Source organism: Melozone crissalis, unplaced genomic scaffold (assembly GCF_028551555.1).
Source record: "Melozone crissalis strain CALT ecotype California unplaced genomic scaffold, PUWL_Pcris_2 ptg000005l_1, whole genome shotgun sequence".
Classification (NCBI taxonomy): domain Eukaryota; kingdom Metazoa; phylum Chordata; class Aves; order Passeriformes; family Passerellidae; genus Melozone; species Melozone crissalis.
The window spans coordinates 39,478,236-39,622,414 of record NW_026535783.1 but is presented as its reverse complement, the minus strand read 5'-3'; the positions used below and the strand labels follow the sequence as shown (position 1 = coordinate 39,622,414).

General features: G+C 38.2%; 2 protein-coding genes across 5 annotated transcripts; one reads left to right on the top strand and one right to left on the bottom strand.

Annotated features, from left to right (window-relative positions):
• The first annotated feature begins 1,794 nt into the window (after positions 1-1,794).
• GCNT1 (glucosaminyl (N-acetyl) transferase 1) lies at positions 1,795-3,961 on the top strand. The gene has a single exon (XM_054286918.1). It carries the CDS (start codon positions 1,851-1,853, stop codon positions 3,129-3,131), a length of 1,281 nt encoding a protein of 426 aa, XP_054142893.1. The 5' UTR covers positions 1,795-1,850; the 3' UTR covers positions 3,132-3,961.
• Positions 3,962-33,825: 29,864 nt separating this feature from the next.
• Positions 33,826-134,623, bottom strand: PRUNE2 (prune homolog 2 with BCH domain). Of its 4 annotated transcripts, XM_054286206.1 has the most exons (19): positions 134,563-134,623; positions 133,132-133,295; positions 126,875-127,027; positions 124,254-124,348; positions 88,036-88,194; positions 80,597-87,080; positions 79,138-79,700; positions 78,899-79,029; positions 57,938-58,017; positions 56,834-57,034; positions 53,177-53,353; positions 48,896-48,998; positions 45,429-45,560; positions 45,188-45,274; positions 41,200-41,298; positions 39,318-39,353; positions 38,757-38,795; positions 37,206-37,253; positions 33,826-34,968 (listed from the first exon to the last, which is right to left on the bottom strand). In XM_054286206.1, exons 1-19 carry the CDS (start codon positions 134,571-134,573, stop codon positions 34,947-34,949), a joined length of 8,784 nt encoding a protein of 2,927 aa, XP_054142181.1. In that variant the 5' UTR covers positions 134,574-134,623; the 3' UTR covers positions 33,826-34,946. The 4 variants fall into 4 exon arrangements, with proteins under 4 accessions (XP_054142181.1, XP_054142190.1, XP_054142197.1 ...); XM_054286215.1 differs by lacking the exons at positions 78,899-79,029; positions 79,138-79,700; positions 80,597-87,080; ... (3 more) ...; positions 133,132-133,295; positions 134,563-134,623 and adding an exon at positions 70,746-70,890; XM_054286222.1 differs by lacking the exons at positions 39,318-39,353; positions 78,899-79,029; positions 79,138-79,700; ... (4 more) ...; positions 133,132-133,295; positions 134,563-134,623 and adding an exon at positions 70,746-70,889.
• Between the last annotated feature and the right edge of the window lie 9,556 nt (positions 134,624-144,179).

Genomic DNA, 144,179 nt, shown 5'->3' with positions numbered 1-144,179 from the left:
GAAATACAAAATATTTGACTATAGTACTTCCTGATTCTCATACCTGTGCTAGACACATGTGCAATGTTCCACACCTTCCTCCCACCTGCTGCTTTGCCCAGTCAGTTTGCAGTGTCATGGGCAAAGTGGTGGACCAATGTGTAGTGTATTACTCTACAGCATTACTGATTAAAAACTCTGTTATGCCATGCCTCAGTTTCTTAAATGCACCTGAGATCTGCAAGTAGCAGCTTAAGAGCCACAGTTTAGCAATTAAAACTTAAAATGATACTGGGATAGCTTGAAGAAAATAGGGGGGAAAAGGAAATTCTTAACACTGAACAACCTATGGCAAAACAGAGCAGTGGACACAATACACACTTATTTTTCTTAAACAGAGTTTCTTCCCAGTTTTTATGAGTAGCTGTTATTCTTAGGGCTATTAAAAAAGTTATTCTGAGGCACTATCTTTTTTCTTGAAAGTAGTAAAAGTGTAAGAAGCCTTGTATCTCTCAAGTACTTTATATTTTATAAACTTACAGATTTACATTTTGGAAGACATTCTCTGTAAAATGTGTGGACTTTTGCAGTTTGGAGCTGGTTTGAAATTTAAACCTGCACTAAATTATTAGGCAGTGAATTTGTGATTAGAAGTGGCATCTGAGTAGCAGTGTAAGTTATTTAAGGATATCCTGTTCTTGATCATTTTACCTGCATGAGATGGTACTTTCAAAAAAAGAGGAAAAAAGACTGAGTTCTGTGATACAGTTCTAGAGTGCAGCTTTCTCAACAGCTACAGCTGTAGCTGTTGCACAGCTGCAATGATTCTATTCACAGAGTACTGAAACAGAAAAAAAGGTACTTCAAGAGTAACAGAACTAACAAACAAAAATTATCTAGTGCTTGTGCAGTAAAGTAGAAAATAAAATTGGCTAGAAATCTTGTTGCAATCCAGCATTGCAGCATGCCTCCACATAAAAGTAATTGCTGAATATTAAAAACAATTGTGTTTAAATGATGGTAATGCAATACTGCTGTGCACTTAGATTAGTGCACTTGCAGTGACTTGATAAAAATCATCTTGAGATCCAGGTGGTAAGTATTGCCTTTTACCTTATAAACCTATTCCAGCAATTCAGTAACAGTTTTTCTCACAACTCTGAAAACTCAGGTGCCCTGCTGTAGTAACTTTTTTCTCTCGCCCTTCGCATCAGCTCTTCCCTGGTGGTATTTCTAAGCTCGTATGAAGGATGTTGAAGAGACTGTCTCACATTAAGATCTTGAAAGGCTGCAGGGACTTGTTTGCCAGTGAGAACTAAAGCATGACTGCCATCCAGGAAGTGAGTGGTAAGTCTTAATGATAAGGAAATGTACATCAACCTTGAAGTGGGCATTAAACATTCTTGTCAAGCTCTAAAGCATGAATTAACAAGAAATACCTGCTTCTCAGTAGTGTATCTGACTTCAATTTTGTTTTAAATGCAGGTGAATCAGCTCTGTTTTCTTACTGAACTTCAGTTTTTAGTGTTAGTACTGTGGAAGCTTTATGAAAACTGTATGCTTTTCCCAGTGTTTTTCTATTAAAAATTTATTCATAAATTTTTAATTTTCAACAGAATATTTTTGGCTGCACTATTTAGCTTTCTACTGTCACTAAATAAAAGTGTAATTATTAATCACTAATTTTTTAAAGAAACCTTTTAGTCTAACAATGCTATCATATTCCATTTTGTTTAGGATTTTTCCTTCCATTTCCCTGAAAAACTTGCCAAATTCCTGAGACACAAAATTTTTTTCTGAAGCTGTTGAAGCTCATATGAAGAGAGAAGAGGACATTTTCTTTAGCCCTGCAAAGCTACCTGGTATTTGAAATGCTGAAGAGGAAATTACGGTTTTGCTACAACTCACGCTTCAGGCTTTTCTTGGGTCTAACTCTCATTTTAGTAATAATTTCAGTTTTGAAAGTTAACCAGAAGGAAGACTTCCTAAACCGGAGACATCTGGAGCTAACAAAAGAAGATCCTATTAGCGATGTTAACTGCACCAAGATTATTGAGGGGGATATAGAAGAAATACAAAAGGTACAGCTTGAGGCATTATCAGTGTCATTTAAGAAGCGCCCCAGACTAACAACAGATGATTATATTAACATGACTGCAGACTGTGCCTCCTTCACCAAAACTAGGAAATACATTATGGAACCTCTCAGTAACGAAGAAGCAGAATTTCCAATTGCTTACTCAATAGTGGTTTATCACAAAATTGAGATGCTTGATAGACTTCTAAGATCAATCTATGCTCCACAGAATTTTTACTGCATTCATGTAGACAAAAAGTCTCCAGAATCCTTTTTTGCTGCTGTGAAGGGAATAGTCTCATGTTTTGATAATGTCTTTATTTCCAGCCAGTTAGAGAGTGTGGTATATGCTTCGTGGAGCAGAGTGCAGGCAGACATTAACTGCATGAAAGATCTCCATAGAAGAAGTTCAAACTGGAAATACCTAATAAACCTATGTGGTATGGACTTTCCTATAAAGACCAACAAGGAAATAGTAGAGAAATTAAAAGCCCTTAAGGGTGAAAACAGCTTGGAAACAGAAAAAATGCCTGTTTACAAAGAAGTAAGGTGGAAGAAACACCATGAGATTATTGATGGTAAAATAAAGAACACAGGCATAGACAAACAACTACCACCTCTCAGTACTCCAGTTTTTTCTGGCAGTGCCTATTTTGTAGTTAGCAGGAGCTTTGTAGAGTATGTACTAGAAAACAGCAAAATACTGAAGTTCATTGAGTGGGCAAAAGATACTTACAGCCCAGATGAGTACCTGTGGGCAACAATTCAGAGAATCCCTGAAGTCCCAGGCGCGTTTTCTTCCAGTGACAAGTATGACGTTTCCGACATGAATGCCCTGGCCAGGTTTGTCAAGTGGCAGTACTTTGAAGGTGATGTGTCCAAAGGTGCGCCCTACCCACCGTGCAGTGGAGTTCACATCCGCTCTGTGTGTGTTTTTGGAGTAGGAGACTTGAACTGGATGCTACGGAACCACCACTTGTTTGCTAATAAGTTTGACACTGATGTCGACCCTTTTGCAGTGAAATGCTTGGAAGAGTATTTGCGACACAAAGCTCTGTATCTGCAGAAGAACTGAGATGTGTGCTCCTGTTGGGAAACATAAGTACAGATACTCTACTGCTACGTACTTTAACGTGTTACAGCACTCGTGGTGATGCTGATAATGGGTATAATGACTCTCACCATGTTGGTCTGGTGCTGCTCATGCCCTGCCTCGTCCATGGACGAGAGGGAGAAAACATGTCTTGAGTATGCCTTGTGGCACACTGAAGTTTGAAGCTTTAGGTATAAAGTCAGCACGAAAGCCAACTACTGGGAATATTTATTATCTAGAAGGTATAATTAATGGACTTCGTTTGGTTAAACTGTTTTAAGGCATAGAAAATGCATGTTGTTCATGGTTATTCTCAAATTTTTTTTTCCATGAATTTAATGAATGCTAACTGGAAGAGAAAGATGAAGGGGTGGGGTACAAAGCAGCTGGACTGCACTTCATACTGAATACTAAAAGATCTCAGGAATATAACGTTAGAAGTTATCTAAAAGCTATGCAAAAGGGGATATGCAAAGCCAGCTGTTATCATTTTACTTAGATCTGTTTGCTGCAGTTCTCTTACATGTAATTCTTAATGCTCCTGAAAATTTTGTCTTCGGCATGGAGTATTAAAGAATTCAAATCTTTTGTATTCTTAAAGCACCCTGATATTGTGATATGAAGTTTATACATTAGTTTTAATTACATCTTCTCAGGGAAACTTCAGTTTTGTGCCTGATGAGATTTAGACTTGTAATTTTACATTTCTTACTGTATGGGGAGTTTTGCTTTTGTATCCAAAATGGATGAAATTTCTCAAAACTTAAAGAACTGCAGTAGTGTCTAAATATTACTGGTGGAACTGCTGGTTTCTGCTTTCTGTCAAGCTCAATTTGCATTCCAGATTATTTTAACAATAAGTACGGAAAAAATAAAATTATTTTTTTAAATGACATTGTCTCTTCCGTCAATTGAAGTCCCCTCTGAAAATACCACAAATAATTCCTAATGATGAAGGCCAAAGGTATTTTTGCTATAGTTTTCCATACATGGCTGAAGATAAGCCCTACCTTACCTCCATATGGTCATTTGTTCATGTGTCTGTGCTTCTTTAGGTTTAGCTTGCTCATCTGAATTTTAATTCCAATTAGGCCATTGCTTACTTTAGCTGCTGCAGTGTGGCACAGAAGCTGGGGGATGAAAGAAGAGGACACTGTGAGGGATAATGTTGTTTCCTTCTGTATCAATTCAGGTTTGCCATGCATAGTTACTGCCAGCTCTCTCATTCCTGAGATGGCAGTGGAATTCGTTACAAGGATTAGCAAATGGCAAAACAGACTAAATATTTTTGTGAACTGTTGCTGCAATTGCAGCATGTGTTTCTTACAAAGGCAGTTTTTTCTGAAGTTTCTCTTACTTACACATTAACATAAGGGACTGCTTGCTGTTGATCATGCAAACAGATAGGGAGGCAAGCAGTTTAATCTGAAATGGAGCCTGTTTTTGCCAACCTCTGCCTTCAGAACCACCTGAAAGCTGTTCTGGGAGTCTTCAGAGACTTTCATATTAACAGGTAATTAAAGCCTGTGAGCAAGGCAGTTGAGGGAAATACCCTGTCTTCCCCACCCTCTGACTTTTCTACAAGAATGCTCTTGCAGACAGTTGTGCTTTACCACCTTTGCATAAGCTACAAAAACGTCACTGCATGTAGTACTGGGAGTGTCCAGGAGGTCATTTTTAGGAGAAAGCAGTTTTTAAGAATTTGCACCTAAAACCAATGTACATGAATATGTTTTGTGATACCAGAACTGCTGACTCAGTTGCTTGAAATCTACTTGTCAGTTAGAGCATCTTTAACCTACCTCTTTCAGCCTGCTTTGTACTTAGTCATTTGTGTAACACCCTGTCTGTATTTCTGTTGTTAATAGTACTACTACTATAGGTGGTGAAGATGCTGCTTGATTGGATGCTTCAAATTTTTTTATTACTTCAAATTTTTTATTTTTTTAATTACTGTTTAGATGGAGTCAAGAGATAATCTTCTGTACAGAAGGAAAAGTAGGAAAGCATAGCTGTTTAGGATATGTTTTGCATAAGATAAGGAAGAATTTCTTCTGGGAAAAGTGAGCTACCAAAAAAAACCTCTAAAACTGACTAGAGAACAGTCACCCTGCTCTGGTAGAATTTAAATGCCCAAGTCACATCCCAGCTTACACCAGCCTTCACATCATGATCCTATGATCCTGTGGGCATCTAGGAGGGAAACTGGTTTGCATTCTGCCTACTGAATAACCCTTTTTTTTTTCCTTTTCTTTCTTTTTATTTTTTTTTCTGTGGTTTAAAGCTGGTTCAGTTTCTCAGTTCAGCTGACCACCGTTGCTGGGAAGCAATGAGTAGCCCCTGAAATTGTGGCTGAAGTACCATGTATGCTACTCAAAGTCCCCTAATATAATTTAATTTTCCATAGCAGAGCTTTCTAAAAGAGCTCAGTGCACTGAAGACACTGCTCTACTTCAGTCTCCACTTAACACATAAGCATTTTGAGTGGCATTAATAATAATAACAACAACAATTTACTTGGTTTTCTGATTATAACTGTGGTAACAAAGTATCCTGTAACACTAAGGATCACCAGGCTGAAAGCATTTAGGATCAAAGAGTGATTTGATCCCAGAAACCTGATACTTGTGCTTTTATCTCTTGCCTGCCTGAGGTTTGGTTTGACAAGGGAGCGTGTGTTTGGCTCTTGCTCCTTCCTATCGAGCACAAGAAAAAATGACAGAAACCCTACAACACTGCAGTTGTAATCAAGGTCACCAGCCAGATCACCATTACTTGGTGCATTTTTAACTGGTCTGACAATTAAAAATTGACCTAGGTCATAACATGAATGCAGTATAAGATGAAAATGAAAGAAGAGGTCATCTACGTGAACACACATGTACTATGTTGATCAGGAGGATTTAATCCCTCCAGATTCTGTTGCCACTTCTGAATTGCTGCAGCAGTCATTAAAAGTAATAAATACGATTTAATATAACTTCTGCCACAATACTTCACTTTTAAATTTTCTATCTTCTTTTTTTGGAAATGATAGTGGTTGTTTTCTTTTAGTCATGGAATAATTAGAAGAGCTGATATTGTAGGGAGTCAACTTCAGTCAACTTAAATAAGGAAAATTTTGTAATGTAAAATGGTTTCCAAATTCCAGCTAGCAATACCATTCATTGTTAGCTTAATGTTTCAGTAATCTAGGTAAGTTTCCACAGTTTTCAAATTATCTTCTTTTCAATGGATCATTTTAGTGCACTTTAATGCCCTAGACTACAGTGTGATAAATTACAGTAACCTGCTTTTGACAGACAACAGCCTTCCAGGTGCCTTAACAGACATGAAAAGCAATAATCTTTAGATTATGTTTTTTTTTATTTGAAATCAAGCCAGCAGACTTTTTAAGATATACTTACTCAAGTTTTTAAGAATCTAACAAATCGGATCTTTTATTTCAAGATGTTACTCTATCTTTCTGGAATATGTATCCTAATTCTTCTGTTTTATAGCTGAAAGGAGTTGGTTTTGCATATATTCTTGACATAAAGATAATAGTTTGGATATTTTTTCTTCTTGGTTCTTGGTTCCCCCTTCCTACCTCCTCCCCTTTATTTTTTCGCCTGTTTTTTTACTCCCTTCCCTTTTCTGATCTGACAGTTCTTCATACAGATGTCTGTGCTTGCATCATTGTCTGCCTTATTTGCCATGCCTTATGTACAGTATCTTCTAAGTGGGAAATATCCTGCTCAGTGCCCTCATTTAAATACTGTGCCTCTCAAACTGATCTTTGCTGTTGCAGTCTTAAACATGATTGCATATCTTCTAGGATCTGCCAGTATTTGTTTTAGTTTGTCTGTTTTCTATATCTATAATAGAGCTTGACAAGAAAGAGTTAAGAACACAACCAAATCCTTGAAGTAAAACAGTATAATTAAAAATATATTGTTTTCTTTAAAAAAAACTGAAGTTTTTGAAGTTCCCTAAGAAAATTACTAAGTTGTGTAAAAGAAGAAAAAAATTCTGGATGGGCCTTGAGCAGATAACATCTTTTAAAATCCCTATCACCTACTCCAAGACAGGATGCTGGAATTCTTTCTCACTGATACAGATCTAGCTGCGTTTTTAAATAAGTATTTCCTTTGGACTTGGAAACGTGGCCTTCTGGGAGATCTAGACACATACAACTAACAGTTCTTTATTCTGTACCATGAAAACATATTAATCTTGCATATTTTAATTTTTTAAAAATTTTTCAGGGACATGATCCCCTTAATTCTCTCATTTAAACAAGTAATATTTCAGAAATCTTTTAGCAGAAAATGCTTAATTACTAAAACCTTCAGTATCTTTGATGAAGGTAGTTTGTCTACAAACAAAACCCTTTATCTCTTTTCCTTTCAGACAACTTGGGGGTGGGGAGCAGAAATATTCATAAGGCTTCGAAGTGTAATTTACTGACTGATGTGTGATAGGGAAAGTGAGAATTGTGGCTTAGCACCAACAGTTACGACTGAGTCTTTAGTACATTTTGGCAAGAGCTGTGTGAATTGCATTAGTGATACTGGAAATAGAGATTCCCCAGTTTTGATGTGAAATCATGTTAGTATGGAAAATGAACTGGAAGAGTGCACATGACAGGTCTGCTGTCATGGTAGTGCTCATAATCGCATTTAACAACAGACTGTTGTTAATTAAACGTGTTGCTTTCACTAGGCAGTTAAATTACCCCTTTGAACCACCAGATTATTAGGATGATTTTGTAATACCTCATCTACAAGCAGGAGTTGAAATGCTGTTCACCTTAATTTTGTGTCAGTCCAAGCCACCCTTTAAGCCTTTTCACGTTGTGCAGAAATGGCAAACCTGTTTTTAACAACATACCAAGCAGCGATGTTACCCGCATGGCATGTCTTTGCTGGGCGTGCAGAACAAGGAGGTGCTCTTAAGAGTTAAAGTGTGATAAGCCTTGTAAGCCTTGCACCCTGGCACATTCAATTCCTGTTGCTACAGGGGCCCCTGAGAGCAGAGGGGATTTGCTTTTACACCACAGCAAACCCAGGTGAACCTAAATTGTGACAGTGAGACCAAAAGCTATTCTTTCTGCTGTGCCTGTGGCACTGCAGCACTGAGCAGCTGCTGCCTGTGAGATATATAAATCCTCAGCAACGAGACAGCAGTGGGAGAGAAATGAAAAAATAAATATCCAGACTACACAATTAATTTATATCTTCTTCAGGCACTTCTAATAGAAGGCAAAATACAAGTACCACACATACTCTTCCTTCCCTCTCTTCTTCCCTCCCCACTAAATTTCATTCAAATAGCTGCTATGCTGGGAAACCCTGCAAACAAAATATTTCACTGAGATAATGTCCCTGCTCCCTAGGGCAACAGACCTTTGGAGAGCTCTTGTTCTCTTCAAATGACCAAAATCAGAAGGGCCAAAGAGAAACTTCACTTTGTTTTCACAGCAATTACTCAAAGCATTTTCCTTTGCTGGTTTTTAAATATTTCCACCTGCTTGTGTAACTAAGGGCACAGTGAAGGAGGTTTGTTCCTCCAGTCTCAGTATCTCCAGTCTCATGGGCTTTCTCATTCCTTAAAACACAAGACTTCTCCCACCCTTGCCTCCTTCTGAGTTTCCTACCTTCTTTTCTCCTCCTGCCATGATCTGTGAAGAGAGGGCACATGTGAAAGAAACACTAAGAGACCTTCTAAACATTACTTCAGCTGGCCAAGGTAAAAAGTCAAGTTTCAGGGAAACTATTTTCAGATTAATTAGATCTAGCATGTGAGAGGTGTCTCTGTTTCTCAACTTGGTAGCTATTTTTTAGCTTAATTTTTTAGTAAATTCAGCATTTCAAACCGTCTTAAGAATAATTGCTTTTGCATGTCTGCCTTATATTTGGCAAACTGCATTCCACTAGGGTTTTGTTTTTGACATCACATTGCTTTTACCTATTAATGAATTTAATCTGCAGTCAATATAGAGGACTTGACCTTTGAAGGTTGAATTTTTACTAGTAGCCTGAAGAATCTTCAGAAAATTCTAAATCTGCCAGACTGGCAGTGCAGCCATATAATTCATGTACTTCAGTTAATTTGGATGAAACTATGAGAACACAAACCTATTTCCATCAACTGAGCATCTTTCTAGCATTAAAATAGTCACTCATAGCAATTTTTTAAATGTGGGGAAATCCTCCACAAGGCTACTTTCACAATCCCAAGATGAATGACACAGACTGGAATGACACAGTCTCTCAAAAAATTGGAAGTATGCTAAGAGCAGAAAAGACTGAAAACAAAGTGACAGTCAGAACAGAACAGAATGACAATCAAAATATCAGAACACTTCACATAGCTCTTTCCAATATGCTAGTCACCAGTTGCTTTAAGCCAGTGGAGGTTAAAAAGCAAATTTCAACCAGCTGCTCAAGGGAGGGCAGTGATTTAGTGACAGATGATGAGGTACTTGGGGGCTTTCAAGTGAGCTGTCAACCTACCCATGCCTGCAAGCCCAGCTGGTCTGCACCCAAGGGTGCTGAGGATGCTGTCTGGTATCTTCAAAAGGCTGTTCTCTTTCAGCTCTGATGAATCATAGAGACTGGAGAAAGCCCCAAATGGCCGAGGTAAAACAGACGTGGTACTCGTCTAAAGAAAGGGCATATGGAACAGTCTGAGGAACTACAGGATGACTGTCTCATTTTCAGCCACTGGGGAAAGCATCTCTGAAGCAAGAACCCTTAGGCAAGTACAAGCACACAAGGCAGAAGATGGCGACTGACTAATGATCTGATGATCATCTGTGACAAAATGATTGGGTTTGTGGGTGAGGCAAGGGCAGTAGATGATGCTGCCCTGGCTGTAGGTGAGTAAGACTCCAGCAGACACGGTGAGCAGCTGGACTGGAGGAGGGCAGCTTTGAGGTGTGTGCTCTGCTGCGAGGAGGTTACTGGGGGCTAGGATTTTTTTACAGTAGTTGCCACAAGCAGAAACAGGAGAGTTTTCAGCTAGAGAAAGTAGGCCTCAGGAATTTCCATGGCAGGGTAACTAAACACAAGCTATCTGGAGAGGCTGTACCATCTCTGTCCTTCATGGACTTCAAACCCTAGTGGGACAAAGCCCTGAGCAACCATGTCTGACCCCAGAGCTAAGCCTGTTTTGGGCAGGGGGTTGTGTTTGGAGACCTGCTGCACTCCATATCATTCCATATAACTGTTTTCCCATATTCTTCCAATAGTTATACAGTAACAAAACCACTCCAGACAAATAAGAGCCAAAGAAAAATATTTCCAGAGTCAAATAACCTATTACTTACGAACTAAATGTTTTAACTAATATGTGATACCAGAGGTTTGCTGTAACTCATTTTCCCATGTTGCTCATGTCCACTTTGTCACCCCCCAAGTATCAGTCCCCACAAAGTCCCAGCATAGTGGTTTCCACCTGTTGTCTTATTTTTAACTCAGTATTCCTTTCACAAGAATACTGCCATGTCTGTCTGGGATTAAATTTGGTCAAATGATTGCTTACATGAAGACTGTTTCACTCTGAGAGGCCCAGGGTGCGTGCTACGTGTAATGTGATGGTATCTCCCCATTATGGCAGTCACATTTCAGAGGCTCACATAGCCCAGCTGAAGCAGGAGTTTTTTTGAACAATGAAAACATGTAGCACTTTCTGGTTCTGTGGTAACCATCATCTGGCTTTGCTCACACCAACAAATGAAGTCACAAACTAATCCTTTTGCAAGATACAACAATGGGATGATAGGAAATATTTCCTCACTCTTTCTTGGAGTGCAGTAAGAAGGAAAATGAGTCTGCACTTGTACAAATCTCACTTTGGACACAAAGAAGAATCTGCACAGGCAAGTCAATCTTCTATATATATATATCTCTAAGAAGGTATCTGGCTTTTCGCTACTAAAATATTTATATTTAGTAGTTATAATGATGAAGTTCTTACTTCATCAAAGTAGCTGTGATTATGACCTGTAAGGAAAGCAATTCTGTTTTGTGTAATTATTTTCATGTGTACTCCATCTTGCTCCAGAAGGTCTGCATGTCTGGACTTGTGAGGTACTTTTATAAACAACTGCAAGAAAGGCTAGATACTTGCTTGATTGTATAGCTTGCCATCTCTTTGGACAGAGGCTGATACATAAAATCCACATTATAGAATTTATTATCTCATATATAGTCTAACAATCCCAAGGAAAATCTTGTCTTGTTGTACATCAGAATATATAAGCAGTGGTATTATTATTTATATAGAGGCATTGGGGTTATAGTAGTATAAATGGCTTTTGGCAGAAGGCAGTATTTGGTTAATGGTTGTTAAGTGCTGCTCTCTTTAACCACTGGGTAAAAAAAAGGAAAAATAACTCTACCAAAATTATTTCAGTTTCTGCTGAGTGCTCTGTGTCATCTGTTGGCAAAGGTAATGGAAGGAAAAACATCAGCAACAAAAAGTGACCATGAAATGGTTTTTTAACATTAACAGCATTGGCTCAGATTTTCTTTCCCATATTTGGTACTGCCAAAACTGTAGGAAAGGACTATGATACAATTAATATTTCATGCTGCTAGCCTTAGCCAATTCTTAAAAAGAAATGAAAGCACCTGATGTGGTACACTGAATAGTTATGTTCAAAATTACATCCATGCCCCACCTCACCTCAAGTTAGAGCCATCTTGTTTCCATCACCATCTTATCTTTGACCTTTGATCCTTGACATGTGCATTTACACATCTCCCATCTGGATCAGCCCATACTGCACAGCCCAGCAACTGACCAGTTTTAAAGTCTGCACAAGACATATGCTGTAAGCACACTCAGAAGGATTTCCTTTTCTTCCCCTCCCTGTGTGAGAACAGCACACACTCATTTTTTTGAAAGAATGAGGAATACTTGTCGCTGTCTACACAAGAATTTTATCTCTTCTCTGAAGAAGTCAGCAGGTCTGTAGTTCCAAGTGGGTTAAAGACAAACCCTTCTCCATACCCTCCACTGCCTGGGCCAGCCCCATGCAGTTGGTAATTTCCCATGCTGGCTGTTCACGAGGTTTGCGTACCTTTTGTGCGTAATCTCAGATAGGGAATCAGGCACATAATGCCAACATCCCTTTGGGAAAACATTTTAAATGCAGCCTACTGTGTACATCTTCACTGATGTTTGCAGATCTTTGTGCAGATACTGCATGCTATTTACACTTTGTGGCTGCTAAGGAGGAAGTGTCACTGTGCTTGTCTGATACCACATTCCTTTTTTGTACCTCTCTCTGAGGCTGTGGTACAAACCAATCAATACCAGAGGCCCACTGCTAAGCTACAAGGGTGGTTCAGAGTGATGACAAGTCTCAAGAATTGAAATCTGAAGAATGCCAGGCAGGAGAAGTCCGGAAAACACAACAAAACAACGCAAATTACAGGAGCCTGGACCCTGCAGTTTCGCAAAGGAAAGTTTATCAACCTCAAAAGGCCTAAGCAAATAAACTTCAGCTGGAGAAAAAAAAAAAAAACCAATCCTCACTACCCTGCCTTTTAAACATCTCTAGTTACCAGACAGAAGATCCTCTATCTTTATTTTAAAGACGACAAAATAAAAATGGTAGAATAAATGTTCAGATTTGGTGTTGAATTAAAATCTGCAAAAAAAGGATTAGGCTGTTGGATAAAATACTCTCAACACTTAAGTATATGTCAAGAGGCCCTTGGCATTTTTCCTCACAGAATTGATGCCGGTGCTGCAGTTCAATATGTAAATCTTGGTTTCAGAGCTGCTCAGTCCACATTATCGCATTATTTCTGCCATAAGAGAGTCCAGCGGCTGGGCAGATTTGGGACTCTGCTGTGATCTAATTCCTGTGGCTCTACAGTGTATTTTATGAATGTTCACACAGTACATTTTTTGTTAGAGAGAGAACATCAGCAGAGGCTTGCAAAACACAGTGACTAGGGAAATTGAAATTATCTACATTAACTTAGAGACCAAAAATATCTTTAAAATATGCTGTGAAAAGCAGAGCTAGTGATGAGACTCTGCTTAGCACAAGCACTTGCTTTTTTCCACATAGCAGGGAGATGGTAAGAAGAGACAGAGGATTCAGCGTTAGATGTGAAGTAGGGAAGTGACTAGGGAAGCCCATGAAAACCTTGGGAACACAAAAATATAGAAAAGAAAGCAGCCCAGATCCGTTCACTTTTTCTGGAGCCCTGGCAGTGGACACACATTGAGTGGACACATAATGAGAGAAAAAAAGAAGGAAAAAAAATCCTCAGTATGACTTTTTTTTCTGGAGTTAAATATTAACTTGTCCAGAGGAAGTAAAAGGCAGCAAAATAGCACAGGGTTATTGATTTCAGCGTAACTTTATCCAAGTGCCCTACTGTGGCTAGTGTAAAGTAAACAAATGGGAAGACAGACCACTTCCTCCAAAGAAACTACATCAAAAAAATCATAGGCCACGGCACTAAAAGGCAAGGGAGATTAAGAATATATTTTGTTATACTGAGAAAAACAGAATGAGAAATTAATGTATAATAAAATCATAAATGGACTGAAACTAGAAAAATAGAAAAAACCCCAACAACCCCAAAACCGGAAAACAGGAAGGCTGACAAAAAGAGGAACAGAAAAAACTAGTAAGAGGTAATAATAGTAAAATGGCAGGATATGGTGGAACAAACTGTTCCAATGAAGTTTTGACATTTTAAAAAGTTGTCCATTCTGTCTGTACCCATCCCATCCACCAGAGCAGTGGTGAAGCATTATAAGTGACTTGATATTGTACTTGTGGGAAACTGCAAGTTTAGACTGGGAGCCCCCTGCACACTGAGGAGCAGCGATTCACACCACAGCCCCGCTGTGCAGGTGCTGCATGCCAGGCTGGTGGCCAGGCTGTGCTGGGCCACACCGTGCCATGTCACACCATGCCATACACCGTGCCACACACCGTGCCATGCCACACCGTGCCACACACCGTGCCATGTCACACTGTGCCACACACCGTGCCACACACCGTGCCATGCCACACCGTGCCACACACCGTGCCATGTCACACTGTGCCACACACCGTGCCACACACCGTGCCATGCCACACCGTGCCACACACCGTGCCATGTCACACTGTGCCACACACCGTGCCACACACTGTGCCATGCCACACCGTGCCACACACCGTGCCATGCCACACCGTGCCATGTCACACCATGCCACACCCCGTGCCATGTCACACCGTGCCACACACCGTGCCATGCCACACCGTGCCACACACCGTGCCACACACCGTGCCATGCCACACCGTGCCACACACCGTGCCATGTCACACTGTGCCACACACCGTGCCACACACCGTGCCATGCCACACCGTGCCACACACCGTGCCATGTCACACTGTGCCACACACCGTGCCACACACCGTGCCATGCCACACCGTGCCACACACCGTGCCATGCCACACCGTGCCATGTCACACCATGCCACACCCCGTGCCATGTCACACCGTGCCACACACCGTGCCATGTCACACCGTGCCACACACCGTGCCATGTCACACTGTGCCACACACCGTGCCACACACCGTGCCACGCCACACCGTGCCACGCCACACCGTGCCACACACCGTGCCATGTCACACCGTGCCACACACCGTGCCATGTCACACTGTGCCACACACCGTGCCACACACCGTGCCATGCCACACCGTGCCACACACCGTGCCATGTCACACCGTGCCACACACCGTGCCATGCCACACTGTGCCACACACCGTGCCATGTCACACTGTGCCACACCCCGTGCCACACACCGTGCCATGTCACACCGTGCCACACCCCGTGCCACACACCGTGCCATGCCACACCGTGCCACACACCGTCCACCATGTCACATCATGCCATGCCACACCGTGCCACACACCGTGCCATGTCACACCGTGCCATGTCACACCATGCCACACACCGTGCCACACACCGTGCCATGTCACACCGTGCCATGTCACACCATGCCATGCCATACCATGCCACACACCGTGCCACACACCGTGCCACACACCGTGCCATGTCACACCGTGCCATGTCACACCGTGCCACACACCGTGCCACACACCGTACCATGTCACACCGTGCCATGTCACACCATGCCATGCTACACCATGCCACACACCGTGCCACGTCACACCGTGCCATGTCACACCGTGCCACACACCGTGCCACGTCACACCGTGCCATATCACACCGTGCCACACACCGTGCCATGTCACACCGTGCCATGTCACACCGTGCCACACACCGTCCCCCAGCACAGCCTCCCCGTGGTGCTGGAGCATCCTGTGGGCAGCTCCCACTCAGCACTGTTGGTAAAGCCCTGCCTTGTAACAGGACACAAGAAATTCTCTGGAGGATTTATTTCTTTTTTGACCGTAGAAATTATGAATGGAGTTGCTTTCTCGTTAGGAAATCCTGCAACAGCTTGAATGACTGTTAGGGGTGACTTGCTTGCTCTCCATGTCATAAACAGAGTCTGTGGAGTGTCTTGGTAAGAAACACCATTTTGAACGATACCTTACAAGATCTGAGTGGTTTTTTTTATGGAGATGGCAACAGACCCGCACCTCCAAGGCAAAACCAGAAGCTCTAAACGAAAATCATTCTAAGGATCTAAAATCAGCACATAGTAAAAAATTTAAATATAATAAAGCTAAAATCTTTCTACTAACCTCCCCAAAACAACTAACACAATCTGCTCTCACCTGCAAAGTAGTACGTATGCACTCAGTATAAATTACATCAGGCAGTGTAAAAAGATTTGGCAGTAAATTGAAATAAAATCTTTTTTACAGGCATAAGGGCTTCTCCTCCCTGGAAAGTTAAATTTCTACTTTACCTAAAATGGAACAACTGTTTGTGAAAATCTTTCCTTGTGGAAAATTAATTCAAAATAATAATGTCTTTTTACTTTTTACAATCTAGTTCTGAAACAAGCCCATCCACACTGACTTCTACTAAACAAACAAGTCTGAGATAGCTTCACAAACAGTGCAGATCAGGATTCTCATTTCCATCTGAAAGTCGAAAGAACAGGAAGTTATGCATCACACATCAATCATCTAAAACAATGACGTATCTCTTGCACAAAGTCATATCCTAGTGTTTTCTCACAAATCATCCATTATCTTGTTTAACCCACAACAGGAAGTCCTCTGATGCTTATGTAGCACTCACCTGGTCTGTTCTTTGGGCCTAAAAGTGAAATAAATTGGATTTTTGCATTCACTATTACCAGACAGCTAACAACGCTTTTCTTCGTTTGGGAGAACATACCCTGTTTACTACAGCAATTTATGAGATACTGTAATCCAGACATTTCTGTCATGAGACACACAGTCACTATAACTAGTATTAGAATAGATTCCAGATACTTCACATGCAGTAAATGGAGATCAAACTACTTTATATGTTTATACTGCAAGAAAACAACTTTATCCTCTGCAACCTCAGCACAGGGGCAATTGCAAGAGGTGACTCCAAGGTTAATGAACGACAAGAGTACTAAGCAGCCCCAGCAAAGACTTGAATCAGTGCAGGAGATTTCAAAACTCCTTCCTATTGCATACAGATATGGAGATGCACTGTGATAGCAAAGCAGGACTGAGGGACAGTGGTGGAGATGGGCAACACTGCCCTTGTCCTCCTGCTACTGCCAGCTCTGCAGATTCAGCCTCTAGCCTTGGCTGAGGCGACTCTTCCCAGCACAAGGCTCTCCTGGGGCTCCACACACTCCACAGTTGGATGGTGCCCAGTCAGGCACAGGGAGCGCTGGAGAAACACACAGTGGCCTTGTCCCCGGGGGCAGCCACAGGGGACAGCGAGCAGGGGACATCCTGTGAAGGACTCAAACGAGGCAGGAGCGCCCCAGGCTGGGGAACAATGTGCTTCGTATTTTTTCTGCATTGATGCTGAGTTACTCCTGGTGTGATGGCTAAGATTGATTTATCTCCACTCAAAAATGCACATACCTTGTCAGATTTAGAAATCAGAGAGTTCTAGATATCTTAATAATTAGTTTAAGTGTCAAAATACTTTTTATTCAGCAGAAATTGAAAAGGTTGAGAGTAGAAGCGGGTTACAGCCATCTAGCAAGCCAACACCCAAACATATTTTAATTTGTATATCACAGTGCTTTTCCCTGTTAGGCTGCTAATCTTTAAAAGCATTGCCACAAGGATTGCAGAGTTGTCTATTCTTGTAACCACAAGTTACAACCTCTCTAACAAGTAAAGATATGTTAAAACCCACTGAACACTTCTTTAGAAAGGATGAATGACTGACTTCAACAGAGCTAAATAAGATCTGTCTCATTTACCAGAAAATTTTCAAACAGAAGCCTTTTAGCTAACAGGAACCAGGTGCCCTCATCTTACTATTCTTTCACCACTAAAATTTTCTCAAGTTCCTCTATTTTATCTTTATCCTAATTCTTCCAGCATCATGTAGCATCACAGGTGGACATGTGCACTTTTTGCAATGTCGGAATTTTATAAACCTTAAAAATTAGGCATTTAAAAATATAATAGTGCATTATTTTCACCACATAACTTAAAATAATTAATACAATCTTATGCCTTCATTCAGCATAGACTTGCACAGCAATCCTTATGTCTAGTTAGACACAAACCTGCGCAAATACATACACAAATTAAAGAACAGGCACAATGCCTAGGCAACAAAGAGAGGTTTCATGCACAGTACAATGCATAACTTTTCAAATGCCAGAGATGGTTACACTGTTGGTTAAGAAATCCCCAACATAACAAAGTAACAGGAAGAAGAAATAACCTTTCCCCAATGCCCACTGCACTGTGTTTTATTTCACATGCAACATTTGATTTCACATACAAGACTGACAGAAGTTTCCCCCACACACTTTCCAGGGAAGAGGACATACGAATTTGAATGCTCAAAGCCTGAAAAGGACATTTGTAGGTGAATATGTGTTCACAGAGCAGACATTCAAGCTTGCATATTAAGGAAGCCAAGCTGTGATGCAAAAAAAAATCTCCTTTAGCCCTATCCATAGGGATTTACTTGTCTCACCTGCATCTGGAACCTTACTCAAGCAACAGGTAAGTATTGAGCAGCTCAAAGTCAGGTAGTTTTGGGTAGCAACTGAGTAGCGGGTAGTATTTTTAAGGCCAGGTTGTAGAAACAAACAGATGGCAGGTAAGGGATCATCCAACAACAAGGCATCTGAATGGATCTTGCTTTACCGATGTGCATCATTTAGTGGCTCTAATCCAAGGCTAAACTGACAGTCCTCAGAGGCAATACAATCCCAAACCCACAAACGTGCCACGCCCTTTACACTTATCTTACTTTGAATCAGTAAGTATCTTCTATTCAAACATGTTTTCCTTTCACATTTCTTCAGTCATCTGTTTATTAGCCTTGCTCTGGACACAGGAAACAGCTGTCTGGAACAAACTGGTCTCGGACACCATCTCATCTGTCACCTCATCTGGACTGTTAAGGCCACCTGTAATGTATTTTTGGCTTCAAAAGTCACATTAGTTGGCTGTAGTGTGGTGCACAAGAGGACTTTAGGCTAGCCGAGATGCTACAGGTAATTTTAATTCCACTTGCTCTAACTGGTCGTAAGCTTTTCATCTTCCTTTGTCTTTCCATACTAGCAGCCTCAGAGAAGACTATGTAGCTCAATTTCATTCTTCACATAGTTGAGTACTTGCTTATTCCCAGCTCCCTTTCTCTCCCCATCTGGTAATAAATGATGGGAAATCCTGACAGCAGTTGCAATACCTTTGGGAAGTTTGATGGCTATAATTTGTGTCATATGTATTACCCACTTTGGTAATTTGTTATGATGACTGATGACTTATTCAAAGACCTTCTAGGCTCAACTACTTGCACTCTACTCTAGCACTCTAAAACTCACAACAACAGGCTGAACGGTATAGGGATTCATCCCCTCTTCTGTGCAGGTATATAAAATAATCCCAATCCTATTTATAAATCCAGGGTAAAGAAGGATACTTGCAGATGTTTTCTACAGAGAATAAGATCAATAATTTGACTAACTCCATCTGGGTACCAGTACTTTGTTTTCATCAGGCTTTGTGCCATTCATAAACTGAATTACTGTGCTGGTTTTGGCTGGGGTAGAGTTCATTTTCTCCCAGCAGCTGATATGAGGCTGTGTTTTGGATTTGTGCTGAACATGGGGTTGATAATGCAGAGATGTTTCTGCCATTGCTGAGCAGGGTTTACACACAGCCAAGGTCTTTTCTGCTTTTTGTGCTCCAAGCCGAGGAAGCTGGGGGTGCCTGCAGGCTGGGAGGAGACACAGCCAGGACAGGTGGCCCAAACTGACCAAAGAGATATTTCAGATGATATGGCATCATGTTCAGGATATAAAGGGGGGGAAGAAAGGTGGAACAGGGGTATGTTGGGACTGATGGTGTTTGTCCTCCCAAGTCCCATCTCCTGGGGATGGCTGAATACCCCGCCTGCCCATGAGCATGGCTGAATGAACTGTTTTGCCTTACCCGCGTGTGTGACTTTTGCTTTCCCTGTTAAACTCTTTTTATCTCAACACATGAGTTCTCTCGCTTTTACTCTTCTGATTCTCTCCCCAGCCCTGCTGTGTGGAGCTTGGCTGTTGACTGGCGTTAAACCATGACAATTACTCTCACAGCAAAAGAAAAAAACCCAAGAGAAGACAGAACTTAACATGGCAGAAAAGAAGTATTAATATTAAATAATTAAGTAAATTTAAAAAAATATTAAGGGCAACCATGAAGAAAGGTCATATAATGGCTTTAAATTATAAAAGAGGGTAGATACAGTTCAGGAATTAGGAAAAAATTCATCACTATGAGGGGGGTGAGGCACAGGAACCAGTTGCCCAGAGAAGCTGTGGATGCCCCACCCCTGAAAGTGTTCAAGGACAGGTTGGATACACTAAGCAACCTGATCTAGTGTCCCTGTGGGTAGGAAGTAGATGATCTTTAAGGTCCCTTATAACCCAAACCATTCTGTGATTCTGTGATATGTGGACATTTGTGAACTGAGACAAATCTGAGATAAATAATTCTTGCTTTGCTTTTAGCTTTTCCATGACTTTGCATCTGGAATATTGTCATCAGTAGATCAGGACAATTTCTTTATCATATGAAAAAGGTCTTGATAAAGCAGTGGTCAAAAAGAGCTTCATTTTGCAAAATGTTGTTCACTTCCCAGCAAGTTTTCCATTAAGCATCTGACTTGTATATAGCACTGTACAAGATTTACCCCAGATTTGTCTCTATTGAAATCAATCCCATGCTATTTTTCTTTTCATTGTGTTTTTTTTTTTCATTGTGGTTTCATTGTAAATGCAACCTACCTCTGTAGCAGTAATTCCTGTTGTACTTCCTGATGAACAAGTACAGTTCTGGTTTCCCCATATGCAGAAAAGGACCTGTCCTGCATTTAACCTCGTTAATGAAAGCTGTGAAATAACTGTTTTTCTTGGCTGAACATTTGGTTATTAGTTCAGTCCACAAACCATAAGGCATGTTTGTTTAAGGCTCATAGGAGAGTAGAGGTCAGAAAAAAAATTAATTCATATTAAAAAAATGTTTAAAGTTTAGACTAATTTTCATGACAGATAGGGTTATGAAAAAGAAAGAAAACCTGTTTGGTAAGTTACAAACCAAGAGTTATCAGGAAATTCCAGATCCACAGATGTTCCATGAGTGCCGGAAGGGTCACTCTATTTTCTTTAACATCCTTTTAGCTTTAAAAGGGATGTAGTAGCTTTTCATATTTATTAACCAACATTCATAATTCACTTTTTAAGCTGTGGGTAAATGCTACAGAAATGTGCATATCTTCTTAAATATTTTGTTGATCTAATTTTTAACAGAGCACTCTGTCTTTCTAGGACAGTTTTTTTCAGATATATACTTCCACAAGCAATGAAATTATTTTAATTATAATCTCAGTGCTAGCCATCTATAACAGATCATTTCACTCCTTAGTAACTTCACTGGCTTCAGTCAGTGTTTCTGAATGCTGCTAAACAAGCTGACTGCAGAAAAACCAACAGAATATTTAGATTTAGCCAGGCATTAAATTTTAAGCTACTGTAAGTTACTTTATTGTCCTCATTACAAGCTAGTTCCTTTTCTGTACACAAAAACAACTCCCACCCCAAATGGTCACTCAATAGTAGCACTTCAGTCACAAAACCATCAAACTGGTGATAATCTTGGAAGTCTTTTCCAAGTGAAAGGATTCTGTGAAATGGCCCCTGATTATCTAACCCTCTGCAGCTGTCCAGAAAGCTGCAGGGCCATGGCACAAACCTGCTTGCTCTGAGGCTCATCCCAGCACTGCCACTGCCTCCACAGCTGCTGCCATTGCCACATCTCTTCCCACTCCATTCTCAGCAGGGGCAGCAACACAACACCAGACAAGGGCAGTAGCACTGGTGATGCCAGCAACAAAAGGGAATCATGGACAACAGCAGAGCTGAGGATTGGAGCAGCAGCAGGGGTGCCCAGAGATGAATGAAACTGAACCTAAATGTGAAATAAAGTGCTATTTAAGTAAGCTTATAATCAGAATCCAGCAAGCTGCAAATGCGCTTCAACATTAATTGTGCACAACATAATATACTACAGTATATTATGTTGTGCACAATACAGTGGTTTTAAATACACTTGTTTATCGCAAATAGCAACTACTTCTGTCATAACTTTAGTAAACAAGAGGCAGTCATGGTGCCCTTCAAGAACAGGGCTGTGTCATGAACCATCCCAGTTCTCATTTGCTCACTGAAACACTGGGCTTTCTGAAGTTTTTGTACCTAAATGTGAAACTTTTCTTTCCTAAATTTTTAAAAAATTCCACCTATGTTTCTGCAGAAGCTTTCCTGGATACCTAGATTTTACTTCTAGGTTTAAGCCATAGGCTGCCCATTATTTTGTCAGGTCTACTCTCAGTGAACTGTCTGGAGGAAAAATACATGTTTATTACGCACTATTTCCCCTATAAGGGATTTGTCATGGCAAAGATGGGTAGCAATTGTATCCTTTTCAGTCATTTTGGCATCCCACCTGTCTGTGCTTACACACAGCGCCCTGTCATGCTAGGCTGTTCAGGGCACGGCATCACAAACATCTGCCACACACTGTGATTGTGAACCCTCCAAGGAAACAGGAGAGCCCACCTAATAGCCAGTACTGTTTGGATGCAAGAAATAACACCCAACTTTCTGCTCTGGTTTTGGTTTTGGAATACGAGTTCCCGTGTCCAATCCCCACAGGATTCAAAACAACCACTGACTTTAAAGCAAGCTGCCTGAATTAGCATGGGCAGCCCTCAAGAAATGCTTATCACATTGAGTGAATTCTCATTATTTTTCATCTGTTTTCATGGAGTAGCTCAGTTTTTGTAACTCTCCTTTTAAATATGTTTAACATTTGTACATACCTTGGCTCTCCCAAGTCTGAGACTCCAGCCCAGACAGCTCACTTCATCCATCCAAAGGGAATTCACTGATGTAAAGGGCGTCTCAACTAACTATGACATGATCCTAAAGTCACTTCTGTTCACTTCAATCTGGAAACGAGGATTCAAAGCAATGCAATTATACAGGCCTGACTAAAATGACACAGACTTTCCTCCTGTCTAAATGAATGTGAACAAGAGTAAAACTGGAGAAAAATAACAGTTCTGTTGAAAAGTCCTGAGCACATGCCCATGGAAACTTTTAAGAGGCTAATAAATAAGACCATCTGAGTGAAAGAGGCTTTTATACTCAGCTTGAGACTGCAGTGGGTGAAACTGATACCCAGCCAAATTAGTATCAGGCACTCTCAACAGAACTGAACCCTCTCATTTCGTAGTAGTTACTACTGTTCTGAAGTAAAAGCTTTAGCTAGTGTGTGATTAATACTGTACACTGATTTGGTGAGAGCACCAAATGAATAAAAAAGGATTTAAAAGGTATCTGCCAGCTTGAAGAACTGCTTTCCACATCTGATGAACAGAACAGCAAACAGAAGACAGGAAGTCTCTGAAGAGAACGCCAGCTAACTGTGGAAAAAATGTATGCATACCGAGAATGTCTGGAGGCAGGTACTGAGATAAGTAAGCCAGCTGAGGCTGCCTTTATGCTAGTGAGCAGCAGCAGTCAGTGGGCTCACCGCCTGCCACAGCCTCCAAGACAATGCACTCACCTTTTAAAATATTGCTGACTGTTAAAAACAAATTTAGAGTACATTATAATGCAAGGATACTTTGCCACCATGTGGCATCTTCTCTGCATTTCCTATCTTAAACTGGCTAGTACTTAGAAAATAAATCATCTATGAATGCCAAGAAACCCTAGAATGGACTGTTTAATTGTATTTTCACACTACTGATGTTACCCCATTTACAGCAAAGAACAAAATACACATATAACTTTCTAAAAATTATACACCAAAATCCCTGCAGAGACATTTAACCTTCAAAAGATGTTAGCTGTCCACTCCATCACTATTGAAGTTATGACCAGTGTGGCTAGAAAGTAAATTTAATTGGTTATTTGGTCAAAGTCACAAAAAAGAAAGAAGCAGCACTCCAGATGTAGTAAACTGAATACATGAAGCAAAGCTTCATCCTAGCATTCATAGAAGCATTCAAGAGCTTTTGGTCACCAATATAAGTGTTCACATTTTAGGAAATGGGAGAGGTTAGCAGGTTGTTTTCAGCTGTACACAGTTGCATTGACTCACTCTGAATTTTTTTTTTTTTTTTGTCAAGATGAGTATACATATATTAACTTTTATTACTTATCAGGTACTCCCCACCTACCTGTAGTAGAAATGCTAGCAAAACACTTTAGGGGATGTTAGCTTTTCTATTAACAGTAATAACAGATGGCTCCTCCTGTCTTTGAAATAGAGGATTGTTAATAAAAAGAATGACTAAATTGTTAGGGGACTGCAGCAGGACTAGATGAACACATAAAAATAACAATATGATTCACCTCTGAGCTAAAAGAGTCTGAGTTCACTGCTCCACTTAAGCAATCTCTTCTTAAAAAATGTCAAAGTAAGTCTTCAGATTAGTAGGCAATTTGAAATACACTGTGTTTGTTTATCCAGACTACATTTAATCTGGTGTTAAGCACAGTGCTGTTACCTAATTCACCTTTGCTCACTGGAAGTGTGAGCAATGGAACATGGTGGTATGCTGGTGATCATCAAAGGCAGGTACAGCTGCTCATAAATGCAGTAAAGCATACTGCTGACAAAAATGACAAGCTTTTTTACTCCTTGACTTTACTTTTTACCTGAACTTTTTCTCCCACCTTGTTAAAATGCTGCCTTAAGGAAAAGAGGAAGAGGAATCCATCCTCCAGAGTCTGAGACCAAGGCAAGGGGAAATCTTGTAATATTTTCACACAGTCACATTTTAAGGTTTTGGCTTAAGCTGTGCTATCCCATTTGTTATGCCACTAGAATAGCCACAGACCTACTTATCACACATTTTTTTAGGAATAATAAGAATAATAATTTTATAAGAATAATAATGCTTATCAAACACTGAGGCCTTCACAGGCTGAATACTGCCAGTGGGTTTGGAGATCACAGGCTGGATATTGCCAGTGGCTTTGGATTTCTACAAATGTTCCTCTCCCCAGAACAGAAGCAAAAAAATAAACATTAAAGGACATTTAATAGAAAGGGTAAGGAAGCAAAAGTAAAGGTAACTGGAAAACTATGCAGCCAGTTTCAAGATGTGAGACTTCTGAAACTGAAAAAAGTCTCACTGGGGAAGGGCGGAAAAGCCTGCAACCAGACTTTTCCTGGGGGATTTATGTACCTGTAGAAATTGAGCCAAACAGTTTGAATTCAACACTGTTGCCAGTAGCCACCACGGATTTGTTACTTATTGCAATTCCCCCACCTCATAATGACCTGCTTGTCCCAGGCAGAAACACAGTTCAGCAAAACTTCAAACTTACAGGAGCTCGGTTACTTTTATTAAAACTATTTCCTGAGCTAAATCCAATTTTATCAATACTGGGTAATGTCTCAAACGAAGGTGTATAAGAAAACCTCATATTTAAGTCTTACAATAATATTTTTACAAGGTAACAGACTATTTGTATCACTCAGACCAGTTCAGGACTAGTTTCCACCAAGTAGCAGTTTTCTCCTTCAGGAGCATTGCAGTAACAGGTAAAACAGTCTTTCCCATGTTTCACTGCAGCTGGGATAGAGTATTACATTGTCAATAGAACAGCCAGAGAATGTAGGTGTGTGCAAGTGTGCTGGCCCTAGGCTGTTATTTTGCTTATGCAAATAGTTACAACCTATTGCACACAGTCTCGGAAAGGCAAGACCAGGAAGAAGGCTAATCCAGAAGGCCAGAGAGCCCGACGGGGAAGGGTGTGCTGTGGGACAGCGGCAGGAGGACAGTGTTCGGCCAGGCAGGAGAGACCTGGCAAAGAGCTGCTCAGATAAAATGCTCTCTCTAAACAGCAGCCTCTCTGCAGGCCATCTTGGGAAGCAGAAATCGCCCAAGCCTGGTGAGGGAAAGGCATTTGTTACCATAAGCTATGAGCAGAGTAAATTAGGCTTCTGTCTTTCTGAGCCACTGCATGGTCTTGAGCAAGAATTCTTAAGAACAGGGAAAAACACATTCCTTTAAACATGTATTTACTTTTAAACCGTGATCTGGCTCTACAAGAAGAAACTACCAAAAACAGACCTGGTCAGGTTTTCACTTTTCTTGTTAATATACTCAGAAAAATCTCATCTTCTCAACCTGGATCTCCAAATGACTAATTTTTATTTTTGATTTCCCATCAGCACCCAGTTTCTAACTCTTGAGTGATCTTGGAACAGCTGACAGAAATGTCTCTCTGATGAATCTGTCTGCTGATTACTGCAGCAGTTGTAGACCACTACATTCAAAAACTTGTGTTTCCCAAGCCGAGGCACTGAACAGGCACCCTATAACACCTGCATGTTCAAAAAAATGTGCAGTCAAAGTTTGTTCAACTTCTTGGATGGAGCTTACTAAATATTAAAAAAAATCACTGGAGACCCACAGAATTTCCAAGTTATTAATATCAATATTCATATCAATATTGATGTTTAAATAATCTGGAGTTTTCTAAACACATTAAAATGTTTTTAGGTTTGCCCCTTTTTTATGACGCAATTAGACTTGTTTGCTCTCTTCTCCTCTTTCTTTTCTAGCAGATGTTGTCAGGGATACTTGTGTTGACTTCCTTATTTGTGTTTCTTTACTCAAGACAATGTCCAGGCACCCAGCAAGCTCAGTAATTTACAAAAACAAAATCCTAGGTGACAGCAGCACAACATAACTCAAGATTCTCTCTCACAACTGCTGCTTTAAGTTTTAGCTTTCATATTCTTCCGATTCTGTGCTGCCTAGGTGCGTAGCTCTTGCCCGTCTCCATCAGTCCTCACCAGTACCTCTGAAAGGCTGTCACACATCTGCTCCTCCATGCACGCCACGAGGATTGGCGGAATGACAAATGAAGCTGGTTAAACCAGGTGCCAGTATATTGGCAAGCTCCTTGTGGCCTCCATGGCAGGAGGACACCTATCACGGGGGAAGCTCTGAGCACTTGTGGCCTCCATGCTGCTTCTCCCGTGGGAAAAGAGGAGGTCCTGGAGCCATATGGGCACCTTATGGACTTCAGATCTGGATGTATGCAAGTGAAAAGAAACTAAAACAGGCAGACCCTCCAAAGGTTTTTCTTCCCCTTGAATTTACAAAATCTTCCTACAATTAACACTAAGAATGAAAAATGGCAAATAGCAGTCAGATATTGTGCTACCAGATGGTGAGTTATCACTGAAATAAAGTTAAAACTAAAAGGACCACAGACTATGCATTTTTGCAGAGTACCTGAAGAAATTTTCAAATTTATTCTGTTGGGCATAAAAATGGCTGTATCCCTGGGACAGCTAACCTAACATCCAGCACATCATCAGGCAGCTGAGCAACAGATGCAGATCTTTCAAAGCTTGAATGCAACAGAAAAGCTGGAATGCAGTATAATCTTTCTCAACTCTGGCTTTGCTCATAAATTTATGCAGCTATACATATGCACATATATTTATTAACATGTGTCTACTGTAACACATCATTTCACACCTGTCTACCTAGGTGAGTTGTCACCACTCTGTTTCACAATCTTTGAGCTTCAGAAACCTTCTTGCGCTTCCTCAAGATTCCCACTGCACCACATTCCTACTTCAAGAGAAGGCACTTTAAAAAAGTGCTGTGTGAATCAGAAACATGGAAAAACTAAGCCATTCATCAGTAGTAATTATTTATTTGAAGTTGGCATAAAGTTAGGAAGCTTATAAATGGAAGAAGTGCTGGTGAATGGCAACAGGCAAGTAAAAACACCTAATATGGATCATTTTTGTTAGTAGTGGTATTACTATTTTTACTACTATATTAGAAGTAGTAGTAGTAGCAGTAACAATAATGATAATGATGATAATAACAACAACTTACCAGGCTAAGCAAACCAGAGATGAAAAAATCCAGAGTAAGCTATTAGGAATGAAAAGAGTGTGTCTTCTGGGTTCTATTCAGTATTCACAAAAAAAGCCCATCTTTTTCCTAGGCTGTTCCTGCTCACATGAGAGGAAAATAGAGAACCAGCTTTGCAAAAAGTGCAGCAGCTGAAATCACAGTCGAAAATGAGAAGGGTATCTAGGCAGCCTCAGATGAGTAATTCTGAGGGGACTTTACCCCTTTGTCCCTGTCTGATTTGGCAGAGCAGAATGCTTTTCCCCCCACCACCTCCCCACCACCACCCGCCCCCCAGGACCTGCTAGACTGGGCAAGTCAACAAAATTGATGGCAACATTGTTTCTGTGGGCTCACATCACTAGCCTTATGCATTTTTACTCCCTTCATACTCTGGCAATTGAGAAAGTGCTCCACAGCAGGTACTGAACCTGCCTGACAAGCCTCCCATGAACTGAAAGCTCAGAACACCAACAGCATCTAGACCAGTGTCCAGCTGATCACTGCCCTGTTTAAGGCACAGCATTTTAAGCTAAACATGCCTGAATTCAGATTTAGCAGGCCAAAATTATGTTTATCAGCAGTAGATGGTTTTGAGCTGGCGTACTGGTTTTGGCTGGGATACAAGTTCACTTTCTTCATAGTAGTTTGTCTGGTTCTGTTTTGGATTTGTGGCCAAAATGACATTGATAGCAAACAAATCACAGAACCACAGAATGGCCTCAGTTGGAAGGGAATTTAAAGATCATCTAGTTCCAGCCTACCTGCCATGGACAGGCACACCTTCCACTAAAGCAGGGTGCTCCGACCCCCATCCAACCTCAGGAGATGGCAGCTTCTTGTCTGAGCACTGCTATTGATCTGTCAAGTAATATGAGAATTCTCTCCTGAGGCAATAAGCTTTCTTTTTTTATTATTTTACATTGTGTTTCTGGTCTCCATTTTCCTCTTTGGCACAGTTAATCTTCTATTCTGTCATTTCTCTCCTGGAGCTATTTTCCACTATGAAACACCATGTTCCATATGCCCCCCTACTGCATCTTGCTCTTTCCTTTCTATATTTAATTTGTTTCCTAATTCACACTTCTGACGTCTTCTGACTCATGCTTATTCTGTGCAAGTCACTAAGAAATGTGCAAAATTTGATTTTCTAAATTTGCGCAGCATTTCCCATTTCTTCAGCTTTCTCCCCTGTGCTGTCTACACACTGGCTGAGTGAGTTCTATTCCAAACTGAGTGAACACCAGATTAAGCCACTTATCACCAGATATTCCATCATTTCTTTAAATAAGGGGGGCAAATAACATTTGGAACAGAGCTCACTTGTGCTTCTCTAAAGCAACAGCTCCAGGCAAACAGGCCTGCTATGCTTCAGGAGCTCTCCCCAAGGAGAATCAGAATTTGAAAGGAGACTGGAGCCTCAAGCAGAAAGCTGTCTGTAACCTTACCCTCCCCCAGTCATTTCCCTGGCCTGTCCTTCTTTCCCCTAGCTTTTCTTTCTCTGACTGATAATTTTAGCTGTGTTCCTTATTCTTACCTTTTACATCATAAAGGCCAAATTTCACATTAATATTCTATGTGTTCTTTTGGCTGACTGTTTAAGACAATGTTTCTCAGACTCCAAAGGGATAAAAGCAGAGATGAAGTTTTGCAGAGATGAAGTTTTATGGTCCTAATGGCTTAACACAGGTCTGTGCTAGAAAGCCAGCACTTCATTTTGGGAGCCACTCTCTCATGGAGAGAGTCTACTCTGCATACCAGGCCCCAGGGAGCAGCATGGGAAGTGCTCTGTGGATTATTTTCCTATCATTGCTAAAGGCTGCTTTGCTTGCTGCCTACTGAAACACATAATAGAGGTAAGAAGATAAAACTTCAACATGGCATATTTGAATTTTCTTTTAACTGCTTATATTTTAGCAGTGAGTTTGGACTTAAAATACATCTAAACAGACAATGCTGAGAAGTGAAACAAAGGAATAAATAAATAAATACTGAGAAGTGAAATAAAGGAGTAAAAGGAACTGTGGTTTGAAATGCTTAGAGTCTATCAGTTTTTCTGATAGACTAGATACTGTATGAGAAACACTGCACTTTTTCTTTCTGCAGTAGCCCCCCACAGAGGCCACGGCTGGTCAACTCAAACACAACAGGAACCTCATTCTTTGGAGTCAGTATTTACTCCTAAGACTGTTCATAGGTCACTACTGTAGTGTCAGGACAGGCACATGTTCGACTGGTATGACCCTCAAAGCATTTAAAAATCATTCAGAAACAGTGCTGTGCTGCATTCAAACTACTTGTTCATAATATATGATATTGGCTTGAAATGACATTTCTTCTGTCTTTACAATCCAAATATGATGTACTATAGTGGTGACAGAGTACAGAGGCATTTTCACACCTAACATAATTCTGGTTTCAAGACCAAAATCTTCATCCTTTGAAACCAATAAAGACCTTGCTAATAATGCCAACATATATGCACATACTAGCACACAAAATTGATTTTTTTCTAATAACAACAGTATTCATTTAATTACAAATAAAAAGAAATTGCGTTTTGATTCCTATTTTATATAAAAGACCAAGACACTGGATTTTACAAAATGGAAAAAAAAAAAAAAGGAGATTGCAAATATACTTGTAAAATCAGTCATGTGTGTTTTTCTTTAAAAATACTAATTGCTGCAGGATCAACCAGCACACATACATCAAAAAGCCTACAGCAGTCTGCACTTTTAAATGTGCTATCATCTACCAAAAGTCTTGAGAGAAGTTCTGTTGCATTTCCACAAAGCTACATTTAAGAGGGTTATCTCAAATGCAGGAAAACAAGGAATAAAAAAAATGTGCCAAGCTTAGGCTGTAGTCCCTTTCAGATTATCAAATTTAGCAGGGCAGAGCACAGCCCTACAATTCTACTGCTTGGTCTGAATGGACAAACCAGAGTAACTAAGACTGCTGACAGAATTCACACTGTGTGAGCAGTAAGTGACCACTTCTTCTGAAATGGGTGAATGTTTCTAGGAAAAATAAGTGTTAAGAACCAAGCACATAATTTTTGAAGAGACTTCAGTACCTTTGCAAAGTAATTTTTTTGGGAGAACAGTTTGTATTTTGTAGCGGTTGGTCTTTTGTCAAGCAAGGACTGCAGAACTGTACATCATGACAGTGCAAACAGGAACAGCTGACATTGTGACTTCACAGTGCCATTCTCTGGTCTTCTTCTGAGCACAGGAGATAACTGACCCCATGGCAGCTGCATTTTGTAATGGGAACGGCGTGCCAGAGGGGTTGCATGACTGGAGGAAAGGGACAGCAAATGAGAAGATAAACTGCTGATCTCCTGATGCTTGCTGAATTGGCTTCATCTGTGCCAGGCAATACAGGGACACCCCTCTTGTTCCTAGAAATTAATACATTTGGCTGCACTGCCAACACAATCTGACCTGTCAGGTATTTCACTAGTAGGAAATTGAGGGCCACTTCTTATACTTAAACTAGTAATTTGAAAACATCTGATAAATCTCCAAACATATCACAAGTCAAAAAACCTCTTTTCAACAAGTATGAAAGGTTTGTTTAATCAAACTTCTTTGACTCTGAAAAGGTCTAGGAGCACGCACAGAGCTGCTTTCAGGTGGGTGGCAATTAAGAAGCCACAGTTTCTTCATGCCCTTTAATCTTGTATTTGGAGCCTACTGGACAATGATCAGGATAGCTCCAAAATCAGCCAGCTGTACTTAGTGGCAGTACAGATTGGCCCATTTGACACAGATGTAGAGTGACACATGGGCACAATGTACCAGGGGGGTGAGAGGATTCCACGTCCACCAGCAGCTCTGACCCCTTCCTTCAGTGAAGTCAATCAGGTTGTTAACATGCTCAGGGTGGTTTCACAGTCAATCTCCTTCTGCCCCATAGCTTTTGACCTTCTGACATATAAGATGGATGGACTGTCTGTGGATTTGATTTTACATAATAGCACAGACACAAAATAGAAAGAAATTTAAAGAGTTCCTTCTGCTTTCTTTCAGGAACAATACTGCTAGTATCAACAAAGCCTGGATTTTAATACATGGAGATGGGGAATAATCCCATGAGACACAAAACTGACTCTGTTTCAGTTTTTGAAAGGACAGACAGGGAATGCAAAATATAACAAAATATTTCTATACTACAAAAAGAAGTGATCTAAACCAATCAAGTGCACCCAGGGAATAAAAACCTCTGCAATGTGGAGTTGAAAGGAAATATGTCCAGTAGTGGGTTGCAATTCTTTATTTCTGATTCATAGGTGTATATATATCCATACAATGCTATTAGATATCCTTGTATTGCTTAATCTATAATTTAAGTCAGCATAGGTATTTTAGCAAAAGAATTTGCAACTACTAATTTATATTTCATCTGAGCACTCTGATACACAGTAGAAAAAATCCATATATAAAAGCTTGTATCTGTGCAATACATACTATATTTCTCTTTCAACAAACTACTGATTTAGTAATATTGATATGTTATTGTTAGTATAACATAGAATTGCTTTATCATAACATTAAAAAACTTTTCAAAATATATTAATAAGCAAAGATAACCACACTTTGATCCTGCAATCATTTTTTAACTATCACATCAATGCCCCATTTTGTTTTAACGTGCCATCTGGCTTAAACAAATTCCTTTCATCTCAGGCTGCCACCATTATTGTGCCCATAATAATAATATTAATTTGTAACTTTGCTGCTTAGTAATTTCACACAAAGCAAGTAGAATTATCTCAACCCTGAGCTGACGTCCACCATTAAAATCACAAATCTCTTATACCCCACACAGGTCTCAAAGAGTGAATGAAGATTTGTGCTGAACCTCTGCTTTGTGGCGAACTTCTCTTCTAGTGGAAACTTTTCTCATCTATTGTGTAACACAGATCATGTGGCTCGTCTTAAGAGGCTTCAACTACAGGTCTACAAAAGATGCAACTTCATGCTACTAAATGCTTTAACAGTTTAGATCTTAATGAAGCTTAATTAGCATCTGGAAGTCAATACAAATATTAATCTGTACATAAAACATTATCCCCAATATACTAAGTGACAGCACTTTTATAAGGCAGACACAAGCCAGGATTCAAATATCTGAGAAAAGGTGGACACTGCCAGACTCTAGTTTAGGACAAGGTTACAGAGCAGCAACAATGGTCAGCAGGATTAGGCCCTTCCTTTGTGAAAATTTACAGAACTGACAGAAAGATGTCATACAGCAGACTAGCAAGTAGGACAGAGACACCAGCACAGAGCAGAGGGCACATATCTTGGTTTTCACATTGGCCAATAAGAAAGCACTCTTCTGCCCTTCTGACAATTTTGTCAGTCTTCATTACAATGGCTGAACAACTACGCTCACCACAACAAGACACTTGCTTCACTGCTTGCAGACTACCTTGCAAATACAAGACAGAAACTGACAGAGTTGGAAATGTGCAACCCCCCCAAAAAAACAATCAAGCTTTTAAATGAAGGACAGAACAGGACTTTCAGTTTAGATCCTGCTGAAAAATGAAGGCTCATGCTCTACTGACTCTGCTTAAACTTTATGCCCCAAGAATTACTTTGCTTGTTTTCTCTTTCATCAATAATTCTGAACTGAAAGCAGGACTAGAGTTAGACCATACTAATAAGGTGCAACTTATCTTGAATTGTTAAGTCTAAGGATTTCTTTACAAAGTAAAGAATGCACAGATGTAATTCTAGGGCATACAAGAATCTTGTGAAAAAAAGGTAGTATTTGAGAGAGTATGTAATAATAAGACTTCCATTAGGACTTCCCAAAAGGCAGGCAAGTCAGCAGGTTTGGAAAATGCCTATGTGTATTCATTAGAGTAAGGGCAAACATTTGTCATTTTCTTGACTCTCATATTTTTAAAACTGACAAACAGAGATCACTAGATAATTAACTTGCACACTTCTGTAAAAGCATAATCTGAGAAACTAAAGCTATTTCCCAGTAAGGAGTAGGACTTACTACAGTATCTTTTTTGCAAATAAATAGGACCCCAGCAAACAAAAGATGCTTAGGGTTTTTCCATTTTTCTTTTTACTGGTGTGTTCTGTGACACAGACAATAAATACCATTATAAGACCTATTTTTATCTAATAGAAACACTTGGAGCAAAATTTTAACAAATCTTCCTAACAAATGAGTATGGCTTCCAGCTTTCAGCTCCCAGTAGGAAATAATATTTGATTCATATTCAGAGAATTAATAGCCTTTACAATTGGAGAGAGGATGTCACTTGAAGACTCATAACTTTTAAAAAAGTGTTCTGGAAGATACAGACTTAGAAAGCAGCAATAAATTAATGCTCCAAGAATTTTAGAATATATGAAAGTATTTTACAGGATTAGCTGCTTTGAGGAAATTATGCCTAAAATAAATATACTAAACGGAATTATTAAAATAAAGTTAATTTCAGTTACTCATTCATCCTCTGGGAAGTATAACGAGACTAATTATTATTTTTTAGTATATCACACTTTTCTCTGGTCAAACAAAAAAGTCATTTAATGAAGATGGAAAGACTTTCAGACCTCAAGAAACACAAATTCATAAAAGCATGAATAGTTTGTGTTGGAAGGGCCCTTAGGAATCATCTAGTTCCAGCCCCTTTGCCTTGAGCAGGGACACCCTTCACTACAACAGGCTACCCAAAGCCTGATCAAACACAGCCTGCCAAACTCAAGGAAGTCCTGCATAACTTCTAAAGCTTTTTTAAACAGCAAAGTTGCTGCTGCTCTGTGACACAAGCAAGCTAACATTTATTGTAAAAACAACTATTGTGTTCAGCTATGCATAAACATTAATATGCTGAAGACAAAAATTAAAAAATCCCCATCCTCATTGACCTATTCATGAGGCACACTGTTGGTAAAATGGTATCCTTTTAAACAGAAATGGCACTCACAGAGAAACCAATGCTAGATGATATAGCTTTCCTAATGAAAACTGTTTCTGAAAACAACAAAAATAACCAGGACCCAAAATTCTGCTGTTTCCATGGCCATAGGATTGGCTCTTTTGGTCTTCTTGAACTGCTGAATGACAGGGGAAACTTATAAACCAAACAAAATTGACCAAATCACTTATTGTACAGCGTGGTTGTGATTGTCTGGGTGATGAAAATCCATGTGAACCCTCTTCTTCAAATGCCTGGCAATGATGCTTCTTATTTCAGGGTCATGTCAATCCTGTTTATTAAAGACAAAATGACAAAGAACAACAACAAAAAATTAATGAGTGCTCTGAAAACAGAGCTAGTTATTTCCCCAATCCTGAGCTCCCACAAAGTGTTTAGTAGCCTTATCTCTCATTTGCTTAAATGCAGTAGTGAGAAATAACTTGCATCTTATGTACATCTATGAAAGTACACACTTTAATAAGTTATGTTACTGTTTTATTGGAATTAACAACTACTTTTTCAGCAGTTGCAATTTGAAGTGTATCACGTGTGGGAATATCCCCTGGTGGAATGACACAACAGTGTGGCAGGAATGGGTGCTCCTAAAAACGTACCTAAGCGTACAGTTTTGCTACATAGTGCAAAGCACATGGCATCAACAACTTTAGAAGTATTCTTTAGAGTAAGAAGTTGTCTTCATAAATGTTGCCCCAAGATACAGGCTTCCTTGAAGAATACATAATTCAAAATTTCCTCAAGATTTATGAACTGTTACACAATGGTTCTTCCACTATGAATTATTTCCCAATATTTCTTTTAAAGTCATGGAGAGGTGAAAGGAGTTGAATAAAACAGAACAAAAGGGAGCATGATAATAGACAAAAGCCTTTGGAACAAAATGAAAGAGACAACAGAAGCAAACTAAGTGCTGGGCAGACTCCAGAGGTGCTTCAGCAGAAAGCATACAGAAAAAAAGTCTGTGTAAAACAGCTGTTCTCAGAGTGAAGGGATTTACATATGATGCTATTTCCTGAAGAAATGACACGACAAATAAGAGATATGATCACAGGAAAACTATTGCCACTTCTGAAGACAGATTCATATTTATGCAGAGAAAATAAATGCCATGAATTAACATTAATTTGGCCTTAACTATATTTATTTAACATAAATGTACATTCTCTTCTCATATTTCTTTTTGCTGCCCAGCTTATTGTTTGAGAAAAACAGGAAAGCTGTTCAAGCCACAAAAGGTCAAAATCATGCACAGTCTTCAACATGTCATTTTTTGTCCTTATGTCATCTTTTGTTCCTACTTTGAAAAACAGTTTTCATATTGACTCATTATAGAATAAAACAGTGTCTGAGAAAAAAAGAGATGAAGTGAAATATGAGTTCAGGAATCAAGAATTTAGCTTACGGTTATAACCTATGTATAAGCTATCACAGAGTGATAGCTTACTAGAGCACTGCTTGGGTTTTTTTGGTTTTGGTTTTTTTTTTTTTTTTGAAGTGAAAACCAAAGCTTCAATTTATTTATGCAACTTTTTGCTACATACTCTGTTAATTATTTGCCTGTTTATTAATAGTCATGTTATTGGTGGAATCTTTTGTTGAGGATTCAGGTTTACTGCAGAGTATTTCCCGCACAGTGTGAGACAACAGTGATTTCTGTATTTCTATAGACCCATCAGACGGGCAGGGAGAGCAGAGGCCTCAATCCCTCTGCCCTGTGCAGGGACACTGGCCAGGACACACACTCCTCCTGCTGCAGGGCTGGCTCTCCTGACATGCTGTTCCAGCAGGGAATTGCCAGCGCTCCTGCGACACACTGCACCTACAAACACTCCCACTGATCAACAGGAAGAGCAGCACTGCAGGGTTTTCCATTTCCATACTACAGTTCTGGAATCAGACAGAGCAATGGCACACCAGGGGACTGACACATTCCCATTTCCAAGGGAACAAGTCCATCTTTGAAAGGAAAATACGTAAAGATGCTTGAGATTTAAGCAGGAAAATAATTATGAAAGAAGCTAAGAAGCAGAAAAGCAAAGAGAAGGCACATGTTAAAAGTATGGCCCAGAAATCAAAGTAAAAGATAAGACTTTTAATCTTTGAATGAGAATAGCAAGTTTAAAATTTAGGATAATGGATGGAACCATCGTCACTGTGATCATCCTCCACTTTTTCTATCTGTTTTTAATATAATTTGATCAGAATATTCTCAGGCTAACAATTATATCTCTCTCTGCCTGGAAATGATTAAGGACGCCTCAAGTACATTCCTAATGCAACACAAATATAACAAATCTTCAATGTATAACACATACATAAAGTGTATAAAATATAAATATAGCAAAGCTTCAATACTTTTTCTGCTTGTGCCATGTTGCTCCTGAATATTATCATAAAAGTATTTAGGTCTCAAAAATGCTTTAAGGAGTCTACCCAGCCTCAGTTCCCAGCAGTATGGTTGTAAAGCAATGTTAAAATGTAATGACAGTATTAGGCATAAATTCTTACTCCTGCTCCACTGAAGCCATTTCTGGATCATTTGAGAGGCAGCTAGTTCTGGATACAAGGAAAAAGATGAGTAAACATTTTTTCTGTGTTGATTTCTTTCTCTTTTAAAATATGACATCAAATTTGGGGATGTAATAACTAACTGTAGTGAGTACCTTTGACAGCACAAACACACAAATGTTGTTTTTAGGAATCTAGGGATCTTAGTACCCACAACACACGTTAGTTTGAGTAACAAAATTTTAAGCTATTTCTTTAAGTTAGGGAGGGGAAATGCGCTAGAGTGATCTCATACATCCAACAGTAACAATAATCAGTGATGCCTCATGTGAATATTTCATTCCCCTTTCACTTGCTACACTGCTGTCTCTACTATTTTAAATGGAGTAACAAAAAAGCAACTTTTTTCAAGAGTTCTCAGTGCCATATGCATATGTTTATATGACAACATTGCATATACAATGCATTTGAAAATGTCTGAACAGAAGGGATAGAAGTTGTATTTCAAGGGGGGCTAGGCCTTTTAGTTTAACAAAATAGTCAGGTGGTATCAGATAACGGCTTATGTGAATTTATTGCTTCTGAGGCAGTGTTAACTCCTGGAATCAAAAAGCAGTGGCCAGTGTTTTAGGTATTTCTCTGCAGCTGTTTTAGAAAGTGACCTCAGAAGAACTGAAGAAAAATGTGTACTGCAAAAGAAGGAACTTTTGGAAAAAGTACAGCAAAGTAGAAGCTGTAAATTGAAAATCCTGAAGTGCATAAGCAAAAGGAAGGCGACTGGAAAGAAATTTTAAAACTCAAAATCTTTAGTTAAAAAAACTGCAAGGGAGAATGTTATACTAGAACCAACAGACACAGACTTCTCCTCAGAAATCTGGTGTACAATACTCACATGAGGATAGTGCATTGTACACTTTCTAAAGCTCTGTTCATGGAGTCATGGACTGTGCACTTCTTAAGGATTTCTTTCGTACTGTACACCATACTTCCACATTATATTCAAGTCAAAGCACGAAGTTATTATTTTAAAGTATCTGATCACCATGTGCCCCTGTTTTATTAAGTAACCACAGGCAATATAATATTATTATCAAGTATTAATTCCACAGCCTATCCAGCTAACATTGGAAAGACAGACGAATTTGCATACCTATCTTAACTGAGATAGCTAACCCTGATTTAATGAACTGTAAAAAAAATCATAGAAAGAACTCTTAAAAACTGTAAAAATCATCTGATATAAGAGGAGAAGAGTAGAAAATGTTTAATGATCAATTTTAATTGAGTATGTGAATTCAGTCATTCCCATGACTATAGAAACAATCACCAAAAAACAGCAAAAAAAATTTTTATAGTGCAAGGATATGATTATTTATTACTGAGATTCAGCAGTACAAAAGCAGTGAGAGGGGAAGTCAATTCTCCAATGGGGCAACTTACACAGTAATTGAAACTACAAGCTGCCTGTTGTACCAAACACAATGTACTACTGCATTCAAGCTACTCCTGTGAAACATTATAATGCCAGGATTCAGCTGAAAGCTATCTTACTTAGCTGTTTCTGAAGCTTCCCTCAGCTCTTCATCCAGTCTGCATGAGTAAAAGTTATTGATATAAAGAAACAGAGAAGCAAGCAGAGCATAAGAGTGAAGCAGAGCAATAGCAGAGCAAAGAACAAATACATTACATGCTTTTGTAAGGCACCCAGTATGATTTAGGGCTAACCCTAAAGCTCTTCAGTTCAGTACAATACTATTTATCCCTGTGCACAACCCACCTTAAATTTGTAAGTCCTTATTTAGCTCACTTGGAGGCAGAGACAGAGAAGCAGCAGGGGTCTGAGGCATGCCCAGTGGACAGAGCTGAAAGCATTCAGTTGCTCTGTCAGGTAATGTTAAACTAGCTGCAGCCTGGGCCAAGTCAAGGCCATTTACAGTTCAGTGAGTTTTATTTGCAAGGGAGGCTGATCTCAACAGCTTGAAGGAGAAAGTAAGATGCCATGTCTTTGCAAGTCCTCTCTCATTCAGCTGTTGAGGTCGCCTGCAGGTGAAAGGCTGTCACACAGATGCACTCTATTATGAGCAGCAGCATGGGCTAGAAAGCAAGTTTTACCTCATTCTTCTCTTAATACACTTATCTTCATCATACCTTACAAGATAAGAATGGATGAAGGAAGAGAAAATATGTACAAGTTCATATACAACAATCATATAGTATCATGCTTCACTGAAAACTACCAAGAAAATCACATAACCCAAATTCTGGCATAACACCAAGTACTTTCTAAAGGTGGGGTTTTTCTTGCCCATAGGTGGTATGCTTGTTCTTGGCAGTGGAGCAATTATGAAGACAAAAGATGAGTTGTATTTTTCTATAGGAATCTCTCCAAATTTGCAGCAAAGGGGGAGCTATGAACTGTACACTGCTCTTCTCCCTGTGGTATGAGAATAGCCACTCACAGTGCCCTGAACGCACACTGCCACTAAATCTTCTTATTACAACATCCTGAAATGCTTGCCACCAATGGGTGCAATTGTCATCTTTCCAGGTCTGTCTTTTTTCAGCAAAATCATGATCTCTCATCTGGCTGCTGATGACGTGAAGCAGGCATTACCCTAAAACTCTTTAAGTACTAAAGTTTCTTTGGTACTACGGCTGTGATCATTTCACCTTTGGTCTGAGAGGTGAATGGACTTTTTGAACACTTTTAAGTTTACAGGGAAAAAAATGTCTGCAACACAGATGTGTGTACTGCCACAGTGTAACAGTAAAACACAGCAAGGAAACAGACAGAAACTCTCTGAGGTTCGAAAAGGTAAGGTTTCTATCAAAGGGAATCATAAGAAACTAAAATGTTTACAGGAATCAGATGAAAATTTGTTAGGGATGTTAGAACATTAGGGACAACTCATTGTCAGTTGACCAACAGCCTCTGCTCCACATTCTTATGGTCACTCCGCCTCTAAAGAAGTTACAGCAGCAAATGAACCTCAGTGAAAGTCTCTGTGACCCCTGATCTTGCAACTGTAATTTACTGTTTCCTCAACTGCTGCTGCCACACCTGAGCTTCCCACCTGCTCCCTGGAATTGCACCAGCAGCTTGACAAAGAAATTTGCTTTACAACTACTGTGAAACAGGTGTGAAAGCTCCTGCCTGGGTTGAGGAGATGTATGACAACTGACCAGTCATAATGGAAATACAATCATACTTGCACATCTACTCTTCAAACTACCTTCTAGAATAGGCAATTCAAAACCTGGGACAATCAAAACCTCTCATTTGCTAAAGAGAACAATTAAAAATAAAATCCTGAACACAACATCTTTTTAATAATGACTAAATGAAAACCATGATTTTTTCAGTCATGCTTCTAGTCTTAGTATATTACTTCTTTTTGTTGCTTTCAGGTCTGAAAAAAAGTCAGCTGAGGTGAGCAATGCCAATCAACTTCCTACAATTTTTTAACAGATATTTTCCTCTGGAAATGACTGCATTTAGAAAACCTCTTCACATAAGCAGCAAGAACTAAGAAACTATCTTTCAGCATTTGTGAATTTAACCACAAGAATTGACAAGGCAAGGACCAGTAAACCTATAGAATTTCATTGGTCTTCTATTGAATAGGCTATCCTTTAATTAACATTTCTGCTAAAAGCCCTGCATGACAAACTTGAAAACTCTTCCACCTAAATAGAGGTAAAAGTTATGAAAAAATACAGCATAGATGATTCCTCAGGAAAGGCCAAACAATTTCCCCACTCCCCTAGAAGTAAACAGTTCTTGTGTTTTGTGTTTCTGTTACACACAATGTTTCTGGTACTCAGTAATGTCCTGCCACTGACTTTGAGAGTGAAATGTCTGAGGAACAACACACAATAATTTTTAAAAACAACAGGAAAGTGCTTTCTGTTTTTCTTACAGTCTTTAATGCTATTATCAGTTTGTGGAAATAGTTTCCATTAGAACAAGTACGTGCTACTGTACATCACTTACTTGACAATACTGTCTGGTATATGCACATATTCCATTGGAATCATCTCACGAAGCTCTGCCAATGTGTTGACGTACTGTATCTTACTGCTGAACTTAGAGCTGAAACACAGGGAAAAAAGTATTAATTGACTGGCCCCCAATCTTTTATGACATGCTAAAACCAAATGAAGAAATGTATTAAATGCATGAAATAATTAAGCATTTGGATATTCGTATTTCAATTACAGACTGAGAGACTGGACTATTAATGTTTAATTACTCAAACAATCCACCTGCCACAGCGAAAAAAGGCTAATAAGAGGCAAGTCCTGTGAGGTGGGATAACACCTTTTATCACGCCAGTCCTCTCTTACATAATGGCTCAGGTGTGAAAACTTCCCTGTGTGGAAGAACCAGGACTTTCACACAGAGCCTGAAGGTATTCATCCCTGACATAACTGGTGGAACATAAACGACTCAGCTCTAACATCTTCGAAGGCAAGGCACTTGGGCAGTCCCACCTGAACTTAAGTGAATATAAATGCAATGGGCTCTGTGTTTTATGGGCTTCCCCCACTCAATGAAGACAGTGACCATAACTTTGACAAGACTGGAAACCTCATCACCAAGAAGACCAGAAGAAGAGGACCAAGCAGATGCCAACAGGATCACAGAGTGATGATATTTTTTCTACTTTGTCTGTGTTTGTCATGCTCTTTCTCCTCTCCTCCCACCCACTCTATTTCTTTCTCTCTCTCCCTCATAATTACTGCTAAATAAAAGTCTGTGCTTCAGCATATGGCCTTGTTTGCACCTTAACTCAGACAGAGTAATCTCTCTAATAATTTTAATAATCATATCTTAATGCAGTTCAGCTGATTATGAGCCTACCTGAATCACATTACTAAGCCAACATCATAAATTGTACTTCCTACATACTAGACAATGTGATTAGTTTTACAGTTGGAAGGAGATGTGTAAAAATTTGGAAAAGATTCAAAAATCTCTTATAGACTACTTACATGTAAAAAGAGACGGAAAGCATTACTTGACATGGATATAATCATAATCACAGTTATCAAGGGATTGTGATGACTCAGCATTTCTATTTTACACTAATTCTCAAACACAATAAAACTGAATTTCGTCATTTATTCAGAAGAGCATAGATCTGATTGTGTCTATTCTTACTGCAGTGTCTTTCCATATTCTTACTGCAGTGCCTTTCTATCACAAAATAATGTGTTTATTTCACCTTTCATTTATTGCGCTTATAAAATGATCACTTGGAAAAAAGGCTAAATTGTTCAGAAAACACACTTAAAACACAAGGCTATTTACTTGTCTAACCTAAGTTATTTGATAAGTGTGAGATTATGAGAAATCTTTCTCATTTGGCTTACAAAGCAATTTTTCACATTTAGCTCTGGTTGTATTTAGGTCATCTTATAACAGCAGTAATAGTGGCAAGCTCATATTGACCATATATGTAAGTGTAGGTCTTGAAAAACAGAGCACGTTCTTTCTATTTACTGCTGACCTGCAAGTACAGCCAGACAACATGAAGCCCCTGAAATAGCTCTGAGCAGAAGGTTACTGCCCCTCTCCTCAACAGAGGTATCTTCCCAATGATGCAAAGTGAGACAACTCACTTTGGGAACAGGAATACATGAAAGTGCTGTGAACAGTTGTTTAAGCTCACTCATTGTGATTTGTCTCTGTACCCAATTAGCATCACTAGACACACAGAGTGGTCACATTTTGGATGCAAGAATCACCCACAACTGTCCAGTCAAAGCATGGAAACATACAGATTCTTAGCATTTTATACAAATTGTTATCATAATCTGCAGCATCAGCATTGCTATCTGAACTAACCTGGAAAACTGCAAGCCAATCATAAGCTTCTAAAGACAGTGGGAAGGGATTAAAAAATCTTTCAATGGGTAGTTTTTTTTCCTGAGGATTCTTCTGGGTCCACTAATTCCACTACAGCGACTGATTTCTAATTCCTTCATGTGGGAGTCACTGTATGGGCATCCCAGACACAGTTTCTTTCAGACTTTAGGGAAAGCACGCTGCCAATAGTGGTAACTTTCCCTCATTTAAGTGTTTCTGTCAAATGCCAAGCATGTTTCACCACTTGATGAACCCCTTTGAAATCTAATTTCTTACCTAACACAGCTCAAGTAATTTTTGGCATAAATATCAACAGGGATTCTAAAAGAGTACCTAAGACATATATCTGCTATCTCTAGTTCTTTAATTCTATATATTCAAACAATGCTTTCTCAGTCAAGATGGTCCCACACTCCACTGAATTATCTTGCCAGTTTTTGAGGAAGAAAAAAGATAGAGCTGAGGTAGAACTGAGGGTATCCCACACTCAGCCACTTACCATTTTGTTGTCTTTCAGGTTTTTGATTTCTACTGTTTAGCCCCACATCTCAGCTGATATACAGTTAAAATTATGTTGGTTCCTTCAGCTATCTCACTGAAATCTCTGCTTGCCTTGTGGCCAATTAATTTCTCACTCTAAAATTCCCACTGTGCCTGTCATGGGTTCAGGGAACAGCTGAGGGCTAGCAAACTAAGCTATAGTCATTGGCTTTCAATCCAATCAAGTTTTATCTCCTTACCTCCTGAAGAAAGGGAAGGGAACTCATCATGTTCTTCTATCCTTGGTAAGGGTCCAAATATCTCATGTCATCCTCCACAAAAGTCATACTAGCCATGTGTCCTGCCCACCTTTTCAGCTTCTATTTGCCCTTCACTTTCTTCTTGCACCAAGACTCAGTCTACCTGGCTGAGATAGTCACTAGTGTTTCTTGTTCCACACTGCTAATCTGCTTTGCCAAACTATTTAGAGTGAACATTTTCTCCTGTTTCACAATGAAAAACCTCTCGTCACTGCTGCTTAATATAGCTACTTTGAATAAAGGACTAATGAATTGAAACAGACATGACTTTTATAAAAGACCAAACTGTCATTTATGGGAGCAAATAGGATGGCAACTGAAATATCTCAGATATCAAATGCAACTCAGCAAATCCTCCTAACTACTGTTGATAATTCCAAGTATTGTTTCACTTTTACTCTGGTATTCTGAGTAACTTTCATCTTAGTCTTTAAGACAGCACATCTAGAAAGGAGCTCTGTTACGACATTCTGCCTGCTGGACTTTGGCAGCAATGGGACAACTCATGTGCTTCCCCAACCCCATGTCACTCTATCAGGACAGAGCACCCTGGGACTGTGATCTCCACAGAGATCTCCACCTGCAGAGTCTTCACCTGAAGACTGTAAACAGAACTCCCCGAGATCTATCATGACACAAGTCATTCTCTGTGTGGCTTTTGTAGCTGAAGATTCGTCTCTTGCCTGAAGCAACTCTTTTTCACTCGTGCAACTTTGCTCTCCTTGACTGCATACTTGCCTATCCTCTGCAGTGTGAGATCTTTGAAGTTGGTGACTTTTTTTTAAAAATTGTTTTACTAATCAAACCATTATTTTTGACAGTGTTAAACATTTTTTGAATCCAAATGCATTCAAACACCTCAGGGTGCAGACAGTTCCTCTTGTATGAGCTATGAGCAGTCATGATATTTTAAAAACCCAGAACCGTAGCCTAATCTTGTTCTGCAGCCAGTTTTTTTTAATAAGGTGATTATAATTACATGCAGTCCCCTTTTCTATATGCCTTTTATCTGGATTCTGAACAAAGGCTATTTTAAGGAACTGAATTCTCAGAACATACACATAAACATACACATAAACATACAGGTTTAGAAAACCATGCCTATGACTTCCACAACTAGATACTCATACTCACATGAATCACTTTTTTTTCCCTTATTCACCTTCGGAAAGCGAAATTCGATTTCCAAAATCCCAACATGAACTATAAAATGAGCACTATTCAGCGAATGATTAACAGCCACAGTTTGATGATTTAGGGTGCTTATGTATTCTCAAGGACATAGAAAATCACAGGTATTTGCTACATACCTTATAAAAGGTCGTGTTACAGCCAGAATTGTCCTGATAAACCATGATGGATGAACAATTATAAATGACTTCAAATTCTTCCGTAATCTAAGTAACAAAAGCAATAATTTCTTAGCAAAACAGAAAAACTACAAAAGATAAAGAAAGATCATACACAGTAAACCCTAGCATACAGGAGCGTTACAGAAATGGACACTATTTAAAATAATGGCTGTGGATCAGACAGGAAAACACTACTTACCGTCGATCAATCATCTGATAACATTTTTTCATCCAACCCAATCCAGGCATCCTTCTTCTTGGTGTTGCTCCATTCAAGTAGACAATCATATAGTCTTCAGCTACCATCAGCTCTAAGGTACTGATTACATATCTGATAGAAGTACAGATGTCAGTGAGCATATATGGTACACTACCTGATTGATCCCAAACTAAATCAGGCAGTTTATGACAAGATAGGCCTTTCTTTTCCTTTAAACAAAACCAAACATATAGCACTGATCACCATGGTACCTACAGATACACACAACTAGAAAACCACAGTCTTACCTGTGCCTTCAAAAATATATGGCTTCCTCACAACAACAGAGTTCTGTAGTGAGTTTTCAAGTATCACTGGTGAATTTGCTTTTTCTTAAAAAGTAATTAAGTCAGGAGATTTTGCAAGGGAGAACCTGGCATCCTGTTAAGTCCTAGGAACTTCTGAAATTAACTCTTGAGAAACTTCTATTCACTGTTCCAATCACCAATTTTGCTCAATACAATAATAAAAGATGTCAGAAGATACTTGTTTATACTTCATGTGATCCTTATAGTCCTGCTATCGAGTCTGTGACTGCAAAATACAAATACTTTGACACTCAAGCCCAAGAAAACCTGTCCATCAACCTGACATCTGATGGAACAGAGCACTCCACTCCATCACTTCATTCACAGTGAGCAAAACTCTCCCAGCACCCGTTATCATACAGTGCTCTTGGGACCAAATGCATTCTACCTATAGAGCACACAACTCATTCAAATAAGCAGACAGTTAAATTCTTGTTGGGGACTACCTATGCAGATGATCTACTTAGATGTCCCTACTCCATGTGGGAGCTGATCATCACAGGAATGTTCAAATTGTTCTCTCTACTATCCAGCCTCAAGGCATGCCTATGTAAAAACTAGAATGCAAAACCACAAGTCACACCTTAAAAACCTGAATGCCTCAGTGCACTCACTACAAAAGGCAGCTCTATCCCTAAGCATAATGGCCCCTTTCAGAGCTGTATGGGAATGCCTCACAATCTAATCTGACCCTTAAATTCCTTAGGATGCAATGTCTTTAGAAGAATTGCAAGAAATCTAGTTCTCACCAGAGAGTGGTATTTTACCGGGGCATAAAGCAGGCAAAATTAACTAGACCAGTTCCATGCATTTGGTAAATGCCATCCAAATCCCAACCCCCTGAATGCATTCCACTGCTCATTCTTACCTTGCAGTTGTGCACTCCCTGCTTTTGCCTCACATTTGTGAAGGCTTATGTCTAACAGTGATATAGGAAAGCAAGGGATTGCATGGACATTCTGATGCATAAAGCTTCATTTAATAGCTACTTCAACAAAGATACTATTCAACAGGTGATAAGATTAGCCCTTCCCACGCGGCAGAACATCTAGTGCTTTAAAGGCACTTAACACTGAAACATACAAGTTTCTAAGTGCAAGTGTGTAAGTATGTATTAAAATATGACAAGACTTTCAGTCATGGAACGTGACAGTCCAAAAATGTCAAGGGAGCAAGAGTTCCCTTGCAAATTATACCTATCTAATAATTTCTTATTATTTTATAATAATGGCAATTTCTTCTTTATTTGAAAATATGGACAGAAATTTTCTCATTGACTAGAACAAATGAATCACTGAGAAAGCAAAGTGCTGCTTTTGTTTTCAATGTGTAGTTTTTCAAATTGAGATTATTTTAAAAAAATTTTATCTGTGGACTAGCTTTAATCTGACTTCCAGGCAACCACAAATTAAAAAGTAGATTTTTTTTAATGTGGTTCTGCACTATCTACAAAAACTGCTGTAGAAGATGTTTCAAGAATTTTCACACAAATTCATCCCTTCAAAGACAATTTTACATAATTAGTTAATATAAAAAATAGGAAGAAGATAACTGGAAATGTAAAAGGAATTCAGATGGGAAAGGAGATGTTGAGGACAGTTGTTAATCACAAGCTAGAGGTAGCTTATATGCTACCAGAAAGATGCTGTATAAAAAAAGAGATTCAGTGGTTTGCAGGTCTCTCCAGATCCCTATATAATTCAATAGTAAAGAATTACCAAATATTTTAAAATATCAGTTACTGTATGTTTAGCAAACTGTTGTACTCTCTCTCTTTCCATGCAGATCTAGAATGGAAAGAAAGAGTTGAACTTTCTCCTTTTTCTTCTTTTTTGGAGAGACCCAACTGTCTACAAGACTTAAAATAAGCTGCAAGTTCACAGTCAACATGAACTCACATTTTTATTACTACTCCAGAAAAAGTGACTTACAAAATTGACTTCAGCAATATACTTAAGCCATGTAGAAAAGGCTCTTAAGGCTTTCTCTGCAAAGTTAATTTATCACCAGTTCTATCTGAACAAGGGTCTTGGGTGAAGACAAAGAACAACTATTGAATGTCAGTCACGGTTACAGTCAGCTTTGTTCCTTACTTATCAAGTGAAAACCACTGAAGTAATTCCTTCTTCTCTTCTAAATCACTGAGCATTGTGTGTATCAGTTACTATAGATCACATTGAATTCTTAGAGGCTCAACCAGGCAAATGATACCAGTTGTTCTGACCACAAACTAAAACACTGAGTCTTGATTTTCACACATAGAGACAATGTTAAAGGCACTGGGTGCCAACAAGTACATCTTCACAGGCTGGAATATTAAGCAGACCTGGGTCTGTGCTCTCAGTGCCTTCTAAGCTGCAAATGGCTTTAAATATTACTTACTGCATTTTAGCACAGAAAACATTGGAATGATTGATTTTTTTTAACAGCTGTAAGTGGAAGTAGCTGCAGGCACTTCAGGAGAGAGTTGCCTTCAAAATTTTGGGCTGCCAAACCAATTGCTATTAGGAATAATTTTCCTGTGATAGATTTGGGGTTATGTGTCCAAATTTGTGTCCTGCCCAACTGGCCCCTGCCACTTCTAGCTGAATTAGAAGCAGCTGGAGTCAGGAAGCATAGTTAGAGATGCTTGTGTCACCAATTGCCATTTATCCTGTTTTTAAAAAGCAAGTGTCAAAAAAAGGCCCAGTAACTCCTAAACCAAAAACATGTTCAGGGATACATCATAATAATAAACAATGAACAGTGAAAAACTGTCTAGGCCCCTGCTGACTGCTCTCAACAAGACCTGGAAATCATTAGTGAAATTGTGTAAAGACTGTAGCCCCAACAAGGTGAAGATATCGCACTCCTTGGCTTTTAGAGAGATACTAACAGTCAGATTTGGTCCTGACAAATGCACCTTAATTTGGGAAGGTGAGTAGGTAAAGGATACCAAAATAATACCCCACTGGGCAGTTTATCTAAAACTGCTTTTTTCCTTGTCACTCCCCTTCTAATGGCCAAAATTACCTCTTAAGGAAAGACAGGTTACCTCTCACTGCATTATTCTGAGTACTAACTCAAAAGACTTTGTCACATTGCTCACATATCACTCACAGGAAAAGATTTTCCATGACATAGTTGTAATCAGCTCGACTGCTGTCTGGCAAGAAGCATGCCGCAAACACAATGATAGCATTCAGACCATCACCATAGTATCCTGTGGAAAAAAAAATGAAAAAGCATTTTTATCTTTTCCAAAAGCTTTTAACAGGATAATTTTTTTAAATCCTGTAATAAAGCTACTATGTGTACTGCTGAAGCATCCCAGAATGCTTCATACTGAAGGTTTGAAAATATATGAACTATTATAAAGTGATAAAGAAGTTGGACAGTCAGCTAAGCTGAATCCTCAAAAAACACACACACCACAACTACTAGTAAACTTTTTATAGTGACTAGCAAAAAAACCCTCTAAAGCTTCTACTTCCAGTTCATTGCAGCTCTATGGCAATCATGTACTGAATGCTCACCTCAGACTGAGGAATAAGGGAGTAAAGAAAATATCCTGCATTTGTTGTCCTGCAAAGTTTGAATTATGTTTGGTAAAGTCTTGCAGTCCAATCTCAGTTGGCCTGTGCAGCTCCAATGGCTTTAGAACATTATAATTATGACTGCACTCCACTATCCCTTAAAAGCTCCTGGGGATCATTTAAATCCTCTGCTGCAAGTTTTGTGTAAATTACTTTTTAACCTTCAATGCTCCAGTTGTCCAATACTGGCATTCTCTGGGCTGCATCACTGACTAATGATAGCTGTAAATCTTCAAAGCTGTAGCACTACCAGTTCAGGGCCCAGCATGGTTGCTTATTATCCAAAGGAATATGTTTCTGTTTCATGATGGATTAATGCTGATTAATTGTCTCCACAACCCTTTGCAGCTGCCATGGATTTTCTGTATTTATAATAAATAATAAATAAAAAACATTCCTGCATTTCAGTTGAAGGTTTTGCTTAAAGGATACATGCAATAAGGAGGGGATTTATAAAAATGCCGTAGGAATGGCTGTAGGTAGACAGCACTAGTGATGCAGAGACAGAAGACAGATATACTCAGAGAACATTCAAAAACCTTTTGAGTCTAGAAAAAACAGACACTAAGTGAGAGATTATAATATTTGTGAAGGAAACTTCAATTCCTCTCAGGAACATGTTTTTATGACAAAAACTAAAGGCTTATACTAACACTTAAACAACCTTTGCAAAAGGAGATTCTAAGACTTTTACAGTGCTTTCTTGATACTGGAGAGCAATATCCAAACGTAACTAAAGTGCTTATGAAATTCAAGTCCTGTTTTCAGCATGTATTCTTATTCAGCTAGATTATTTGGAATTGTGCTGGTTTCAGCTGGCAGAGAGTATGTTTTCTTCACAGTGGCAAGCATGGGGCTGTAGTTTTGATTAGCACTGAGATCAGAGGGCTGATAATACAGAGATCTTTTTATTATTGCTGTGCAGTGTTCACAAAGCACCAAGGCCTTTCCTGCTTTTTATACTGCCCCCCCACCACTCAGAGAGCAGGCTGAGGATCCACAAGAACTTGGAAGGGGAAGGGGACATTGCCAAGACAGCTGACCCCAATTGACCACAGGGATATTCCAGACCATATGGCATCATGCTCAGGAGAGGAAGAAGGAGGAAGTAGAAGGGGACATTTGGAGTGATGGCCTTTATCTTCCCAAGTGTTTTGTGTGATGAGGACCTGCTCTCCTGGAGATGGCTGAACACCTGCCTGTCTTTGAGAAGTAGTGAATGAACTTCTTGTTTGACTTTCCTTGTGTGCACAGATTGTGCTCTATGTATTAAGTTGTCCTTATCTCAACCCAAGACTTTACTCATTCTTACTCTTCTGATTCACCATGTGGGAGTCAGCAACTGACTGTGTGGGGCATGGCTGCCAGTTGGGTTTCAACAACAGGCAAAAGCAGTATTTCTCTCCCCCTCAGGTTTACAAATAGGGAGGACATTTCCTTCCTTCCATAAATTTAATAAAATTTATATATACATTTTATATATAAAATGTATATATAAAAAGCAATCTGTCCAGCTGGCAGGCTCAGGAATTTGGCAGTAAGAGCACATTATGGCAGGTGCATCCACTAAATTACACAACACAGTTTGCAGTTCATGGAAAGTAAAACAATTATGTGCAGATGCTAACTAACAACACGCAGAAGAAAAATCCACAGATAAATCTAAGCCCTTTTTTCTCACACATGCTTGAGGAGAAGGAATGTTCACCCTAGGGACAAGTGTATTTTAATTCATCACTAAATGCCAATAAAAGCCATTTGCCCAAAATCTCAGCCTAAAGCAAAGAAAAAGATCTCTAAGAAATCTCCCCATCAGGATATACTAAAGACAATCTCAAACCTAGGCTGCTAAATCTACTCTCCCCTTTCCTATTTTATAGCTACCACCTAGGTTCTGCATTTGCTGTTATCTGTCATTTGGTAGGGAGGAATGTTCAGTAGATCTTTGAATCAAGAAATGCTTGATTTGACTTCCTATTGACTAATTTTAGTCAGAAACTATTATTATTCTTGAGATTAAAGAAAAGACTCCTGGCCCTCTAAACACTCCACTGAAGTACTGCCAAAGGGAACTTCATATGGAATGGGCCTTGCTGCCATAATGTAGAAACTGTTTGAGTTGTCCAAAGTTTTCCACATTAGATGCAACAACATGATTTTGTTTCCTTGTCTTCAGTCTGCCACTTCATAAATACAGAATTTAATCCAGTCCTTAACTTACTTTGATTTGCCTAGATATCAAGAAAAATTTCCAGTTTAGCCAGCAGCAGGCTGAAATTTATTGTTAGATCTTATACTGTTTGTTTTACAATGACTAATGCTATTGACTAATAGCAAAAAAGCCTTCCAAAAGTAAAAAAACCCTAAATGCTCTTTATCTTACATTTGTGATCCAATCAAAACATCAGACATTTAAACCTTGAATTCATATTATTTCATACTGTGAGAGTAGAGCTGAATTACCTAGGCTCCCATTAAACACTGATTTTTCACAAAAGCTGATATAAACATAAAATTCAACAGTAGTAGGAAATATACAATTTTTACTGCAAATGCATATTGACTAGTTTACAGCACACAAAAATATATAAATAAACAACATTAGCAAGGCCCAAAAGTATTTTGTGTTTGTTTCCTAAATTAAACCATCTGGGTATGTTTGCTAAATTGCGTCTGAGGTGTCATCACATTCACAAATCTTTGATGGTAGTGGGGTAGTAGAAAAAGAGTTGAGCCCTAAAATCTTTAATAATTCTGGTTAAACCTTCTGTACATGAATAGCTGTAGGCAAGCATTTAGCTGCTTTTAATGTAAAAATTAACCATCAATTATTTATGTAATTTTACCTTACATATGCTCAACACTGAAAACATTTTAACTTCAACATTTTAGTATCTTTAACTTATGCTACAGACCAACAACACTGTGAAAAAAGCATCCTCATATAAACTCATAAATCTTACCTCTGAGATGCTACACTACCTGTCTCAGTTTTTGCAGGAATAAAACAACTCATCTTAATACCTTGCTATATACCAAGCTAATACCTTGCTTAACAGATAGCAAGGAGTGTCCCCCAAAAATACAGAATCCAAAGATAATCCAAATCTGAGACACCAAGGAAAAGGCACTTAATAGTAATACTTACCCATCTGAATTAATTTAAACAGATGTGTACTAGTAACACTGAAATTATGAATTCTCTGAGGAAGATGGGAAGCAGATAAGCAAATGAGAAAATACAGCAAGCACATGGTGCCATTTTCCTCCTTTTCTTTGATATATTATTTGATAGTTATTATGCTGCTGACAACTATAAATGGCAGAAAAATAGCATAAGGGGGATAGCCATATGAATGGAAGCCCCATTGTTTTTCTTTTGCCACTCTACTTGTTTAGAATCTGCGCAATCACATACATCATTCAATAAATCACAGAGCATTACACTTCCTCACGCAAAAGGTTTTGTCAAAACTCACCAAATAAAGTTTTCAAAATTTTATTTTGCTGTAAGTCAAAAGCTTTTTTCCTTGTCTCAGACAGTTTTACCCTACAATGACCAGATGGCTCCTGACACAAATATGTCAGTATTTGGAAGCAGTATGCTGCTTCCAAAATAGCTTTAAATTTAAAATTCTTATTAGTCATTGCCCCATTGAACTTAAAGCCTGGCTGACTTCAGCCAAAGCTGAAAAATAAATTTTCTCTCCCCTTGTCAATATGATAATGGAACAAAAAATAAATCATGATCAATAAAGTATGAATTTTTTACATCAATTTAAAAAATGCTTGCAGCTGCTCCTACCTCCATGAGAAATGACCTTTTTGTATGGTTCAATGACTTTCATATCAATTCTCTGTTCTTGTTCTCCAATAACCACTGTTCTCCATAACCTGTTGTCCTCTCGCTCCTCTTCAGCAGAGTACTCAGGGATTGATTCAGACTCCTCCTGGGAAGCATCTTTAGCAGCAGTCTGCTCTTCTGAAAAAGGGAACTGTATGTATTACCTCCTCCTGTTAAAGCTCTAAATATTTTTGCTGTTACATACATTTGAGATGGATGACTGAAATTAACTGCATTTTTACTGTACTGGTATAAATAAGAGCAGAATGACACATATTTGAAGTATACTGTTCTTTCTAAAACATTATTCTGTCTCTGCAGTCATAAGAACAGAATTCAAATTGCAAGTCAGTACGGGAGGTAACAGTAAACAAAGACAGAGTGAGATACATAATGACATACACAGAGTACATAAAAAGCTGCAGGCATTCTACTTGAAAACACTAAGAAGATCTATGAGAATTAAGAATAAACTCAAAGGAGCAATTTTAATTGACAAGAACTAAAGAACACAATGTTTCATAGGAGCCCTCAAACCTTTCTATGTGTTGGGTTATCTACAATGTGCCTCTCTGATTAAGACTTCTTCTTGAACTACTACTAATACAAATTGAAGCATATGATCCTCAAAACACACTAGTTCATCATAAGAATTAAAAAAGTTACCTATGAAATCAGGAATATGATAGTATACTGTATGTATACCACATATACTACATAGAAGGTACAGGCACATATGCATACATGTACTAACTATTACTTTGTAAAACTGAACTCTCCAATAAATCCTACCAATCATTTCACCAGATCTGTAACAAACACCAAGTTTCTCTAACCTGAAAAAAAACCCTAAAAAAGATAGGTTGAGCACAAATTTACTGCTACAATAGGACTAACAAAGTCTGAATTTCTACTGCTGCCTGTCTTGTATTTTCTGTCCCTAATACAAAATATTATTACAGAATTATACTGTATATAATATATACTATATTACAGAAGATGCCCCTCTCTGAGGTAGATTCTCTCATGTGCAATGAAATTTGATTCTATAAACAATTCTCTACTTTAACTAGTTCCTGCCTGATGGAATCCTGAAAGAAAGGAGGAATATTTCAACCTCTTTCCTCACTGTCTAAGTAGCCAATGAGTTAAAAACATACTTAAATAAAATTGCATTAATGGGTGAAACAGGGATGGAAAATCAAGAAATAAATACACGTGCAAATATAGTCTGACCATGTAAGCCTTTTGTTCCCTAAGAACTCCAAATGAGTTTGAGGAGATCTAAGGTTGGAAAAAAGGACAGTCTGAAAAAAAGTGGGGTTTTTCAAGTATATTATTTCAAATTGCTTTAACAGCTGTTGCTCAGCAGATTATATACTGAGGAACTGAAGAATCTATTCATGCTTTCCCAGGGCACAATGCTCATGATGTTTAACAATAGCATTCAGCTTTGAAATACCACATATTCTGTGACACTGGGAATAAGCTTACTAAATGCATAACCCCACTACCTCCAAACCCAGGTATCTTAATGTAATTTTGTTGTCAGTTTTGCAAAGGTACTGTTGGTAGCAACATGAAAATTACACACATACAGTCAAATTATGCAAACTTTGGCAGCCCATTCCTGTATCCTGAATCCTTATACAGGGTCTCCACAGGACACTATTATGCAGCTCAGGTACATTTAGAATAGACAGATGGGATTATCAACACAGCCTACAAAGACTGGTCAGCTGATTCCTTGTGGAATACAAAGAACATGACTGAGGCAGAGAAGTGTAGCTGGCAGAATTATGAATTATTTTTTAATAGAAATGGTACTAGACTGCCTGTCCCTGATGAAATAGCTCTCCTTTACTGCCTGGAGTGTTGATTTTGCAGAGGAAGATGCACCAGTGTGAAATTCACAAAATAAATAAATATCTAATAAATAAAATAATAACCATTCTTACTTTATAAATATGCGGATTGGAGAGAAGGCCTTCACTGATACTCATGTATGGTTTTCAGAAATGAAATTTTTATGTAATCTAAATCAATAATCATAAAAAGCGCATTTCAGAAACTCGCATGGCTTGTGAAGGCAATGTTTGAATGTATGGTATTAGTGACTAAAAAGCCACAACCCATGAAATTGATGATCAACTAATCTCTGAACAAGTCAGGTGCTAGTTCAAGACAAGTATTTTAGTATTTCTGCTCTCATCTTCCATGCATATTGCAGTTGTGATAATTGTTCTTCACCATTCATTTGAAAAAATGGGTCTCAGTATTAACTTATAATACAAAGACATTTTTCAGTGATGAGGTGAACTCCTGAGCCATGGTAAGAATCTTGCTTTTCTCAGTTGTCTTTTGCAGTTCAAAGGGACCTTCAGCAGTCTGATCATGACAAAAGTCACTGTTCTTTCTGGTTTAAGCAGATATGTTTTTCTCAGTGTTTACTTTTCTGGGTTTGGCAGCAGTTATAAACATTGAACTGTGGGAGATTACTGGTAACATCAAGATGAGTGCATACCAGCTAATAGTAGAGTACAGGAGTACAAAGATAACAAAGGCTATTTACCATGAAAATAAGCCATTCTGCACCGGTTCTTATGACTATAATCTTAGCTATCAGATTAACATTACACATAGCCAACTTCTTTTATTGCTGGCTTATTTTGATAATTTTTTTTGGTCTTTTCTATTCTTTTCATGGCTCATCTTTTGAGGGTTTTTTTTGTTTTGGTATTTTCTATTCTTTTCATGGCTCATCTCAGCCGAAGATTTTTTTACTATTAACTATCTAAAACTACAAATTGTATAAATGTCACCAAAACCAGAGGGACCCTGGGCTCTTCACTTAAGAGTTTGGGTTAATTGGTCTAACTTTAAGAACCAAACAAATCATCACATTTAGAAAGCAGGAAAAAAAACACTGGAAGGAAATGCCATCAATACAACTGCTACCAAAATCACTGGAGTTAAATTTAATTACCTGAGGGTTTAAAGGAAACATCTGTTCTACTGCAGACAAGAGACTTTTTCTCTCACATGGTCACAACAGTCAAAGCATGCGAGCCTCTGTGTGTGTGTGTTAGCTTTAACCTTCACTGTAAAATCTTCTAACTATCAAGCAACTCATCACCACACTCTGCATCTACCCATAAGGAAATCATCCTCCTCATGAGAAGTAACATTAGAGATGCTAATGCATGAGAGAGTAGACAATAATGCCTCTTTGGCAATACCACTTAAAATAATGCAACTGTTCTTGTATGCTCCAGCAACCTCACTTGCATTAGGGAAAGTAAATGCATGGGAAAATTCAGTCTGAACTGATCCATTTTTAAAGTTTCTTTCTGCTCTTGGCTGTAAAGTGTTCACACTTGTTTTCCGCTCAATTAGCTTGTGAACTGTTTGTATTTACATCAGCAATTAAAATTCTTACATGCTTATGTTTTATAAGGTACTAGCAAGGTACAGGACATGAATATCCTTCTGAATAAACAGAAGGATATTACTTAACACAGGAGGAATAAAAGTTAAAAAAATAGGAGACAGTAAAAATACCTAAAAATAAAAATGCCTAGCATTGATGAACCCTACATTTACAATGTAGACCATTACCTTGTCCAGTGTATTCAAAAGAGTCAGCTTCATCAGGAGTGTCAAGGTCATCTACATTAATGTCAATTTCATCGGGTGTATCCAAATTATCATCAGACAATATAGACCCTTCACTCTGGTCCAATGAGAGATTGATGTTTGGAGCAGTGAGCTTTATCCTTCTGGGCTGGGAGCCATTAAGATCAAGCGAATTGGGAGGTTCTGAATAAAAGGAAAAAAAAAAAAAAGAACAAAAAAGAGAAAAAGAACTGTAGCTACTTCACATACAATTAATCTCCCAGGTACTTGAAAACTACCTTTAAACACAGTGGGACAGATCAGCTCTAGTAACACCATGACATTTAAGACCACCCAACACAAAATACAAATATTAGCATTAATGTTTAATGAAATGAAACAAAAATCTACAGGAACAGCAAATGTAGTTCAGAGCTCTTAAATTATGTTAAATCCTGAAACACTTTTTTGCAGTCATCAGACAAAATAAGGTTTTGAACATGCTCTGACCCACAATATTTAAGAGCTTGAAGGGCAAATATAAATCATTTGATTTATGAATCAAGACATTGCTGAGTTCCGGGAAAATTTGTATGAGTTAAAAGCCATTGTAAATATTTATTTTCTTACGCATTCAGTGCTGATTTACAAATACTTACATGTTTAGCTTTAATCATATAATACCTTACTCAATACAGTAACAAATAAAAAAAATCTCTGAGTCTCCTAATCAGTCTTAAATAGAAGTAGTATTCAACAAGACGAGAGCTAGATATACCTTTGCTCCTTGCCTCTGCCTTGTATGGCACATTTCAAGTTGTTCTGCTTAGTTCACTTAGACAGAGTTCAATTATAAAATAAATAATACAGACTATTAAAACTTTACAAGGACTAAACAAGTGGTAACAATGCCCAAGAGAAAATGTCACACTGCAATTATCATTTCTCAAGTGAAGAAGAAAATTGGCTAAATAAAGCAAACTCAATGCTTTTTTTTTTTTAACATTGAACTGATTCTTTACCAGCACAGAAATATCATTCTCACTGCATAATTAAATGCCACAGGAATAAGCTACAATTAAGAAAATAAGCAAGAACTTTTCTCACCAGGTCTCATCTCCGCAGAACTGGGGCTTTGTACACCCTCAGCTAAAGGGATGTCCATTCCCACATCCTCTTGTACCAATCTGAGAGGTAAATACAAAGTAAGACCTTAAAGAGATGTACAGCTCATGATCTTATATAGAACTGAAATTTCCTCCAACATAGCCAGTTCAGAAGCCTGAATAAAAAACTGATGTTGCAAACAGCAATATTTCTCATCTTACACAAATGAAGATGGTCTTCAGTTATCAAGCTAATGCAAGACATCACTGCAAGGAGCTGCAGCTACTCTTCGTAAAACAGTACATTCCTAACTGTATACACAGTTACTGTACAGTCAAAATGAGTAGGTTTTCCCTTTTTTGGTATTGTGTATCTTACAGCAATTCTGATCCAAACCAGTAATACTGATACAAGTAATCTGTCACACTGAAAAAGTTCAGAAAGTAAAAAAGGGAGAACCAAAACTACATAAAAGATTTTCAAAGACTAAATTGTTGCAAATATCTTACCTAGACCCCATTTTTAGGAAGATACTAAGAAATTATGTTTAACACACACAGTACCTACACACACACATACATACATACAAACATAAGACAAGGAAAAGGCACTAAGTGGTGAAAATAGCAACAAAGATAGTTAAATGTTTAAAGAAAGTTGACTTGAACCGTTTTTATGTCTACTTGTTATTTAAATATTTTACTAAGTACTTGCTGGAAGAACAGTTCAACCGCAAACAAGACACAACATTTTAACACTTTTAGCAGCTACCAAACTATCTGCAAATGTATGACTTCAAGAGAGTTTCATTTACTTTATCATAATACTTCTAGTATTTTATTTTGCACTACTGTTCCAAAATCTGGATTTTTTTGCCCTCACAAAAGCTGAAGAACAAACTCTTCTCCGAACTTTGACCAACAGAACTGTGATGAGATCAAAGCTAGTAGTTTTCCCTGCAATAGCATCAGCTAGCTATGTTTTGAATTATTCAAATGACTCAGCTGAACAGATCTGAATAGGTGTGGCTTACTGCTCTTGCAGTTTCTTCCTGCCCACACTTTCCCAATGAGGAGGACTACCCTCATTATTTGATTGTGTCCAGACAAGACCCTTTGGTCAATCACTGTTTCAAAGTGGGAGTATAGTTTCTGTGATTTATAGTAATTTAATATAAATTATACATAAATGTGCATACTTAGGGCTGCCAAAGGCTTCACTGTGCCTAAACTGAAGTAGATCTTTACATCAAGCCCTGTGAAATCAAATTCCCAGTACTGACCAGCAAATTTTTTGATGAGACCAGAGAGAACACAGTTTTCCATGAGACCATAGTGAATACAGTTTAAAGCTATGGTCAAACATGTTTGTGCTGCTCAGCCTTCAACTAAGCCTTGTGTCTCAATAAAAACTGATTTATCTAATTTTGATTTTATCCCCACATACTGTATAGTATGTCTTTCATAAACACAGAGATGAACAGCCTAATGATTTTTACAAAGCATATCAATTCTGGAATATGTTTAATCACTGTTAAAGAAGGCTTGAAACACTTTCTCTTAGGATACACAACAGACTAGTGAAGAAATTTGATGAAAGTATCCAGTTCATTAATAAAATGAAGGCAAAAATTTCCTATAAGGTACCAGTTCCTTTTTCCCCCCAACTCTGTACAATTATCTGTATTCAGGAGTACTGACTACGATCACAACTTACATAGATAATGTAAATAAATCACTGGAATCTTTGGCATCCTTTTGTGTGTGTGGTTTTTATACAATCTGTAGTAAAATATGGGTAATGAAGTCTGATTCATTCATAGGCACTAACTAGAGAGAAATCCTAATTAAAAAGAAGTGCTGTAAGTAACAGCTGGCTAAGGCAAATAACAGTAGTGGAAAGGGTGTGGGGAGAGCATGAATATTTCTAACCCATTTTAAATTCAGATTTGGATTTTATGTGAGGCTTTATTAACCTTTTAAAAATAAAACCATGAAGAGTTCTTCGATTAAACCAGCTCAGGATTAGTTAGATGATGACTTATGGGTACTCAAGGGTTTATATTTTGGTTGGAAAGAATTTTGGTACTGTCATTCAAACAATTAATTTGTGATATTTCTTACAGCTTTATCAGACCAAATGGCAATTCCTTACCTGCAAAACCTTTGGGAATTACTGGAGGAAAATATTTGAAAGGAAATATTCAAATCTGTGTGAAAAGTAAGGTAGAGCAGGACAGTGACATTTCAGGCTTTCTGTATTAAAAAGAGATACTGTATTAAACTAAAAAATTGTTTAAGAAGGAAGATTATCTTTTCCTCTGTATGAAAAGAGCATGACTGAGTTTTATATACTCTATGCCTACAGAAACAGTAACAACTATAATCTGAAAGAAAGCAATTTCCCACAAGTAATTAATTCACAAATTTAGAGCTGCATAACATTTTTGCAATGCCCAGAACAGATTTATCCTAAATCATGATGTTTCTAGGATTACCTAAAGACTGCTTTTCTCCCTGTGGCATCTTCTTTTTACTTTTTTTTCAACACATATGTACTTGAATTGGTATTGTAGCTTTCTCTAGGGCCTCTTACACTTTCACAACAAAATGTTGAGGTATTTTTCTTCTTTCAATGGGACCATTGCAGCTGAGTTAAACGAGAATTTTTTATCATATTTGTGAAGAAGAGTACATTTCTAGGTATTAAAAGCTGCAGGTGAAACACTTGTTTGAATTTCTTATAAAATTCAGCTACAAGCAGTATACTCAAAAAATATCCCTGCTACTGGATTACAGTTAAACAGCATCAGAATTTGTTGGAGAATTTCTAACTTTATCTTGTTGACACAGTGTTTTTAATGTCAAAAATCTGTACTGTTCATACTGGGTTATTAAATTTGGAAAGTAAGACTCTCTGGTCCTACAAGAACTGGGTCAAAGCAGGAATTTAAACAGTTCAGTTGCCAAAAGCATTGCTGACGCTAGGTTCTCCATTTTATCTTCAATTACATAAAATGCTATTGCCTTTCAGAAGCTTTTTAGGACAGATTAGGTTTCCTGGGGGTTTTTTTGTTCGTTATTTTTAATTGTGTCAGGTTCTTATGTACTGTCAAAACCAGTCAACAGGTTTTTTGGAGAAGAGAAAGTCTGCCTTGAGAGCTAGTCTTATTTTTCTAAATCCTTTGTGCTTTACCCAAAGACATTAAAGATTCCTTAGCCACACACACACACACCCCTTGCTTCAGTGAAAGTTCTTCATTTTCATATGCCACAGTCAATATTTCACTCATAAATTAACAGACAATACAGGCATATTTAAAATGGTATTTAAATATCTGTGATATTGTGCCCCAACACACAGCTTCAGAATTGCTGTCACAGAGAGAATGAGGAGCATATGGATAAAGATTGTTTTCTACAGACACAGCTTCACATTTTTTGATGGATTTTGAGAGCATGTTCTGCTGAGCAGCTCAGCACCTTGCAGAGAAACTTCTGGGTGTGCAGAACTCTCAATAGATCTCAGCAGAAACCCTAGCAATGGAAGTCAGACTCCAGAAACTTTAAAATAGGCAACTGCCTCCTCTTCCTTTCACACAGACTACTTCATATGCTTTCAAAATTCTGGCTTATAAAACTCCTTGCCTTGCCATAAGGGTGCAGCTTGGAACATGGATGATGTGGACAAAAATATTAAAGAAAGATATATTTTTTAATCCCCTTTTAATGAATGCTTCTATTGGAAGAAATAAATTAAGTTACTTTAGAAAGCCCATTCTATTCAGGTATGATTTACTGGATTGATAAAAAAAGGATCTTGGAACAGAGGTCAAAGTCAATTAAGGTTTTTTGTGTCATAAATGACTTCTTTTATGTTGTACACAGACCAGTCATTTAAGGATCAGCTGCACTGGGAATCAAGTTACTGACGATTTGCTCTGATATTCAGGTCTATGATCTTGTTCAGAAGCAGCTGAATCCCCCTCGTTTCTCAAAGGCAGATCAGAGACAGACACCAAATTCATTTGAAAGGAGGAGAGGCAGGAGGCTGAAATACTTTCCTTTCTCTTTTCGGTTCAGACATTCTTACTGCTCAATAAATTAATAAGCTTTAAATAATTCTTAATGCCCTCTCAAATCAGTATTTCTCAAAATTCAAGTTATCCTTCCTGACTTTTCTAGGTACAGCAGCATTCTGCTATTTTGGAAAGAGCAGCTTTGAATATTCACAGCAATATGTCATAATCCCTATGGGCTGTGTTGCCTCACCCTTGTGTCATCTGTGATCTATCACCAGTTTCCCAAGTTGCTCTGCAGCTATTATTATCAAGAAGTTAATTTCTTTAGTCTAAAACAAGATATGCTTCTAATGCACTGCTTTGAATAAATACCTACAACACGCAAAAGAGATCAACATTAATCCAGTTGTGACTGTCATCACAATTTATTCAGCAGCTGGACTTCAAAATGTGTAAATTTTCTCATTTTCTTTACTCATCATTGCAGATGTTTCATCTGAAGTGAAGCGCACAACTGCCAGGCACTTTTCCTTGACAAGTAAATCATGTTTCCTCCATGCTGTTCCCTTTATGTAGAGAAATAAATTTATTCTTAAATTTTCACAAGATTCAAAAGTTTTTTTATAAAGTTTCAAAACATGATGAGTCAAAGAAATAACATGGATGAAATCACCTTTGTGCATATTAATACATGCTTGGTTTGGATACTAAATGTGAAGAGGAGAGATGAAGTGCAGTGGAAAGGTTATTCAGAGGCTAGGCATTTAGGCTTTTTTATCTTCTCAAATTCCACACAATATGCAGGTATACCCCGGTTTTGAATGAAGTAGGAGTCCTGCTGATAGATCACTTTCTCACTAATTTTGCAGAAAAATTGAGCTGCTTTGAAGAATAATGCAGGAAGTGAAATTTTAGGTACAAAAACAAGTAGGGGGACTTAAACTCATTGAGTTACTTTTGCAGCACACAGGCAGCACAAAGTCCTTCTCCTTTGAACCCATCCCATCCCCACCCTGTGACACCACCCTTATGCAATTACTGAGCACAGGAAAATAGAAAGGAGAGCTTGAGGGACTGGAAATGAGAGTATTTTCCTTGGAAGGTATGAAAAAGCCCTTGGCATTTATCCAGTAATGCCTGTCTACTGAGTCTCAGCATAGCTCTGTCTGAAACTGCTTTAGCATTAAGTGTTTTGACAGAGTATGCAGTATCTTGTGTAAACCCATCTCTGGCCTGCTTGATGGGTCTCACATAATTTTGATCACCCCACCTGGAAGATGTCTAACTTTTTGTAGACAAAACAAGAATTCCTTCCTACTAAGAAGCAATGAAAAGCCTTAGAAGAACCTAAAGCAATCATTCAAACACTCCATCAACTGCAATTTACATCAAGAATATGTTTACACAAAATGTTTTCTTATTGCTCCATTCCTCTTCAGTTTACAACTATGGAAATGCATATAAATTTAGAGCCAAAATATGTTACCAAATACAGGATTTTACGAGGGGTTTTTTGCTATCACCCATCTCTGTAGCTACCTTTCATGGTTTAAGCTGAGCTGGCAGCTAAGCATCTCAAAGACACTCATTCACTTTTCGCCATCCCAGTGGGATGGAGTGGCGAATACAAAGTTAGACTTGGGGGTTCAGTGAGGAACAACACAATTGCTCAACACTCACCGAGCCACGCCAAACTCCATCCCCGAGCCAGGATCGGTTCTGGTTCCCCCTCTGCTGGGAACTCCCCAGACTGTACACAAGGCACGATGTTCTGCGATAGCTCGGGTCAGCTGTTCCAGCTATGCTTCCTCATGGCTTCCTGTGCACCTGCTTGCTTGCAGGGCATGAGACACCAAAACTGTCCTTGACTTAGGGTAAGCATTACTTAGCAGCCTCTAAAACATCAGTGTGTTATCAACATTATTCTCATACTGAATCCAAAACACAGCACCGTACCAGCTGAGAAAAAATGAACTCTATGTGCCAGTCAAAACTAGGACACTACTCCAACATTCATCTCACCTGATATAAAAGAACAGAAAAATCCATTCTGTTTGCACAACTAAACACTTCACATATTATTTAATTTTTAAAAAAGAAACTGTTTTGCTGTTTCACATTTATATCCAAACAGCATATCCTTTGCCTTCTTTCATAGACTCCACACTCGTGGCTTGTAATTTCTGCGCCATTTCTGTTCAGAAAAGATATTACAGGTTTATAGACCATCACTACAACAGCATTTTTAAAAAGAACAGCAAATGTCTATTTCCTGCTTTTACTACTTGGAGTGGTCAGAGAAGAAAGTCAGTCTGTCCATCATCTTCCTGTTGTAGATGTAACTCCATAAACTGTTATAACTGAGATGTGCTATGTCCGAGATCCTTAACACTGCTGGACTAACAACAAATCCGAATATAATCTACATGTGTTTGAGTTTTGATGCTTGTCATCCCTGGCTACACAGGCAGCAATGTTCTGCAAAGTCAGAGAAATGTTGGACATACTTCAGTAGCAATTGCGTCTACAGCCAATAGGAGATGCTTTAAGAAATACAGTGTTAATATTTGAATTTCAGAAGTAACAACTGACAAAATACTGGGCTTTAGTGTGAAGAAACTTTGATGAAAATACACAAGAAGAAATAGAGAAAGAAAGCAAGAACATTAGTCCCCAAAAATCCAAATGGATTGTGCACTAAGAGATAAAGAAACCCATGAGCATATGTACCCACTGAACCCAAAATTACTTCCTCTAACTAGTCCCCTGCTACAAAACTTCCAGACAATAAATAAGAATTTATGCAGACACCTATTCAGAGATAAAAGAGACTGCAGTGTGATTTTTTTAGGTTCAGCAGAATCAATGATCCCTAAACTGTAGAAGTGTATGCAACAAATCAAAGTGACAAACACTGTGCAAGATTTAGTCAGTATCAATCAGAGATTATGCTTCAGCTCTACCCATATACCAAGAAAATGAGTGTATTGGAAGGAATCCACTCCAGGATATCTGAAACTATAAAAAAGTAATTACTTTTACTCACAGCTGCGTAAAATAATTATACTGTATACAGGTGACTTGTAAAAATGGATTAATTTTATAACCTCCCAAGACCTGAATTTAGCAACCATATGTTAGAAATTAGCAGTGTTTCTATTGCTATTTATTTTGTAGCTCTTAATCACAAATTAGTTTAGGAAAAATCTATAGGTTGAGCGCTATAATTTATGCATAGTATGAGACTTTTATTCCCACATCTGTATGAAAAGGAAAAGAAAATAAAAAAGCTGTGGTGGTTTGTTTGAGCCAAAAGGTTTATTAATCAAACATCTGTGCAAATGCTAACTCATCATTGTCATACTGCTTGCTGCCTAGTAGATTACATGCTTATAATCATATTTTACAGAAATATATGTAATTTATGAAAGCCACAGAACAAACCATAGCTAAATATTAGCAAAAATCATAAGTTCCTTGGTTTTTATACTTCAGTTTTCAAGTGCTAACATTTTGCTCCATTTTCAGCATGGGAGTTGAACGAAAAGGCTAGGCATAACAGTAAGAGGCAATATTCTTTCTATAGAAAAATCCTTATACAGCCACAAGATTTGAAAACATGTTAAAATTCTCACTTAGAGCCACTGAGTACATTTTTAACCATTCTTTATTAAAACATTTCCTAGTCTCCAATCAAATGCATTGTTTAGTTTCTGTTTATATACCCATCTTTTCCCTTGTTTCTCTTTTTTAACTTATACTATAAGCCTCATTTTATTCCAGGAAGCCTGTCATAGTGGTAGGCTCTCCTGGCTCCTCATATCAGATTAAGACTGCTAAAAAAAAGTTGCAATTCTTAAGCATATGCTGCTGCTTTCACTGCTGCTAAGCGGGCACACACTGTCTGTCCTGACCCTTTGCCAGCTCCCTCCCTGTGTCCCAGCACAGGAGAAACAGGAAAAGCCATGGAGGGATGCAGAGAGCCATGAAGGGACAAATCCAAGTAACAGGGATAATGGATTTCACTAGGCTATTTCATCAACCTTATGTACATGCCCATGGATCAGGCAGGCCTACGGAACAGATCCAGGCTCCAGCCTTCTTCAACTATATGTGACTTCCAGACACATGAAATAAAAATGCATCTTAATATAAAATGAGGGAAATTGGAAGTTCCAAACCTAAATGTCTTGCCGAAATGGGGACTTAGAAATGCAAGCCAGACTGATGCTGCCAGCAGCAGATCCCAGTCTCCAAAACCACATAACAATTTCATGGCATAAACAAGGACAGAAGACAATTCTGTAGGTGGTGCTTTTGGAATGCATGCAAATAACAGCACCGTCTCCAACTATGCCTCTTACAGAGAAATGCAGAACCTGCTAGGTTCCTAATATTACCATTTTAATAATATTCTCTTAAGGCAGTATTCTGTGTCCAAAAGCAGAGTAATAAATTCTAAGGCAGAAGTAACATATGGCTTAACACCTATTTCTTTGCTTAGCATTGCACTTGTATACCACCACATAGTTTTGCCCTAAGAGCAGGGGTTGTTCTCTGTTAGGTGCCTAGATCAGTGCTCCTTATTCTTTACTGTAACAATGGAAAATCAGCAGAATTAACAACACAAAGTTGGGGAGTTTATGTGGAGTTTATCCATCAATATTTAAAGATCACAAGGTCCAGCAATATGCTGTGTACGTTTAAAGCAGTATTAGCATTTAGAAAGCATGTTTCTGATCTCTTAAGAGATGTTGTTAGTATTCCACAGATAATATTTCACATATCTAGATGATTTGTTAATCAACAACCACTCTTGAACAAACAATACAAATGCAACATGGTAAAGCCAGCAGAGAAAGCAGAAATTAAATCAATCTGATTCAAAAGATCCATAAGTACAACCTGAAAATACATTTTCTTTTTAAATGGTATTTTTAAAATTTATTAAGATGCTAGGGACGTGATTCCTACCTTCCACTCTCATTGAGCAATTAATTATTCCCTGAAAAAACTCAGGTTTAGTTCCTAACTTTTAAACCAGTTTCTCTTCCTGAATGTGTGGCTCATAGTGACCATTTTCCTGCCATACTGTCCTTTCAGGACCTATCAGCAGAATACCTGCAGCTCCAAATGATTTAACTGGCATATCAGAAGCACTTGAAAAAGCAGGGTGCACCTTCTACCCGGTGCAGCCATCTGCACTTTCAGGAAGTATGCTAATGATTTGAGAGGAGTTAACAGGGGAGAGGTTGCAGGATCAGAAGCCAAAAAATCTTCAGAAAGTTTTAAATTTTATACCCCACTGGATTTGTCTATTCTCCACTGGACTTGTGGAAAATCCCCTCCAACTATAACAATCTACAGTGTATCACGCACATTTGTTTCCAAGTGAAAACATGCTAAAATGCCTCTCACTGCTCTTAACCATTATTCAAAACCATTAGTTCTGAAACTGAGCTAGTACCTGAACTTCAGTGGCTATTTCTCTTTACCACTTGGTTTTTCTGTAATATTGGCAATTTCTTGCATTGCTTAATGTACTTGTTTCTCTGCACGTCCGGATGATGACATGTACAGTGCTGATGACACTCATTACCATCCTAAACTAGGCTAGAACAAAATGCTTTAACAAAGCATCTTACAACAGCTGAAGTATCTCTTGACCACGTGGCAAAATGCGATGATGACTTTTAGAGCTGCTAATTACAAGAACTCACTTAACATCAAGATGCATAGATTTTTTTTTCATCCATCCATTAAAGCATTAGCATTTTTCTAATAATCTTTTGATTTCAAGATCAGCTTTGGACAATATGTTGATAGACAGGAAAAGATACCTGGAAACTTTTTTTTTTATATTGTATGACTTCTATCTTTTTTTCCCCTCATACTGCTTTTCTCTGGTCCTATTTATCATCTCATTCCCTATCCTGAAAATATTTCTATTTCCTCAATACCTTAAATATTGTGAAATTCTTTGTCTTCTTTTCTGACATCTGTGTCACTGTACTGCCAAATGTCTATCATCTTTTCCACATAACTGATTTCACAACTTAGAGTGTTCAACGTTATTGTCATTTAGATTCCTAGGTGACCTACTACAAACTTAGGAATAACCAACAGCTACATTTTCCCAGTCTTGGCTATGGGTGACCTAAAGAAAAGGCTCTGAAAAGGTGTTAATATCAAACTTACTGCCCCTCAAAGCTGCAGTTGTTGGAGATGGAATTAATAGCAGGGGAATTTAACTGACAATGCAGAATACAGAGTGGGAATTTTAGCCAGAAAATTTAAATGGAAATTTCCTACAGAGTGTAAACTGGTAACTGAAATGAATTCCTATCCATACTGCGAAATTATCAGCTTGGGAAAAATAAATAAGTCCCAAACATGAGCCAGGGAAGGCTCCTAGTCAGGGCACACAAGCTCTACAGAAGCAGTTAAACTGGAAAACATGCAAGCTTGCTCTGGCAAGAGGTTTTAGGAGCAGGAAAGATTGTTAGACCCTGCAGCTGGCAGGCCTAAAAGGCATATGCAAAGAGAGATGGGAGATGCAGAAAGCCACCAGTTATCTTCAGAAGCAGAACTCTGTCACTGAGTTGGAAGTGCCGCAAGAAGCAGCAGGAAGATAAAAAACAGCCCAAGTGTGGGAAAGAGGAGTAATGTCAGTCATAGCAAAAATGCTGTGAAAGAGTCAGAGTGACAGGAAATGCCAGACTAAGTAAGTAATATTCAGAAGGAGAGAAAATGGGGCTCCTTCATCCTCAACATGGCACTTACATATTGCAGCTAGGGAAATACATAGACAAGGTTAGCTATATGCTCTACCTTCAACAAGCAGGCAACGTCGTATTCTGCTGGGCTACAGCCCAGCAGACAGCTCTTTAGAGTCTGCTGCCAGTGTGTAGGACAGGTTTCACCTGATAGCCTAAAATAAAAAAGTCCCATCTGCTGCTGTCATAGGTTTTTCACAGGTGCAAGGCTGTAGATAAGACCACAAACTACAAGATATACTACGAACTAATAAAGAGTTAATTCTTAAAATCCTGTAACAGCGAAACCACTTTCTTCAATGTCCAAAGGAAAAACAAAGTAGATAAACTATGAAATCTGTCAAGCAACTGGAATGTCACTCCCACCTTCCCCTGCTTCAGTATTATTTGTTGTTGCAGTAGCACTGTCATTTTCTAGGTATTTTTAGGACGCGATAGGAAGTGTCTCCAATACTGAAGACACTACAGTGATTAAAAAAAAAAAGCCTTACCAATTCTCACAGGTGCTTTCAAAAACATATTCTCATCTACTCATTTTCTATTATTAAGTTTGCAAGCTGCAACTTTTGCCCAAACAAAGACTGGAGCTTTAAGACAGCGGTTTTTTTTTAATCTGCCTTTTCCTACAGATATATATACACAGATTTACAAGCTGTAACTAAAACCATTCTCCGATTATTGCTGAATTCTATACAGAGATGCCACAAAACTGCAACAGACTGCTTGTAGCAGGATCTAAATTTTTAAGTAGTGAATGTATGCAAAAACTAGATTTGTCTCTTACTACATGAATTTTCTACTATCCAGATTTATGCAAAGCCAAATAAAAAAACCAGACTAATCAAAGCCAGGAAAGAAAAGGCTACTTTAGATCTTTATACATCCCTACCCCACAAGAGATATCAGTGAGGAGCATTGCTGAGAGTGAAAGAATGAACATGGCAGCCCTGGCAGAAAGAAATGTTTCACAGGGTAAGGATTGGTGTGCATTGTTCCCTGCTCTGACCTCCACAGTTATTTTAATGCCTCCTGATAGTGCTGCTAGTGCTGTGTGCATCCTCCCTTTCTCAAAACAGCTTTGCTTTCCAAGCAAATATACATAAATCCAGAAATTACATCTCTGCCTGCCCATCCTTCCCTTCCCCAGCCCCCTTCGAAGAATTCTGCTGAAGAAGGAAACAAGCCTGCATACATTTCCTTTCAATGTTGCTTTAAGTAGTCAATACTTTTACATTCTATATATTTCAATGCCTCCTGTATATCACTATCATCCCTATCATTCATGTGCTTACCATACTTGGAACTGAAGAATATTTTCATTCCTTCGTCACAGAAAAGACAGAAAAGCAAGTAACTGAATGAGCTGAATCAAGCTCCTATAATTAAATTTACAAAAAAATACTGCCTGCACAAACCAACTTTTGCAGTAATTGAATCTCTTACCACTGAGATTACTGCTGCATCCTTCATCAGTTAACCTTCAAAAATTACATATACTGTTCACTGCAACATTTTAAGAGGACATTGCAAAAAATTAAAAAATCATACGCTTCAGTTGATAGGGAAGAAAACCCCGAAACTATAACGCAAAGCAGCCTACAATGAGAGCTCTCACAAACAGTGGAACTACCAGTAATTAAGCACTTTTAAAAGCAAGATATATGCTGGCAATACCCTTTCATCCTTTTTTTCCCATTGTATCTTCAGAGCTAGGCAAAAAAAGCTGAAAATAATCCAGCACATTAGGTGATTGTGCAGTGAAGTTTTGTTTTCTAATTATAAATGTCTGTGCTCAGACAAAAGAAATCCTTCTGAACTGATGTAAGCTCCTTTCATAAAGAGCTGCAACAGAATTAAAATACAGCTGCCCTGTTTTCAGTAATGAGGTCCGGAGCGCTTTGCATCATGCTGACTAGCATTTACCCTTTTTCTGTCTGAAGTAACTGCAATAAAGAGCTGTTAATCAGAAAATCTTCTGCACATCTGCCGCTCGGAGCCAAGAGACGCTTACCTTCTGAAGACTCGAAAAGGCCTCTCTACTGCAAAAATAGTAAAGATGCTTCACTGCTGCACTTCAGCATCCCTTGTTCCCTAGCAGTTTACTAGGAATACAGATCCTCCACCATTTTCTTGTCACGTGGGTAGTGGTACTGCTAAATAAGGGTGATCACCTGCCTTCACACAGCAGCTACTGGGCTTTGCTTACAGGCGCACTTCAATGAATGCAGAGCTGTGCTTCCGCCGTGAAAATTACAATTCTTTTTCACATTCCCTGTGGCGCTTCGTCTGAACATCATCAAACTTTGATGCTGTGAGTCAGCCGGCGGCAGCAAAAAAGCTCCCTGCTGCTTCATTTCACTGCCTGAGGAAAGCTTATGCTGCGACTGCATGACAAAAGTTCCTTTGGATCCAACTTATCTCAGCCCTCATTTCTGTTTGCATTGATGGCTATAGAGTACGTGCACATTCAGACATGGTTTGCATAATTTTTTCAGTTTGCAATTTAGCAATGGGAATGCAGGAGCAAATTTAAACAAAAAAAACCAAAACAACAACAACCACCAGTTCAGAAGGCATGGTAGATTCCGAAAACACAAACTACGTGCAGCAGGAAACAATGCCCACAGCCTGTGGTCCTGATTGTACTTCTTAGGGAAAGAAAGGATACTTCTTCCCAGGCAGTGTAGTCTCACAGTCTCATTTCACAAAAATCTATTGCGAGCAGGGTCCCTAAAAAATCCAGGTTATTTTCCAAATGCAAAACAAGTCCCCACAGCAAGGCAATAGACCCTAAGACAGCCTAACCTTCATCTGGTTTCCCTCTTCATATTGCACAGATCCTCCTGGAAAACAATGACAACTGGAGAAGATTTCACGTCAGACTGCTTAGCCAGAAACAGTCAAAAACAAAGAAAAGCCTAACCTAATTTTCTCTTTTCAGTACAGCTCCATGCACAGCTACAGCATAGTGTATATTACAATTCAGTGGCTCCCACCTTGTACTTCATGGTATTAGTAATCCTACAGAGAAAGGGGTCATTATCTGCCACACATGTCCTGGTAAGTCAGTCCCAGATGGTATTTTAAAGGAAAACAGATAAATACAAAGCATTTCAAGAAATTTAAAAATCATCACCAATAAGAAAATACACTTCCAAAGAGGACAGTGCTGCAGACACGTCATCTTTGATGTTTCCGTCGCCTAGGTGTACATAAAATTTCCAGTGATGGTGATGTTTCTTGAACTTTTTCAACTGGCCAAGATTTATTTCACTTAAAATCAAAAGTCCATAACCGTTAATCATGGACCCTAAAGTCCATAACTCCTGGACTTCCTGTATCCAGGAAATAAAGTTATGAAGCATTTATGTACAATAGAAGTCATTGGTAGCAAGATTACAGTGAAGCTGTGAAATCAGTAATGTGGCAGAAAACAAGGTCTTAATTCTCCACGTGCAGAGTACCACAGAATATTTTTGAGATTTTAGGATGCTATTCAAGAAGCTTCCCTGTCTGACCATGTAGGAGCCATTCTGGCAGTCACACTCACAGCACCTGAGCTGGGACCCCACACGCACCAGACCAGGTTTCCTCACTGGTGCAAACCCACACTTCCCATAGCACAGTCTCAACCCTTAAAATAACCTAATCACAGTGCAACAACAAAAGAACAGCTTGAGCTGGGTGCCTCTGAGGAAGGACCCGAACACAGGAATCTCTGGGCTTTTATGCCCTCGCAGTCTGTGCGTGCAAAATTCTGGGGGTCATCCAGCAGCATCATCAGACCCTGCTGTGTCTTTCAGTGTCCAGTCTCTTGCTGGCACAACACTTCCCCATGGTGCCCTTTGCTGTGCAAAGGCCAGAACCAGCTCATGGACAACTCATCCTTAGCAGATGCTCTGCTGGGACCACTCACCTCACTGAGGCTCACTGCCAAAGTCAGGTCTGTGTGAACAGGGTTAAGGTTTCAAAGCTTGTTAACACTTCAGGCTAAAGTCTCTTGTCATTGATCACACTGATTGGAATATATAATTAATTACGTCATAAAACAGTGGTGCTTTTAATAGTGAGAGATTTTTTCATCTAACCACTAAACCATACTAACAAAGTCCAGGCCTTCTTGCTTTAAGAAAGTGGCTCTATCAGGCCAATCTCACAATTTAATTAAAATTCTAGTACAATTAGTAAATAATAATAAGTTGTGGGGTTTTTCTCTTTTGCAGTTGTTTTTCAGTCAGTGAAGTGCTGTTCTTTTCCTCTTAACAGATTTTTATAAAGCGCTTGATATTTGCCATGTAAACATTAAACCTGTTTTTTACAAAAATGAGATCATCAGTACCTTCCTACATGCAACCCTCTCAGTCGTTGCTCCTTTACTTACATGTTTGGTTTTAACCTTTAAAGCATGGTCTTTGTGTTAAGTCAAATGTCGCGCTTTGTGCTGCCAAGTGGGAGACCTAAGTTCAATTCCCATTTCAAGTCTATAATTCTGTAGTTCAGCAGGAGCTGGAAACATAACTGAACCAGCACGCCTGGTCCCCAGAGTGCCTGGAACTCCTTTCCAGTGGATCTGGCCAATTAATAAACAATCCTGATAGAAGTGAAAGATGGCAGCCCGGCAGGTTTCCAAGAAAAAAAGGAAATAGGTATTCAAAGGGAAGTAAATGCTACCTTATTTTTTCTGACAGCAACAAGATTTTCAAGTCTTTAAGCTATATACAGCATCCCTGGCTGTTCCCAAAGAAGAATAACTGGCATCCCTGGCATCTCTGATTCACTGCCTTATTCTAGCTTTGGGATGACAGAAGAGACATTTTGAGAAAATATTTGGTGAAATCTTTAGTCACTGGAATCAATGTGAATTTCTTCCTGGGTACCAGTCTGTCAGTATTTAATTTCAGTATTTGCATGATATTGACTCAAATAATTAACAGTTTTGAGATTTATTTGTATTTGGCTAAGTCACAAAGACAGCAGAGTCATCCCAGAATTCTTATTAATCTTGTAACACATATTTTTCTTTAATTAAATTTGATTATCTTTATTCACTGACAAGCACAGGGGAGTGTGGTGAAAGCAGACTTTTCTATTAATAAAACACTGGATTGCTTCCTCTACTGGGCAATTTTAATAGCCAGCAGTATAGTAGTGGTCAAAGAGGGATATTTCATAGAGAGGCAGTGGAAGAACTATCTTTTCCAAAACATCATTATACATGTGAGCAGAAAATAATTATTCCTGTTACTTTGAGAAAATGCTAAATGATAAATGAAGCTTTCTTTTGAAGTCTTATTCTAGGAGGTTAAATACATTGTGGTAGTTCTTCAAAGGAAATTTGTTTTCTGCTTAGTTTTCCCACCAGCTTTCTAAGCTCTTCATCAAACTTTCCAAATATCTCTGTTCTTATTTCTACTGTTCTCACTGCTTCTTGTACCTCAAGTCAATATATCATTTAATAGTATTTGATTCAGCTCTTTCTAACTCCTTCTAATAAGGAAAAGGATAATACTGCCCTACAACAAACCTAAAAGCAAGAATGATCTGGTATACACAGTCACTAAAACACTCTGAGGAATGTGCTGGGTAAAAACTAGCATAGCCATCTGCAGTGTTCTCCCTCTGCTTCCTGACCAAGTTATCACCACCAACCTTCATATAGCTCTGTAAGACAAGACACCTTCTATCAAGAACAAAATTACCTCCCATCTTCCTAAATTTTACTGCTGGCACACCTCCAGTCAGCAGCAGCAAAGTATGTAATCCTGCCTACCTAACATGCTGTATAAAAAGCTGTTTCCTTTCCAGAAAGACTGACCTTAGTAATGAGCTATCAAATCTTTTTTACTTTTTTTTAGGAGTCCAAAGAAGCTCTAGGGTTTGTTACTTTCGGTGTTTGTGTATTTCTGAGACAAGCTGATGCCTTTTCTCCACTGTTTTAATACCAGTAAATAGCCTTATTCTTCACTCCCTGCTGAAGCTTTTCCTTGCAGAAATAGAACAGGAGAGGATGGAAGAACTTCACCCCTAGCCATAGACTTTAAAACACCTTTGAGAGTTGTTATGTGTCACATTGGGATGAAGGGCAGTGACTAGCAAACATCAAGATTTTAAGGCACTTCCTCATTCTAGTTTTTGTTAATGCTTTCTGTTGCAAAACCTTAATTCCCTCTGTGTTGGAATACCAGGCTCTTTCTTGCTCCAAGGTCAGGGCAAATAAATCTGAGGAGACATTGTTTTTGAAGTCAGAGTCTGAAGTTTATTATCGTTATCTATCACAAACTCAGGAGATGTGAGCTCTCTCTAACAAGTCAAGAAAGTGAGCTAAAGTGGTGTCTATTCAAGGCTATTTAAGTCCCAATTATCCAATAAACAGTTCATATTATTGATGCTTCTAACCCAATTATAATCACCCAAAACCCACAACACAGACATCTTTCACCCAGTCAGCGAAAACCACCCAGATTCATAAGGAAGAAGAAGGAACAAGAAAGTGCAAAAAAGATAACTAACCCACACCCAAAATTCTCCATCTTGGCTCCCATATGTCATCATATACTAAAATCCCAGATCCAAGTTTTGTCACCCAGTGAGATATAATACTATCCATACTACACACACACTGTTTCTGTGCTGTCACTCAATTTTTGAAGCCTTTTCCAAGGTCTCAGGTCAAACAAGGTTTTTACTTGGCACCCTTAAATTCAGAAAGCTTGAAGTTTTCAGCCATCAGAGTTCCAACATCTCTTCTATGTAACAGGCAATTTTATTAGAAGAAGTGGCAGACATCTGCTGGATGTAAGCAGAAAACAATGCAAACTGCATCCTTCACAGACCCTTATTCCACTACAAAAGGAACCTACTTCAGCATAGTACAAGTAGGAACCTTTTATTTTTTTCCCTAAACAGGGGCATATGGATATAAAAGGGATTATAAGACAGTTACTAAGTGCCTTCATAAATTAATTCAGCTGTTCATTGGCTGGGTTTGAGTTCGAATACAAATGATAAATTTCTTTATTTTTATAAGATGATAGAACCACAGAATGATTTGGGTTGGAAGGGACCTCAAAGATCACCTGGTTCCAACCCACTTGACCAGGGAAGGGATACTTGCCACTATATCAGGTTGCTCAGTGCCCCATGCAGCCTGGCTCTGCACACTTTCAAGGATGGAGCATTCACAGCTATTCCGGGCAACCTCTTCCAGTGCCTCACCACCCTCACATTAAAGAGTTTCTTTTCATCCTACTTTGATGTAAACTTCTGGCAGACTCAGAGCCTGATGACTAGCAACATCAGGTGCCTTCCAGAAATTGTACTGTAACAATCAGAAAAGTCTTAGTTTCTTCTCTTATGTGATAACACCAGTATTCCTTCACTAACCTCCACAGACCGGCAGCTCTGCTGCATCACATTATTTTAAACTTCACTTAATTTCAGACTAAAAAGTCAAAAGCTGCATACTGAGTTATCTTTTAAGAAGGAACTTCTGGTTTTAAAACTGTCAATTAAATACATTAAGAAAGCAGTTCTAATTACACACTTCTACCATGTCAGTTGCTAGTTTTTCATCTGTTTATCTAACAGCACTCATTAAATGGGCATATCATCTAGAAATAATGATTCCAGTATGTGTATCATCACAGTATTTTTTTGTGTGTTTGCTTTGGTTTCAAAGGAATCAAGGCCTCTGTGATCATGCTGTGGGCATGCACAGGGATGCCTAAGTCTGTTCTCCTAGGAAGCCTGAAGTCTTTACCTAACTGACCAAAGAAATAAGCTTACTACAAGTTTATTGAGTATCAACTACCAAGCAGAGAGGAAACTGAGGGGAAAAGCACATTGCAAAAGCAATCTCTATTACATACAAAATCCTCACAGAAGAGGATTAATTACTTTTAATAAAATTAATGCTGGAAGAAACTTCCATTAAAGTTTACAACTTACCAAGAAAAAATCGAACAGGAAAACTTAAACCCAAAGCAAAGGTATATTTTACTGGTTCCATGTTCCCACAATCAATTGTCAATGTGGAAGCTCAATAAGTTAGTTACTTTGCTTTCCTGGGCATCAGTATTAGTAGTGTAAAGGATAGACTTAACCACTGCTATTGACTTAAAAGGCATTTAGTATTAAACAACTTCTAAGTAAGATAAAAGACTAAACTAGAAGCTATAGTGATGACATATATTCTATACCAAGAATTATTTTATCTTTTTCTTGCAGGGTGAACCACATTCCATCATGCATTTAAATTTTTATTGAAAACACAAGAACATTAACATGTTCCAGTTTTGGATTTTAATGTGGGAATTACCCCAAGCAAATACACTAAGTTCTAAGAATAATGAATGTACTGCATGCAAAATTCCAGTGTGAACTATTGTTGAGTAGTACTTCAGGATTTGCCAAGGCTCCTAAAAAACAGCAGAGTTCTTCTCAAAATGGATATAGCAATTTATAGCAATAAGATGTTTACCCACCCCTATAAATCTATAGCACAGAAATGTTTTTTCTAGTACCAGTCTAAGTTCAAAAATCAAATTTTCTTCCTGAGGTGTCTAAGAGTCTCACTGCATCAAAGTTATCTCAAGTTGAAAATGTGCTGGTTTACTTACAAATCATTCTAAATTAGGTATCTAGAGTTTTCTTTCCCTCTCTACATCATGGGAATTAAGTATGACAAGTCAAATCCCTAGGATGCTGCCTGCATGTAATTAATCAGTATGACTTAGACTGGGCCAGCATCTGCCTGGTTTTAATTTAAAATGCTTTATGGGAGACAGAGGAAATAACAGACGATTTCTTCATGTCAGATTTGCAAGCCTGCAACTAGCCAGCACCTCTAAACAGCTCTTCCTGTTTTCTGTCCCAGTCATTACTGGCTGTGAGCGGAACTGGTTGGCATTTCATGATTCTAAGAGTTTTTACTAGAAATGTATGGTTTGTCAAGAAAGCATGTTTCCTAATTGAAATTAGTTGTTTTTAATTAACTCCCAGTGAAACCCTGCAGGGGTAACACCAGAAAATGGCTTCCAGGGCTAACAAACAAAGCACCTCCAGGTCAAAGGACATCTCCCTTTCCTAGATTTGCAGATCCTCAGCTATGCTTCCACACAAGAACATGGACACAAAACAGCGGCTTGGAAATTTTGCTTGTTTGGCTTCTCCCAGATTTCTCTTTTATAGGAAATTTCAAAATTGACACTTTTCCTTCTGGCATGGAATTTAGAAGTTTAGAGGAGTGGGTGTGACAGAAATGTTGTGCCAACCCACCATACTTTGGCTAGTTTCAATGTCAAGCACTTGATATTTGGTTTACTTTAGGCTCTACAGGTCTGATGAGTACTCATCTTCTGTTAACACTTCTGAAAATTTCTCTGTCCCTTGATAGTAGCCTGCTGTTTGCAAAGGAAGAGGTGTCAACAACAGAAGCACCCTCTCCAATACACTGCAGTAAATGGAGTCAGGAGGGCCACCCCTCACCCCATCTGATGGCACAGCAGAGTCACTTGGCAGGAGGAGTACTGCCAGCACAGAGACTGCATGTCCACCCAAAACCAGGTCCACACATACTCACTCAATCTGCTTCAATCACCAGTTCAATTCCAACAGTCATAAATGCTCCTCTGCTCTGACTAGAGCTTGAAAATAATCACAAAGATCACAACTTTCTTTCATGCTTTTCCTTCCTCTACAAGTAGCACGTTTTTCTGACTCTGGGCCTTGACTTCCTCCTGTCTTCCTTCTCAACAGTTTTGCATTGGGCAGAGATAGTACTTCGCTTCAATCCCTCCACAATCTCATCATATACCGGCAACATCATCAGTACCTGTCTTGGGCCTGTATACCCCGGCCATACTGTTTCATATTTAAAAGTAGGTAACACAATCAGTGGGACTTCACAGAAGAAAGACAGATTTATTCCTGCAAGAAAGTAACCTTTAAGTCAATTGCAAAACAACCCTAATTTGGCTCATATCAAGCGACAAAGAACCAAGAATCTGTTTACAGAAAGGAAGTAATACACTGATAGTTAAATAACACTTTGCGTATTTCAGACTTGAAAGTCTTGCCATCTATACATAATGGCACACACCTCAATAACATAAGTAACAAATGAACAGAAGACTTTTGAAAGAAAATAGGTTGCTTTTTACTTACCCTGATTTTTTATTCAATTCTCTGTCACTGCTGAGAAGAACCATTTCCTCCTTCATTTCTTGTTCTGTTGCTACATTATTCCCAAGCCTCTGTTGAGAATCTGCTTCCCATGTGCTATCACCACAAACTATCTGCAACTCTGATGTTCCTGCAATGCCCGAACTCACACTCCCAGCAGCCAGACCATCTGAAGGAGAACAGCTTTCATGTTCAAAAGATTTCTGAAGGGGAGTTTCTACCTGAAATTCTGTCCAAGTGTCAAGAATCATTTCCTGTGCTACAAGAGATGCCAGTTCTTCACCAGGATGCCCGGACCCTGATTCTGACATCTCTGTCTTGGCAGAAATTTCTTCAGGTGATATGTCACTTATTTCATTTTGTCCCAATATAATCCAACCCTCGTCTTGCCCACAGCTTTCCTGTGATTTCCTTTCACCATCCATCTTCTGACGCACAGCAGAAGAATTTTTCTCTTCTAAGTGAGCAGCGTCCCATTCAGTCCCACCAACAAGATGATCTTTGCTTTCATTTGAAATGGATATTGCCTGAAAAGCATCCAAGGAGCCTGGTGAAAAGTCTTCATGAGATTCTTGAAATGCAAAATTAATTCTGCTTCTTTCAACGGTATCATTTGTTGCAGGTGTATTTTCTTCCTCAGTAACAAGGATGTAATCCATCTCCAGTGAAGGTGGGAGCACCTGCATCTTCACATCTTCTTTACTGTCTGTACTTTCCAGTTCAGGGCTCTTCTGGGAATTTCTCAGCTTTTCTTCTCTACAAAGTAGGGAGTCAGTGCCAGCTTCTAAAAGAACAGGCAAAGAGAAACTCTTTAATTTTTGAATTACTGATTTAGTCACCACAGTATGCTTTAATCAGTACTGTGAGATAAAGCTCTTTTCATTTTGCTTTGCTCTGTTAATGTGTACTTGAATTTTATAACATCATCACCATCATCATTATTGTTAAAGGTTACACATTAACACGGCAATCATCCCCAAGGCACAAACAATTCAGTGTCCCATAGGCTAGGCCCTATACAAACAACAGAAATTATATTACTACTTCAGTGTTCAAAAGCTTTAGATTGCCTGTGATGCCTAAAGTTTTAGCTTTCATATTTTCCAGATTCTGTAGTGCATTAGTATACAACTCTGAACTCCATATACAGTGTCAGCAAGTTCTCTTCACAGCTCAGTTAGACAAAACAATCCTTTTCCAGCCTGAGAACCAAGGACACCGTTACAGCCTCAGGCCCAAAAAATGTCAACAACAGCAAACTGAGGGGAGGAGTGGATAGGACTTCATAACCTGAAGCTGTAAGTGGACAATTAACCCCAATATTAAATGGACCAAAAATTTTTACATTGTGAAAACAAGTGACCAGTTGCACCTTTTGGATCCCTCTTGGGTGCAGCCACAGCTGGGCTCTTGTACTGCCCAAGATGCATCCTTTGAAGGCATTTTAATAAATATCTACTTTATTCCTTTAACTCTGTCTAACCTCTGTTCCAGGTAGCCTCTCAAGGAAGGCATCATCTGAGAGAACAACACTAGAGCTCTTTCCACAATAATGTTCTGCACATTAGGGAGACACACAAACTTCTCACTCCACTCAAAGCCTCCTCCTCATAGGCTTCATAGAAATACTTCCTCCTTTCTCTGTTCTATGTATTTGCCCTGGAAAGCAGATTTTCTTACCATCACATGATCTTCTATCTCCACCTTGTGGTGACTCAGGATCGGTTGTTTCTTTTTCAGATTTTCCTGTCAAGAAATCAGAATCTGGGGGAGTTTCTTCAGCCAGGGAGAGCGATGGTACTGAGGTGCGATTTTCCTCAAGACACTCTGTGGATGTCTCAGACACTTTATCTTCAGTCATCAGGATGCCCTCTGCACCTTCCAGAGGAGCCGGCAGTGGCAATCGTTTTTCCAAAGAAACACTGTCATAAAATGACTGCTGTAACAAGAGCTCACCGTTTGCATTCTCACTGCTGCCAGAGTGTTCAGCATCAAAAGATGCAGAGGATGGAGGAGTACACACCATTGGTGATTGGTCATTGGGTATCTCCTTAAGCACAGGAACATAATTTTCAATTACAGCTTCATATTCTTTTGCTGCATCATCAAACAGTTCATTATTTGAATCAGATTCATCACCTTCATTACCACCAGGTAGAAAGGACTTGGGAAAGAGTGTCCGTTCATCCTCTGACTTCCCTTCTGCTGCCTCACTGCCTAGCAGTGTCAGTATGTTTTTCCCACCACATGTGCCTCCCAGGCCATTAGTTACTGAGGTGTCCCTTATACTATGTTCTATCCCTGCGTCAGAGTCATCCACACATTCTCCTGATTTATCTAGCTCAACACCAGTTATTGCTGTATGATCAACACCAGAATATTTTACAACTTCACCCAAGGCACTAATTTCTTTTAAGCTTTGTTCTTCCCTGTCAGGTTGACTAAAATCCATGGGAAGCAAAGGCATTTGAGAGGTCGCTATTTGAGCTGTATCAGTTGGTGCTCCTTGATGGCTTGCATTAGTGAAACTTCCATGGAACATGTCTTTCACATCTAAGGATGTCACTTTTGTAACTTCACTGGCAATTTCAGTTGACTCAACAGGGTCAAAAACCAGTTTATTTTCTAGACTGTATTCTTCTGGAATTGCAAATTCAGGAGGCTCCTGAGGATTAGAAGAGATAAGCTGATTGAATTCACTGCCCTTTACTGGTTCATAGTCCTGGGGACTACCATTTTCAGAGTGCATCTCATTCTGCATTACTAACTGATACTTCGAGTCAAAATCTGCATCTTTATTCACATTTGATTTTGTATGAATTGGCTGACTGTCTTTGTATTCAGGCTCCACTGCAACCTGAGAAGATGGGATAGAGGCATGCTTAACTCCATATTCCTGGCACACATCAGGACTGCTTGATGACTCTGAACCATTGTCTTGGTCACAGTGACTTAAAATATCAGGATTTTCACCATCTGATTTCAAAGTGACAATCTCCTCAGCATTAGTCCAAAGGTCAGGTTCCACTGAAAACTGCTGATTACTTCCTTGTGTGTTATCCTGTAAAATATCTGGGATAAGTGAAGTTTGGGGAACTAATATATTCCACTCTGGGCTTGACTTTTCTGCCATTGCAAAAGATAAGTCTTCTACAGTGAAAGCACCTGGCATGGAGTTGTGCACTTCTACTCTTTCACACGCGTCTTCCTGCTGTCCTTGAGGAGTGAGACTTGCATTTTCCTCATTGTCTTTTGGCAGATCCAGTACAGTGATTACTTCAACTGGTATAGCTTGTTCCTCATCTGAACAAGAGTTTTGTGGAGTCAGTTGATTTTCCTCATCTGTAGAAAACAACTGCTCTATCAACTCCCTTTCTTTTTTATCCAGCGTGAAAGAATCAAATTGATTAAACTGTGAAGTGTCTTCATTTTTCTGACCATCAGGACTATTGACAGATTGCACTAGTCTTTCATTTTCTTTTTCATCAGCGTACAGGGGAGCAGGTGGATTTTCATCATTACTTGTATCTGTGAAATGTGCTTCTGTTAGTTCTTCATCTTGTGAAGGTGAGCCACAGGAGTACTCTTTACTATTTCCTAGATTATTTGTTACAGCGTGACGTGAACCAGAATACTGATTTTCCAATTGCTTTTCTTCACAAGGTCGTGAACTCCACCAATCTGAACTGTTATCTAGAAAATCAGATGTTCCTACTGTGGATTCAGGATTAGTTCTTGAATCAGCTTCCAATGACATACTCCACCTATCTACAGCTTTTGAAGAATGCTCTTCTTTATCACCAGCAGCAGAAGTCAATGCAGGATCTTCATTCACTTGATACAAATATGAGTCTTCTCCACTATCTGCTTTTACATTGAAACTACTCACCTGAGTTACTTCATCAAGTGTTTCACAAGGGCCAGTAGTAGGTTGAGTATGATCAATAAAGCCAACAGACTCATCCTCCTGCAATACCTTTTCGGCTTCAATTGTTTCAGAATTTTCACTGAAGGTGCTTACAAGGACGTTCTCTCCCACCTTAGTTTTTGCACCTAAACTGTCTTCATTAGCTTCAGGACTTGTTGCATTGGACTGATCATAATCCTCTTCATTTTCAGCTGCTTTGTGCTGTTTGTTTTCCCACACTGAATCTTCATTAATCAGTTCTGGACATGCCTCTGAATTCTCTGAATCCTCATTTACATCAGGACTTGATAAAGAAGATACAGTATCATCATCTACATGGGCATTCCAAAAATCTAAGCTTTTAGGAACTTTGTTCTCTTCACCACTTATTTCAAATCCTTCTTCATATTCATTCCCAAATTCCTGCTTTTTAAAGGAATCCTCAAGATTTTTATTATTTTTCATCTCCCACACATCCCTGCTTCTTTCATGATGACTAGCAACTGGAAGATCTCCCCACACATTCACAGATGTATCACTTAAGTCAGGACTTGTTCCACTTGAGTGTGTATAATAATTTATTGAATTACTCCACATATTATCTTCTTCCAAATAGCTTTTGATCTGTATATCTTTTGAAAGACTGCTTGTGGTATTTGCTATTTCAAGGACTTCGCTTGCCTCAGGACTTGTTCCAGGAGACTGCAAATCTTCACATGGCTGTGAATCCCAAGCAGTTTGGGGAAAATTGTCATTAAGCACTGCAAATGGTTCTCCACAAAGATTAGTAGCAGGTTCTACATTTTCAGAGTTTTCATTTCTCCCAGAAGCTATTTCAAGCGAAAATGAATTTTCCACCACAGACATATGTGTAATATCAGGAACACTAACAAATCCAGAAGGATTTTTCTTAAACTCATCTGTGAAAGAATTTTCATTGGTCTTCATCAGTTCTAGGCTATTTTTTAAAGATAGTAAATCAGAATTACAAATGTCTGGATGGTTAGGAATCACTTCATGTAAGCATTCTTGCCCTTCTCCCAGAGGTTCTTGTGGTTTATCCATCAAAGGAATTGATATGGCTTGGCCACTACCATTCTTTCCAGAGTCATTCCAGACACCTGAGCTTCCAGGTCTTTTAGCAGAATTATTCTCAGGATTGTCACTACCCTTATCAGAATTTTCAGAAGTACCTTCCATCTTGGGACTTGCTGCATCCTCTGTCACTGTAGCCTCTTTTCCAGCTTCCTCAGAAAGCAGCTGTGACATTTCACTATAATTGTAATTTTGTGGTAAGAGGTCATCCAAAAATTCATAATCTCTGCCTCCTTCAGAAATACTTGAAGAATCTAAACTTTTCTGCAACATGTCCCTTGTCTCTTCCTGGTTACTTTGATTGGAAAATGACACATTCTCTGTGATTAATATTTCCAAACTAACACTATTTCTCTGTTTTTCTGGGGAGGTGGCAACTTCAGTTGTTGGTTCATTTTCTTTCAAATCTCTTTTACCTGAAGATTCATTGCCCTCTTGCACTGGTTTATTATAAATGTCATCAATCATCTGCTGCCCACTTGTCACATGTGTTCTCTTACGTTCTTCTCCTTCCTTAGAGATGACAGTGGCATTATCCCAGCTTTCCTCACAACCCTGCTCACTCTGTAAACCCCACGAGCCCAGCTGGTGCACGGAATCCTGAATACCCAGCTCTTCATCAATACTGGCAGTGGTTTGTGCTGCATTCTTACTAAGTATCTCACTCCCTAAGTCACATATTTTCAGATCCAAACCATTCTCATTTTCTGAATTTGGCGTAGAGGTGTTTGTGCTTTCTACAGGAACACTGCCCACAGCTTCTGCCTTGTCAGCTGTTCTCTGTCCCGTATTTAATTCATTCTGTGATGGTGATAAGTCATTCACTGTTTGATTATATGCCAGTATTACTCTTTTGCTTTCAGATACAGGAAAGTTATTTTCACTGCTACATGTTTCAGTTGAAAAACATAGATCAGCTGTTTGTTCTGAATTAAGGCAAGGTTTAGCAGAGGCAGAAAGAACTGGCATTTCAGAATTTCTTCCTTGTAACTGGGTGATATTATTTAGGGGAGTGTTCCAGATATCTGTACTTCTAGTATTTGAAAAAGGCATATTGTTAGGAGATAACGGTTCCTTAGTTGATTTCTCAAGTACTTTTGACTCAGCCAAGTTTGTGTTCATGAATTTACCAGTAACTGTTCCTTCATCAAAATCCTTGTCCTCATTTTCTCTTTCATCTTCTACATATGTAGGTGATATATATGAATCAGATGTTGAATAATTGGTGTCTGGTGGAGAAACAACTAAATCTTCCGCTATATTTGATGAACTAAGATCTGAGTTTTTATATAAGAAGGTGTCCTCCCAGGGCACCACTACTTCTGTTACTTCTTTTCTGATGTTTTTATCATACATATTCCAGGCATCTATATTTTCAAATTGTTTTGGTCTGTGTTTAGGATCACCAAATAAAGCTTTTTCCCCCATGTTCAGCTTGGAATTATTTTGCATATTGTTGAAAACAAAAGTTATATTTTCAGATTTTCCATGGTCTTCTATTGAATAATACCTTCCTTTATCCCACACTTCTGGATTTTCAATTTCATTGTCCACTGTGATTTCTGAAGAATCTGATAAACCTGTTTTTGATACAGCCCATTCCTCAGGAATATTCACTGATTTTAACTCTCTATCTAGTTTGGGCATGTTCCATACATCTTCTGAGGATTTACCAGCATTTCCTTCATCAAACTCAGTCCAGATTTTGTAAGAGTCTCCAGCTAGCTGCCTACCTTTTCCTTCACCACTACACCACGCATCTGACATCACAGGTGTTGGTTGGCTGACCTTCCACAAGTCTGTAAAGCTCTCCACTTCTTGCTTTGTCTCATCTAAAGAAGCAGTTTGCAAACATGAATGTTCACTGTTTTTCTCTTGATTCTCATGGTTCCAATTATCTTCTTTAAACTGATTATCCCATAGACCTGCTTTCACATATTCCATTTGCTTTGGCTGTTTTTGGAGGAACACAGAATCTGAGGCTCTTCTATCAGTATGGTCTCGTAGCAAAGGACTTTCTTTAGAATCTTTCCATAAGACAGGACTATGAAATACAGATTCCTGTTCACTTGAACTCCATGCATCAGCATTTCTGGAATCTAGATCAAAGCCATCCCACCAGCTGCCATATCTAACACGAGACGGAGAGTAATTTGTGCCCTCTATTTCATTGATTTTTTTTATGACATCTTGTGAGAAAATTAAAGGCTGCCCATTATCCAATGGTGAAGTATCTACAAGACTGTTCATAGGAGTTGGTGGAATTTTTGAATCAGTAGATTTCAACGCTTCTGGTGAAGAAGAATCACCTTCAACAAAATCAATCAAACTTGAACTTTTCTCACACATTCCTCCTGGATTCTCAGCAAATTCAGCCAGATTGTCTTCCTCAATTTTTGTTGCAAGTAAGTCAGTTGAATACTTTACTGTAGCATTTTCTAAGAGGTTTGTCTCATCGAGTTTTTTCTTCAGAGTGAGCTGATGCCCTTCTGATGAATCACTATTGAGAAAATAGTCATCTGCTGGGGAACAATCCACAGAACGAGAAGATGACTCAGATGGAGCTGTAACCATGGGCGCTAGATCAAAATTGAAAAGATCAAAATTATCGCTATTGCTTCCTGACTGAGACTTTTGCTCTTCAGCTACTGCTCCTTCAGGAATAGGGCTGTAGGAATCAAAGCCAGGCAGAAGACTGTGATGTGAGGCAGCCCCTTCTGCAACAGGGCTGTCGTCACTAAGAAAAACAGAACTCTCCTTGGAAGACCGGCTGCTTCTAATGGTAGCCAAGCCACTGTCTGGACTCACAAGGTCTACATTAACATCAATGTGGGCTTGCACAGACCCATTTAGATCTTGAGGATTTTCTATAAAATTGGCAGAACTGGGCTGTGGTTCTACATCAGAACCATATAACTCCATAATACCAGAAGATCCTTGTGAAAGTGGAGCACTTCCAGCAACAGCTTCAGTAGAAGAAGTTCTACTGTTTGATACCATTTCTGGTTGCCTTCTATTTATAACTTCCTTAATTAGAAGAAAAATTTGATCACAGGTCACTGAAGAATTTTCTTGATGATAAATGAGAATTTGGTCACATTCACATTCTAGAGGATTCAGCTCCAAACAAGGATTCTGACATTCTTCTAATTCACAGCAGATCTGTTGAAAAATGGGTTACTTCAGAAGTCACTACAGTCATGGACATAAGGCACATATCTGACTACTTCATCATGTAATACAGCCATACCTATCTCTTCCTATTAACCTACTGCTTGGTCATTTCACTGTAGCATCCTTGTTACAATCCCCAAATAGATGATGCATTACACAAGACGATCTAGACAAAATATTTGCCTTAAGATTGGTCAGAAATTATACCACTTGATTTTTCAATTCACTTCTGGTTAGAAAATCCAAATAAAATGTTTGGTTGTTTCCTTGAGAAATCTGAGTAAAATTCATGCAATTAATTTGTGAATGTACTTTTAGAATGGGGTAATTATATTAATAAAATAAATAAATGCATTTATATTGGCCTTGAAAACCATGGAATCACTTAGCCTCCCAAAAATCATAAGTTTTCAAGACTGACAAAAAGGTTCAGAAAGTTGCCGCTGAGGTAGTCTCTTCCATCTCGGGATAAATATATTTTTTAAAAATGGGAAGCACCTAGCTCTGGACAAATGTACACAATAATAATAATTTGTTTTGATTTTGGAGTTTGAATTCTTTAGGAATAACATATACATATATGAGTTCTGGTCTTTACCACTTACAAGGTGTTTGCTTATCACTCATTGCCAAAGACACATTTGTGTACAAACCCAAGTCAAAACTGGGGAAAAAAACATTTTAACTGAATTGAAAATTCTTGCCCTTTCAGTGTTTCTCATAACCTTTTTCTATTAGCTTGGTCTGAAGCAATAATAAATACCACAATCTTTCATTCTCTTACCATATAAATAATGCAGCCATTTCAAATAGCTGCTAAGTTGCTGGTCAGCTGTTGCTATGTTTTGAAGTCAATTAATCAACATCTTGATATAGACTACTTAAAAAAATCTCAACATTTTTTTTCCAGGAAAAACATTTGATTATTTTTCCAGGTACTTACTTGATTGCCTAGCTCTACATTTTCCGAGTATACTGCTACTTGTTGTTTTGTTTGCTTCTGATCTGACAAGCAGTTGGCCAAAATGACAAGTACATCAAACCCATATTTATCTATGAATGCTTTCAGATCACCAATGAGACTCCTGTGTAATATGCAGTCCTGAAAAACATTAAAAAATTAAAAGAAATGTCAGCAACTTTTTTGGTTCTTTTCATCCAAATATGTTGTAAAAATACCTGTAAATGTTAAAAAGCATCAACAGGTCTAACAAGCAAGAAAAATCCATTTCACTCATCAAAATAACCATGTACCTAATAAAAATCAAGAACTAGTCCCATAGCACAGTAATGGAAGAACACTAGCATACTAAATGCAGGTTTTGCCTTCCTAATCTGCTGGTGAAACATAATTCTTACTTCTTCCTGCTACCTGGTTTTGCAACATTGATTAAAAGCACTCCAAGCTCTAGTGTATGCCTATGATAAAGAAACTGGGCAAAAGGAGTAGGTGACTCACATGGATGAGGACGGAACTTCCACTAAAACTCAAACTCAAGAAAGAAATGTATGCAACGTGGAAGAAGGGACAGGCCACACATGGAAGGACTCCAGGAACATCGAGTTGCAGGAATACAACAAGGAAGGCCAAGACCCACATGCAACTGAGTCTGGCAAGGGACATCAAGGACAGCAATAAGGGCTTCTGCGATTTTATCAGCTGCAAAAGAAAGATTAGGCAAAAAGCAGGGCCACTGCAGAATCAGATGGATGTTCTGGTGATGGAAGACACAGAGAAGGTAAAATTACTGAATGTCTTCTTTGCTTGTCTTTACTGTTGAGACCAGTCCTCAAGAGTCCCAGACCTCAGCAGTAAGAGAGGAAGGCTGGAGAAAGGAAGGCTTCCCCTTGGCTGTCGAGGGTTGGGTTAGAGATCATGTAGGCAGACTTAACACCTTAAATCCATGGGATCCATCCACAGGTGATGAGAGAGCCTGGCAGATGTCCATTTGCTGCTTTCCATTATCTCTGAAAAATCATGGAGAATGGGAGAATTGCCTGATGATTCAAGGAAAGCCAATATCACTCTTGTCTTCAAAAATGACACGGAGACCTGGGAAACTACCAGCCAGCCAGCCAGCCAGCCAGCCTCATCTCAGTTCCTGGAAAGGTGATGAAACAGATCATTCTGGAGACCATCAAAAAGCATATAGAAGACAAAGTCATCAGGAACACAGGAACAGTAAGGATGGATTCACCGAAAGGAAACCAGATTGGACTAATCTGATAGACCTCCGTGATGGCATAGCAGGATGGGTCGACAATGGGAGAGCAGTGGATGTTGCCTAACTCAGCTTCAGCAAGGCTTTTTTTTTTCCTGTAACATCCTCAAAGGCAGGCTCAGGAAATGTGGGTTAAAGGAATGGACAGTGAAGTGAATCAAGTACTGGCTGAAGGCAGAGCTCAGAGAGTCGTGATCAGTACAGCAGAGTCCAGCAGGAGGCCTGCAGCCAGTGGTATTGCCAAAGGATCAGTACTGGGACCAATCCTACTCAACTTGTTTATCAGTGACCTGGAGGAAGGGATCAAAGGCACCCTCAGCAGGCTTGCTGGTGACTCCAAACTGGGGCAGTGGCTGATCCACCTGAAAGCTCTGCTGCCATTCAATGGGACCTTGATCAGCTGGAGGGTTGGGCAGAGAGAAACCTGGTGAGGCTCAACAAGGGCAAGTGCCAGGTCCTGCACCTGGGCAGGAACAGCCCCAAGTGCCAGCACAGCCTGGGGCTGACCTCCTACAGAGCAGCTCTGTGGAAAAGGACCTGGAACTCCTGGTGCACCACAAGCTGTCCATGAGCCACCAGTGCCCCTGTGGCCAGGAGGGCCAATGTCATCCTGGGCTGCATTGGCAAGAGTGTGGCCAGCAGGTCAGGGAGGTGATCCTCCCCCTCCACTCAGCCCTGGTGAGGCCATTGCTGGAGTGCTGTGTCCAGTTCTGGGCTCCTCAGCACAAGGGAGACAAGGAGCTACTGGAGAGGGTCCAGTGGAGAGCCACAAGGATGATCAGGGGTCTGGAGCTTCTCTCTCATGAGGAGACACTCTGGGAGCTGGGATTGTTTGGTCTGGAGAAGACTGAGAGGGGATCTCACCAATACACAGAAACATCTCAAAGGTGGGTGTCAGGAGGATGGTGCCAGACTCTTCCCAGTGGTGCCCAGAAACAAGAGAAGGAGCAATGGCCATAAACTGAAACACAGGAAGTTTCACCCCAACAAGAGGAAGAATTTCTTTACACTGAGGGTGGCAGAGCACTGAACAGCTGCTGGGGAGGCTGTGGAGTCTCTCTCTCTGGAGACATTAAAAGCCCTCCTGCATGTGCTCCTGTGTCACCTGCTCTCGGTCACCCTGCTTTGGCAGGGGGCTTGGACTGGATGATCTTGAGAGGTTCCCTCCAACCTCAACAATTCTGTGATTCTGTGATACTGGTCTATTGCTATTTCTTGAATAAAACCAGGTTTTTGTTAGAAAAATAAATACTTTATGAAATTTGTCATGCCAATATTTCATCTAAAAAACCCAAACATTAAAACAATAGTATTGAGAAGCAAAATTCACAAGCTAATTTAATTTTGCAGTCCTTCATATGTATCCATGATGATGTTACCCTATTGCAACACACAATTACCACAGACTGCTCCAACAGATCCCCTTGTTCCTGCTCTTCGAATTGTGCAAATCTCAAAAAAAAATACACACACACAAGTAAGAACTGAGGCAAAGTATTTTTATATTCCTTGTATCAAAAAAGTTGTCTTCTTTCACACACACCCCACACCAAATACACAGGAGGTAAACTTTTATGTTTCCTATTCTCATTAATACTTGGACTAGCCCACTTACATAGGACTTGAAACATAAACCATACATCACCTTTCTCAGCTGCGAACATAATGCACAAAGATAACTACTGCTCAACAAAGACGCAGAAATTTCATTTTCTCCTTTATGTTTCTGCTGTTTGTATTGACATAATTTTTTGTCATCTTCTAGCCAAGACTTCTTTTGATGCTGCCAAGCTACACTGGCCTTGAATAAACAGCAGTTCATCATGAACACGGCACAACTGTATGTGCAGACTGGCACGTTATTCCCCTGCATCAGTCTCTTACCTAATAATTACTGTTTTGATTACAAATATATAAACACAATTTATTAATCTACTCAACTGTGTCCACAAAATGCATCACCCTCCAAGTTAGACTTAAAAAAAAATAATCTTGTTTGTCAAATGCTTTGGAAGTAGATTCCTTTCTGCAACTAGAGATGAAGTTTCCCGTTGATGTTTGGATAGCACCTTAAAATGAAGTTTATGTGAAATTCACACAGATTAATGCACCAACAGTCAGCTGCCAGTTTATTGGTGGACATTCATATGTGAAATCTGAATAGAAAGTTATGATGAGGAATTATTCTGAAAAAGCTTTGAATATCTAAACCAGTAAAATCTTCTGAAGACACAAGTACTGGGTAAATTAGAAACAGTTCCAAAATGTCCTTGAGCATGGAAAAGTCACTTCAATTATCCCACTACTAACTGCAGCTGGAACAATTAAAATCGATTCAAATAAAAAAATCTGAACTACAGCAGATCCAAAACCATCTAAAAATTCCTGATAACTCACCTAAACAATGTTAGTTTATTCTTTTAAAGTAGTACCAGCAACAAAATTCAGATACTCCCTTCCCAGGCATTCAAACATTCAAGTAAATAATGACAGTTGCAAACAAGTCTTAAAAACTACAAAGGCCATATACTGAAAGACATGATAGATATATGGACTCTCCTATGAATTTTATAACCTAAATTAACAAGAACTTATTACAAATGCTTACAGAAAATGAAAAATTTTCTTCAGAAATGAAAACCTGCAAATAATTTCAACAGTTAAGCTAGTACATCCCAAATTAATTACATCCATTTAAAATATGCTTTTGATGAATTAGTATAGCCTGAGATGTACTGACATAGCTAAACAATGACAAAGGTCAGTTAACTGGTCATTTTTATATTCTTCTTTTCTTGTACTAACATGTGCTGGCTGAAGTATTAGGTAATATTCACACAGTATACAGCAGATAAATGGTGTACATAAATATTGTTAGTTGTTATAATTGTGTTATAATGCCCTCTAAGTATCTTATAAACAAAAAAATGAATTGCTAGCATACTTGAAATATATGTACTTGAAATAAACAGAATTTAGTAGTACATATATTTTGCATAGTTAACAGCAGTGTAACTACTGGAGTAATTTAGTGTCATAACACGTAATAAAATGGTGCTTTTGTCTAACACACATAAATAGCTTCTGCTGTAACACATATAATGTGCATTCTAAAATTTACAAATATTTTTTGAATCAGTTAGGTGAGCAGAATTACAAAGTTGAAGAAATCCAAAGACTTTTGAATTATTTTTGAATATGAACTATTTAGTAATTATGTATTTTTGCTGAGAAATACCATTTTATGTAAGTTCTATACCGTTGGGAAATTTCTTTCTCGGAAACTCTATTTTCCTTCTTGATTCTCGAGAATTTCTTTTTAAGTTTAACAGATAATGTAACTATAAACATGGATGATCCTTTAAAAGAGGCAAAATATCAAAGAAATATCTGAAGAGAATCTTAACTTCTCTGTCTCTTGCAACACTGATTCATGAAATCAACAGCCAATTACCCAAGTGATCACTGCAAGTGTACATTACACACACTTCTGACTCTTCTAAGCTAACTGTGTCAATATTAACCTGACCAAATTAAGAACAAACTGTCTCTTTTGTTCTTCACACTTCTCACATGGGGAGCACAATATGGCTTTTGTCAGAGGTGCTCCATCATTTTGGCTCAAGGAAACTGTCAGTACAGTTTGGGATTCGTTATTCATGGGCAGATACCCTGATGAGTCTAATGAAGCCTTTCTGCTGACAACTCATTTGCTAAAAATACCCAACCATCACAAAATATAAATGAGGAATATCGTATCCCATTACAATTTTCACAACTGATGCAATTATCACAATACAGAAGTCATACATACTGCTACTGCATTCTCTTAATATTTCATGGTCGGTACTTCTGCATTCCAGTTTATTTCTATGTGATCACTGATAAAACTTTATGACATACTTAAATTGCAATATAATCGGGTAAACACCAAAGATACAGCACACACGCAGAGCTAACAGGCTGTGTGCCATTTGTTGTAAATCCAGCTAATTACTAGAAGCCCCCTCCTTTTTAAAAAAAAAAATTAAAAGAAAGACAAAAGAGTGCAGAAAAATACTCCGTTTTTCATAAAAAGTTTTCAGGTAAAGGTCAGTAAAAACTGAAAGAACAGTATAAACAGTATGATGTATACCACACTCCAGAAAGACAAACAAGCATATTTTTTGTTTTATCTCTTTTTTTTTCTATCAGCACTGCTGGTAAAAATGCTCTGTTAAAAATCCCTACCTTCTCTGTAAGGAAAGACTGTATTTTTCTATCATGCATTCCGATGTACCAAATAGCAGCTCTTCTGCACAATCTTCTGGAAAGAACAAAAATAGCAGCAAAATCTGCTTTCCTTGTGTCAACAGTTTCCAAAGCCAAAAAAGGTATTAGGTCCTAAACTAAAGAGTAGAAGAATGGGCATCTTTGAGCCTTGTTATCTTGCTCTATGACTGGCTACCCAAGTGACACATTCACCGTTAGGTATTCCAAACTTAAGTTGGAATGAATTTGAACTGGAAATACTATAGCATTGTGGAAAGTTCATATTGAATAATGCAATGAGTGCCTGTTTAGCACTCACATCCCTTAGTACTGATGATGGCTGTGTTTTTACAGTCTATTTCATTAAAGGCAGAGTAATGAAAAAAAAAAAAGAAAAAAAGAAAGCAAAGAAAAAATAGGAATTCCTCTTTAATAAAAAAAAAATTAGTAAGCTTTGTTCAATTAAAGTATGTTTAGACAGGTTCATAATGGAAAGAGTGTCTTTTCTACAGCATCGGTGCATTTCATCATAGTATCCTAGCAATGATCCATTCTTTATGAATTCAGATTGCAGCTAAACAGGTTTTACTTGCATTTGATACAGGCACAAATTCTGTATATTCAAATTCAGGCTTGTCCATTTTAACCTGTGTTTAAGTAGAACTTACAAAGATTCACATGGTTTTTGTGCATTTAGCACAGTACATGATTTCTGGGCAAGACTGTGAAATCTCAATTCATTCATAAAACCTGAGGTAGAAAAATTTTGCTCAGGTGTACTGCCAAACTGCAGTTTCATTATTCCCCATTTACAGAGCTAGCTGAGACAACTCTGAATTTAGCAGATGGGGTACAGCATCTTCATGTATCCTAAAATACATTCTGATATACATGTAACATAAGGATATCATCACGGCCCATTTGGCTTAAAACATTCTTCCTAGAGTTGGAATACCTACCTTCAGTGTCTATCACTGCCACCCACCTAAGGAACACAATTTTTTATCCATAAGCAAGGCAGCCCCCCATGAGTGCTGAGGTGTAAAACCAAGTATGAAATACAACAGTGAAAAATGCTCCCCGGCGTCAGTGGGGTTTGTGCACATGTACTCAAAATACGTGGCAGCTCAGAAGGGCTGGAGATGAAGCCCTGTTAAGGCACTGCCACTACTGCACAACATAAACGAACATTGAGTGCACTAGCCTAAAGATATTAACAAACAGAGGTAACAGTCTGCATGCTCCTGTGTATCTAATCATAGTATTAGATTGCTGGGACCTCATTATCTAGAAGAAAAAAAGTTTTGCAGCAGTACAGGAGTCAGAGAATATCAAAGTACATCATGCAGTCTCATGTAGAGATGAAAGTACTCATTTATTTCCATCTCTAAAGGAAGAAATTCAAAGTGCTTGTAATTTGTCTCATTGTTAGTGGATGTTTTCTGTAGTAGGAAAACCGTGACTGATAAAGATAAAGCTTCCAGTTTTGAGCATTTCTGGTAGTTAAAGGGTAAGTAGTTTGGAGTTGCTAAAAATGTAAAGTAAATTAAAATATATAGAAGTCATTTTCAAGTTTAACAGCTTAAATGACACCTCCCTTTTCAATCTGTCTTTAAAACTCTACCTCTGTAAAACAAGGACCAATTAGAAAACTTACAATCATAGCAGTATGACTTCTGGTCCAACTAGATAAGTATAGAGAAATGCACTCCCTCAAGATAATTTTAAAGGTTGAAGTAAATATTTTTTTTTGTTTGTTTGTTTGGTTTTTTTGGTGAAAGTACATGGAGAGGAAAGTCTTTTATTTTTAAACCACAAGTATACAAAGCCTAAAAGTAAAGGCAACTGCTTATGCACCATACTTATAAGCAAGGACTCCTCACAGAAAATATGCACGAAATATGTACAAAATTAAAATAAGTATCTCCACACTGAAGTATAGCATAGTTTATACAATCTAATAATTATTTGCCTCAAAAATTTAGAGGAGAAAAAGAAGCATTATTTTTTATTAATCAATAAGCTATGTGGACATAGCCTGCAATACACTTTTTTTATTCTCCTTTATATTATTCTGTTTTCTGATTCTAGGTTAAGAAATTGCATCTTATTTTTCCATAGCTTGTAAATCAATTAAAAAATACTGAAAAAGACACAACCTATCACTTCAGTTACAAGGTTCATTTAGTCACATACAATATTTGATTTCACTGTTGACTGATTAGCAAGTGGTAACAAGCAAAAGGCTGAATAGACAGAGTGATGAATTAAAACATAAGAAACATCACAACTATACATATACTGACCAGGAGCTGTCTCTTTTAGCCAGCTAAGTCTCAGGTGTAAGGTTATACATAATAATTCATACCTTACAAAATAATCCCCATGCAAACATGATAATGCAAAAACACATTTCTGGCTGTCAAGAAAATTTCTGGCAAAATTAATCAACCATTCATCCATTCAGGCTCTTTGCATATCCTTTTGTCAAGGAGGGAATACTAAGAGATTTCTTTCCTCTTTCACGCGCTCATTGCAATGGTTTGTAAAATCCATCAAGCCTGAGTTGATTTATTGAACTGTCTCTTAGCTCAGCAGTGTAACTATAGCAAATGAACTGGTAACTTCTTAAAAAACAGCAGTGATTCAACAATATCTGGTTTATTTGATTCCTTCTAACTTCAGATTAGCAATTTCTTAAAGGCACTAACTTGCATTATTTAGTACTTCCAGCTGCAATTTTATACCAACACATTTTGTTTGTACTGCCCCACATTTTTAATATTATGTTTTGACATTTGACAAAAGCATTTTTGATTTATAACTGATGTAAGACTCTACCTAAATCTTCACATCTTCATGCCAGCTAGTATGCTTCTATTGCTACTCAGTAAAGCTTTCAAATTTAAATACAATACTGCTGTGTACTATTATGCGAGCCATCTCCCTCATTAGGCTATGAATACTGAAAACTAATTACCCCCACCTATTTCTTTAATTACACAGACAACTTTGCAGGCATATTCAACTGTTTTTGTATTTATCTATTCCCATCCCTAGTAATGAGAATTGTTATAAAAAGTAGTTAAGGCACAAAAGACAGAGATATGCCAAGCCATTTGAAGCACATGGATTTTATTGCTACGCATCGTCCATTGAACCCCATGAAGCACATTCATCACTCACCAGCTTTGCATTTTTCTTCATAAAGATATATGACCTTTGCCTATTAGATTTCATTAGCAGGGCACCATACAAGGCTCGTCTGCAGATGACAGGATAGAAAGCTAAACAACCTCGCCTGAAGGATTTGTGAGAACAAGCCCATCTTCAATCTTTGTCCCTGGGAGGCACTTCTAACACCTGCCAACCACAGCACTATCATCAGAAAAACATTTAGAGATTTATCTTCAGGCTGGTGATTATAAGAGATAATTTGTTTGGAGTATGGATAAAGTTGGTCTAGCATAAACAAACTACAAGCTCAAATTATACGACGAACCTCATTAACTATTGATTTAACCACTGCAAATCCATGAACAAATGTTGTATCAAAATGTTAATTCTTCATGAAAATATAATAAAAAAACAAAATGCCAAGGCAGGATGGCAGCTATTTTCAGTGCACTTTTAATGTTTGCAGCTTAAACTGGAAATGGAGATTTGCTTTTTTTATAACATGGACAAGACTATACTATAGTGATTTTCTCTTAACATGGAGTTTTGTCTGGTAAGAAGTGCTAGATCTTTTCAGTTACTGCCACTACAGAGGGATGAAGGAGTGTTTTCTCTCCAGCTTTCAGGAACACTTCTTTTGTTTTGAGATAGCAAGACTAGATGAACCATTAGAAACACTTTCAATAGCAAGAAGATAGAAGTATTATAAATGGATGCCATCGCAGGCAGACAGACTGAAAAATTATATATTCATTGATACTTTCTATATTACAGATATCACACATATCCTATGTTCCACAACAGGAAAGAACTTTCTCCTAATCTTTGAAAATTATTTAAACTCAAGCTGAAAATAAACTCTCAGTCTTCAGTTGACAGTATATTTAAAAATAATACAGCTGCATTATTCCTGAGGTCTATTTTTGAGGGGGAAAAGTTGGGGGTTTTCCTTCTTTTCTAATACAGCGGCATTCAGGCCTGTCCCCTCTTTGGTAACAGAGAGAAAAAATGCTGTCAGACTTCCTGCTGTAATCCAAAGAGAAGAGCCACAAAATATTTCCACCTGATGTTGGTGGAATATGGCCTAGGAGAATTCCATTGCACCAGCTCTGACAGCAACACAATTCCTTAATATGCCGATCCTGAGAGCCCTGCATCCTTGTGCAGAGAAGGTAGAAGGAAACAAGCAGACCTCTTACACTCCAGCAGTCTAAAAAAATCATTCAGTGTGACTTGCACTTAGTAACAAAATATCAATACTTTTAACACTATTATTACTGTAGAAACAGCAGACATCCTCTGAAAGGAACTCAAAAACTTTCAGGTAAAACATTCAAAATAAGAAGAAATTGTGAAAATATTTTCACGGGATGACATTATCTCTCATTACTAATTGCTTCTGGACAGGAATGGTATTGATTGCAAAATTATTAGTTTATCAATAAAAAAACAAAGGCAAAATGACAAAATCTCCTGGGGAAGACAGTGCTCCTGACACACCAACATAGCCATTCAAAGTTACATGGCAATTTTAGCTTTTCCTTTTACTTTTTACCTGTTTTTTCCCTTGTCAACTCACAATGTCATTTCAGGAATAAACCATAGTTATTTAATTATTAAAGCTATTTCACTCCATATATATAGACAGAAAATGATGCTGCAAGATAATTGATAGAAAATGTTAAAAAATCAGCTGATAACACATCTAAAGAGCCATTTGTGCAGAATTAAGTTGCATCACTTCTAATATATTCTAAGTTGTTAATATGTCATTTTTTGATTGTTTCATCAAATTTCAGTAGTCAGCGAAGCTTTTTTTTTCATCTAGCTACATCTTTGCCTTTCTAAAGCAGCTGCTTGATTCCTCAGAGTCTTCTGACTGCAAATAATTTTTCTCAAAAAATTTACTTCTTTCATTAATGCTCTTGACTCCAAAATACTATTTTCTCCTACAGGTTTTCTTCCTCCAGTGCCAAAAATTCTTGACTTACATAATTTTTGCTTTTGCTATTACTTGTCATGAACACTCTTGTTCCCACTTTCAACTTCCCTTCCTATTACCCCAAATCTCTCTAGATGCAAAATACAGTTTCACACTGAAGTACAATGCTCTTTAATTACACTTCAGTCTTTTTATACATTTATCCTTTGGTTCACAACAAATGCTCCCTTTCTGCACCACAGATGCACATTTTGAAAAACAGGTTCCTTTCATATGGGAAAATTCAAACAGTAATTATTATCTTTAGATGTTCAATTTGCAAGCCTGAACAAAAAGGCCTATTCAGAATTTCACAAACTAAAAGTTAATGGAAATCCTCTCACTGACTTCACAGGATTTGGCACATGCCACAGGTAAGAATTCTCCCAATCATATCCGTGGTGATATTCATAATATTGCATAGGAACTCAAATTTAGCAAAAGGTCCTTCTTGGAAGTAAAAGTTCCCTGCTAAAAATTTAAGTATTTTAGAAATGCATTTTCAATTATTTTGATTAAATCACTTTTGCACTGTACACTAAATCACTGGCACTTTGGTTGACCACCCATAGTGTCAATATGGAACAACTGTCTGGAATACAACTGAAGACAAAAAAGAATTCATTTTCTCTTCAGTTTATCTCCCTGCTGTGGGAAGCTGAACACCTTCCTCCAAAATACATGAACAAACAAGGATCAATGTATTCCCAATGCAATTGGCTTTAGCCTCATCTGCAGTGAGACTGAACTAGGAACTAGAAATTGAACAGAGATGGTCAAAGGCTGTACACCAAACTTTTCCACCCCCAAAAAATCCCAGACAAATAAGAGTAGCAATTCAGTTTCTTCTAATTAATTTAAGTTTCCTATGGATTCTTCTAATAAGCACTTACAGTTATGCAAACAAAATGCCTTTAGCAACTCGTTTGTTAAACAGTCAGCTCCTTCAGAAGAGAAAAGAGTCATTACCAACAGAAGCAAAACAGGATTAAACAAAGTTTTTTGCCGATGCCTGCCAGGCGACTCACACTTGTTTACCCAAGGCTGAAGTTAGCTGTGGCACGCTTGTCTCTGTTTTACAGTAACTAAGAGGACAGCTTTGCTACTGAGATGGTTCTATTTCCTGAGAACCAAGTACAAGCTTTCTGTAAGGCTGCTTTTGGAACTACAGAACCAAGTTCTCCAACCTACATGTTTTCTTCAGGTTGTATCCTTCAGGAAGTTATTCTTTGCTTTCTCACTAGATAAACAGAAGTGAAAAATGAGATGCAAAGCAAAAGAGTACCCTAAAATTTACCTGATTTAACCACTCTGAGACACAAGACTGCTTTGGGGATTCTGGCATTAACTTAAATCTTGAGCCAAGACTAAACATGTGCTTACTCTCTGCATCCTGACTGCAATCATTCATTGGGACTGAATCATCTTTCTAACACACTAGTAGGTACTTCTCAGCAATAACGTATTATCAGGACCATGTAGTAGATGCTAAGTAATAAGGAAAAGGCTCTTCTAACAACACTAAAAGAGTGCATCATTTAATAGTGTATCTACTACATTAATATAGTTTTAGTCCCTTGCAACTGTGTTAAGAGTAAACAGCAGTAACACAGACCTACAGCTCCTTAAGGGAACATACCAGTATCATAACCCTTAAAAAAGACATAACTTAAAACATCCAAATTGCAAGACACAATGGTCCAGACCTAAAAGAACATAAAAGGCATGGACTTAACCTCTCTTTATCATGAATCACAGGCCCTGATATTTCTCCATTAAACAAAAGGAACTGACCATAGTCCTGCTGTATTCTTCACGAGAACAACCTTTTTACATGTAATGTGTGGTTTACCTTCACCACTATGCATCCACCAGGAAGAAGAGGGAGAGTAACGACAAGAAAGAGTACAAGATACAGAATTCTTTGCCAGATCTTTTAGCAAACAGCTGCTCACAGGTATCAGGGAAGACAGAGAGGATATGATAAAGAAATTGAGAACAGATATAAGGAGAGGGACAAAAACAGGGTACCCATTAATTTGGCTCATGAGTTTATACCAGAATAATACTCGTAGAGAATTCTCTGTTAGGCAGAGTTCATTGAGTAAACATTGAAAATACAAGGTAGAGGAAGAAACAGGAAAGCAAATATGTACAATAGCAAGTATTATGCAATCTGAGTATGAGCATTACCAATAAAGGGAGCAGAGAAGAAATCTTGATTAAAAGACGTTTGGACCTGATTTAATCTTCCTTTTTCACCCACCAGATGGTGCCCTTGCAACATCCACGAACAAGATAAGTCAATCTCTGCTTCTGTCTACAGTCACCGACAGGTCATTCCCTGTGTTCTCATACCTGGTTCTGAAGGAACAGTTTCACTGTATCCCTGACACTTGAACTGTTCTTAAAAGAGGAGACTTTTCAGATAGTTCTTGGCATACATATTTTTCAAAATCTCATTAGAAGTCTGATTAATTTTAGTAGCAGCATGATCTACAGGCCATACCTACCCCTATGGCAGCTGGTATCCGCTGCGGTGTGTGGATTTGTGAGCAGGAGAATGACAGTTTGGCATCAATTAGGAGAGCACACAAACTCTTAGAAAGCACTGGAGATTTATTTTGTTGCCTGAAACATGGTTTCTAATCTGGAAATACTTCATCTCTGCAGAGCTGTGTATTTCTCCCACAGTGATGGAGAAAACTTTGCATCTGTTCAGGTTAATGTGCTCCTGGTTTCTCTGCTGACATTTAAATTCAAGGATACACAGCATTCTTCAAAGCATGATTGGCACACAGAAGTAAAACACAGTGTTAATCTCCTAGTCTGTTATTACTGTCTTTCATAATCTACATATATTTTACAAAATTCTTTAGTAAGAAAGGCTGTCAGAGCAAATGATGCATCAAATTCAAACAGGCCATCAAGATTGCTAATGGATTTTAATAGCAGCTATTACAGCATAATGGTATTTTCCCAACAGCTGTTTGTTTATAAAATCTTCAGTTTACAAGACCTTTATGTCCAATCCCAGGAGACATCCGTCAATTCATTTATAATCATTTGGTTCAACCTACATGTAAATGCTGTCTTATTTGCACTGGATGTGATTGTATATGAGAAGACATGAGCAACTACCACAGCAATGAAAATGCTGGGGAACTTCACAAACTAAACTAATTCGTGTGTGCCTTTTGACCTTAGCAGCAAATTAAAGTGCTTTACATGTTTCTTTCTTCCCACTCCTGAACAGCTCATTGCAACTAAGGAAGAGCTGCCTGGATTACAGCCTGTTTTATGACCCAAAATGACACATGATTATTTGTTTAGTTCCATGTAGCTGCAGCTGTTAAAGATTTTAAAACATAGCACATAACTGGGCATAACTGGAGCAATTGGCCAGCAAACAATGGCTCAATGTGGCCTGCAGAAGTGGCAGAGAAGCATTAGAGGAAAAGTATCTTGACAGGCTTACAAAGCTTGATCTGATCTGGAAAACCTATCAGACACAAAACCCATAAAAGCATGACTAAGATTTTTTCCCAGGTTTCTGATGATTTGGTTTGGTATTCTGGGGGCATTTTTTGGTGGATTGGTCAGGGTATTTCAGTGTACAAGTACATATTTTTTGGTATCTACTAGACACAAAATCAAGAATAAACAGGAAATTTGAACCCTGGCATGCTTTTTCTATTGAGTCATATTCAGAGATGAACTGTGTGAAATCAGTGGGATTGAAAAAACTTATTCAGAAGATAACTAGAAATGGGAGCTAATTATGAACTGAGGAAAGAAAAATTGATAAATTTATTGAATGAGATTTTTTGATGCTGCACACTTAGAGATGGCTGTCTGCCCAGCTCTCTTCATGATTCTAAGCTGCCTATGTAATATAAATTTCTGAGTAACAGTTAATACTGAAATCTGGATAAATGCCTTTAGTATGTTTACTAATGGGTAAGATTTTTCTAGAAACATCTAGATGTAAATAATTTTGCTTCCAGGGTGTTAGCAAATACCCTATTAACAACAAGCAACTGAAAATTTTTAAGGATATAGGACAAGACAGAAAGACACACACTTCACCTTAAACACTGCCCTCTTTAAACAGCAGATGGCTCTAATTTTCCACAAAAGAAGGCTCCAACTAAAATTTTCAGCCAAGACTCTCATTTCTGTCATACAGGAATAGGGGAGTTATTAGGCAGCAAGCAGGATATGGATAAACAAGCTGTTAGGTGGGTGCTATTTGTGAGCAGCGTTAGGTAGCCACCCTACAAACCAGCAGTCTTCATCCATACAACAAGTACTGTCCTGGGTAATTAGCTTATAGTAAATGTCAATTACAGCAGGCTCTGTAGATTCAGATTCTACTTCTGTGCCTGCTCTGTAGTCTGATATGCACTTAAACATCTCAAGCAAATTAGTAAAAGAAGAATCTTTTTTTTTTTCTTGGAATGCCTTGACATTTATGGTGCTTTACGTGAGGTGCACCATCCTTTCCTCCTAGTCATTTCAATACCATACCATGACTCACCATTATTATTCGGTTTACTCTGATTTTTCACATCCATTCTGCACAGCAGAGTTATTAGCAGTATTTTTATGGCAGAAGAAGAATTTAAAAAGTAAAAAAAAAAAAAAAAATGCCTGCCAAAAGAGTTATGGTCAGATCTATGGACATGGAGTTGATATGAGGAAATCAATTAGAAAACACAATCTAAAATAAGAGAAGTTTATTCAAATACATAATGGCAATACGCAGCAAAATAACATTGTCCCATCACAGGGTAAGGATTGTTATCTCACAAACAGGTACACGGAGAAGGCAGAGATGTTAAATGCATTCTTTGCCTCTGTCTTCAACACTGATGACTGACCAAAGGGGTCTCAATGCCCTGAGCTGAAGGATCATGACTTCAAGAACAATCAATTCCCAATGGATCCTGACATTTTGAGGGACCTCTTGCTCCAGCTGGACCCCTACAAATCCAGTCCTGATGGGATTCATTCAATACTTCTCAAAGAGCCGCTGTCACTGCAAAGCCTCTCTCAGTGATTTCTGATCAATGAGTTTTGGAAACCCAAAACTCTAAAGTCCCAGCTGACTGGAAGCTGATTTTCAACAAGACCTGGAAAATACAGGCCTGTCAGTCTCACTTCAGTGACAGGTAGTTATGGAGAAGATTACTCTGGGGGTATTGAAAAACACCTGAAGGACAACAGTCTTTGGTCACAGCCAGCATGGCTGCATGAGAGAAGCTGCTTTATCAAACTTGATATCCTTTCATAACAAGGTAACCCACCCAGTCAATCAAGGCAAGCCAGGTGATGTAAGCTTCCAACACTGTCTCTCACAGGATCCTTCTGGACCTGCTGTGCAGCCCACAGCTGGATAAACACATCATGGGGTGAGTGAGCAGCTGGGTCATGGGTCAGGCACAAAGGTGACAGTGAATGGGGTGACATATCAGACTGGGGACCTGTCACCAGTGGGGTTCCACAGGGCCCCATGCTCGGCCCTCTGCCCTTCAGCATCTTCATAAATGACTTGGATGTAGAACTGGAAGGAATACTCAACCAGAAAACAAAAAAGTGGGAGGAGCTGCTGACTCCCTCAAAAGGTAGGGAGACCCTGAAGAGAAACCTTGATAAATCAGGGGTCTGGACAATCACTAACCATATGAACTCCAACAAGATAAAGTACTGGATTCTGCATCTGGGACAGGGCAACCCTGGATGTATGGACAGACTGGGAATGAGGTGCTGTAAGCAGTGCCATGGAAAGGGACCTGGGGGTCCTGGCAAGTTGAACGTGGGTCAGCAGTGCCCTGGCAGCCAGGAGGGCCAACCCTGTCCTGGGGTGCATCAGGCACAGCATCACAGCTGGGCAAGGGAGGGGATTGTCCTGCTCTGCTCTGAGCTGGGGCAGCCTCACCTCCCGTGCTGGGTGCTGGTTTGGGTGCCACAATAGGTAAAAGGATATAAAGCTGTTGGAGAGCATCCAAAGGAGGGTAACCAGGATGGTGAAGGGCCTTGAGGAGAAGCCATATGAGGAGTGGCTGAGGTCACCTGGTCTGTTCTGCCTAGAGGAGACTGAGGGGAGCCCTCATTGTGGTCTGCAACTTCCTAGTGAGGAGAAGAGGAGGGGCAGGCAGCGACGTCTTCTCTGTGGTGACTAGCAGGACCCAAGGGAATGGCCTGGAGTTGCGTTAGTTGCAAAGTTTACGCTGGATATTAGGAAAGGTTCTTCTCCCAGAGGCAATGGAAAAGCTTCCCAGGGCAGTGGTCAGAGCACCAGCCTGAGAGAGTTCAAGACACATTTGGCACATCTTAGGCACAAGGTGTGACTCTCAGGGATGTCCTGTGTAGGGCCAGGAGTTGGACCCAATGATCCATGTGGGTGCCTTCGAACTCCACACATTCTGTGATAAAAACAGACACATCACCTAAATCCTGACTGATTATCCATAACTCACGAGCATCATACTGGAAAGAATCTATTTTTTGATGGGAAAGTTACCTGTTGAGAACAAGCAGTGATACTTTGGCGAGGTCTCTGCAGAAAAACTTAAGGAAAAAATACTGACTCAAAATGGTATTTTCGCTGTTTGTATGTGGACCCTCCTACATCACACAACGACCACATGCCTATGAATATGATAGGCACTGAATATCTTTGATTGGTTTTCACTGAGAAAAACACAAATATATGGAAGAAATATTACTTACCTGGTAGTTTTGGAACTCTGAGAAACTATTTGGAATTGATCTTCTATGATCACAGCATTATTTAATTTCACTGGATGCCATAAAAATGAACATTGTCTTAACTTATCTGAAAAGTGCACAGTGTATATGCAGGTGCCCTCATCTTAGTATGCCATAAGCTTCCCAATGTCTTAACTTTTCTTTGTCTCATCTATGATTTTTCCAGAAGGTTTGTTCAAGTACTTTGCAATAAATGAGACATATTCTGAGATATCATCACAAGCAGTCTCTGCATTAGCAAGTTAGCAAAGATTATAGAGTCTTCTGGCCTATCTGTCTTGAATTGGCATGACACCACAGTGACTGGTGAATTTTCTACCTTTAGTCAAAATGAAATGTCAAGTGCAGCAAAAAATATGACTAAGAAAGCTTAAGAAAGCTAAAATAAGGGTGTGATGGGAGATGAAAGATGAGCCCTCTCCACAAAGCTTTCTTTCAAAATTCTAATACCTTTTCAAAGTGAGAAACTGAAAGCACAGTAATTAAAGAAAACACCTAAAAGTTAGTAAAGGCAACATTCAGGATTGAGGTCTCTACTTTTGTTTGCTGATAGAGCTGCTTGTGGAAAGAAACTTGTTTAAAAAAATCTAATGTATATCTATACGCACTGCGTATTTTATACATATGGTATATAAACTCAATATATACTGAATAGTTTATATTTCTAAAGTGTCCATATGCATGTATGTATTTTTCAAGATAGTATATTTGTACATAAACACAGACACACTAGTGCTTAGGCATTTCAATTCAAGTTGACCCAGTACTGTCAGTAAGTAAATAATTCAGGGAATTAAGACTTTACAAACACTGTAATTCAGAACATTGTTTAGTCATATAATAAACTGTGGGTCAACAAGTTTATTTATATTAGAGATGTTACAATGCAATAGTCAAAAAGTAAAGATAAGCAACAGAACACTAACTCATTTGTGGTAATTTTTAATTTTAGAACTCTGGGTAAAGGAAAACCTATAATATTATCTAGAGCATATTGCCTCAAACTCAACTGACTGATATCACTGTTATGGAAAAGCACAGCAGTAACCACAGAAGTGAAATTTATGTAAACAGTCAAAGAAATTCAAAGCTAGGTAATTAGATATAAATACAACTTTTGAATTGTTAAATACTTTCTTCATAGTGTTTTCCTCGCAAATTTACAATAAATAAGTATCTGTACTCTCAGTTCTGGCAGAGCTCTGCTAAACACAGTATGTGCATTTGTCTTTGTAACAAGTATCCTGGCTGATGTGCTTCACCAGGCGCTATGCTCACACAATTCTGGTTTTAAGGTGCAGCCATGCTCTGACACAACCACAGCAGAAACCAAGTAGTGCCTGCAACAGAAACTGTTTTGCAACCGATTTTTTGATTATACAATACTCAGCCATCTCAATTACCAAGAAGTTAGAAGACTTTTTAGTTTAAATTGCAATTTTAAAGAACTCTGAGTTCTTAATTCTTGCCACTGTTACATGCTTTCCATACAATCTCCAAGGTATCCTGCGTTCTCCAACCCATGTACCATGCTGACCTAAGGAAATGTCAGTTGAATAAGAAAACTAAGAGATTCTAAAGAGAAATTGAAGATATAAAATATCAGAGAGATGACTACTCAAAAACAATTTTCAGCTCTTCATTATTTGTAACACATCAGCTTACTCTCTGAATAGTTTCCTGTACAATAAATGAAGGGAAGGGAAGGAGAGCAAATACTCTTTGGAGTTTTCCTTGCATGTTCCTTGTACTTTCGCTGTTGAACAGAATAGTATCCAAATATCTCATACTATATACATACAGGAATGCTATCTCTTCCATAGAAAATACATAATATTAACTTATTCTTCTGTACAGTGCATGGTATTTCCTTGTACTACTGAACAAATACTGCATTTCTTGCTGACACTGATGAGGGAAATAAGAATTACGTGGATCAGATACACACAGACGAGAATATTAAGAAAATACTGATTTTTTGGGGGCTAAATTCATAAATCATTATGTGATCTGTCAAGATTCATAATGATCCATAAGAAAAACCTTCCAAAGAACTAGCATGAAAATTGCATATTACGTGATACTCCTCCAGAGTTTATATGTCAACTGTTTTGCCTCAATAGCAAAGAATCTGTCTATTCTACAGTCAGAAATATATGTAAAGTAAAATGTAACACAAAATTTCTGATAATGCCAAACAGATGCATAGCTGGAGCAAAAAACATAATACATTACTTGCTATGGCCATGACAAACTGGGAGCCTTTAAAAGGAACAGACAACTTACACATTTTTTAACACAAAGCAAATATATATCCTGTTGCCACCAACAAGTAAGCTAGCCCATATTTCTGTGCATTGGATTTCTGCTAAATCCTTACCAGTTATTTTTACTGATCGAATTATGCACTATTTACTTAATTATTAGAAACTACTCCTAAGCCATTCATTGGACTGTCTAGTGAGTTGAAGGTAATCTACCTCTGCTTTCATCAAATGAATAAATTTAGCTATTTAATTTTATTTGCACTAAGCTTTATTTTAAGAGGAACACAAGGACTGGTAACTAATAATCCTGATAACTGATAACCCTCAACTTCATGGAACTTATAAATGCTGAATAAACATTTTTACAAGCCTTTGTCCTGTGTTCTCAGCAAAACTGCCCTCTTTTATGTATCAGTGGAATTTACAATATCTCATAACTACTTGTCCACTTACTAGGTCAGATTCTGATTTCAACTGCATCTCAGAAATGAGAAAAAATGGCTTCAAATGAGTTAATGTAAGTCACTGGAGACAATTTAGATTGGAAAATACCAATACCAATGCACTGAAGAGATACCAATTTATCTAACCAAACACATTTTCAGATAGAATGAGTTTCCTTGTCTTTCATGCTCCTACGTGTTTTATTCTATATCATTTGAAGAACTGTTAGTATTGATTTACTTCACATAATTTAATGGAGAAAATGCTTTCTAGAGCACGATATTTCACCAGAGAATTCAAAACAATGTCTAGAATCCTAATAAATACTGTTATGTCTGAAATGAGTTATCTCAGTAGTGACTTGGGCTCAGATTTATTGTACAGTTCATCAACTTCTCAGCATGCTGGATAATGAATGTTTCATTTACATTGCTAATTGCCAAGCCATGGTTCCTTCAACCTTTAACCCTTACGCTTTATCACATTATCACCATATGTCAATATAATTGCATTCAACATTCCAAACAACTAACTTTTTCATGAGGTCAAGAGATTCTCTTTTTTAAAGCTTTACCAGTGGGAGATCTTTAAAACTACCAAGAAAACCAGTAGTATATAGACAATGGGAAGCCAAGACAATTTTTTCTTCTGAAAAACTGCTTACATCTTCTGACCAAAAATAAATTCTTTTCTGTTAAAATCACCATTTGCCTACTGTAACTAAATTACACACAGTTCTGTGAAGAGCTTCACCTTTACTGTCTGTAATTATGAAAGACTATTAACTGAATCCTAATATGAAATATCTTCTGTATCTGCCTGTGCTTTTTTTTAATCTGTGGAATTATGCAGTTATTTCTACATCTTGATCTTCATTCTGCATTGTCCCAAAAATTAAAGCATTTTACTGTAAGTACCATTCTAGATGCTGTCTTAGGCTATGTCTGTGTTATAAACGCATTGCTACTCGTTTCTTACCTTTACACTTTCCCTCAACAGAAAATTGGGCTGTATGTCATCTCCAGAATATATTAACTCACTCCGCACCTGCAAATTCCTTTCTTTCTGTTGACTTTCACCAGAAATACTTCCTTCATCCCTGAAACATGCATTGTCAATTGCAAAGTTCAAGCTAAATCATACACAAAAACTGTTCTGGAAAAAGATTTTACTACTGAGTGTAACTGAATCAGTTTTACAGCTTGTATATGGTAAAACTTAAGAGAGCAATGTGCTCCTGGTTGGTAACAGTTACACCAGCAGAGACTCTGGCCTTTCTCCATTTCTTTGGAACAAGAAACTTTGACAAGACACCTTCTTAGAACAGTTCTGAAATACAGAAAGCTAAAAATTTATTTCTCAGTATTTGAGTCAGAAATTCAGATGCACTCTCAAAGACAGAATTAAGCAAACTGCATTAGAATAATGAAGATGGGTAATGACGAAGATGAAAGACAGTGAGCCTAATTCATCTTCCATGTAGCAAAACTTTCACATTACATGACAGATAGGTCATATGTCTCAGATATATCTGGTGTATATGCAGATATATCCACAGAGACATAAATGTATGGCACACTTCTGTATGGACATGCAGTGCCACAAATGAGCACCCCCATCTCTAAGGAAAATATTGTGGCATAATCTTGAAGCCCACAAGCTGGTGGAAGCTTCAAGCTGGTTTATATCACACTTCCACTGTTTTATATCTTTATGTTCTGTACCACAGCAGCTCACTCCCCTCTACTGCCATAATTCCTTATTTCTTCTTTGACTCTTGCAATGTCCTTTCTGACCAAACACCAAATCCATGAAGGCTTTTTTCTGTCAGTTACTTTCATCCCTGACTTCTTCTGCAGGAATCTTGCTTGTATTCTACGGCAAGAGCACTACAAAATAATAACTGCATTTGAAAATTTTGAGGTATAACAGAGTTGCAGGCATGAGCCCTCAGTCCATCTTGAGGTTCATATACCACTCCCTTGCAACTTGTGTGTATTAAAAAAGAAGTTTTAGCATACACTGCTGTTAAGATAACCTTCTTCCCAAACTGCAGATAATCCCTTTTTAAATCATCTGCAGTATCCACCCAATAAACATCTATTTATTAGAGTTCAACTGATCATGTTCCTGGATGTCACAGAAAAGGACTGCTTCGGCTCCCTTCCAGCTTGGACAAGACATAACCTTCTGATTTGCCTATACATAAAACATGAGAAAAGCCTGGCATCACAACTATAAACCCCCTTTGAAGTAGATTAAGACCAGAAATGTATGTTTTCTTCAAAGTGTTTCAATCCATTAAATGTATATCAAAACATTTTATAAAATCAAATTCCATGTTACCACTGAGAAATGAATATTCCCTCATGCACACCAGCTGAGATACAACGTAACTATGTCACTCCTAAGTATGAGGAACTTTCAGCAGTATATGCCAAACAGTGTGCTCCTAGGAGATTTAAGCACGTGGTTATTCATTTCCAGCTGCTTCTGTGGAGTCAAACTTGGTTCTTATGCTTTCAGCCAACATTATTATCACATTTTGTGAAGGACAGTGACATCAAGCACAGGTAATCACTGACAGCGCAGAGGGCCATTTGAAACCATGCTTGTTTTCTTAGTCTTTAATGTGGATTAAAAAATACAGCCAAATTATATGTAACTTTAAATGTGCTCAGAATGTGAGTTCATGATGACTGAGTATACAGTACATGAAGGATCACTCATCACTTAATTAACTTTAACCTCCCACCTACTGCCAGTTGACACAGGGAACTAAATTAACATTGTTCTAAAATAGTTTAAGGCATAAAATCCAGAGTCCCAAACACTCTGAATACCAGTGGCTCCAGACTACAGCTGATACGTGTAGAAATTTAAATGCATAAGTAGTGAAATTACTACTTTCAGGGTTCTGTTCACCTGGGCATCTTTAAAACCTTACTTTGAGTTTAACAGTTACACTGCTAGTACTCCAAGTCCACAGTAAGAGAGGCTGAGGCTTGGCTTCTGAGTAAATATTGTTTATACCAAAAAAAAATTCCATTACCTCAAAGGATCTGTGTAACTGACTGAAACACTATAAGCAATTAAGCTAATGATACACATTATATACATGAAGGAAGAATTCATAATAGATGGTAAAACAACCAATGCTTTCTATTTATTCAGGTATCAGTATTTATAGATTAGCTTGCGGAGAAGACCAACAAGACTCAGCACACTAAAGCAGTACAAAATACCCAAAACAAACAGAAAAACAAAACCTGTCACTCCAATTAACTCCTATCCATAAGAAGGAACAAGGGGAAATCAAATATAACTGCACACACTAATACACAAGCCAAATACACAACCTGGATCACACCAACAATCTGTGGTGACTGTGCTTAGACAAATAAATGCAAAACTCTTTCAGTGGATGCTGCTATAGTGTTTTAGAGTTTTGCATTCATTTGACCTAAATACCTCCAGATGGTGCAAACTAACTATTTTATCTTGAACACATGGGAAAAATGTTGCCTAAAGGAAATTGTACCATGATTATTCAATGTTCAATGCACATTTTTCTAGATCAGAATCATGAACAATTCTGAATTATCACAGAATCAAGAATGGCCTGGGTTGGAAAGGATCTTAAAAATCATCTAGTTCCAAAGTACCTGCCATGGGCAGGAACACATTTCACTAGACCAGGTTGCTCAGCCTCATCCAAACTGCCCTTGAACACTTCCAGAGATGGGACATCCATGACTTCCACAAGCAACCTGTTCCAGTGACTCGTCACCTTCAAAGGAAAGAATTTCTTCACAGTATCTAACCTAAATCTACTCTCTTTTAGCTTGAAGCCATTTCCCCTTGTCCTATCACCAATCACAATAAGAAGTGCATAATGACAGCCATTTCTATTATTGGGACAAATGCATCCATTTATGCTACTGAGTTTCTTTTGCTCAGATATGCCTGCACCAAATTTAAAACAGATTTTTTGGGGGTATTTTTTAATATAGCAATGCAGACGCACCTGTGAGGAAAAAACTCTTTCTTTGGGCTGGAAGCACTGATTGAAGAGTGGTCACTTGGGTTGCTGCTACATACAGGGCCTAGGGTGGACCAAGCTCTAAAGAGTCCTTGAAGGACAGTAATTGCAGTGGAGTCCCTAGAGAAGAAGAGAACCCACACCGAGAAAGAAAGAATGTACATAGTACTAAGAGAAAGCCCCAGGAGCTCACTGGAGATTGGAGGCTTTCAAAATATTGATGCTACATATTTCTATAGCTGTGGTTGAGAAAAAAACATACCATTTTTTATTTATTTTGTACCTCCTTCTGTGTCTGAACCGAATCCTAGCAGTGGCCCAGAAGATGAACACATTCATTTAACTGGTGATCCTCTTGCAGAGGTGCAGGGCAAAGCTAAAGCACCCCACACCAAAGCAAGAAAAGCAATGTTTTCCACCAACTGCCCTTCATGGACAAAGCACAGCCCTGGGGCAGCTGGCAGCATGCCAGACCAGAGTGAGGAAGGGATAATTTACACATTGCCATGCAAGCTCCGGCAAATCAGTCTCATGGCAAGAAAAGTGCAGCATTTCAGTCTTCACAAACTCCCAGGAGAGTGGGAAATACACACATACTCAACTAAGTACCACAGCTATATGGGCTGAACCTGAATAAGCTGATTTCAGTTTTAAAAAAATGGAATGACGGGAGAATATGAATATTTTCATTGCCTTTTTTTCTGTTCACTCACTGTGTGTTTACCATAAATTAGACCTGCTGAGAGTGTAATGCTGAGCAACCCATATGGCAAATACTCAACTGAGAGATGTGAAAGGAAAATCACTATTTTATATCTGAATTACATCTAGCCTGTTTATTTAGAAAGTCTTCTTTAATAGAAAATGTTCAGAAGCAACCCAGATAACACTGTTTATATTAGAAAGAACATGGTAACATACCTTTTAGCCCAAAACAAATATATTTTCAGAAGAATATGAAATGAAATATGAAAAGAATTACACTTAAATCGGTGTTCAGTTAAGAGTTTTGGTTCTCAAATACAATTACAGAGGTTCTTGGTTGTACAGCTGCCATTTATTCAAACTCATCCTCAAATTCTTCTTCCAATGAAACAATCTAGAACTAGTCTCCGTCCATGGTGTTCTACCAACTGTAGAGCTGACCTAACAGTTCCCATTTAAGGTACAAATTTAATCTATTTCAGCTTTTTTCCTTACTAGACTGTGACAAACACTGACGAGGAAATAAGCATGCACAGAGGGCTGTCATCCATGAAACCTAAAAACAATCAAGTTCTGCATGTGGAATTCAGGCACAGATTGCTGACCAGATCTCTCTGGCAATCTTGCTGTGGGGAAAATAATGAAGAATGGAATGCAGATGATTCATTGTTCAATCATTCCTTGTGGACCTTGTTCACTCTTACCTTTCTTTTCCTGTAAGTCTAGGTCTTCCCTTCTCCCCCCCGACCCCCATAAAGGATGAAGAGAAAATCAAGTGTCATAAAATTCCTCTGAGAATGTGACAAAGGCAACAACAGCAGCAAGATGGGAAGGATAATATGCAGCCAAGTTACAACGTATCTACCAGTGACATTTATCCTTCTGTAGAAAGTGCCAGAACCTTTAACAGATTCCAGCTGATCCATTTTGTTCGAAGAGTTTTAGTTGCTCATGTAAAGAAGGAAGAAAATGATCCAAAAATTAAAATCGATAACTTATCAGGTTCTCTGCTTCATTTTACTCCCAACTCTATAATCCTGTCTGACCTGAGCCACAGAACAAAGTGGCCCGTATACAGACATATTAATTCTTTCTCACCGAACTGAGAGAACTCATCCTCCTGAAGTGTGAAAAGGTTGTATAACAGCTTTAATGCAAAAACTTTAATGCAAAAAATTTTTTTCCATAATTGGGGAAGATAAAATAAACAGCTGCTACTGTTGTGCTCTGGCATAAACTCGGTGGCCTCAACAGGTTCTTCCTCACCAGTCTAAGGGCTGTGGTGTTTGTATTCTGCTTAGAAGTAAGAATTCTGGAAGGCAGACACCCAGTAGGCATAAGAAATTCAGACACACTGAGATCTACTTGATCACAGCTGAATAAAGTACCCTGTTCTGCTTGCAGCTTGTCTTTTTTTTTCAGTATGAACAGTAACAAAAACTATCTGGCTTTGTACAACAACCCAAAAATTATGTTACTGTGACAAATGAAAATCTCTCCATCTCTGAATTTCTGGTCAAAGGATCATTTTTTAAAATTAACTACAAATCACAAGTAAGTAGAAAGTTACAAAACTCAAAATACTGAGATTTATTCTACTGAAAAAGTAATTAAGAGAAAAAAAAAACAGCCAGAAAAACAAGAAATGTAGACCTTTCTACATTTTTTTCTTTCTTTTTGTAATTAAATTCAATCTGCACTAAGCAACTTGGCTTAAAGATATTGTTTCATTTCAGAAATGCAGCAATTTCAGGACAAAAAGTGTATGTTCATGCACAGAATTTCTTATGGAGAAAATAATAAATGTCTTTATCTTGCAATCAATGCAAGATTACCCTGAAGTAATTTTCATTTTAGTCTTTATCAAGTCTATATGGAAAAAAAACTGTAAGAAAGTAAGATGTTGCAGTCTCACAACATACACAGGAGTTCTGAATGTTGGTTTTTCTGGCTCAAAGAGCCTGCAGGTCAGACTTAATATGTATTGATTTAAATACACAAAGTATTTAATGTACCCAAACAATGCCACTATGAAGTTGCAGAAGAAATTACATTTTTTAGGGAATAACATTCTTGCAGTGGCTTTATGATGAAACTACATTTGGGTGGAGATACATAGAAGCTGTGAATAATTCTGAATATAGAAGTGGTGATCCTTCTGAGAAAATGTTAAATGTCTCCAAGAAAGAAAGGACTTTAGTATACTAGTCTCTAATACAATTAGTATTCTCAACTAATTTGAAAATCTGAAAATTCAAATCAGGGCTGAAGGCTTTTAACCTGAATTATTTTGTAATTTTTAAAATCTCTGTATCATAAATAAAAAATACAAAAATGCACATAGAATTAAATAAGCCCTGACGTTTCTGGTTAAACAAAACACTTGACTTCCAAGTCCTGAGAGTGTACCCAGTTATAGAGTGAAAAAAAGGATCTTTCCCATCATCAGCTAATCAGAGAACACATGTGCATCATAAAAATCTTTCAGAGCACTTGATCTGCCTAATTTAAAATTCAAAAATGTTTCTACATCCTAAAACATCCAACAGTTTCAGGTCTGGGCTTCTGATATGTAGTAGAAGGTATAAAACGCAGTGGTACATGATAAAAAACATAGGCGATTGTAATGTTTACAAGTATTAGGCATTCCTTTTACAGTTCAGAAGATGTTTTAGGACATGCTTTGCCAAATGGAGCAAGAGTAGTGTTTCAAGACAGATCAGACAAACTTCATGGAATTTCTGCATCAAAATATCACTATTCTAAATAAACATTACATGATTTTAGAAGTGGACGGATTTTAAGATTTTTAAGTTAAAAACAGAAAGCAGTCACCAAGCAGATTTGTTTAGAAATACACTGTATCTCCCTCCACATCTTATCCACAGAATTGCTGGCTTCTGTAGTACCAGAACACAAACACTAGCAAACTCAAAATGTCCTTTTATTTACACCTAGAGCTACACTCTAATGTTGGATCAACAGTCCAACATTTTAATTGATTTGTTTCCCATACAATAGCAAAGAAAAAACAAAAACTAAATAGGAGAAAATATAATTTCTGTAATATTCCTATTGTCACCCCTAACTATTATCAGTTATTATATTCTTATGCATTACAGCCAGATTTTAAAATGTTAAATGTTTACGCTAGGTTTTACACTGAATTTTTTTTTAAGTGCATTAAATTTCATAGAAACAACTCTTTATGCTGAACGTTTCTCAAAACAGCACCTCCCGCTGTCAATGTCTATGCCCCATAAGCAGCTAAGCTGAGTGCTACTGACAAGAACTAGAAGAGTATACAAATGATAAATTAGTCAGCTTTGTATAAGTCAGAAATACAGGCCAATAATGATACGGAAGATTATAGCATTTTACTTAGCTGAAAGATAGTGCACATTTTACACTGTATTTCATAAAGAAAATACCTTCATTTATTTAAACACATTTCATAAATTATACAGAAGAAAACAATTTATCTTTTTGAACAATGTGCTTATGAGCACAAACACATTTTTACTGTAATGTTAGTAATTGTTTCTACTCATTCCTTTGATAATTTTCATAGCTATTTTATTTTCGTTTATTAACTTTTGAAACAAGACTGAACTAAGCCATTAAAGGCAAAATTGTAAATGATAACTTGGACCAAATTAAATCAGATTCCACACTAATTATAAACAATGACATCCACCCTATTTATTCACATAGTGAAATAAAAATTAAATCCTAAAAACATGCCATTGCGCACTTTGCAGTGATTCCACTGTTTATGTTGCACATTTTTTAAGTGATACTGTGAGTACAAAAAATTATGCTTCTGGCTTACTATCTGTTATGATAGCACTATAGAATAAAATAATCAAATATACCTTGCGAAAATGACAGTTGAATAAATTAGTACATGCTGATTTGAGAAGATTCATAAATATAATGGTCTTAGCCAGTTTTACAAGCTCACATTTTTCTCAAATGTCAAGAAACAATAATAACATCCTACACGACTTCATGCAGAAGCATCTCATCGACTGGGGGAATGTCAGCTCGTATCACACCTTCTGAAAGGAATCTGATATGAAAACTATAAGCAATCCTACTAATTCCTGTAATGTCATTTTTGCTGCCATTTGATTTCACATACTTAATTAGGAAGCACTCTTTTGAATCACAGAATAACAGGTAGAAGAAATCACAAGGATGACATAGTCCAAACTTATTTGTCAAAAGCACTCTTAACAATGTGGTCCAACACCCTGCCCAGATGAACCTTAAAGTGCTTAATGTTGAGGAATACACCACTTCTCTGGAGATTATTACAATGACTGATTGTTATAATTGTGAAAAATTTTCCTCTTGTGTGTAATTAGAATCTCTTTAGGAGTAACTTGTACGCATTATCCTTCAATTTCTCCATGTGACTCCTAAAAACAGAGTCTCTATCTTTTTTGTAGCCACTCTTTAAATACCAGAACCAGGTGTCAAGGTCTCACCTAAGCATTCTTTCCTAATGTGTCAGGCTTCTCAGCCCTCTGATCATCTCTGTGGCCCTCCTCTCCACCCTCCCAGCCTGTCCGTATCTTTTTTGTACAGCAGAAACCAAAACAGACAACAGTATTCCAGGTGTGGCCTGACAAACACTGACAAGAATGGGATAATCTCTGCTGCTGATGCCCCTGTTGATGCAGCCCAAGACCTCACTGGGCTCCTTTGCTCCAGCAGCAACTCCTCACTCTTATTGAGCTTTTTGCTCACTGGGACTCCCTGGTCCCTTCCCACAGAATTGCTCCTCAGCCTTGAGCTCCCAGCCTGTGCTGCCCTCCTGGATTTGTTTTCCCAGGTGAAAGACCTTTCACCTGTCCTTGCTAAACTTCAAAAGGTTCTTCTTTGCCCACTCTCCAGCCTAAACCTTCCAGGTTTTCCTGCAGCATGGCTCTCCCTTGCAAAGCGCTCACTTGATCATCACTTGAGTGATTTTAAGTGCTCTGGATGACCACATATGAAGACACGAAACAGCATTGGGCCTAACACCAATCCCTGGGGGACCTCACTTGTGCCAGTTCCCAGCTGGAAAAGGAGCCATTTACCTCCACTCTGGGTGCTGCCTGTGGGTCAGTTCCCCACCCACTGCATGGGCAGCTTGTCCAGACTGTTACACAACAGCTGCACAGGAAGTTGTCCAGCAGACTTGTTACACAACTTCACCAGAAAGCTGTGGGAGACCTTGGAGAAAGCCTTGGAGAAACACAGGCAGACAACGTCCACTGCTTTCCCCCATCAACCAAGCAGGTTACTTTGCCCTGGAAGGCAATCAGGTTTGTCAAGCACAGTTTGGCCTTGGTGAACCCGTTGTGGCATTTCCCAATCAGCTCGTTCATCTGACTTGAAATGAATTCTACCAGAAGGGTTTGTGTCATAACTTTTCTAAGGCCTATAATTCCTTAGGTTCTCTTTTAAGCACCTCTTGCAGATGGGGGTGACATTAGCCTTCTTCCAGTCTTCTGGGGTGTCTCCTGATCCCCACAATTTCTCTAGGATTATGGAGAACAGCCTCACAATGACTTCAGACAGCTCTCCAATACTCTTGGGTGGACATTGTAAGGTCCTATCAATTTGCAGGAGCCAAGTTCCTGTAATAGCCCACACAGCAATTTTTTCTTCCCTGACAGTGGGTCTTGTTTGCATCAACACGGATTTTTGCTTCCAGTGTCTAGGGTCCAGCTGAGCTGGTGACAACAGAGGTCAAGGAAGTGCTGAGAACTTCTGCCTTCTCAGTGCTGTTGGTGACTAATTCACTCCTCCCATTTAACATTGGGCCAGCAGTGCCCTCCTATTTCTCCTTGTTGTTTATACGCTCAAAGACTCCTTTCTTGTAGTTTTTGACATCTCTTTCAACTGAAGCTGAGCCTTTGCTTTTCTAACAGCATCTCATGGCCTGGCAATGGCATGAGATGGTTCTTGTGGCTCTCAAAAGATTTGTAACTCCCTTTCCATCTCGGTGTGCTTCTCTTTTGGTCCTGAACTGACTCAGAAGCTCACAGTTAAACCAAGAGGGTCTCATGTTCCACCTACTTCCCTTCCCTTTGAAGGAGATGACCTGGTTTTGTGTTTTCATGAGAGCTATCTCCAAAAACTCACAGCAATCGCTAACTCCTTTATTCTCCACGGAAGCTTCCCTTTCAATTGAGATCTGAGCAAGCTGAAGCTTGCTCTTCTAAAATCTAAAACCTCTGCCTTAGTGCTAACCTTCAGAGTGCACAACCAGACCCCAAACTCCACAATATTGCTAAGAGATGACCTTTTTAACCTTGACCCAGAGGCATTTGATAGGGCTTCCTATGGTCACTGTAGCTGATTTCTGTACATCTGAGGTTCTCCTTAACTTAAAGTGCCAGTCCCCCTCCTCTTCTTCCCTGACTCTCTTTACAAAACAGCCTATAGCCATCCGTCATATTCCTCCCGTCATGGGAGTTGTCCCATCATGTTTTAGTTACTCCTGTGATACCCTAACTTTTGGACTGGGTGTCGAGTTCCTAGTGTTTATTCTCCTGGCTCTGCACATTTGTATAAATGCACATGAAGTGCCAGGTCTCGTTCTTACCTTGCGAGGCAGCTAAGGAACAGCTGTCACTGCTCAGTCTGGCCTGGTTTATTTCCCAGTTGGCTGCAACAGCAACCACTCAAAACTACCACTTAAACGGTTCTCCCTACCACATTCTTTTCATATCTTTAGAGAAGTCACTATAGAGAATTCAGCTTGCCTAACCTCTCCACTCGTACCCCAGTTGTACGAGCTTGTACTCGTCACAACTGGGGTACTTTGGATGACCTGAGGCATCAACTGGACAGCCATTGTCCGCCAGAAGACGGCAGTCTGATGTTTAAGCATGAGTGTGGTATTTACATTAATGCACGTGTGGCTGCATTACTCAGTTATATGAGGTTATGACTTTAGCCTCTTAGAATTTCTGAAAAAGCAAGTGAAAGTATGTTTAAGCTTTATGTACTTATATGTTATAAATTTTCCTAAGGCAGATATCACACACTGACATTTTAAGACCTTAATTAAGGTTGATTTATTTACAAATGTATGTTTTCAACTCTCAGAAATGATGTATTTAATGTTTTATTTTTAAAAACAATTAAAAAATAATATATAAATATATACATACTGCAAATGTAATACAGATAACAAATTCATTTAAGCCCATTTATGCACATTAGTGACACACCATGTGGCAGAAAGACTAGGACTACAAGAAGACCCCGTGGCGATTTATTTTATATTAAATCCCTAATGGCCTCTTCTCATCTTTACAAAAATATGCACAAAAGTCCAGACTATGCAGCCATTGAAATGAATGGTTATTTATTTGCTAAACGAGAACCCTATGTTTAATGTTCCTTAGACATAAGGTAGTCTGCAAAAGTCGCGTTCCTACAGCTCTATACATCATTTATTTTACATACCCTAACTTCTCACAACAGGCATCAGAAAAATACTTTTGAACCGCATTGCTATTGTAAGTTGCTGAGAATTTTGTTTCCAATTCCATTACTGGAAGATTAAATGTTAACATGTTTACTTGGGGTTTGCTTCTTGTTTTGTCTTTTGCATTAAAAACAAATTCATGGACCAATCTGCCATTTAAAATATGTTTATATTTATACCAAGAGAAAAAAAGTTCCCAAGTACACAATATATATACATAATCATTATAGACAGACAACAGAAGTTCAAATCTTCAAAGACATATATTGTAATATCACTTATTCAGGTGTAATGGTCCACCTAGCACTTGTTCGACATGCTTCAGCTAAGACAGAGGTCCTTGATTTGCTTTACAGAAATATTAAAAACATCACTTTTCAAAACGCAGAAATAAAACTGTCCAAATTATGAAACAGTGGCATTTCTTACTAATACTACAAAATAGCTTTAAAATTAAAATCTTTCTCCAAGATACGACTATTTTTTCATAGGAAGATGATACACCGTGCACCAAACACTTCTACATTTCTTAAATTTCTGTTGCTGGAACTGCTACTGTAAGTTCCTCTGAGACATAAAGCCACAACAGGGGAAGTTGTTACAAGAGATAGAACTTCCTATTGGTACTATCCCAAACTCATTTGGACTATGGAGGCTACTTAAGGACAGTCAAGCTTTCCACAGCAGTATGAACGTGCAGGTCATTTTCTTGAGGTAACAACATTGGTGACAGCAGCCTTCAGTGCAGCTCTGACATGTTCTCTAAGCTTTTACAAGTGGCATACAACCCCTACTACCTGGAAACTGTCTTTATGAAGTATGTGGATGCCATGGCCAGAGGCATGAACCTCAACAGACCTTCACAACACCCCCTTGTCTGCCACAGTCAGTAGCAGACAATCACAGAACTTGTTTTCAACTGAGTGACCTGCTTCCTCAGGTGGTAATTCATTTTCTATAATCACAAGTTCTGTGAGCAGTTAGAATGAATTTTCATGAAGAAGAGAAAAAGACTTAGTCCAACAAGCATATCATTAATCTATGTTATAATGAGCCATTTCAACCGAACTGAACATTCATGAGACCTGGATCATTCTCCCAGTGCACTACACTTAAAAAAGCAGAGAACAGAGCTGTCTTTACAACAGAAATATTTATTTCCCAGGAGCAATGTTACTTTCCCAGAAAGCCACATTGAGAAGACAAATCTCATTTCCAAGAGAATTCCAGCAGAGAAGCAGCAAAAGATATTCTAAGGGTATAACAAAATGTAACAGAAATTAACTGTAACACATGCACTGAATTTTGCTACAATATCTTACAAGTAATCATAATTGTGACTGGGAGAAACTTTCCAGCAAAGGCTACAAAAATAACTGTGATCTGGGCAGTGTCACTTTTATTTCATCCTTCTCTTCAAAAATAAAGTGGTTACATATGTAAAATTCAAGCAGCATACATTCTGAGATCCAGTCGCTGTTGACACAGGTCTGATTTCAACTTCAATACCACTCCAGGAGAGTCAGATCCAAAGGTGATTACCTCAACAAATGCAAAGCTGCATTTGTTGAGATAATCATCTTTAGAGAAACCTAAACACATTAGAGAAACCTAAACACATTTACACAAAATGACTGCCCTACAGAAAGCATTTTAATGGAAGATACTCTTGCATATTTGTTGATTATTAAGGAAAAAAAAATGACTTGAGATACTTCTGAAAAAGCAAAACCACAAACACACCAGAGATTCAACACCTGTTGCCAAGCCTGCGCTTCATGTTTCCTTAATATTTAATCAGGTAACATCTGGAGCACTTTAAGAATGAACAACAAACTACCACTATCATTGCCGAGAAAATTGTGAATACGTTAAAGTCTGTGTATTCTGAGCTCATAACAGAATTCTGAACTGAACAGAAAGATCTGGATGGTTTTGTCATTCATGTTCTTGTATGTACTGTGCTTCTGACACTGGATGAAGTAACTATATGTGATCCCTATTGCTAACAAAACCAAGTAAAAAAATCATCTTTTACTGGCCAAGCACCAAAAATTACGGTGTTTTCATTTCAACAAAGAGCAGTAATGTAGCAAATGCAAAACAAATCTCCATCCCAATAACTTTACAAACATTATACCTAGGAAGAAAAAAGTAGTTGCACTCCTGAAAACTTAGTCCTCTATGGCACAAACTATTCACAACACAACAACAGAGCAAAAAGCAAAGGAAGGTACCTGTGACTTCCAGAAAGAAATCCCACCAGAAATACTAGTAATAAAATTACTTCACAGACTGAGACAAAAAATCATCTATCAGTAAAATCTGTCCAGTTTGTTCTTACAGGCAAATGAATTTCCTCTGCTCTCCTAGCTATGTAAGAAAAACAACTATGAAGCATTTACTGCTTGACCACCAGATCTTAACACTTCTTTGCCCAGGTAAGTCAGCATCAGATGTTACACTTCACTGAAAAAAGGCTGAAAATTTGCCTACTCTGAGAACTAGAAACACCTACTCTTGACAAAGCCAAATTGTGAGATCCAAACAAAAGGAAGACAAGATCTGAGTTACAATAATTTGAGCATATAGAGTTGCAAAGAAGAGGTCAGACCAGATTCGCCTGGAGCTTAAACCTGTGGAGCACAAGGTCTGTATTCTACATAGTTATCCAACATGATTTAATGTAAAATAAACAAAAAGATAATGTAATGCTAAAGCTAGCTCCTAGCTCCATCCACTGTTAACTGAAACTGACTGAGTAAAGGAGAAAGATGTAAAACAAAAGATGAGGGTTTTATTAAGAACTTTATAAGATCCTATTTTCTCTTTTGGGGATTTATCTTACAACACTCTTTCCCCATCCCCTTTCCACCCAGCCTCAGCCTAATTTTTAGGATCAAATTATGGTTCATAAGCAGTGTTGTTTTGGTGGCAAAGATTGCTTAATATTGGAACAACTAATTGAAAACTAACAGATTCTACTTCATTTCTTGAAGCTTTGCAACCTAATTTGCTTTCTATATTTCAGTATGCAAGCAGAAATCTATGGGTAATTATTAGCTGGATTGTAACCAAAACTTGTTCAACCACAGAAGCATCTTATTTTTTGTAAAATGCATCACAAGACATATACTATAAGAAATCTCTTATGACATACAACGCAAGAACTATTCAAGAGATTTTTTTTTTGCAGTATTTCATATTAAAAACAAGTTTTGATTTAGTGCAAAAGTAGATGAAATTTCTTCTACATTTCAAATACTTCTGTATACATGACTTTCATGAAAATGAAGAGACTGAAAATTACAAACATATACTATATAAAGATGTTTTTGCTATTGATATTTTCTTCAGATCACTTAGGTTTTATACTAATTAATATGCCAGTATGCAAACTTCAATCAAATATAACAGTACCATGTCATAACAGAATCATGTCATTGTTTAGTGATCTAAGCATTCTTATTCTTAAAATAATATTTTAAAATAAAATTCAGCAATACGTAACTCTCTTCAGATCAAGGTAGAAAGCTCACACCTTCAATTCACCCAAAGGTTCCAAATTGTTTATGCCATTGTTTTTAACACACCATAGTACAATCTAAAGGGAGGGAATAATTATAATATCATAATAATGGAAGTCACATAACAAATAGCCAATAGTTCTCTCAAAGTTAACTAAATCACTAAAAATTCTGCTCATACTGGAAAAAATATTGGGAAAATAACTTGTTCACATTCTGTTTTAAAGAACTATCTCCATGTGCAATAAGGCTGTTAAACATATTTCAAGTTCCTCTTACCTCCAGTGTCATGTACACAGTGCTAATCGCTACTTTGATTTCTCCATCTGAAATCTCCTTGAGATCCTTGAGCATAAGCTCCTCAATGTTCACACCTGTTTAAGAGAATAGACATATTTCCATATATACAATTATCTACAGCTGACAGATGCATAAATTAAAAACACAGCTTAGACCTTAATCCTGAACCTTCTTTCTGTATTTCAGGATGTCATATGAGAAAATCAAAGGTAAAATTAATATTTCAATGCTTAATGTTTCTAGAGGGATTTTTTTAAGAAAGGAAGAGATTTAATGGAGGATACACACTAACAACAAGTATGAAAAATTAAGTCTACTGCAACACCTGTGTTCTTGTGTGAACACTGAAGTTTTTAAGTGAACCTAATTCCAGCTGATGATAAATGTATAGCTAGGCAATTTCTATGGCCTAATATGAAATCACAAATATCAAACTACTTCTGAAATAATTAATATATTGTAAAGCACCTGTGGACTATGATGGTGTTTATGAAATATTCAAAAGCAAGGAACTTAAGATATTCTGTAAACACAGACATTCAACCTTTCTGACCTTCTTCATGAATTGATAACACCAATGGGTTTTTCTGATTTCCTTCAAATCATTCATGAACTAAGTATATGTTTATGTACCATAGAAACATTATCATGAGAAGTAATGGTGTAAAACAGGAATTGCAACCAGACATATTGGTATGTTTAAGCCCAATATATTGAAAATCCAAGTGACTAAGTTTCCCTCATTGGATGTGTTTGCCTAAAATGCGACAAAGATTCTCAAAATAAATGCATATTATGTAGAGGAACATAACTACATCACATTATTGCAACACAGACATGACAGCCGAATGCCTACGTAAAGAATGCTGCAAGCCACCTATGTCAGTGCAGGGCAACAACTGAAACGCCTACCAACCTTCAAGGCACAGCAGTTTAACATCCACCACGTGTTTGTACAAATTATTTTCAAGAGGGAAACCAATCTGAGTCAAACCAATCTGAGTCAAAGAAATTAATCCTTTCATTACTGTTCCTGTATAGAGTCCAGCTACTGCAGCCAATCTAATGACAAGATGAACATTTACGCATCTATCATTTAAAAAAATTTTTATATAACCTACAAACTTTCTGGGGGGCTGCAACCTATTGTGCCTTAAATTAATTCAGGCCAATAAATCATGATTTCTGCCAGAAACTGAGAAATATTTTGGCTGCATTGTCCTAATATTGCCTCAAATAATGAGTATATTAGGTAAAATACTCAGTAGAGGTTACATCCTTCAAGGGGCTCCTGAAACTCAGCAGCATTCTACTAAAAGAAATGCCACATGCAATTTTTGTATGTGAATATACAGTAAATATGTGCCTTGTAATACACAGAAAACAGGAGTTATAAGCCAAAAAAAAAAAAGAAGAGTGCATGATAGTGCCCTCCCCATGCCTCATGTGACATACATAAATTACTGGCAACCAGTACCATGCAGACTACACCCACTACATATACTTGTCCAAGTTTTGCATTTGATATTACAGAAAACATAATGACAAACAGTACTAAACTGTTTTCCCTGGCAAGTGGCAGAACTAAGAACTGACTTCCATAAAAGCTACTTTCACCACTACTTTCCAATCTAGACTGCATACAGTTCATTCCTGAATTCTACTGATTGAGTAAAGGAACTTAAGAGAATTCATGTGAAGCTTTATACACCTGAACTAAATTACCCTGTAATCTCACTGAAAGAAAAGGCAAAGGAAGCAGCACCTCAATTCTGCCCTTATCTACCAGACAGGGCAGCTGTCTCAGGCTGATGGTCTGAACTTCAATGACTACTTTCTGCATATGGGCAGACAGAGAACAAATAAAGAGCTTGAGTCTGCATGGACCCTGTGCTTACCTGATACATCCAAAAGAAAATACCCCTAGGAATTTGATACTCACTCTTTGGTAAGAGCTTGGCAGCCAACGCCAGTAAAAATTGTAAGAGTTATTGCAACCATTTTTTTCAAGCTTTCACAGCATCTCTTCAAAAGCCTGCTACTAAATTTTGGGTTCAAACACTGCGACTTTAGATCACTGAATACTTCTACTCAGTATTTCAATCAGAAGAAAGGAAAAGAATTGCAACTTTCCCGCTGCTTCCTTAATCTGAGTCTGATGTCAAATTGACTTCACATGTACACAGCCCTTAGTAAATCTGGGTCATAACACAAAATCTACTTCTACACAACATGGGCAATTGCAATACAATTTCTTCCCATGGACTGACACATTTTTTATGACCATGTGAATCGTGAATCAAGAATCATAAATTCTTGATGAAAATACACTTGTAAAAGCAATATGTAAAACAAATTGTTAACTTTATCTGTAAAAACAATACAAGATTATTTATGAGCTAAGTAGTTCCTCAAAAAAAAATCCCAATTCCATGATTTAGAATGTAAGGAGCTTAATTTAAAATTAATATACAACTTTTAACTGTCAATGAAGACAGCATGCTGCACCTATTTTCACCACACATAATAAAACAGAGTTCTGATACAATTACACAAATAAATTTGTAACATGTCTGAAAAATGGAAGGAAGTTGCACTACCTTGGGTGTTAAACTGAGTCTCCTGGAGAGCAGAGATAATTTCCTCTCGCGGGGGAAGATCTGGAAACCTTTCCTCCAAAACTGACAGTATTTTCTCCTGGTGTTCTGTCATTCTGTCAGCTTCCAAAGACATGCACTTGAAGAGAATACTCCCTGAAACATTGATAGACAAAAAATCAATGTCTCCTGTAGATATCAAAGAGGTACAACAGAAACAAGAAGATTTACTGTATTGCTTCTTGGAGGTTACTTCTTGGCGGTTGTTTCCACTGAGAGTTCACTGAGAGTTTCACATAGAAACATCTTCCTAACATGAAACCCCTAAATCAGAACTGGCTGCCTCTTCAGTGCCTCTGCTACAGGTAACTGGCTGGTGGCAGTGTAGCCACAGTGTGCAGCATGCTTGTACACGAACGCGGCTGTGCGGCACGGCCAGCAGCAGCCAACGGCACACCAGCCTGTGTCCTCCTCTCTCCAGGCATTAGACCAAGCGCTGCTGTGTTTTGAAACACAAATCCACATTGTCAACCACCCTTCCACAGATGCGTCATTGAACTCCTACATTGGAGCTCATACGGAGGACAAAAGGAATAAATACTTTACTGTGAGGATGGTGAGTCTGCAGAACGGGCTGCCCAGAGAATATGGGGATGCCCCATCCCTGGAAGTGCTCAAGGCCAGGCTAGACCAGGCTGCTCAGAGCATACCTAGAGAAAGGTATCCCCATTCATGGCAGTGGTGTTTGAACTGAGTCATCTTAAAGTCATTTGTCATTGTGATGTAACTAACTCTGGATAACTCTTGTCAATGGACACACCAAAAAAACACCAATTCAGACAATCAAAATTTTAAAATTTAAGAGAAACATCATCCAGTAAACAACTTCAGAGTGATTGGAACTGTCCTACAATACAGAAGTGAGTCATGTATTTTCAGACAACTGTGTGCTGCACACTAAGTCACCCCTTTCATTCCCTGGAGACTGAGATCCCATTTATCAAAATACCTAAAGACAGTGTTTGCTTCCAATCACTCACAGTAAATTTGGGATAATAAAATCTTATAGTTCAGCCTTGAAATAATTTACTACTTTACGGTGCACAAGAATTTCAAACTAGTGTATGATTTCATTGCACCATGCTGGGTCAATGAGCAACGAAGTACAGTAAGTGTGTAAGACAGTTACTGCAAAACAAAGTGTGTAGGCTTCAGCACAGAGCAAAAAAGTGTAAATGAAAAACCTTGACACAGCCACCCTCAATCTTACCAGATGAGCTAGGATCCAAACATCTACTATATATTCATTTTCCTTTTCTCCTACAATATCATATGAAATAACAAGAAGCATTTCTTCAAAATTCACAAACCACTTGCAACAAAAAATAATTGTGCCATGCTAGGTAAACATACCCTTATTAAACAAATCCTGTGTGGATTAAACAATAAATAATGCTTAACAAGTCAAAAGATGCTCCTCATACTAATCTCTGGAGTTAAACACAAATACATGAAGTTCTATTCTTTGTCTCTATAACAGATATTGTAACTGTCAATTTTCTTTTAATTCACAGCAGCTCTTTATGTCAGTCTTTCAATCACCTTAAGACAATGCTCCTGCACTGTTAGATAGTATTAAAAAATAAATACAGACTGCATGAAAATCACATATACTGATCCCGATTGATATTTCTAAATCTAGGTACCCAACATAACCAGCAGATTTCAGACTTCTACAGGCAAAAAACTGAAACATAAAGTATCCAGATATCTATACCCATTATCAAGGCCTGGTTTTCAGTCCCTCTAACAAGAAAAAAGCTTCTCAACCGGCAGCATCCACAATAATTCATCTAAAACTATCCCTCTGTTGTTCAACTCAATAGCAGATAATAGTGCTTGTGCTACATATATACTCTTGAGATACATTCCCAAGTTTCCACTTTTCTAGGAAAGAGTGGTGACCAGAATGATTGAGACACCCCACAACACGGTTTCAGTCAGCACAGAGGTACATCTGGATAAATGACAGCTCAGGGACCAGGCTGCATAAAGTATTTTAGCAACAGCAACTTTCTGCTTTTTTTCCTTCCTCTAGAAACAGTGAGGGAAATTACTCATGCACGCACAAAGGAAATGGAGACTCCAGAAAAAGTGCTGTATCTACAACATGTGCTCAAATTCATCACGTACTGGAGCAAGGCTGCAGAATATCCTGTAAAGCCCCCCAGTAGTATAAGAATGACTTAGGCATTCTGTCCATCTGCACAGAAGCTCCTCAGGTACACAATGTATGAAATTATTACCACAGTTGTGTGTGCTCCAGGGAATGATTATTTGGGTAAGACCAATACAAACATACAGGAAAATGCAGAAGAACAAGAGGTGTGAGTTGTATATCCACCCACACTCACCAGTTTGGAAGTCAACATGATGTAACCTTCATTCACAATAGGCAGACACCTTAGAAAGGTTTCTAAAAGGCTCTTGTTTTGTCACTAGTCACACCAAAATTGTAGTGCTTGCAACTGACAACTTTTCTACTGGGATGAAAGCCAGAAAAGGATCATTCTCAAATTACTAGGGTGTCAGCAAGCCCCAAGATCAACATTTACTTGTCCTTTAATGCTATGATCAGTCTTCAATACTCTCCTCATCACCAGGGGAGAACGGCACACCTCTTCTACTCCAGGGAGCCTCAGCATTCCTGTGAGGGTTAAGATTCCAGGTAGTTTAGAAAAAGAGGTCACTTAAGTTATTTTTGCTTGACCAGAGGTCGTAGTCCATTTAGTCATGTGCTATCTTAAAAATACCTGCTGTAAAAGCAATACACAGTCTCAGAAATCTCCTGCAGATTTTACTGAGTGTTGGTGCAACTCCTCTAGGGCTTCTGAAAGCATAATGGTGGCTGCTCTCTGCTTACAAGCAGAGAAAAAAAATATAATAGGCAATACAAGATTCAATATTATTTCTTGTGTACATCACACTTCACTACATTTTTTTTTTCTGAAGAGGTCACTAGAAAATAGGCTAAGGCTCTTAAAAATGTGCATTTTATTATTTTTTTGCAAAGCAGTTTGGAAGCGAAGCATTAGTTTTGCCAAAAGCAATTGCTGTGCATTAATATTAAACATGATCTAATGAAGGCAGAAGTCGTTTTGGGAAAACATTAAGAACAGCACAAGCATCTCCTGAATTATAAGTTTACGGCTGAGAGAAACAGTACAATGAAAATATAAGCATTTCTCCTATCAAAGTTTTGTCCCATAACCTGTAAAAATAAAGGACAGGAAAGAGGGGAAAACTTTATGGAAAGTATACTTTAACACTCCTCACACACTAACCCCCCCCCCCCCCCAAAAAAAAACAAACCTGCAAATCAAAATTGCAAATATATCCAATTAAGCAATCTTTACTGTAATTAACAGGAATGCAATGAAACTGGAATAAAACTTCACTGGTGAAAAGAAAGGAAAAACACTGCCTCCAAAAAAACCTGCTTTCATATATTAAAAAGAAGTGTCAGTCCAAGTAAGTGCCAAAATGATCCTTTCTTCAGGGTATATATATTAAGGACGCATCAGTGCAGGAGCATGAGAACCATCTGATCAATGTACAAGACAGAACAAAAGAAAATACTGGCCTAATTCCCAAAGTCCTTAAAAAGGCATTTCTTAACATTTGTCTGGGTGGCTAGAATAACAAACTAATCTCCTCTACTGAAAGTCAGACTGCCCCAACAGGGCTTGAAAAGACCTCAACTATGCAGCTCATCACTAGCAAAAGATTCACATTAAAAAAACTGCAGACGCTCTTGCTGGAAATCTGTCTATATTTACATGTTGTGGTTTGCACCTTGTGGCATCCTTCAAGGCCTTATACAAATAAACATAAGGAGGCCTTTTTGAGAGTGCATTGACCCAAGATACCTGACAGTGAGTGCTTAGAATAAAATCCTTGCCAGCTGGCTGCAACAGAGAATGTAATGATTCAGCAGTTTAATGGATCTTGAGTTTGGCAACAGTCCCCTCATAAACATCTCTTGGGAAATAAAATAATACAGGCCCAGGACTCTGGCAGGTTCTGTAATTGTTTGCTTCTGGCACAAATCCAGGGACAGCACAACTCTAACTTGAGGCAAATATGGCTGTACAACACTGATTGTCCAAGCAGGCTCTACTCAAAAGCCCAAGGGTAGAATAAGCTTGTATAATGTCTGATAAGGAGAAAAAGATACCAGAAAAGCATTCACCTAAAAACAAAAATTATCTTGAAATATAAAAATGCCTAAATCAGTAATGCTCAGTTTCACAGGAAATGTCTTTTTTCTTGACTTGTTTTTTTTTTTTTTTTAAATAGACAAGCACGTAAAGTTTGCTCAAGGGTGAAATTTATATACATAAACATCTGCCTTTTTATTGGAATTTAAAAACTGCTAACAGACTTCAAGAAAAAAGAAGTTTCAAAAACAGTCAACAAATTAAGCTGTCTTGGTCACCACATGATAATTATTAAAACATGAGATTTTCTTTTATCTGAAAATTCTCCTAGCAAAATACTCACTGGAAAGTCAGAAGCTTAAAGAAGGCCTCCCAGCTCAGAGACTCAGACAGCAGCAGTTTTATGAAAATAAAATCCTAATTCTTAGCACTCTAACTTTTAATTTGGCCTTCTCTTCTGAACTTCACCTGATGTTTAGACATATTAACTATATACACATTTACATTGGAAGTAACATAGCAAAATATGAAAAACAGAATAGAACCTTTTTAGTTGCAACCTCTGTACCAGTCCCTGAGCTGCTGGGAAAAGTAGAAAAGCACCAAGTCTCAAGTGCAGCTGTGTTTTGTTCCCTAGGCTTTGCCAATCACTTCATACCATGCAAAAAAAGGTATGCAGGGACTTTTTATCCACTAAGTTCCTCAAATTTGCTCTACCAAATGTAATAATCAAAATGTAATTACTCATTGATTAAAAAAAATTAGAATTAGCTACTATATTTCCCAAAACTGTAAGTGCTATCTCTAATGCAAACACTAATAAAAGCACTTAACTTTAATCTGGAGACATATTAGAGGCACAGAACTGACACAGGCACATAGAGTACTCGAACATGTTCTTGAACATTATTCAGACCTCTCCCTCTGACTCTGCACTAACAAACAAGTATACTGATATTCCCTAAAAACCCTTTTTTTGTTCTGCCTCCAAAACCAATTATTATCCTTGTTCATTTGCTTAGACTCCTGGAGAGCTACTCAACAGAAATTCGGAGCTTACAAAAATGCTTCATGGCAAGTTAACTAAAATTTGTTAGCATGGAAAGATATTGTCAGGGCAGGCTAAATGCTGTGCTACTGTTAATGCTTATTCTGTGGAATATTTTAAAAAATTAATCTTTTTGATTTCTTATAACATGTTTATTAGTTATCATAGCGATGAGTACAATGATTTGTCAAGATTCTCATTGCTTCTGAAGTCTAAATGTAGACAAGTTTTTATAATCCTCCTTAAACATGCCCACATTAATTTCTTAAAAGGACATTTAGCAGTTTCACATCATTAGAACTTAAAACCCATAAAATTTGTTAAAAATTATTAAAGCACAGTTAATAACTTAAAAGCACTGACTGTTCTTTTCAACACCTGTTTTATTTCCAACTGGAAATTTCTATGCAGCAAATGAACCAACAAAATTAATATAAATTATGAACTTCCAAGACAGAGAAGAAAATAATAGTGATTGTTGAAGCCCATCCCCACTTTGTGCTCTGCTGGGCATACACTACAAAAGAAAAGGAGAACACAATGCAGATTTGGTAACACTGTTTTTAAACAGCAAAAGTTTTGCATCATGCCATTAAAATATCATTCCATAAAAAAAGTACAACCATTGGGAGGGAGAAGCTTTAACTTGTAAATATTAGATTCCAATCCATATTGTTGTCCACAATGCCCCTGGAATCAACGAACTGCACAGCTTTTCCAGCTACCCAGCTGGTAAGTAGACAGCTTCATTTAATATTCTTGTCTAGTGATACAGCAAAGACCTCTCATGCCTATTTTTAAATGCACATTTTTAATATTCAATATAATGTTACTCTTTAACAAACTCTTTACTCCCTGCTTCTTTTATGAAGCTTCCTGTGGTCTTTAAAGGGATTGTTAACCAAAGAATGGATCACACTCTTTCTGCATGAGCAAATTCAGAAACACTCCATTAAACCTTTCAGTATTTAATATAAAGAGTAATCTCTCACCTCTGAGGAGATAAGCCAGTTGCTGAGTGATTAACTCTGGTGCCTCCTGAAGAATCTCTTTTACGACTAAAGAGGAAGAACATGCTTGTAACTCCAGGGTCTTGTCACATTGCTCATCTGGATTGATGACTTTGACAACAGCTGATTCCAAACTTTTATCCTCACTATCAAGCAAATTCAGAAGTTATACATATATTTATCTTCATAGCTACATAGACAAGTCAGTAAGAAAGTGCAACACATTTTTTTTTAATTCTGGACTATGACAGCATTGTTATAGCTACCTGAAATCTGCTATAAAGCCAAAGGATGTCACAGAGGTCCTAAATCTGTGATTCTTAAATTATGTGTTCAGTGTTCTTTAACTGTTTGATACATCACTAAGTACAGCATGTACTAAAAACTATTGAAAAAAAGTATTTCTACATGTGCTGAAAACAGCCGTCATTATATGAAGGAGATTTAGGATCTTCCCAACTGAATATTCTGAAAACATACAAAAAAAATTTTTTTTTTTTTTTTGCATTTAGATACATTATGTTTCTGTTTAAAATAGTAGTAGGCAAGCCAAACTAATTTTAATAGTAAAATACTAATCGCGATTCTTCAGAAGGAAGAAAGAGGTAGTGACAGTAATAAACATAAAGCAGACCTATAGGTAATTTTTGCTCTGAGGAGTGAATGATGCACTGAGCTGATGCCACTTAATGCACCAACAGCTATGACATCCACACATATTTTTTCCTTCAGATTTTCCCTACTTTTACTCTAACCTTTAAACTTCTCAGAGTACCATGGATCTATAGGATGCTACTTAATGAATGTCTTAAACGAAATTCTAAGGACAGCTGGAAGTAAACAGCATCCTTCACTCTGGGGAAGGCAGGCAGACCATTATAAAGAGGCTCTCCATAAAACATTCACAACGGCCTTGTAAATGGTCCCTTTTAAGGATGGGTATCCGGACCATGATCTTCCCAACATCTACTCTGAGCCTTTTGAAAGGCTGTAGTTGGTAAAGACCACTAAAATCCATCAGCCATCTCAACGGCACATATCCTAGTGTGTGGGCACCTGCAAATCCATATAAGATTCTCAAAGGAAAGCTAACTAAGAAGCAGGAAAAAAACTCTGATATCTTATCTACTGGCCACAGGAAACCTCCAGACTATTTAACTACATTAAAATACCTAATCTAAGAGGTGTGAAAACACTAGGTTTTTAAAACTGGAAGTTCCATTAAAAGTGATGCAAAGATGACTGTTCACCTTGTTACAGTTACTCAACATAAAGGGAGACAAAATACATTTTAGGTTCCTTTTTTTGGGTCTGTGTTAACATAGCAATATCAATACTAATACAGAAAAAACCGTAATTTTTGAAACAGCTCAAACTCACATAAACCACCTTACTGTACGTAAAACGCAGTACCTTGTCAGCATGCTGCTGTTTACAAGCGTTAAAGACAATTTCCCTTCAGCATTCAGCTGATGCAAATTGATTTCATCTCGGAAGATATGGAATGACTCTGGGATTTTCAGCTCGTCCAAAATAAATCTTGTCTCAGTGAAGTAGCTGAAGTCTTTTCTTGGTATGTTCAACACAGGTAAGCAGAGAACATCAGGAGGGCTGACCTGTAACATAGGTGTGCTTTTGTGAGAACTGGACCTGTCTTTCATCGGGATGGTATTTTAACAGAGTAAGCAATTAGGTACAGCCTAGATTTTCTCTTTCAGGTTTTCTCCTCCTCCCTTAGTTAAAAAAAAAAAAAAGAGGTATTTCACACTTTTTTCCCTTCACCTGTCACTGTTTGCCTCTTAGAAAGTACCTGGGAAACCAGGAGAGGAAAAGGATAAGGAATGAAGCACAGGACTGATTTTTCTCATGTTATTCAAGAAATCATCAGAATAACCATTCATTCATCTTTGTATGGAAAGAAATGTTGATTATTTATCTTTTAAAAACTTACGATAATAACAAAGTCATTGTCGAGGAAAAATATTTTTACAATTGACTTAACAATAAGACATCTGTAACAACCTGGAAAAAGTGAATTAAGACCACTCAGTCCAATTTTTCCATTACCTTGTCCAGAAAGTAGGCATAGGCCAGGGTAGAAATAAGTGAATCCAAATCACAGGGTTTATTCCCAAGAACAACATGGACTTTTTCCACACGTTTGCTCCTGTTCTGTAACATATTAGAAGACAATTGCCATAAGTTGAAATTATGAGAAAAAGTCAAATGAGAAAAGTTAAAAGGACAAGTTAAATATTAGGCTTTGTACTCAGTTGTAGCATTTTTCACTGCTGACTGAAGGAATGGACTTCCTGTCCACAGGAAGGCAATTCCTCGGATTCAGACCTCCCAAGAAAGCCAAAAACTAAATTTCACAAGACACCATAGTTCAGAATCCAATGAGGTCTGAATCTGACCGAAGTCCCTCACAGATAAGTAACAGATAAGCAGCAACTACATGTACACATGGAAAAGCTTTTCAAAACATCTCACAAATCCATTTAGAAAAACAGTCCAAAAGAGTGTAGAGAAACACAAAAAAAAATAAACAGCAAATAATACGCAGCAAGTTGTAATTTTAATTTTACCCTTTTTTCTTCACTTAGCTGAAATCAGTAAATAGACAAAGTAACCTTTCATCCCGAAACTTCAGAAGCTGAACACAGTTGAAGTACTATGAATTTTGAATTTTTCTCACTTAGTAAAATGAAGAGCCTTCTAAACAAGAGGAAAAGAGAAGACAAACCTACTGTATGAAAGCAAAGTATTGAAGGGAAGGATCTACCTTCTTCACAATCACACACACAAAATATAAGACTAAGTTTTTCTCTTGTGCACATCATTACTGTCAAGCTAGCTGCATGGAAACATCACAGTTTATTTACTTTCAGTGCTTCTTAATTGGTGAAACATATGTGACTGATGCTAAGAGATGTTTCATAAACAAACACATGAAAGCAACCATTTTTGTTGTGGGTATGTACAGGCTGATGTACTTTCTGCTATTTTTAACTGGAATTCTGGATATCAAAATTTTAATCTTTCAACAGAAGCATGTAATTATTACATTACCCTTAATGATTATAAATGTGCAATACTTGTTAAGCAAACCTTTTTTTCTCTATGTCTAATCTTAGGTCTACCTGAACATATGGAATAAACTTAGGTTCTCTTTCCTTTAATGGAACGCAGCCATCAAAACAGATTTGGGTAATAAATCCAGGAGACTGTCTCCATTCCCTATATTCCCTCCATTCCCAGGAAAGACAGCTTACTGAAGAATACAATGACTAGAACAGATATGTTCATTTATGCTCTAAGTCTTCACCGGCAACAACAGTCTCCATTAACTCCTTTCAATTATAATTTTTCTAACATGTTCTTCTGCAGCACGCATTTCTGCTTGATTTGCTATGAAAAAGAACAAAAATAAAGCTCATGAGCTCATTCTTCTTTTAGTACCCTCTCAGTAAAGAATTTCTTCACAATACCTAATCTAAACCTGCCCTTTTCCAGTTTAAGACCATGTCCTATCACTACGCATCCTTGTCAGAAATCCCTCTCCAGCTTTCTTGTATTTCCTCTTTAGGTAGTGGAATGCGGTTCTGAGGTCCTACTGCAATCATACATACCCAGGCTGAACATTCCCAGCTCTCTGAGCCTGTCTTCCTAGGAGAGCTGTTCCAGCCCTGAGACTGACTTAACAGATCTCCTGTGGCCTCCATCAGTTCCATGTCCTTCCTGTGCTGGGACCCCAGAGCTGATGCAGCCCTGCAGGTGGGGTCTCAGCAGAGCAGAGCAGAGGGGCAGAATCCCCTCCCTGGCCCTGCTGCCCACGCTGCTCTGGATGCAGCCCAGGACACAAATGGCTTTCTGGTATGTAGCACACATTGCCAGGTTACATTGAACTTTTTCTCCACAAACAACCACAAGTCTTTCTCCTGAGGGCTGCTCTCAGTCCCTCTCCACCCAGTTTGTGTCTGTGCTCGGCGCTGTCCTGGCCCCGGTGCAGCACCCTCCATCTGGCCTTGTGGTTCATGAGGTTCACCCAGGCCCACCTCTCAAGCCTGCCAAGGTCCCTCTGTGGTAGTAACAGTGACTAGCAATACCTTTCCCCCACCTTTCCTGCTTTTCTATTCAGTGAATTTGTTTCTCTTCTCCTTCCCTTCTTGCAGATCCCAAATACATGATTTCACCAATATTTCATTTCCCCATGTGCAGCTAAATGAATGGGTTTTTAGCATCTTATTATTATTTAGTAATAAGAAACCTCCAAATACTCTCCACTATACATTGTGCATAAATGTAAGTACGCCATCCAAGCATACTGCTTATCTTACATGTCTAAGACTGCTTCTTCTTCCACTATCTCAGATACAACTAGTTTGCTTAGTCCACTGCATGCTCATCAGCCACTTTCAGGAAAAGCAGGAACACGTATGTAAGGCTTCCTCTCACAGGTCTTTCCATGCAAAAACCTCAGCAGAGAAGATCACAACCCAGAAGACAAAGATCCATAAGCCTAGTAAGGCTTACCTACGACAGGACTAAAATCTGATTACCTCCTGCAGTTATCACAGCTAAACCTGAGAGGAAACATGAACTGTCAAGTTCTCTAAGAATTACAAAAAATTTGGAGGTTAATGATGAAGCTAGAACTCTTAAATCAAACTACATAAGAGATCAGTGATTTCTCTTCATGATTATGAGTTTTTGTTTAGCAAGACTAAAGGCAAATCGTAAAATGCACAAGCACTGGAATGACTGGGATAAAATGAATTAAAGAAATTATGCGTCATTTTCAGATGGCATCAGTCAGGATAATTCAATTTAGATCAGACCTGCATAGATTAACATTCACTTACTGTGTTCAGAAAATAAATTTATAACATTAGTCTACTTCTTAAAGAGATCTGATTCTCAGATATTTACTATGAAGATGCTCTCATATCTGTCCGGTTTTGTTGTCTATTAATACATAAAAGCATTAGTACGACAACTGCATCTTTATGTAAGTGCAGTAAAAATAGCATTTACTGGTTCCCATCCACATCAAACAGCTGATATATTCAAACATACTGCAATACTGCCAATTTGTAAATATTTAGATCAGGACATGTTAACTGCAGTGATTGATCAAACTACAATATTCCAGTCAAAAATTACATTCTCTCTACTTTTTTTCCTTCTGTTAAGAGAGAAGCTGAAGTGATCTTGCAAGGTAATAAACACTGAAGACTCATCCTAGTATAAACAGGAATGCCTACAAAATGCTCAATGTAGCTTTTTGTAGCCAAAAGAACCTTTTCCATTTCTTCCATATACATTCACACCCCCACCCCACATACACACTGCACAAATACAGACTCACCAGCCACACACAGAAAGCCTTGCTTTCTGAGTCATTATTTGCTTTTTGCTTCAAATTTCACTAGTTCTGTCCTTAGATTGTAATGAAATAACTGCATTTTACTGCATGGAATGGGACAGCACTTGTCAAGCATAGCAATTCTTTGAAGAAGAAACAATATGGCTTAACACAAGCAAATTAAAAAGAAGAAGCTGCAGAACCACACAGCAATATACAGCGTCAGATACAACGCTGAAAACTTTTCCAGCCTTGTGGCTGAAGCACCGATCAGGGAGTACAAGCTTCACAGACACAGCTTTCCTGGAGGTGCACAGGGAAAAATCCCAACTGTCTGGACAAACGCCAAGATAGCAAAAAATCTGTTTTTCAATATTTAAAGTAATCAAATCACATGGAAGGGGATTTCTGTACCTGAAATTGTACCTTCAAACCAGAGGTACAATTTACTCAGCAGCCATTTCGGAGTGCAACTTGCATTTACCTTATAGTAACAGGCAGCATTATGCTTCCAGCAGCCTGAGGGCTTTTAACATGATTATGATTATGCATCTCTGTTGTCAAAGAAATGGTTTTAAGCCAAAGCATTAAGTTAATTTAACATCTCATGCAAAGTTCCAGTTAGTTAAATACTTCATAAGTCCTTTCACAAGAAAGCTTTGGTCTGGAAAAAAATAGATTCTCTCTTATTCTAAAAAGAGATATAAGAAAGAATCCTTGTTTTCTCCCATGTTTGAGGTCAGTCAAAAAATTATCGCATTTCTCTGCACCACAGTATCCCGTTTATCACGTACAGTATATGACACATAGTAATCTAAAGTACTAGCTGTTAAATACCTGGGTACATAAGGATTCTTCCCTAAGGAACAGAAGTGTAGTCACAAAAATTTCAGGTGTGACATGTTTTAATCATTACTTATTGAATATCCATTGTACAGTCTTACTTTACTTACAAATACGAAAAAAAAATTACAGCAAACACCAATACCACTAGCAGAACAAAATATAAAACACAAGGGGAATTTTCTAATTCCACACCATCTGCTTTTGTGTCGAAGACACAGCCTTACCAGTAAGATAACCAAAGGCAGAAGGATCAAAAACTTAACACCATCCTCAGAGATGGTTGGATAAGGCATAAAACTTTATCTGAAATTTTGCTTTGAATGTGATACGGTAAGATAAGACTATGATTAGTCCATAACAAATACTAGGAGAACTTCTTCACACCTTAGCTGTTGTATACATAGCACTTGTACGTGTAATTTATCCAATCATACGTGCATTCTGAACATGAGTGCACTTCCCACAGCAGGTTGAATACAGCCTTATGATTACATCTGCTCTTCTGAAATTAGTATTTTAAAAGCTATATTTAAGAGTCAACCTCTTCATAAAAGGAGGAATTTTATTCATTTTTTATTTTAAAATGTTGCTTCCCAAACTCACAATATTCCATAGAACTGTGTAATGTTCCTTCAAAATTTATAATGGAAATGAGGCAGGGTAGCTATCTGACCTGCCAGCCAGGCAAGGAAATCTTATCTTGAGATTGTTCCTGGAATTTCCACAGGACAGGAACCCTCTTTTCCAGTCATTTCTAATCACTGGCATGGTCAACTATTGCTGATGAGAATGCAGTTCAGTATTTCTGCATTACCAACAGGCTCTGACTAAGAATTCTGCAGCCAGACAAACTCAACACTATTCAAGAAAGAATTCTGAAGAACCACAAACATTTATTCCTTTTCCATTTTTAGTTAATTTTACAGCCTGTAAACTGTAGGCAAGTCTGCTCCCCTTGTTTTTGAAATACCTCCTCTCTAGCTTATTACATACATTCATTCATATTGCAAAAATACAGAAATGAACAATGATTTCTACATCAAGTTTTCACTTAAAAAAATAGGTGGAGTAATCAAATTACGCATAAATTTTATTAAAATATAGAAAGAACTCAGAACATCAATCAAAATCTTGTTGGCTCCTTTTAAAATTAGATTTATTACACCAATTGGTTTGGCATTGATTTTTCACCATGTTTTGTAAGCTTTACATGTTCACACTCTCCCGTTTCTATAAAATTTTGCCTTCAGGTTCAACGTTTGAGACAGCACCTCTACTAGATCATGGAGTGTACTAGATCATGAATTTGGAATATCCAATAGTGTGTGGTTTACAAACTGAATCGTACATGGGTTACATATATGTGTCCACTTGCACACACATTTTGGAAGTGTGACTTTGACATCATATGTTTTGATCCCATCTTTGCTGCTATATCAAGATTAAAAAATGCTTTAAAAGTCATTAAGTATGTTTTTTCTTAGAGAATTAGAGAAGCCTAAGTTTTTATGATATAAGATAAAAAAATTGATAAAGCTATCTAATTTTAATGGCCTTAAGCTCAGTAACAATATCACATTACTCCTCCTGCAAAGACAAAACAGGATATGGTGTCCTATGGCTGAAAAAGGAAAATGTTCCCAGCACAATGATTATTTAAGCTTGACTCAGCAGTACTTCAACTGTCTGTTAATGGAATTCTCTATGATAGAAGTTACTAAAATAAAAATCAAAGTCTCCTTTCATTTATGCTGCATTAATTCATTTGTTTAAATTAACTGTCTTACACAGGATTAGTGCTTTCACCTAATAACTGAGTATACAGCACACAGAAATTCAGCAAAAGAGCAAGTTATATTCCTATTCCAGGACATCTTCAGTGCTTACAGTCAGTCACAGCAAATCTTTGAATTTCCGTCTCAAGCTACATAACTCCTCTTCCCACTTCCTCCCCACTTGCCACTCTACATACAGAGGTGAGACTGGGATGTCTAATCTAGTTTACAGGACTTGACTGTATTATCTCCCTTAGGAATTGTTTGGCTTACTATAGGACCAAACAGTTCTTTGAGCTATGACGCACAAATCACTTAAAAGGAGGAGTACACTTACCCGAGGAGCAGAGCGCCCCTCAGGTAAATATATCAGCTCTGTGGTGCATCAGGAGGTGACAGGTAGCAATAAACCCCTACCTCATACAGTGCAGAGGCTAAATAAATAATACAGAGCAAACAAAGTGTATTCGAGAAAAATTTTGATGAAGGCAAGGGAATGCAATCCAAACAAGGCAGTTTATTTACCTGCCTCTCACAGACTTAACATCTGACCTTGGATTGTTTTAAGTTTAGCTACTTCTTTAAAATGAAGGAAGCAACTCTGCAACTGAGAATGAATTTACCAAGAGTCAGGCAACACTTTAACACTGCATTTCATAGAAGCCTTTGGAGGCAAGCTTCATCTCTCTTAAGTTAGTGTAACCCTTAAGTGATGGGCACCAGGCTGAAAATGAAACCATAGCCTGAAGTAAGCCAACAGCTCAGTAGAAGCATCATTAGTGAGCAAGAAAATCATAGCTGGAAGAGATGACCAGACCAAAGTCGCTTCCACTTTCGCCCTTTTAGTTCAACAGGTTTATCATATCATAATTCTAAAATGTCTTTGGTTTTTTACCCATTCTCTGGTAAGAGTGATGCTGAAAAGATGCCAGTTTTTGTTTTGGCTTTTGTTTTGTTTCAGTTTTTAACCTCAGCATCATTTCAGTTGCTCTTTCTTATTCCACACTGAAAACCAGACACCTATTCCCTACAGCAGCCAGTACTGCTCTGCTCTCCCTCCTCTATACATCACTTCACAAAAACTCCTTTATTATCACTGGCAGCTTCTTTCTCCATGAGGTAATTCTATCTGAAAGATAAATATTTGGTTGATTTGATGTTTGGTTGATTTTTTTGAATTCTGAGCACAGAATAAAAACTGTAATATTGTGCTTGTTAGTAAAATGGCAGTGCACTCAAAAAAAAAAACTGACTTTAAAAGAATCTATTTTTTTATTTGCAATGTTATGAGAAAAGAAACACATGCTTCATTATGAGAATGCAGTTTTTATTCACACAGTAATTAGTTATGTCCATATTGTTTAGATCTCTGAATTGTCCTCACTACGACACTAATATCAGAGCCACAGACATATCAGAAATGAGAAAATGCACAATTACATTCCTGTATTACTTTTAACATGCATATGATTTCAGTGTAGGGCTAGTTACTAATAAAATTAAGTTGCTTTATTGCCTAATGCTCCCTTTTACACAGATGACACAACAGCAATAGAAATTTTTAAGTAGTTTATTTAGCGAGTTCATCTGGGTTCATGGTAGGGAAAGAGACTGATGTTACCTCTTGAACACAAACGCAAAGGATGCAATACATACATCATAAATATCCACATATGGAGTGAACCTCTTTCTGTGATCATGTGGGCTGTGTCCAAGTGTCCAGTCTGCTCATGAAATCCAAAGAGGTCATTAATACAATGACCCACAGAACACCCCTTGGAGCAGTCTGAAACCACCTTGATCAATTTGCCTTAGCAAAGAACCCAGATCAGATGTTCACCATGATGCACCTCCCCTTCAGCATAACCAAAGAGGAATAATCTATGTCAATACTATTGAACTAAGACCCTCACATGGGGTCTTCTCAGTCACTCATGGTCCCCTCCTTTTACACTGGCCATCTTTCTTCAGAGCAGATCCATGCAAAAATGTTCTACTGATGTCTTCAATGCCAGACATATGAGATTAAAGAGCTGATCCTCCATTTCATTTCACCATCTTATACCACTGCATTTCTTCAGAAGTCACTAAGCCTAGACATATCAGGTTATTTTGCCTCTACAGTTCCTACAGACATTGCTCTTGTGATGGCAAGTAGACTCCACAGAGCTTTCAGACTTACTCTCAGGTGACAAAGTATGTTTCAGCATAAACATTATCAAAACCTTTTCTGAATCAGACTTCCCCATCTATCCCTGAAGCATTAAGAAGACATTTAAACATATTTCCTTGATACCATTTGGCTCACTGCAGATTTTTGCTGTGTTTTAAGCACACTATTGACTGCGTTAAATAACCTCATAATCACATTTAAAGGCTTAGTGATATAGTGCCACCAATACACTAAAATATATGATAAATGCAGTCAGCATTTTCCATACCATATGCTTGTAAATGTTATTCTGCAGGGAACCAATTAAAACTATAGAAAATTTGGAACACAGACATATGGAACAAAACAAAGCAACTTATCTTGTCACCATGGTGCTTGCTCAGTACATCGATTAGGGAATGGTGATATTATAGGACAAACAAATGTCACTTTAATTAAAGTATGCTGAAAGGCAATATACAATAGCAATCTAAAACATTAGTTTTTGCTGTGCTGATGTTAGTTTTTCTTCTAATTAGATAAAGCAGGTAAAATACACTCCTAAAAAAAACCCACAAATATTCCTATTTGAAGTAATGCAACACTAGTCCAAATTCCATTAAAAATCTTCCTCTTTTAATATTCAAGAAGAAAAAGGTAGGAAATTGAAATGGAATGTTTGGGTTTCAGGAAAAACATTTAAAATACTGCTGAGGATATATGATTTTTCAGGGAAAAAATAAGTTTAGATAGGGACTTACAAATTATTCTCTGAAAATTTTGTGCATCAGGGAAAACAGTGAATCTAACCTTTGTAATTGCCTATCACAATTGACAATGTAAAAATAGTAAAAGAACTAGAAGAAATAACAATCACTTTAAAGCAAAA

Bases quoted from the DNA above. Each gene is read 5' to 3' on its own strand.
- GCNT1 (XM_054286918.1), top strand. From the start codon at position 1,851: ATGCTGAAGAGGAAATTACGGTTTTGCTACAACTCACGCTTCAGGCTT.
- PRUNE2 (XM_054286206.1), bottom strand. The intron at 124,349-126,874 runs GTAGTGCAACTT...TCTCTTAAACAG, and splicing joins GACTCAGTTTAACACCCAAG to GTGTGAACATTGAGGAGCTT. The intron at 57,035-57,937 runs GTGAGAAAAGTT...CCTTTTATTCAG, and splicing joins TTCTGCGGAGATGAGACCTG to AACCTCCCAATTCGCTTGAT.